This window comes from Engystomops pustulosus, chromosome 4 (assembly GCF_040894005.1).
Source record: "Engystomops pustulosus chromosome 4, aEngPut4.maternal, whole genome shotgun sequence".
NCBI lineage: Eukaryota > Metazoa > Chordata > Amphibia > Anura > Leptodactylidae > Engystomops > Engystomops pustulosus.
Genome location: NC_092414.1, coordinates 72,492,532 through 72,636,710, shown reverse-complemented (window position 1 = coordinate 72,636,710; position 144,179 = coordinate 72,492,532). Strand labels below are relative to the sequence as shown.

Here is a 144,179-nt window from a genome sequence, read left to right as displayed (position 1 = left end):
AGCCACCGTGCTGCTCTACAAGATAAATGCACTAGTTATGTACCGAACAAATAATTGCTATACAGTTGTACAACTGATGTGACTAGCATTAGCATATGTCTACCGTTAGTTCCCCAACTGGTCTCGCGTAATAAGAAGGTCTCACATATTCTGAGCAAAATAGGCCTAAGAGCCGATCCCATAGACATGCTTCAAGTATCTGACATCAGCAATTGATATGTAAACTTTGTTTCTTTACAGCTTCCAAAATAGCCCCTACTATAGTGCAGTTCATACTTGATAGAAGCTAATTTACTATTCAATCCATATGACATTTATTGAGAATGTTCCACAGCACAAAGAAAAAATCAAATACTAAAAGGATGTATACGTCATCTAATGGGAGAACTGTACATGGACCTGTGAAAAGCCATAAGAAAGGATGAAAAATCTCGACACGTTACCTTTTGACAAGACAAAAGACGGCAGATATATGTAAACTGAGTATTCTATTTCATAACCCCCAATCTCATCAATTAACACTACGTCTGCCTAATCTATTTGTGATAACATGTAATCAATTACTGAGAACTAGGAACACATAATGATAAAGGTCTATAGGAATTGCTCAATTTACCATGTTATATAATCAATAGTCACAATTATTATTATAGTCATGGTTATTGTTCACTAGCACTTCCTTGTCCAATTAGGCGAATAACTTTAAAGGAGAGAAATTAAATATACAAGGAAAGTAAAGATAAAACTGTCACTCCATCCATAGTGGTCACAAGACCAATCAGGACAGGGGTGAATGGCAAGAAGTGAAACTGCATCTCTCAGACCTGTGGATATGCCATAAATACTTATGATGTACATACTCTGCTCTATGGCATATCATAGGTTAGCAATTCTTACAACTGATATACACATGTATTAACTTCACCTTACACAATGGCGATTCAAAAGATTATTAAGTCCTATTAGGACTATAACAATAAGAAGCAATTTGTAGGTAAACATTGCAGTTAGTGCACTGGGGGGGGGGCGGGGTTATTGCAAAACAGGACAGATTGTCCAAAGGGAGATACACCTCTTGTAACAGCTAACCACTCTGGTCATTAAAACAGGAAAGAAAGGAATGCACAGGGTGAGCTCTGAACTTGCAGGTCGACAAGCAGGCATGTCTGGAAAAAGAGAGAAGCAGTAAAGCAATCGTGCAACAACTTATTGTAACTTTATATTCACAAGATCTATACTGCACAAATAATATTCATTAGTGTTAAAGTAAAATTTTAGATTATTTGGGAGCTAGTAGACATCCTTTAACTCCTTAACGACCTGGCCCTTTTTAGTTTTTCACTTTCATTTTTCACTCAGCACCTATCTTATAAATCTATAACGTTTTTATTTTTCCACATAAAGAGCTCTGTGACGGCATATTTTTTGTGTAACAAATTGCACTTCATAGTGATGGTATTTCATATTTCATGCCGTGTACTGGAAAGCAAGAAAAAAAATCCAAATGCAGTGATAATGGTGAAAAAAACGCATTTGCAACGTTTTCTTGTGGGCTTGGATTTTACAGCTTTCACTGCGCACCACAAATTACATCTACTTTATTCTTTGGGTCGGTGCAATCATGGGGATACCAAATTTGTATAGGTTTTATAATGTTTTCATGCATTTACAAAAATTAAAACCTCCTGTACAAATTTTTTTTTCCATCAATAACTTTTTCATACATTGGTGTACAGAGCTGTGGATCATTACTTTTACTATTTTTAACCCTTTAACCTAGGTTGTCTGATTGATCCTATCATATACTGCCATACTACAGTATGGCAGTGTATGGGGATTTTCCTCCTCATTCATTACAATGTGCTGATAGCACATTGTAATGAATGGGTTAAAACGAGACAGCCTCGGGTCTTCACCGTACCCTGTTGACGTCAAGGGGAGCGGCGTTCCGCGTCAAGATGGTGGCACCCATGGTAGCACCGAATAAAATAAGCCCTCACACAGCTCTGTACATGGAAAAATTCGTTTTATGGATTTTTGAAGGTGGAGGACAAGAAATGAGCAAAAAAAAAAAACTGCGTCCTTAAGGGGTTAAATTAGTGGAATGTTGTGTCTAGTCTGAACTTCTTTACTACAACAAACTACAACAGAATTTGGACTGATCCACTTTAATATCATTGTTCAACTGATTCACCTGAGCTGCTGTTTTCAATATTTGCTGTATATTTATTTCCACATTCAATCTCTTCTTACTTACTGTCAAAATGATGGGTTTCCCCCAATTCCGGACAACGTTCTATTTCCCAAGGGTGATTGTTTCCACAATAATACATTCCAATGTTTTTAGTTTTGAAAATCAACCAAGCACAATACTTACACTGCATTCCAGACGGAACATGATGCAAATATATGTCTGCAGAATTCCCCCAGAATGTTATTTTTACCTACTTACAGGAAGCCTGCAAGAAATTGTGAAAAATTGAATATGCGCCCCATTAAGCCGGATAATACTGTCTATATTTATAATTTTGTTCATGGCTCAGAATGCTAAGGCCATTCTCCATCAACACTAGGACAATTTACATGGACAATAAAAGTATTAGAAACATGGACAATGCGTTAGTATTAAATTAATCAGTTTCATCCCAGAATTTATGTAATAAAGTGTACTTTGTTGTAAAACAAAACAATGTCCTAAGCAAGAATAATAAATATTGTATATATTTGAGTGTAAGCTGAGATTTCAACACAATTTTTGGCTTATACTCAGGTATATACTAAAGTACTCACCTTTCTGACGCCTTGGGCAGGTCCTCTTCTTTCTTCATGTGTGCTAATGCAAGCTCCATGTCAGCAACAGGTCCGTCTGCAGGACCAAGACGGCGTACAAACAATGATGAGTACTCAGTTTATTTTTTTATGTGCTGGACATACTCGGGGGTGACAGTCTAGATGCCACATGGGCTGGCTATATACAAAAGGGGGCTTACTATATACAAAAGGGGGCTTGTTGGCTATATACTACAGGGGGCTGGCTGGCTATATACTACAGAGGGCTGAGGCTGGCTGGCTGGCTATATACTACAGGGGGCTGGCAGGCTATACACTAGAGGGGGCTTGCAGGCGTTATACTACAGGGGCTGGCTATATACTACTGAGGGCTACATATATACTACAGGGGGCTGGCTGGCTATATACTACAGAGGGCTCAGGCTGGCTGGCTATACACTAGAGGGGGCTTGCAGGCTTTATACTCCTGGGGCTGGCAGGCTATATACTACAGGGAGCTGGCAAGCTATATACTACAGGGGGCTGGCAGGCTATATACTACAGAGGGCTGAGGCTGGCTGGCTGGCTATATACTACAGGGGGCTGGCAGGCTATACACTAGAGGGGGCTTGCAGGCTTTATACTACAGGGGCTGGCTATATACTACTGAGGGCTACATATATACTACAGGGGGCTGGCTATATACTACAGAGGGCTCAGGCTGGCTGGCTATACACTAGAGGGGGCTTGCAGGCTTTATACTCCTGGGGCTGGCAGGCTATATACTACAGGGAGCTGGCAAGCTATATACTACAGGGGGCTGGCAGGCTATATACTACAGAGGGCTGAGGCTGGCTGGCTGGCTATATACTACAGGGGGCTGGCAGGCTATACACTAGAGGGGGCTTGCAGGCTTTATACTACAGGGGCTGGCTATATACTACTGAGGGCTACATATATACTACAGGGGGCTGGCTGGCTATATACTACAGAGGGCTCAGGCTGGCTGGCTATACACTAGAGGGGGCTTGCAGGCTTTATACTCCTGGGGCTGGCAGGCTATATACTACAGGGAGCTGGCAAGCTATATACTACAGGGGGCTGGCAGGCTATATACTACAGGGAGCTGGCAGGCTATACACTAGAGGGGGCTTGCAGGCTTTATACTACCGGGGCTGGCAGGCTATATTCTACAGGGGGCTGGCAGGCTATATACTACTAGGGAGGCTGTGACCAATGCCTTTCCCACCCTCAGCTTATACTCGAGCCAATAGGTTTTCCCTGTTTTTGGATGTAAAATTAGTCACCTCGGCTTATACTTGGGCCAGCTTATAAGTATATAGGGTAATAATACCGTGTCTGGCTTATTTTGTCTGCTACAACGGTGCGTGAAATCTGTTCAATTTTTACAACTTTGGAACCTATTTTCTTCATTGCATCCACCTATATATGACGATGTATCCTGTTATTCTTTTATGGCCATGTTTATGGGGGATTGTTTAATTGTGCTTAAGAATAAACAAAGTTGGCTTTTCTTGGATCTTGGAAGAGTCTTAAAAGAGTATCTTTATTTTTTAAACAATTTATTATATTTTGCCAGCGGATTGTTGTGAACATTTTCCTAATATACTTTATTCTACTTTGGCCTCTTGCACACAAACATACGGCTCTATCTTTTTCCTGTGTAAGGTACAGTACGGTGTGCAATACATTTCTCCATATGGATGGATGTGTTGCCCATTGAAATGCATGTGGCTGTGTGCTACCCACACAGTATGGCTAGCATACAACCAACAATATTGTGTGAAAGGGTCCTTAGTTTGTAAAGAAATAGGCTAAAAAGTGCCCCTTAGTATTAAGTTTTATCTCAGTGTCCATAAGGAGGATCTGCATTCCAGCCAGACAGGTTTATTTCTTGTCTCCGATATACATCACAACTCTTCTCCAGGGAAAATTTGAACTAGTAATGAAATGATGCAAATGATGAATGTAATAATCGGCTATACCGCCACAGTTAAAAAACACGTCAAAGGGTCAACATCACTTTACGTGTCAAGTATTCATAAACCATGATACATATACTAGACTATGAGTGGTCTAGTATGTTCTAGAGTGGTGGAGATTTAAAAATAGAGTAATATATATACGCAGTTTGCCTGTGTATAGTTCACGTTGCGTTAGATTCAGGATTTCTGGCACACGTTCTGCATCAATCTGGCATCCTCTGCACAGCTCCGACACCACTTTTTTTTTATGCACCTTTAACATGGGGTGTAAATCTGGCGCACGGTCCGACTGAGCACCGGAACACCCCTTAATTTGTGTCGCATGATGTCTATGCAGCTGTACCCCAAAAGGGTCATGTGTGACACAAATGTGGTGCATGACACTTCTTAGATACCTTTGCAAAAAGTTTGCACTAGATCCAATGTGCAAAGTACAACAGAAAACTGGCACACGGCCCTTGGTAAGTTTTTAAAAAATGCTGCCATTTTTTTACATTTTTATATGTATATTTATATATAAATAAACACTTACAAAACACAATAAAACTAATTAATCAAAATTTACCTCTAATGTAAAGTACAACATGTGAAAAAAAAAACTCAAAATCACTTTGGTAAGTCATTGGGGGTCATTTACTTACCCGGTCCTGCGATCCAGCAGCGTGTTCTCCGACGAGGATTCAGCTCTTCCAGCGATTCACTAAGGTCGTGCTCCTGATGTCCACCAGGTGTCGCTGCTGCGCCGAAGTCCGCCGAGGTCCGCTGGAGTTCACCAACCTATCCCCAGTGCATGTGAGTGATAGATTTTGCAACACAATTCGGTTTTTAAATTCCACGTTATTTCCAAATCCATCGTGTCTTCCGACGGCTACGCCCCCCGATTTCTGTCACGTGAAAGCCGCCGCGTGCGCCAAAATCCCGGCGGAATTCGCCACAAAACGGAAAAAGTGTGGCCGCGGAGCCCTTTGTAAATGACCCCAAAGTGTTAAAAAGTTATAACCATATAAAGAGATGCATGTCAGATTACGAAAAACGGGGCTTAGCATTAAGTCAAAAAATGGCTGCGTCTTGAAGGAGTTAAAGGCCCGGAATGTGGCACTTCTGTCTTCTGTATTTTTGGAGAAAGCTTCATAAAGTCAGAGCATATAATGTTCTTCTGTAAGGAACAGGAAAATGCGGTGAGCGGGTTAATGGCTGACGCTTTCTGCCAGCAGTGGGAAACACACTCTGCCATCAGCCGTCTAGAGAGCTCAGCAGGTAAAACTCTAGGAGGTTGGTAAATTAAGTCATTTTTACTTTATAAATATATCCCAAGCAACAGGTTAAGGACACCTTCCACCCAGCATAAGACTGCCTTCACATGAATGTCTTTAGTCAAAATTGTTGCTTTAGTATTAAGAAACCTGAATTAGAAATAGAACCAGTGTTCCCTTGAAGCTTACTGTATGTAGCGGATGTTCAGGGGAGTTAGAGACCTGGACGCCGCCCCCTTCAGATCACTGAACCTGTTGCAAATAGGTCCTTGTGATAAAGAATCATATACTTAGTCATGGACAGGAAAAAATTAACCTGGAAACATAGGGTCAGATTGTCAGATTGCGAAAAAACGGGGCTTAGCATGAAGTCAAAAAATGGCTGCGTCCTGATGGAGTTAAAGGCCCGGAATGTGGCACTTCTGTCTTCTGTATTTTTGGAGAAAGCTTCATAAAGTCAGAGCATATAATCTTCTTCTGTAAGGAACAGGAAAATGCGGTGAGCGGGTTAATGGCTGATGCTTTTCTGCCAGCAGTGGGAAACAATACAAAAATAGAAAAATGGAGAGAGCCAGGTGGGTGCGCTTGTAACCAAACACAAATCTCTGAGTGTAGCAAATAATTGCTACCAATAAATATTGTGTAATTTGCTACACTCGGAGATTTCTGTTTGGTTACAAGCGCATCCACCTGGCTCTCTCCATTTTTCTATTTTTGTATTATTTACTTCACGGCACCTCTGGTTATCGGTTTTCGGAGTGCCTAGGAGTTGCTGCAGTAACCTAACATTGTAAGTTCCGTACTAACAAGGATCCTTCCCTCTACTGGATATTTAAACCACTTGTACTCAAGTGGCTACCAGGTGAGCATCCACTTTTCTCACCACAATTGGTACCTACTTGTCTCTACGTTATTACGCGAGGCGCCGTCCTCTTCCGTTGTTGTTTTTGTTTTTCTTTCAGCAGTGGGAAACACACTCTGCTATCAGCCGTCTAGAATGCTCAGCAGGTAAAACTCCAGGAGTTTTACCTGCTGAGCCACCATGGGAAAAAGGGAGTTAAGAGAGATGTTGGCTTTGTGTAACTCCCTGAATAGAGTTCTTGAGGGAGGGGGGATGATGGAGTTTAGAAAGATGCTGGCTGTGTGTGACTTACTGTAAAAAAATTTCTGAGGGAGGGGGGATGGGGGAATGGATTTATCTTCAGGGAGTCACACACAGCCAGCTTCTCTCTCAACTAAATCATTCAGCCCTCCCTCAGGGATTCTCTTCAGGGAGTCACACAGAGCCAGCATCTTCTTCAAATGCCCCCTCCCTCATTCCTCAGAGGGCACTGGGTTAGCAGTCTCAGTGTCAAAGGGAGGCAGGGAAGCTTGACTGTGTGCTGGGGCTCCCCTGCCTTCTTGGCTGGGTCTTTAGCATTAAAGAGGGCAGCAATAAAAAGTTTTTTTAAGAAGAATGGTGGCTCTAATCTCATAGATCAGTAGAACGTGTATAAAGACATCTAAAAGGTACTGTGTGGTTTGTGGGTTGAAGGTTACAGGTCCCCTTTAATATTTTACTCCTTTGGTTAAGACTTTGTTATATTTGATTTCTAAGTGCAAAACACAAAAATAAGTAAATTAAATGACTAGAAATGTAAACCTGTAAACCTTATTTTCTTTAAAATAGGGTATAACTGCATGTGTCCAGGAGGGCAGTGAAATTTTTGACTGCATGAGGTGACATTTTGGCAACACTAAAATATACATTTGCGTTCTGAGTTCTATTTTTTCTCTGATACTACGTGTGATGGTATAATCCATCCTCATCTCAGGAAAATATAAAGTGCATTTTTGAAGTAAAGTATAAATTACGCTCTATGGGAGGATGTTTGTGAAAAGCTCATGGACCCAGGAGGCTGTCATTTGAAGAAATGCCTGCAGGAGAAGTAAATAACGCAATCCAGACCATGTACTCTATGCCTGGAGAAAGGGACTGTGTTAGAAGTTTGAGAGAAATATGTACACAATGCACATTCCTACAGGGTATTGATGTGAAAACTCGCTTCTTCACTAAAAGAGTGGTTATATTGTTTTTGATATTTAATTTATTTCAGTTGTGTTGTTTTATGTTGCAAATAAATACTTCCCACCTTCATCATTGTAAAGAAAGTCACAGGAGTCTTGATAGTGTGGAACTTGTGGTATAACAAAAAAAAATGGAGGTATCATAGTAAATAAGGCTGGAAAAAGACACAAGTCCGTCAAGTCCAAACTTTAAGAATTAAACAAATGTTTTTTGCCCATAACCCGTGATTTGCCCATAACCCTGCGGCAGAGAGTTCCATAGTCTCACTGCTCTTACAGTAAAGAACCTTTGTCTATATTGATGGTAGAACCACTTCTCCTTTAGGCATAGAGGATGCCCCCTTGTTCTGGTCATAGGCCTAGGTATAAAAAGATTTTCAGGTACCAGTTGTATGCCAAACTAGGAAACTCTTTAAGAACTGACCCTTAAAGAGAAAGATCCTACCCACCTCTTCAATTAATGAAAAATCTGATTATATATTTCTTTGTCATATCTAGAGGATATCCGGTAGCTCCCAAATACTCTCTTGCCTGACTTAGCTGCTAGGTCATGGCAGATCAAGGCCAGCTCTTCAGTGACTATTGTCACTTTAAGGGGCTGTTTTTCTCTGGTTACAGTGGAAATTTGCAAAATTAAAACTAACTAGGTATGCCTGATGAAGGTCCATGTCCTGGACCGAAATGCATTGATGTTAATAAAAGAATCTGTATATCTTCAGGATCTTACTGTGAAGTTGATTCCATCTGAGCGCAGCTTTGACCTGCTCCGACTTGGAGTTCAGCGTCTTTCCCATTGTTCAAAACAAAAACTAAAAATAGGTCATCACTATAAAAAAGATTGTTTGGGGCAGCCCTTTAAACACTCTGAGGACAAAAATTGTCTGGTCAGCAAGACTGGCATAATGATTGAAGGATTACAGAAATTGCCTCTCTTTCTGTACTTTAGGTATAATTGACTGAAAATTCTGGAAAATTTATGCAAATTCAGGACGGCTGGCAGCTATAGGATGAGAAGTGGATCCTCTAGAGTGCAATCAGTTTTGACTAGTTGAAATTAAAAGAGTCCCAGATAAGGGGCATAAAATACCATAGTCAACAATTAATGGCGGGTGCAATGTTAGGTACAAAGCTAAGGTTCATTGGATTATGACAGCAGGCACCGAGTTAGAAAACCAAGGAGAAAAACAAATGCAAAATTCAGTAATAAAGTCAAAGACTGGGTCAGATCAGACTCTATAGCGATACAAGATTATCTTAATAAGCAGTTGTACTTTGTGAGGCTGTATTGCCCTTTAATCTAGCCTCTATATGCAATGACATCAAGGTGCGCAGGTTGTCACAGTAACCGGACATGCTGACAGCAGTGAAGAGAATAGACAGATATTGCACATTACTTTTTTATTTATGCTTTTATTTTATACTTCACCTTTATTTGACTCATATGCTCAAAGGAAAAAAAATAAACTATAACAACCTGATAAGACTTTGAACATAAAATAAGCAGTGCCATGAAACCTCATCTGGTGCTTTTGTAATACCACACTTTTGAGATAGCTCTTAAATGTGTAAAGCTTTTAGATGATAGGGGCATCGCATTACAGTGATGTAATACTGCCATCATAATGGTTATAGCTGGTGGAGATAATGTAGCAAGTCACTGCATTGCTTCCTAATGGCATGTATGTTACAAATGGATCACAAATTATTATCATATCAGTGTATTGTGATAACAATGGGTTAGGACTGGGTATTGTAAAAAGAGGAATGTGGCTCCAACCCCTCAGACTTTGGGAGGACCCAATTTCCTGTTTTTAGTGCAGCACTACAATCCTTAGTTATGCACATGTGCCAGAACTAATTCTTCAATCGTTGATACTACTTTTTTCCTAGATATATGGTCCACGCCCTATTAAAAATGCCAGAATTGGGGAGAAGTGGTAGAGGATTGGTAGGAATTTAGAGAAATTGGAAAAATGTTGTTCTGTAAGGGAATTAGATCAGCATCAATTTCATAGAATCACAGAATGGTGCAATTTGATAATGTTAATCAGCTATATTACACGTCGGCATTACTTTACAGAATGAAGATTAGAGGTAAATTAGAGGTTACTGGAGGTGTAAGAGATGCTTGATTGAAGAGGCAGATTTTATACATGTTATCTGGGGGTGTAACGGAATCATAAAATATTGTGAGGCTATTTTTTCCTTTATTGAAGAATCCTTGATCATGGTTCTAGAAAGGAGCAGTGAAGTGGCCATCTTGGGTAGATTCAGGCTAAATAAGGAGGAAGTACGTAAGAGGCCGGTCCTGGCGCGATTTGTAGTCGCCAGGAAATGGGAAAATAGTGACACGCCAAGATTTGTAGACTGGTATAGTTTGGGGAGTAGGGTTAAAAAGTTTGAAAGAATCTCGGCTACGGGAAGAGATGCATTGAGAAAGTGGGCGAGAATACAAACATAAAGCAAAATCTACAATGGAAGGTTCACAAATAAAAGTATCCAGAATGGCTAAGTCAAAGTTCAGACCTGAATCCAAACGAGAATCTGTGGAAAGAGCTGAAAACTGCTGTTCACAAACATCCTACCTCACTGAGCTCGAACTGTTTTCCAAGGAAGATTGGGAAAGAATTTCTCTCGATGTGCAAAACTGATAGAGACCTGATACCCCAAGTCACTTGGTGCTGTAATCACAGAAAAAGGTGGCACTACAAAGTATTAACTTATGGGGGCCAAATAATATTGCACGCCCCACTTTTCAGTTTTTTTTTTTTTTTTTAAATCTCCAACAAATTTCGTTCCACTTTATAATTGTGTCCCACTTGTTGTTGATTCTTCACCAAAAAATTACAATTTTATATCTTTGCTTGAAGCCTGAAATGTGGCAAAAGTTAGAAAAGTTCAAGGGGGACTGAATACTTTTGCAAGGCACTGTATTTGTATGTACTGCAAACTTTTCAGATACATTTTTATGTACTGTAATCACTAATAAGGTGCCTCTAGCCCTGGAGAAAAACTGTATCTTATTGATTACATTTGTTGATGACATTTGTTACTGAATCATAGCATTCAATGCCAGTCCATGATGTGTATAGTGATTTTCCATTTGTAGTGATAACAGTATTTATGTATCATTTACTGTGGTAGGTGACTTCTATGATTCCAATCAACATCAATCTGTTACTAGATCAGTCCTGAACCTAACGCAGTTGCTTCTGTAGGTCTGTATAGGAAACTGAGAAGTATCCAATCCGCATAGGAAATAACATGGTGTGATCATGGAAAATTACTGCCATTTTTTAACAGAATCTTGTCTTCCCGTGTCAATATCAGCTGGGCTGGTGGTTTTTTTGACATGGTAAAAGCCCTGTATGTCATTGTGTGATATCATAATGGATGCTGGTTGTACCTTCCTTTGTGAATGTACAAATGCCATTGAAATATAGAAATAAATACATGTATTGTCTTGCATTATGTGACGAATACAAAAGATAGGCAATTACAAGGTGCGAAGGTCGATATGATTAGTTCTTGCTTCTAATTCTAATTACGACTACACTTGAATTATGATATTCACATCCCAAATAGGAAATGTTTTGCGGAAAGCAGACAATTTGTCCTTGGACAGGTTTCCCCAGCCTGCCATAGAACAAAGCAGGTGCTGGAGAGCATAAATTGTAGTCAGTGTATAATGCTTTCTGAGCAGAGGAATGAAATAGATGATATTCCCTGCATTGAACTCCTGCCTCCGTACACAATCCCTGTCATTTCTGAGCATGATCTGTTTAAATCAGATGTGAATGTGACAGAGTGTTTTACTTTGCCGGAGTCGACAGTATATATTTTTCAAAACAAAGTGATTACTTTTCTATAACAATCACTTTTACATGAATATGATAATCCTACGTGAAGAGCCGTATCCGGGATTGTAACGTTTTATTAATGTGTACATGCCATTATAAATTGCTAACGGCACTTTAGCGCACTGTCTTTTGACAATTATTAAGATGCATGCACTTCAATAAAGACACTTCTGTTAAGTATTAAAAACACACTTTCAAATAACCTAACGCTCACGCAGAAAGCATTAAACATCCACAAGTGATCACTTGCTGAGATAAAAGAAGTTATTATGTTGTTCATAGACATTAACCTCTCTTTCAAATGTCTTTTTTCTTTAATTTGACAAATAGGGCGCGCAATGTCTGCTCCGCTGTGAATGACTAGTATACCTATCGGAAAAGCTTCCAAAGTCTGCTCCTAGGATTACCCAGACGTCATAATAAATAAGGATACTATCACACTTAAATGTGTAATTATAACATGTGCTCTGAGAGTTATGGAAAATCAATACATCAAGTAAGTCGTGCTGAACACAAGAGCTGCCGTCCTTATACCGTGACACTAAATACATTGCTGAATTACAATATTACAGAAGCAAGGAGAGACCTGGGCTTCCACTTTCACAGCCGGAGAGTAAGACAGAGAGGATCCTGATGAAGGACTATGCAACATTTATCTCCTGCTAGAAGTGCAATTTCCACAGACAAACATTGGGAGTAGTCCGGCTCTTAAAACTGGTTTGGCCGAGATGGAAATATTCAATTTCTTCACCAATCCATCAGGTCAAATGCAGCTGTTCTACACTGTTTCTGTAACTCCCATAGAGGTCAAAGGGAGTAGAACTGTGCGCTACACGATTCCCATAATTTCGGGAGTTACAGAAACTCAATGTGCAATGCTATTTTAGTGTCTTCTGTTCTCTATGTGATATATAACATAGGACTGTTTAATTTGACTGTTTCTGCCACTATTTTGGCCATAATTATAATATAATTGGAATAACCCCTTAGATAGCACCTTACATGTTACCCACTATGCAGCTATAGATTTACAGTAATTTTACACAGTGGTGGAATACCATTGAAGTTAATCAAGAACATAAGCACTAAGGCACCAAAATAAGGCTACAGTACTGTGCTGCTAAAAGTCTTTGAATGTCTGCCTAAATTCAACATTCATGGTTGCAACGGGTCCATATATTTTGATCACTAGTGCAACATCCAACATGGACATTGCATTACAAGAGTATCGATCTAAGTCATACAGCGGCCCCTACTATTTATGATCTCATCATTTTGCATAGGTGCCTTGAGATCTGTTTAAAGGAGCAAGTTAGCATTTAACATATGATAGCTAGCAATCATGGGCCACAAACAATGCACCTGTGGTCTATTGTTTGCAGGCGATGTAACTCCGCCAGTGTGGTTGGCTCACATGCGGATGACAAGAGAAGGAGGCATCAAGACAGAGAAGAAGTGTGAGCCCTGAGCTTCCCACAACCTCTGTCCCTGCCTATTTGCTTTTTTGCAAGCAAAAACTGAGAGGTGGTCCCAAATCTGAAGCAGTGCATAGTACAGAAAAACAAACAAGACATACAACAAAGCAAAGTTAGACAAACCAAGTCAAAACCAAAATGGCAACAAGGTACAAAATTTTAAGGCAGTAGCCCTCCACAGAACATCAGACCCCCTGCTCAGACCTGTTACTCATACAGTCTTCCCTGGTACATCACTCCAGGGTGTGGTTCCCAGTCAGGAAATCTAATCTGCAGGACTTGCTCCTCCAGAAGCTCGGACAACAGGAGATAGGACATGCTCTGAGGTTTGCGACTGGGGCAGTTGGCTCAGGCACCCAGCTGTGGAAACCACAGCAGTGTGTAGGAGCCCATGAATCTACATGGGAAAATGATGGCTAGTGCATGTCCCCAAACTATGCTTGCTTGCATGAGCCCATACACATTTAGCTGTCAGATAGAAAACAACTTTCCCTCCCAATTCTCTCATACACATGTATGATCAGTTAGGTTCACACATCAAAAGTTGCTCGACCTTTATCTACTTTAAAGAGCAACCGTCATTTCAGGTGATTGTTCATATTGTGTGTGGGGAATGCTATGTATAAACAGGCTGCAAAGTGCCCCTAAGGATTGGCTTTACTTCTGTGTTGTCAAGGCTACCTGCCTGTTTACCTTCTCACCTGTTTGTTTACACAGCTGTGAGCAGTGAGTGTTAACTGTTCCTGCTCTCTCCCTGGCTGTAGTATGGTATAAGCATTATTTTTAAAGTTCAAGCTTAAAATGAAGGGGTTTATCCTCAGATCCTGATATTTTGAAAACTAAGAAGAATTTCTTAATGAATTATATTACAAAACCATTCACATTAGCCCTCCCCTCACACACAATATTAAAAATTATTTCAAATGATGGTTTTGCTTTAAACAATGACTTTCAAACACATCAGCCTTATCTCACTGCTACAGTTCTCAGCTTATACAATACTACATGAAACCACTGTCTCTTACTCTAGTCCACTGGACTGTTTCATAGAGACCACTTGGTAACCTAGCATCCATACGCAGGCTTTCAGTATTTTGTATCAGTCTACCAGCATCTCTCCAATAGACAGCACATGGGCCTTTAGTCTCAAGTCATCAACCTACCATCTTTTCCCACATCAAGCACACATAGCCCTGGTTCAAGTTGTGAATTATAAAACATGGTATTAGTTTCTGGTCCTATTGGCTGAACACACAGCCTTATATGTATATTCAATTTTCTTTTTACAAATGTACTAGCCACAGAGCATTGCCCTATTGCAGTGATGGCGAACCTATGGCACTGGCACTCAGAGCCTTCTCAGTGGGCACCCAAGCTATCGACCAGAGTTCACCGGACAGGACTCAAAGAATCTTCCAGCAGTCTCAGGCAACTTAAGAGATGCTAATTTTTTAAAGCGACATATCCTTGGCTGTTTGGGGCTGCAGGAAGATTGAGAAGGTGTGGACAGAGCTGGATTATCTTTGAAGGCCCTCTTCATATGCAGACCCTGTAGAGAGGCTGCATAAATTTGCTCTCCTTCTTTGTATTGGTGGCATCAGGAGCCGATACAATTTTGAAAGTTGTGGCAGAACAGAGAGCAATAACTTAGGGGAACCTTGGCACTTGATGATAAATTAGTGGGATTTGGTTGTAGTTTGGGCACTCGATATCTAAAAGGTTCACCATCACTGCCCTATTGGATTTCCACTATGACTTGTTATTGAGTCTTACTAAGCTGGGGATGTGCGTTTGACTTGCGCTGACAGGAACCTTTTCTGCCGGGAACAAGGTGTTTTAGTGTCAGATTGCTAATGTTCAGGTTCCATGAGAAAGCTGCAGTACAATATCTGGAGTTATAGCTAGATGTACTATTCTTGAATGTGTTTTGAAAAGTTGTAAAAGCAATCTTCCATCATTTTATTTAAATATCTAGCATTTCATGATGTCTCTCCTTCACTCGAATGTTTACCACCAGCAATACGTTATTATATATAGCAATAGCGACAGCGATACTTGCAGGGTGTAATACAGTTGTTTACTGGAATCCACAGATAGTTTGACATTTATAAACCAGGACTGATCTTGCAAATGAGGGAATGTTGGCAGCTGTGTTCTGTAAATGTGCGTGTACTCATAATGCTGCTCTGAATTTTAGTTAACAAATGTTACAATCTGAAGTTTTGGGTGAAGCTTTGAAGCTCAACATTTAACCCTTTGCTGCTTTTTATAAATGTCAAATTACTACCTTTTTGCCATTCTGTGCTATCACCATTCAGATACAGAGGATGCTGGTATTTAGCACTCTATCTAGAGTTATAGACCTCATATTCCAATTACTGTATCTTGTTATAATTAAAAGTACCAGAGGAATGCTATTTTGATTCTTTTTTTTTTTTTTGTTAAAATTGTAAAAAAGAAACCTACATAACCGGCATCATACAAAGAATGGATTAAACAGTACATTTAAGCGTACAATCCACTTACAGCCAAGGACTGGACTGGAGTAAAGGTAAAATTCACACGACCGTATGAGGGAGATATAGCCGACCACAAACTTGGTTGTTCTCACCGTACCGTGTGGAGAGGGGAGGGGTGAGCAGCTCTTACATCCGTGTGAATGCACCCCTATATGCCAGCAGACCTGGCACTAAATAAAGATGGATCATGGTAGGTAGCACTCTTGGTTAGCTATGGTACTTTGGCAGTAATAGGAGTAAAATAAATAGGGTATGTGAAGGGTGAGTAAAGAAAATAACAGTAAAAAGGGGACAAAATAGACAAAATAGAATAAAGGCTGAATTGTTTTACAAACAATTTTTTTCTTCTTAATATCCTTACCTACATTTTTCTGTGGACAGTGTGAGTTAGAGCAATCTGACCTTATGTTCTATTGCCCTATATTAAAATCTCCTGGAGAACTCGCCTGAGGACTCGTTTGGGATACATTTATAAGTGCAGTGCCCCTCGTTTCCTTCGTTTCCAAAATAGACTAAAATATCTGATTTTATTTTGCACATATTTTATTTTATTTTGGAATTAAAGGACACCTGTCATCAGGTCTGTGTCACTTGTCCTGTCACCTCTACCTGTTGGAGCAGCTCACAAGGATCCAATCCCAGCCTTTATCTTGTTATTTCATACATTATTCATTGTAAAATCATCTATTTTTTATCATGTAAATGAGGCTGGTCACATGGTCAGAGGCAGTGATGTCACCCCTGTTACACGCCCCCTCTCCTCCCCCTGCTCATGTCTGTGTGTAATGTATAGTAAAGCATGGCTAGTGTCTGTGCTGCATCTGCTGACATGCTGCATCCTCCTAATATACAGGTGAGAGACACAGACATCAGCTACACATAAATCTGACATGTTCTGCTGTAACATGGCTGCCTGGAGCTGCTGTATCTCTCCTAAACACACACACACACGCACACACAGGCTGCAGGGGGTGTGGCCACCAGTACCAGGAAGCAGATCTAAATTTAAATTTAAGCTATAACCTGCTATGCTAGTTGTCCCATGGCCCGCTCATTTTTTTAAGTGGGGAAATAAATTGCAAAATCCATTGCATGTGCCAGTGATTGAGACTTTTCCATGCCTTGAATGACAGAAACCTCCAATGACTGTTAATGTTAGATCACCGTAGGATTGTATAGTATTCTATTCTGGGCTCAGATAGTCAGTCCAAAAGTACTGTAAATGTTCTGGAATTTTAATTCTCAACACCAGGTGCTGGACTTTTTCATCTGTTTTCTGATAAGATTTTTGAGTTTGTTCACACACGTCAAATTCCCTTATGTTTTTTCTTTGCCATCTTGTTCACCTTCTTCAGAAGTGGCAAGGGGGGTGCATAATGCCAAAAAATAATCTGCTATCATGCTGTTTGCCACACTTGTCTGCATGTCTTGCATGCCAGTAGTCTGCCGTGCCATGCATGATAAATTGGCCCCAATCATCCGAGGTCAATATCACCATGAGTGAACACAACCTTTATCTACATAAATACATGTATAGCTAATTACTAAATGGGATCATTTGAGACAGTAAAATATAGGTTATGCCCTAATAGTTCAACACAACACAAGCTGTTTTAAATACTAAATATTGGATTCCCATAAACTGGGAACAAGATACGAAATGAGTCATAATTTTTTTAATATCACAGAATTCCAGCAAGTGCAATTTACAGCCTACATAATCTTTTATAGGAAATACGGAATGCAGAATACATGGAGTATTAAACAGGAATGACTGCATCAAATATAATGTACACCTAAGAGATAAGCTCACAGTAAAGACCTGTTCTCTAGGTAGTGATTTGTCTGAACAGATATTAAGATTCCTTTATTGTACTTACAGATGTTTCTACCATTAAAGTAAATCCCAGCCGGAAGCATTTGTTTTTTCTTATAGCACATCATTTTTTCATACTTTTTTATCTAATGCTCCTCCTTCTCAGGTCTCAGGGTATTAATAATAATAAAATAACAAAAACCAAATGGGACAGTGTTCTGAAATGTGGAAACATGGCATGAAACGGCTTTATATATCGTAAAAGAGAAATAAGAGAAGTGACACATAATGATATTTCTATAGTATTTGATTCCAGCTTCATGAATATTTCTGTTAAACTTGACTCCTTGAGGGTTACCATATTTTTCGGACTATAAGGCGCACAAAAAATCCTTTCATTTTCTTAGAAATCAAAGGTGCACCTTATAGTCCAGTGCGCCTTATATATGAACCGTACTTACAGACAACAGCTGCCTTGAGCTGTGCACAGGTCTGCCACCTGCTGGTCATTCATCCATATAATCAGGTGCGCCTTATAATCTGGTGCGCCTTATATATGAACCTAGATATTTTAGCAGGCATTTATTGATGGTGCTCCTTATAGTCTAAAAAATATGGTATTTATCATATGCAAGAGGCATTGGTTTAAATTTGCAAATATTTTCAAGTATTTTTGAAAGAAGTCTGGCACCAGAAATTGTTAATCATTTATTAACTATGTTCAACTCATTTAATATGTATACCCATACGATGATAACGTATTACAAAACCTAAAATGTGACTCGACTAAAACTCTTTAGTGTTAGTTTACCTATGCCAAATCTTTCTTAATAAAAGCATATATAAAAACAATATCCATACATGTTGATAAAGCCAATTAATATAGAAATATAGGAAATAAGAGATGTCGTCCCTTTATAGTGTTATGTTAATTCAAAATAGAACAAAGGCCTTAAAAACATAGTCGTCTAGAACATCAAGACACAATTATAAATTGAAATATATCCAGAGCAAAGTGGAAGACAAGGTTTTGTATATGTCTCTGTGCATGCATATTGCTTGTTTGAGTCGCACCACTGATCACAGGAGACCGGATTCACAGGAGTAATGTTTCCAGCAATGGGAACCAACAAAAAGTTTCTAGCACTAAAATGCAGTCCTTTTATATTTGTAAGCATGGATAATGCATTTGCTATTACCTTTAGTGCATAAGTTGTGGAATTGGCCTATCCTTTTGTATGAAGGAAAGAAGGTATGAAATTTCACTAGATGCGTTTCGAAGTCTCCAACTTCTTCATCAGTAGCTTATTTCTATATAGTTGGAAACTTCAAAACACATCTAGTGAAAATTCATACCTTTTACCTTCTTTCCTATATTAATAGGCTTTATCAACATATATGGACATTGTTTTTATATATGTTTTTGTTAAGAAAGATTTAGCATATGTAAACCAACACTAAAGGGTTTTAGTCTGGTCACATTTAAGGTGTTTTGTATTATCTTTATCATCGTATGGTTAAACATATTAAATGATTAACACGTTTTCTGGTGCCAGACTATAAATATATATTTTTGTCTATACAGTATTTTTTTTTATCTTAAAGGGGTATACTCGTCTGGGCATTCACATCCAGATTCATTAATCTGCCATTTACAAACATTTCTTCAATAAGATGTCATTAAAAAAACAAGACTGTGTCCTTGGATACGGCCACCTCTGCTGGAGTGATTGCACAAAGAAACAAAATGTTCTTGTATATGAAATGTCCGGGAGTTACTGTATGTCCCACAGCCGTCCTGTGGCAATGATCGCTGAAGCCATGTAGTTAGGCAGGACTCAATAGCGCATCTCTGGCCACTGCTGCCAAAATGTGAGGTGGTCGTATCCGAGGAAGCTATCTCGTTTCTAAGGGGCAACATGGTAACATTTATGAGAAATTATCTTCACACAGGAACATTTTTTTTTAATAACATCCAATTGAAGAAATGTTTACATGTGGCGGTTGAATTAAATACCCCTTTAAGTACCAGCTACTTGGGTCTGTCGCACAGTAAACATTGTCCAATCACAGGTGTACTTATGTATGTGTTGCCATCCTTGTGTTGATATTTATAAATCAGATTTATGAATGGGTTTGAATATTACATTTCTCGGTAAGTTATGCAGAATATTTTAAACTTTTATTAAAGATAATTGAACAAAAAGTGTCTGTCTATCTATCTATGTATTGCTGTTACATATATCAGGGGTCTCTAATTTTATTTCTTCTCAAAACATCTTCCTAAACCTCAATTCACATATTGGCATATGAGTATGTTTCCCATTTGCATCAGGAAAAATTATTTACCCAACAAATGTCAAAGTCCTTTTGTCCTGCAGTGGGTTGGTAATTGATAACAATCCCCCCAATGTGTATCTTCAAAGAAAGGTTTGAGTACAGTTATTACTTTGGTGCCTTAATTACATATCTTCCCATTTTCTTTCTTCAATGGATATACAGTTTATTATATAATATATAATTATATTACAATAAATAAACTTGTGTATATATTGGAGCTAAATTGCCTCCAATGCATGTTTCTCTTCACCAGGAGAAACCTATTCTTCTCAACGACCCTACGCACCCTTTCCCCACACACATCCGTCCTCAGTAGAATGTAAAGAGGAAATAGTCCCAGTTACCAATAATTTCTCCTAAAAGATTAGACATGTTGATATCCAACCTGATCCTTCTCTATGATAACATCTGTTAGCAGGGGACAGTGGGATCATTGGATAGTTGGTTGGTCCTGCTGAATTTTTTGGGAAGTTCCACTAAATATGTATATCATCTGCTCCATCCATATCGCGGCTTTCACATTTAGATCTCTGATGATACCTTTTCACTAACCTATTAGGAGAGTAGTAAGCTCTATGTAATATCATAAATTGGATAGATCTGTGGGTTGGAATAGTTATTATTCACTTAATATCCCCAAAAATTCAAGACCAGTGTTTTTCCTGCAAAGATCCTATATCAGGGGACCATTTATCCTCACAGGTCCGACAACAATATTCTGAAAATCATGACCAGCTAATGTCCGTAGCCTGATCTGCTAACAGAGACTTCTTTTAAATAGAATTTAAGCTTGGAATGTGCAGTATTTTCTTAGCATTAAGATGGATTTTGTCTCCAAAGTCAGCATGTAAACAAACAGCTGCGAATAACATACTTGATGTTAAAAGTCATCATCCGACGTTTCTAATTAGTGTCAATCCTTATGGTCAAGTTGTTAGCTGCAATAATTACATTTACTGAAGTGACACCACATATGAGGGACAAGCTTTAAAAGAGAGATTACATTTTCAACATACTAAAAACCTCATTCATAGAAGAGGAATCCAAAATGCGAAAATCCATTGTACCAAGACAGCAGTAAAGCACTTTAGCTGAACGGGGAAATTTGTCACTTTGTCGCCATATAATAATGTGGCCATCAGAGAAAGATTCAGACAATTCTACAGAACGAAAAATAACAAAAAGTGACAAGACCTTCACACAGTTTGAGCAATCAAAACCTATAATTTCCTTTTGGCAGCCATGAGACCTGAATGACATGGTGGCTTTAGAAGCTTTATGTTAATGTCTTCATTCAAGTAGGAGTATATAGATGTCTGTCTTTATTATCAACATACAGGATACTAAAAGATGAATTATTCATTATTATTATTTATTTGGATTGTTTTTTACTTTATCTATGTGATTAATGTTGTTTATACTGTGGTGGAAGTAGATCCAGGCACTAAAATTAGATGCTCAAGAAATACATTTTATTGCATTCAACTATAAAATAATCTTTATCAAACACAACGGGCAGATGAAGAGGAGAAGAAGATAGGGAAATCCAGGCTCTGCTGCACAGTGAGAATGGGCATTTCTATGATGGTTAGAACTGCAACACCCCTGCCAACGCATAGGCAAGGAAATGGTTGCGAATAAGGGCCTCTACCTGTCAGGATCCATCTGGTGAGGCTGATGAACTCATCCAAGGGATAATGCAGGGAGATCTTAGGTAATCTGCAGCTGTAGCCTCTGCCCGGACAGGCAATAGTTAAATGGGTTTAAAATGTTATCCAATTATGTGGTTGTATTGTACACTGTAGTGTGCTTAGAGAAGTGCTACCATTCTTTTTGTCCATTTATCCCTAATATTATTGTTGTCATAGTTTGTACTTCACTCTCTGTACCCTCTCTGCTGCTGTAACGCTGTGAATTTCCCCACTGTGGGACTAATAAAGGATTATCTTATCTTATGTGACCAGTGAGAGTATAAAACCCCTGTGCAGTGGGAGCACATGGTCAAGTCCAGACCTTTCCACAGAGCAGAGAGTCAGTCTTTCCCTGTCAGGGCTTTTTACCACAAGGTCTCTTAGCACATGGTCTGAGTATACAGCCAGCCTGCCCCCTCATGTATACAGCCAGCCTGCCCCTCATGTATACAGCCAGCCTTCCCCTCATGTATGTTGAGCACATTTAAAAAAATAAACTTAATTCTCACCTTCCGGCGATACTCACCCCGATCCTCGGCAGCCTCTTCTGTCTTCTCTTGCCGGCGGAGGCGTGTCCATGCGATCTCCCCAGCGGCGCTTACTATGATGCGGCGGTGTAACCGCTGATGACGTCAAACCGCCGCATCATAGTAAGCGCCAGCGGGGAGATTGCATGGACACGCCTCCGCCGGCAAAAGAAGACAGCCGCAGCCAGGGATTGAGAGCCACCAACGAGGATCGGAAGCCGGCGCCTTGGATCGGGGGTGAGTATGGCCGGAAGGTGAGAAGTATTTAATGTGCTGAACTTCGGGAGCCGCCACCGGGTATCGGGAGCCGCCGCCGGTGGATCCGGGCACCGGAGGGTGAGTATTAAAATTTATTTTTTTTAATTGACTCGTGTATAAGCTGAAGTGAGGTTTTTCAGCACATTTTATGTGCTGAAAAACTCGGCTTAAACACGAGTATATATGGTATATCTTTTAAGGTAATTAACTCGTAATATTTAACAAATAAAAGTTACAGTTTAGCTTTGTATCTACTTCTTCCCACGCTTTAAACTTCCGTTATTTCTAAAAATATATAGAGATGCATTACCATCTGGTAATAATAACTCATAATATCAAAAACAAACTCGTAATATCTCCAGTTAAATAGTAAAACTTGAATTGAGTTCTGATTTTTAAAGGGGATTTTTTAAAATAACATTTTCATATAAAATGTCCTCAATACCATATTGGTGGAGTTCCACATCCCAACATCCTAATAGATTGTCTGTCTTTAACAGTTAATAACTGGAGAATAGAATAGGAAGTGGATAGCATCATAACGTAGTGCTCTTGTTTGAACTTTGCACCTTTTTTCTCCACATTTTACCAACCACTTGTTTTAATAAATATCTGAATACACACTAGTTCTTCCCATAAAATGAATGTAATGAGAAGGGGATAGCATCATAGCATGAGTGTGGTGCCCACGTTTCAGTTTTGCATCTTTACTCCCCACATTTAAACATTCCCTTTTTTCTAAAAATATCTGAATACAAAGTAGTTCACATTTATGCAACACAGGCTCTATTTATCCCTGATTGTAAAATGTATCAGTTTGCCAGCTCTTGATATTACCCCACATGTCCTTCTTCGCCTGACATAGAATTGCACTATAATCAGTGTCAGGAAATGGCAAAGACTATAAGTAATGCGCCGGTGCAGGGCAGTGATGCCCGGTATGGCTCACTCCCCTCTCTGCACACTTGACAAGGAGGTGTCGTAAGTCCAGGAACTGAAACTTTTTCAAGACTTTTTAAGTCAAATTTATAAAGCATAAAGTATTAGAGATGAGATCCATAGTGGTAGTGGCCGAGCTAAAACTGGCTGCTGCACATAAACATAAAGAATTATGCATCAATTCACAGTGGCTTAACCCGATGAGTTCTCAACAAGAGTTAATAAGAACAAGAATGTATACAAGAGATGCAGAAAGCTGAAATAAAATATAAAGATAGAAGTTTACAGATAGGAAAAGAAGACATGGTAGGAATTTATAGATTGAAGAGTATTCCCTCAAGGAGGTAAACCAGGGAAATTACTGAGTGGTAGAACGCCGGACATAGACAATAGACTACAACTAATGTTTTTCCTTCCTTAATGTCTGTCATGGATTTTTCTGTTCAAGCAGTCAAAATAGGGAAGGGAACAAATATTCAAATGTCAAATTTTAATGTTATGTGAACAGAAATTTGAAGTTTGAGAAAATTCACCAGTATTATCTGCTTCTGATTGATTTATAAGATACATGGATGAAATGGCTGATGTTTATTTTATATATATTATAGGGAGAGGGGCGAGTTTTTATAGATTTGTTGCTTGTAATGCCAGGTACCTGCTTTATAATACAGTAGATACCCCCTTTATGGAAAGGGATTGGCCCATGAGCCCTCTCTATTTACCCTTAATAACACTGTGCCATACAGGTATAACATCCATCTTTACAATCATTCTAGAAATAAAACCTTAAAATAAGCAATAAATATAGTTCACCAAACTGACAGCCTACAAGATGTTTGGCAAAGTCATGCAGAGAAAATGAGTGACTTATGTATGACTGCTATGCTCTATCTTAAGGTAGTAGCCCACTGGGGGCAGAATTCAAAGATCTTCATGTCCTACTGCAGACAAGGTTTAGCAGATAGTCTTCCTCATAACTATATAGAACCATGATGGTCATGCTCTTGAGAGATAGAAATATTTCTTTATATTTATTTCCCAGTTTTACATGTTATATTAATCGAAATAGGGCAAAAGGGGGGCATAAAAGGAGGAACATATTTATATATATATGGATAGATAGATAAATATCAAAAATTGGTGGCGCATCAACATGTAGCAAAAAAAGGAATTACTTTATTTCCAGAGTTCTATATTTCAGTTCTCTTTATATAGATAGATAGATTTTTTTTTTCTCTGTAGTGTTCATTTTAGGAATCCATAAGGTATACCAGGCCAGATGTTCCTGCAGTTACATCATTGACTACATCGAAGATACTCAGACAGCATTACTACTAATAATGTATTTGAGGTTCTCTAGCATAAAGAAGATGTATTAAGGGCCAAGCACTCAGAACAGGTTTCTATCAAATAGTACAGTTCTATCACTAGACAGTTAAAGGACACCTGTCATCAGGTCTCTGTAACTAAATTTGTCACTACTACCTGTTAGAGCTGCTCACCAGGATTCCATCCCAGCCTTTATCGAGTTAATTCATACACTAATCGTTCTAAAATCATAATTACCCAATTATGCAGATGAGTCTGAGTATATGGAGAAAGTGTCACCCCTCCCCTCTCCTCCCCCTGCTCATGTCTGTGTGTAATGTATAGTAAAGCTTTGCTAGCATTTGTGTAAGAGAGACACAGACATCAACTACACAAGTACCTGACATGCTGTGTTCTCCTATACACATGTGAAAGACACAGACATCAGCTACACAAGTACCTGACATGCTCTCTCCTCCTATACACATGTGAAAGACACAGCCATCACCTACACAAGTACCTAACATGTTCTCTTCTCCTATGCACATGTGAGAGACACAGACATCAGCTACACAAGTACCTGACATGCTGTGTTCTCCTATACACATGTGAGAGACACAGACATCAGCTACACAAGTACCTGACATGCTGTGTTCTCCTATACACATGTAAGAGACACAGACATCTGCTACACAAGTACCTGACATGCTGTATTCTCCTATACACATGTAAGAGACACAAACATCTGCTACACAAGTACCTGACATGCTGTGTTCTCATATACACATGTGAGAGACACAGACATCAGCTACACAAGTACCTGACATGCTGTGTTCTCATATACACATGTGTGAGACACAGAGATCATCTACACGAGTATCTGACATGTTGTGTTCTCCTATACAAAAGTAAGAGACAGACATCAGCTACACAAGTATCTGACATGCTGTGTTCTCCTATACAAAAGTAAGAGACACAGACATCAGCTACACAAGCACCTGACATGCTCTGTTCTCCTATACACATGTGAGAGACACAGGCATTAGCTACACAAGCACCATACTGGGGGTCATTTGCTAAGGGCCCGATTCACGTTTTCCCGTCGTGTTACCCAAATATTTCCGATTTGCGCCAATTTTCCCTGAATTGCCCCGGGATTTTGGTGCACGCGATCGGATTGTGGCGCATCGGTGCTGGCATGCACGCGACGGAAATCTGGGGGCGTGGTCGAATGAAAACCCGACGGATTCTGAAAAACCGCTGCATTAAAAAAAAATTAAAAATTGGTCGCACGCGCCATACTTACATGCACCAGGAAGAGATCAGTGAACTCCGACGCAACTTGGCGGACCTCGGCACAGCAGCAACACCTGGTGGACATCGGGCGCAGGACCTTCATGAATCGCCGGAAGACCCGAACGCTCGTCGGAGAAGCCGCCGCTGGACTGCGAATGGACCGGGTAAGTAAATGTGCCCCATTCTGTTCTCATATACATATGTGAGATTCACAGACATCAGCTACACAAGTACCTGACATGCTCTGTTCTCCTATACACATGTGAGAGACACAGATATCAACTACACAAGCAACTAACACGCTATGTTCTCCTATACACGTATGAGAGATAGACATTAGCTACACAAGTACCTAACATCCTGTATTCTCCTATACACATGGCTGCATCCTGGAGTAGTTGTATCTCTAATACTTGTACAGGCTGCAGGGGGTGTGGCAGCCAGCACGTCATTATACAGGCTGTCAGTCATGCACTGAGGGGGACTGGCTGTGCCTCACTCATAAATAAGAAGAATTGCTGAATAAGAAAATGGGTACTGGATTCATCTCAGGTCATTTGCATACAGTTTTGGGACCTAATTAGAACTTTACCGTTCTTGTTTACCCTGTCACTACCTGCCCTTCTCCAGGATTGCTGCTCTACTATGTTTATTGTAGGCATATAACATTGAATATTTTATATGTGTAATATTACTATTACAATTTGGCAAGCTCTGTGCAGCACTGCGTAATCTGTGTGCACTATATAAATAAAGGTATTATTATTATTTTATCTCCACTGTTTTCCTGGACAATGTTGATCTCATAGTACAGACCCTTGTGTTACAATTGCTTATATAAACTGTGTTGCTGAGACTGATGTGCACCTCACTTGATGTACCATAGTCCTGTATCTGCATCCTTCATGATCTCTATTTGACTTAAGGGCAGTGATTTTTCCTTGTTTCTTCCTCTTTTTTGTAAATTGTTCCAATTAAAATAAAGTTGAGGGAAAAAAAAAGATATACTAGAGAAATGCTTACAATAGACAAGAGAAATAATTTTTTTGGGAAGGTTGGATGTCCTATTAGCAGAGCAAAAAGTTATATTAGAATAAACAAAAATTATTAAAATACATTTTTGGTATGATGACAATTTGTAATTATGTTACTTATTAGTAATATGATTCGGAAAATCTTCTATTATTCTATAAACTTGTTTTTTATAGCAAAAAATGAATAAAATGTTTTAGAACAAAAAGCACACACATTTTCACTAACTATTAGATATTTTCTAAAAAAGAAAAAAATACTGCTTGGAATATTTTCTCACTTTTTTGACATTTCTCACCCACCATCCACTTAAAATTCTCTGCTAATTACACACTTTCTCCGTGAAAAGCAGTTCACATCACACAGTGACCAACTGGTCAAGGAAAATAACATTTCCAGAATAGTGTTCAGAGTGACAGATAATGTGTGGTTTGTCCTCTACAATAGGCACAGAGGGAATGAATATATTACATGAACTAAAAACACGGCTTTGTATAGTACAATCCATGTCAAATTAAACGTATCACTTTGTTTGGAAATGAATGTTTTGCATTTGTACAAATAGCTCAAAAACAATCACACTAGAGGCTTGTATTCTGCGCCATAGTTATGTTTACGAAAATGGAAATGGACCATAGAACAGGGAGCAGTGTTCCCAAAGAGCAGGTCCCGTGTTTTTCTCCTGCTGTTCCAATCCTGTTATAATTTGAAACAAATATGGAATTAAAAAAAAAAGATGCCTTGTATAAGCATTGCCAGAGATCATTAGACTAGAAGGAGGATTGTGGCCAGAGATGGAAACATGGAAAAGGGAAGCAGATGTTGCAGCCTTGGGTGAACCAGGGTTTAGATTAACACCACAATAAAATTTTGGACCCACAAACATCATCAGGAAGTGCTGAAGACCCAGCAATGAAAATGTAAGATGCCAGTTTCAAATATCCAACTCTATGAAGACATCATTGAGTCCCATTAGTTGTCAAGAGAAGATAACAAGACACCCAAGAATGAGACTTCTATCAATTAATGGAAACATGATGAGAAAAAAAGGACACCGCCCTAGAGAGAAATAAAAGTTCAAACACACACATTTCTAACCAATCAGATCAATCTTACAGACACTAAAATTGGTCTGAGTTGATCGTTTACATTTATAATCTGTCCGAATATGTCCATAAGTGGAGTTACCTTTTAAATGTCTCTAAATGCTTTCTTTATAATTAACTTTTCTTTAAAATCAACTTTTAAAATAATACTAAGGAGCCAGAAAGGCTTTGGGGGCATCACCAGAGCTCCTCAGTTCTCTGGCTGATACACTGTGCAGGACTAGGTCTCCCCCTCCCCTTTCATCCCTCAGCACTGCCCCCCTCCCTCTGCTGGATGTAATCTCACAGCAGAAGAGGAAACATCCCAGAGAAGGAAGGAGGCCATGGATAACACATATAAGAAGATTACCACCGTCACGGTGCCTGGATCAATGAGTAAGTGACCCTGGTTTATCATACTTGATTTTGACAGTAGATGTAATTTCTTCCCTGAGCTCAGTTTACCAGCTAGTATAGCTGGTGTGCCACAGCAAAAAGAAAGTATACCACGTGGTGGCATTGTAGCTAAGCCACTATTCAGTGGCAAGTCTGGAGATCTTTCCATTTACCTGTTCCATAAGGCTCCAGAGAATTACTTAAATGTCATTTCAAATCAATCTCTTCCCCTTTGTTTCCTCCGAATGGCAAGGACAAAATACATGAGAAAACACTAAAATTTTGCGTAGGCGAAAAGTGTTCTCCTAAAGAAATGTTCTGTCTGTTTAGATAGCAGCACGTCAGACTGTGCCTTCTTTCATTTGCAAAATATAGTACATGGGAGACTGTCATCTCATTATCTGGATCTCTCGCTTTGATGATCAGCCAAAAAAACTACATATACAAGGCTATAAAATCGTGGGCGACAATATGACATTTGTAAATGAGATAAGGAAAGTAATTGACAATTTCACAATCCATAGAATGAAGAGATGGAGCATTCCTCCTGTCACAAGAAACTTTCAATGGCCCCAGATGATTTTTTTTCCCTCTTTTCCAGAAATGAAGAGGCAGAGTGGTTAAGCTGATGACATATACTTTACCTGTTTGGTTAAGGAATTATATGGGTTATTAAAGATGCTGCATTTTTAAGAGGACCTGAGGGAGTTGCAGACGAAATGAGCCTTGATGCAGACAGACATGAGCTAAACACTTCTCCGACATTGCTTTCATCTGATTTGATATGAATATTTCAGACATCATTGCACATTTCAGTAGCTGTCATTTCACAGATGTCCCTGTAAACAGAGGCTGCAGAGAAATGCTTAGTAATATCCACTAAGCACAGTCACTTAGGCAGAGGAGCAGCAGTCTGTAGGCTCCAAAATGCAACACAAGTTAATAAGCCAGAGCTTAAAGGGAGAACGTCACTAAAAAGTAATTGTATTGTACATTTCAATCTTTAGCCACTGGATAGTGTGTTCAGTTCTGGGATGTCCGCAGGGACACGAGTAGAAGGGACTGAATATTGTAAATAACATGGGGACTGATCCAGCAGAAGACGCTGCTCATCATTTACAACCCAGGAGTGTCTTGTGTTGTCACGCTGACCTACACTCTGTACACACTATAGGAAATCTGTCAGCTCCTGGCCACATATACAATAAACATATGGCCTAGATGGTGAAGTGAATCACAAGCACATGATACATAGAGTAATGTACTATGAATGTAGAAAAACCATTTGATTTACATGGAAGATGGCATTCTGATGCACCATGGGCACAGCCACAAGGTCCAACGCACCATCTATTTCGGTACTAGGGCCCAGAGCCATGAGGGCTGGGCTGTCAGTATGGGCACTGGTGGACTGCTGGGACTTGGCCCCTGTTGGCGCTGCGGGAATAAATCATTTTTATATTTCAATTGATCAGGCATTTAGGGATTCAGGGATAACTAATTATTTTAAAGCGCCACGGGATATGATATAATTCTTTATAAAGTGCACACAGATTAAGCAGCCCTACACAGAGCCTGCAAAATCAGTCCCTGTCCCCTTGGGGCTCACAATCTATTAAACCTACCAGTATATTTTGGAGTGTGGGAGGAAACCGGAGGACCCGGAAGAAACCCACGCAAACAAGGAGAGAAGCTACAAACTCTTTGCAGATGTTGCCCTGGATGGGACTTGAACTCAGGACCCCAACTGCAAGGCTGTCAAAAACAAAAGGAGGGCTAAGGAGCAGTACTGTGTAAAAAGGAAAAAGATTGGTGCAGGTCTTCAGAAGAGGGTCCGACACCGATTTGTAAATCCAGGAGAAAGTAGCAATGAAGCAGCACTCCATAAAATAAAGTCCAGTGAGTTTATTCCACCTTAATGATGCAACGTTTCGTCTTTTCAATCAAGACATTCTCAAGCGGCTGGACTTTATTTTACGGAGTGCTGCTTCATTTCTAACTGCAAGTATGTAATGCTAACCACTGTTGGGCACCATGATGCCCATAATATAAGTATTACTAGTTATAATATGGGCATCATATTATAACTATAACTATTATATTATAACTATTACTATTTCTATTCTAGGTAATGGGGGCTGATTTGATCAGTTTTTTTTTAATCTAGGGGTCTGATTTTTTAATATCTGCAGGACAAATTGTACTTTCACTTTATATTTTGTTCATTGTACAGGGAACTCCAAATGTAGTAAATGCAAAAAACACACCATATTCACCATACAGCTTTTCCTGTAATTTCCCAATAACACATCCCCTATCATTGCGTTGATACCATCACAGAGACACAAATTTACACAGGTGTTATGTTTCAATTCTGAAAAAAAAAGTCTTAATTTTGCCGTACTTTGACACATAAGTCAAAGTACCGTATATACCGGCGTATAAGACTACTTTTGAAGACAGAAAAATCTTCTGTCTTCTCTGGGGTCGTCTTATACGCCGGTAATCGTCTTATACGGCGGGTCCCGGTGCATGGAGAGGGCTCACGGGCTGAGCCGGCAAGTCTTTGCTGCATATTGCTAGCACCGATCGCGGGTGTTTGCACAGCGATGGCTGCCGGCAGCCTCAAAAAGCTGCCGGCAGCCTCAAAAAGACATCGGGGTGCATACTCACCCTCCGTTGGCCCCGATGTCCGCGCGGATCGTCTTCCCCGCAGTCTTCTTTCTTCTGCTGGGCGCCGCCATGCTTTTCCCCGGGGCGGCGCCTAGTATGACGTCAGCAGCGGCGCGTCATACTAGGCGCCGTCCAGGGGAGAACAATGGTGGCGCCCGGCACGAAGTTAGTGAAGACAGAAGACGTGCGCCGAAGCCAGAAGAGGACCCACGTGGACATCGGGGGAGCAGCGCTGCAGGTCGGGGCCACCGGAGGGTGAGTATATAAGTTTATTATTTTCTATTAATGCTGGGCTGGCTGGATATTACTGGGGGCAGTGCTGTATACTACTGGGGGCAGTGCTGTATACTACTGGGGGTTGTGCTGTATACTACTGGGGGTTGTGCTGTATACTACTGGGGGTTGTGCTGTATACTACTGGGGGCTGTGCTGTATACTACTGGGGGCAGTGCTGTATACTACTGGGGGCAGTGCTGTATACTACTGGGGGCAGGGCTGTATACTACTGGGGGCAGGGCTGTATACTACTGGGGGCAGGGCTGTATACTACTGGAGGCAGGGCTGTATACTACTGGGGGCAGGGCTGTATACTACTGGGGGCTGGGCTGTATACTACTGGGGGCTGGGCTGTATACTACTGGGGGCAGTGCTGTATACTACTGGGGGCAGGGCTGTATACTACTGGGGGCAGGGCTGTATACTACTGGGGGCAGGGCTGTATACTACTGGGGGCTGGGCTGTATACTACTGGGGGCTGGGCTGTATACTACTGGGGGCTGTGCTGTATACTACTGGGGTCTGTGCTGTATACTACTGGGGTCTGTGCTGTATACTACTGGGGGCAGTGCTGTATACTACTGGGGGCTGTGCTGTATACTACTGGGGGCTGTGCTGTATACTACTGGGGGCTGTGCTGTATAATACTGGGGGCTGTGCTGTATACTACTGGGGGCTGTGCTGTATACTACTGGGGGCTGTGCTGTATAATACTGGGGGCTGTGCTGTATAATACTGGGGGCTGTGCTGTAATGGTAATGTTGTTGTATGCCTTATGTTTATGAGCGACAGTTTTCCTGCTATATACCTGCTTGTCATAAGAATTTACATTAAAAAAAGGACCATGTTAAATTCAAATCTGTTTTTTTTTAAATGTTTACCGGTGTTTTGTATGCGTTGGAAAAGGGGTAGTCTTATACGGCGAATATATCTTAAACTCTATATTTTAAACAGGAAAGTAGGGGGGTCGTCTTATACGCCGGAATATACAGTATGTCATTTTTTGTGCGACAAGCTGACATTTTCATTGATACCATTTTGGGGACTGTACAACCTTTGATCACTATTGGATTCCATTTTTATGTATTGTGAAATGGCGATTTAGACATCCAGGCACTACGTTTTGTTGCAGGGTTCACTGTTAGGAATAATCATTTCTATATTTTGATCGATAAGACATTTTGGGAAACCCAACATGTTTATGATTTTACATTTTTATTTCTATATGTGATCTAGGGAAAGTGAGGAGTATACTCGGCCTGAGTGTGCTGCTATATTATCAGCATGGCAATGATAAAAACAGCAATTATCAAGGGCAATAGCAAGACAAACAAATGTCCTCTATTGCTAGTAAGCATTTCTGTTAAGCTCTTTTATGTCATTGTACTAATGTTTGCTGTTTTTCTCACCTTACGTCCATCTATCCCTTCGGTGTCCACCATCCACGCTATCACTTCCATCGTTAAATATAGAGTCCATTTATAACCTGTTTATAAGTCGTTTGACCTGCTGGCCCTCACTTTTTGAAACAGCATAAAACTGCAACTCTCTTTATACTAACCCATCGTGTGTAATTGTACCATTGTAACCTCTGAATAAGTAACATATACACCCTGGTGAAAATAACTCTCTGGCATTTTATTATATTTCATCCACATTGAATAGAGTTTCACTGTGGACCATAAGGAAATAAAATAATTACCATAAATTATATATTTACAATTGCAGGCACTTTAACAGTTATTGTGTATTACAATGCCATACTATTCACTAACATCATTTAACTATTAAGAGACAAACAAATGAGGACATTGTGAAAAACTATGTTTTGTGTACTATGGTCAAAGGTTAAAAGAAACAGACTGTACATGTGTCAACATTTAATACTTGGTCCTGAATTGCAGAATGGCAAGCTGTAGTCACACCCGCCGTCTCCTTCCCTGCCGACTGGGTCTTCTACGGCTAGGATGGCGGCTGAACTGCTTCTTGAAGTCAACAAGGCAATCTGTGGCTTCAGAGATCGATACAAAAGATCTGATCGGAGAGTCGCTGAGGTTTAGTTGCTCAGAGCCAAAACTGTCATCATGTTCTTGACTGGGAGGGCTGGATGAAAGGGTGGAGGAAGGACAGGTTACACATTTTTCATATTTTTAGATTTAAGATGCTTTTTATAGTAACAAATAAAAGGATTATTCTGAACAAATCTAAAAGTATATTGCCTTTTCGAATACAACTGGATGGATCCATATGATGTTCTTGCTGCATTGAAAACCTACAACATACATAACTCAAACGACCCTTAGCCAACAGGACCTTTTTGCATTTGAATTTTTCATACCCCACCTTAAAAAATCCATAACTATTTTTATATTTCCATGCGAGCTACTACAGTATGGCAGTATATGGCGATTTTCCATTATCTATTACAATGTGCAAATTGTACATTGTCTTGTTTCACACCATTTATTGCAACCTAGAGTCTTTGTGTGACCAGAGGCTAACATAGCAACGCATTGCCGCTCCCCAATGACTTCACGGGGAGCAGCAATCCAAGCCAGTGGCGATTGCGGGGTTAACTAGCACCGATTGTGGGTGTTACCAGTGGGTGTTTGCTGCAATATGCAGCAAATGCTCACCGGCTATGGAAAGAGCTCAGTCGATTTGGCAAGCTCTTTGCAGCGCTGTGTAATCTGTGTGCGCTTTATAAATAAAGGAATGATTATTATTATTCTCCAAACACCCGCAGCTGACCCTATAGTCATGCCATGCGTCGTTAAAGGGTTCAGGACACAGCACTTGTTTTAGTTTTTCTCTGCTCAAATTCCATTATATAACTTTATTTCTATTCTGACATGGGCATATGAGGGCTTGTTTTTTTTCTGTAAGAAATTTGTTTTCCAATAGGTTAATCATTATGGTAAACATAGCATAATAATTCAAATTTATTAACTCTTTCCTACAGCGAACAAATTAAAACAGCCACTACAGATGTGATAAACCCTCCACACAAAATTGATATTATTATTTTATTTTTTTTTAACACAAAATATAAACATATCTAGGGAATGGGGGATTTTTATTTTTAATTATTTAAAAACTTACTCTGGGGATACCTTGATCCTTCATATAATATACTGCAGTACTTTTGTACTGCAATTTATTGTGTCTGTCAGTGGGACACGGAGGGAGCCCTGTTCTCTCTGTATCTCTCCTGCCACATTTAACATGAGAACTCTCCGATCGCAGGTGTTAGAGGCAGGTGTCAGCTATAATATATATGGGCGACACCCGCAGCTTCTGGCACCGGCTCCGTTCAGGCGCCAGAAGCCTGACGTAATAGTACTGCAAATTGCGGGAACGCTCCTCTCGCGATGCAGTACTATTACGTCAAATGTCAGTAAGGGGTTAAGTGGCTAAATTGCCCGCAAGGGAAGATCTCCCTGCAAGGCAGATGCAGCAGAGACCAGGTTTTATGTAACAGTCAGTCTCCAAGATCGTCCAAATGCGGGAAGTACCCACTTATTTCTTTTCTTCCTTTGTATTTATGAAGAGGCTGAAAAAATTTTATCAATGTGGACATTTAAATATTTTGTTACCCTATGCACAGGGCAGTTTGCATGGATGGCTATAACTTATTGACTAAAATCCGTCTGGGCAAGATTCAGTCAGTCAGCAACCTCTCTCTCCCAGCAGTCAGGGAGCTCAACCCCTTCAATCTCACAGCAGACAGTTCAGTGTGATACAGCTCAATCCTTCCCTCAGTCATGTTCCCCACTTGTAACAGTAAGATCACTGCCCAGTCTTTCCTGTATATCAGCATAATATGAGGCAAAGGGAATGGCATTATCTACTGACATTGCAGCTATGCAGTTTGAATGAAGAAAGGAGAAGCAGAGCTGTAATGCATACAGACAGACAGCAGAAAACAGTGCGTAGTTCTAGCGGAGGCCCAATAGATAAGAGGCTGCAATAATTGAAGGTCATTGCTTGTACATAAACAAAAGAAAACCAATTAGTATTCTTTGTTGTGATGTAAATTAGCAAATGTAAAAAATTCTATAGATTAGTACTAGTTTAACCCTTATTAAGAAAAAAAATTTTTTGTGCTCTCCCCCCCCCCTTACAGATAGCTCTGGTAGTTCACTATAAAAAAAAAGATGGGTCATCAAACCTCCATGTGTGCAAAACGTGTCTGGTTATTAAGGTGTTTAGGCACAATGCTGCTCTAGTATTGAATAATGATGAACCTTCCTGACAGAGGTGCATTTGTGCCTGAATGTTCAGGTCGGCTTTTGCAGTTCTGTTCTTCTTTAACCCCTTAACAACATGTTACGTATTAGTATGTAACACGTCGGCTGTCGCTGTATGGAAAGGACTCATGGACTGAGACCTCTCCATACAAGGTGGGTATTTACTGCATAATGGGTAAAACCCGCGATCAGTGCAAGCGCCACCTACACTCCCACTGACCTCATCAAGCAGTGGCCATCTGTTTCCATCACAACCCTGGGTCAAACAATTTGCATATTGTAATAGATGATGTGGAAAATGGCGATACATTGCCATACATGGAAGGGAGTCTGAGAAACATGTTCAGTATTGCCACATTGTAGAATGTCTGGTCTATCACAGTATAATAACGGTTATTCCCAGCATTTAATCCTGTAACAGAAAATAGCACCTGAAGTCGAATATGCCACTTATTTTCCATTTTGCATCATATAAAAAAAAGGTAATAACAAGTGTTCAAAGGGCGATCAGTCCTTAAAATGTTAGTATTGAAAATGTCATCTCATCTTGCAAAAAAGGACATGGAATATTGAATACGGTCACTATGAATTGCAATTTTTAGGTAGAAAACAAGCCCTCACACAGTTTTTTACATGGAAAAATAATAATTAAAAAAAAAAGTTGGTGGGGAGTAATAAATGGAAATGCCACGAAAAAGGGCCAGGTCGTTAAGGATGTGGCCTTTATTTTTTGCTCAGCCCCTGAGCCCTCTCCATTCACCCGCACATGACGTAGTATTACATCACATGTCGGTAAGGGGTTAATATAATATCAAGATTGTGTTTCTTAAAGTGACAGTCTAGAATTGAGACTGCATTTAAAAGTCTAATTTTTTACTGTAAATTTAACAGTGGATATCCTGCTCTGCTTAACCTTGAAGCACAATGCAATATTATATTAATCCTCTTTAATATGTCACCAGAATTATGTTTGTAGCTGCCACATTTCTGGAGATATGATTGTTTAAATTTTGACACTGTGATGTACACTCACCGGCCACTTTATAAGGTACACCTGTCCAACTGCTCGTTAACACTTAATTTCTAATCAGCCAATCACATGGCGGCAACTCAGTGCATTTAGGCATGTAGACATGGTCAAGACAATCTCCTGCAGTTCAAACCGAGCATCAGTATGGGGAAGAAAGGTGATTTGAGTGCCTTTGAACGTGGCATGGTTGTTGGTGCCAGAAGGGCTGGTCTGAGTATTTCAGAAACTGCTGATCTACTGGGATTTTCACGCACAACCATCTCTAGGGTTTACAGAGAATGGTCCGAAAAAGAAAAAACATCCAGTGAGCGGCAGTTCTGTGGGCGGAAATGCCTTGTTGATGCCAGAGGTCAGAGGAGAATGGGCAGACTGGTTTGAGCTGACAGTGACTCAAATCGCCACCCGTTACAACCAAGGTAGGCAGAAGAGCATCTCTCAACGCACAGTACGTCGGACTTTGAGGCTGATGGGCTACAGCAGCAGAAGACCACACCGGGTGCCACTCCTTTCAGCTAAGAACAGGAAACTAAAGCTACAATTTGCACAAGCTCATCGAAATTGGACAGTAGAAGATTGGAAAAACGTTGCCTGGTCTGATGAGTCTCGATTTCTGCTACGACATTCGGATGGTAGGGTCAGAATTTGGCGTCAACAACATGAAAGCATGGATCCATGCTGCCTTGTATCAACGGTTCAGGGTGGTGGTGGTGGTGTCATGGTGTGGGGAATATTTTCTTGCCACTCTTTGGGCCCCTTGGTACCAATTGAGCATCGTTGCAACGCCACAGCCTACCTGAGTATTGTTGCTGACCATGTCCATCCCTTTATGAGCACAATGTACCCTGTAACATCTGACGGCTACTTTCAGCAGGATAATGCACCATGTCATAAAGCTGGAATCGGATTTTCGTATAGGAGTTGTATCGCACACCTTAGGTTTTGTTGTTCAGGTGCTCTGGATAGGGTCCCAATCCCATTCAAACATCATAGTACGGAATCCAGTCACACTGATTATGAATTTGAATTTTTTATTTTGCACACAGTTAAATTTAAGTGACGTTTCGGTCAATCACTGACCTTCTTCAGACACTGTGAATGTTAAGGTGGGATAACATAAGTATTTATACATGACAGTGGGGAAGGAAACAAAGGGATATGTACAGTGGGCATATTAACATATTTACACAACAAGTATACATGATACATATACAGAGAAGGTCAGGATAATTCCTGTGACAGCAAGGGTAAATCATGTATCAATTAACATAATATATCAATTCATATGGTAATGGATGAGCAGGGAAACTTTGGGAATGCTATAAGATTCAATAGTAGAAGGCTTGACAGGGTAATCAAGTAGTAATGGTACCTGTAAAGGAAGCATAAGAATATAAAACAGTGCTTACCTCAGAAAGAGGATACCCTTCCAACACACTCACAAAATACAGAAACACGCCCTCGAGACCCAAAAGGTCCGCCCAAAGTCGCATACCTTTTGTCCATACCTATCACCCTTTCTCCTTTAAAGTCCATAAAATCATACGGAAACACTGGCCCATACTCCATAAAGGACACCCAAATATCCCAGAGTTCAACGAACCATTTCTACCCTGCTTCAAACGTCCCGATAACCTAAGAGACAGACTAGTTAAAGCTGACATAGGCTCGGGAATTAAATTACAAAAACAACTATTCCTGAAAACTCAGAAAAAAGGCACCTTCCCATGCCTTTCTTGTGCACAATGCAACAATGTACAAAAAGGCGAGACTTTTTCACACCCCCTTAACGGGAAAAATTATCCCATACATGATTTCTTCACATGTAACTCCGATTTTGTGATCTACATGATCAAATGCCCATGTGGCCTCGCATATGTCGGTGAGACCACATTACCCATCAAAGACAGAATTTCCAAACACAAATCTACCATCAGACTAAAGAACACTTTACTCCCAATACCAGCCCACTTCCTGGAAAAAAACCATTCTATTAACCAACTAAAATTCCAGGTTATCGAACAAATAGGGACCCCGAGACGCAGTGGGGACCGAGTATCAATTCTGAAAAAAAGAGAGTCGTTTTGGATTCACACACTACAAACGTTGTCACCTAAAGGAATGAATAGGGACTATAATATCCAAAGCTTCTGCTGATTTGTTATTAACATGAACAATTCTATTTTTGTTACAGAGACGCTGAAAACAATACATATCATCAACGCTATGGTATTGTATATGCAATATAGTAGATATATGTCTAATCTGTGTTATTGCTATGTTATCACTTTGTACATCTACATATGCCATATATTTTCTCACATTCCATATTCTCACATTCCATTCTATACTATTGCATCTACTCCCATTGTAGCATATGATACACTACATATCACTTTCAATATTTGGCGCTTTTCAATTTATTCTATTATATAGGCATTTACTTTTTAGCCTAATTACTCCCATTATCCCATATTACTAATAGTATCTCCCTTTGATACTATCATTGCGCCATTCTCCTAATTTCTCTTATCGTGTAGCACATCCATTACATTAATTCTTGCTACAACCACTCCCCCACCATCTCTGCTCCAATCAGCATATAACAGCCCATGCGTTCCACCTCGCGGCAACGGGTGGAACGCAAGCTATGACACACTTCCGGTCCAGACCGGAAGTGACGTTTTCAGGCGCTCGCGCGCCTAAGATTTCTATTTAAAGCCTCACAACACTTACCACTGCAGCGCTTCTACCATACAAGCGGACTTCCGCTCTTCCCCTAAGCGCCCAGCCTGCATAGCAGCTTCTGAACTTTGACTAAACTTGCATACTGGTAAGCACTGTTTTATATTCTTATGCTTCCTTTACAGGTACCATTACTACTTGATTACCCTGTCAAGCCTTCTACTATTGAATCTTATAGCATTCCCAAAGTTTCCCTGCTCATCCATTACCATATGAATTGATATATTATGTTAATTGATACATGATTTACCCTTGCTGTCACAGGAATTATCCTGACCTTCTCTGTATATGTATCATGTATACTTGTTGTGTAAATATGTTAATATGCCCACTGTACATATCCCTTTGTTTCCTTCCCCACTGTCATGTATAAATACTTATGTTATCCCACCTTAACATTCACAGTGTCTGAAGAAGGTCAGTGATTGACCGAAACGTCACTTAAATTTAACTGTGTGCAAAATAAAAAATTCAAATTCATAATCAGTGTGACTGGATTCCGTACTATGATAAAGCTGGAATCATCTCAGACTGGTTTCTTGAACATGACAATGAGATCACTGTACTCAAATGGCTCCACAGTCACCAGATCTCAATCCAATAGAGCATCTTTGGGATGTGGTGGAACGGGAGATTCGCATCATGGATGTGCAGCCGACAAATCTGCGGCAACTGTGTGATGCCATCATGTCAATATGGACCAAAATCTCTGAGGAATGCTTTCAGCACCTTGTTAAATCTATGCCACGAAGAATTGAGGCAGTTCTGAAGGCAAAAGGGGGTCCAACCCGTTACTAGCATGGTGTACCTAATAAAGTGGCCGGTGAGTGTATATGTGCTACCGTATCTGTATGGCAGTCATTAAGGGGTAATGTGTTAATGTGGTTATCTAAGATTAGAAAATCATGGCTACTTTCTTCTAGAAACAACAAAACACCTATCCGCAGGTAGAGCTGACATATCAGTTGTGGTGCCATCGCTATAAAAAAAAGTGTATAATCCTAGACAACTTTAAAATCCAAGACCTTTTGAATCTTTGTAGCGTTTTTATGTTTGCATGCAGGGTTCAATAGGACTTACCTCAAATGTAAGGGTTCTGAAGCGTTATTGACTGTCCCTGTAAACGGATACATAAGCACAGCATTTATAAACCAGTATTATTAATGCCAAATCTTCTTAAATTGTCTAAATTCTCGATTTTTCTATATCACTAGAAGTACAAAAACATTCTCCTGCAGTTCCTTACTATAATAAATGCTAAATTATCAGTATAAAAGTATTGAATGCCATGTATTTAACTGAATTCATAGCAAGTTTTTCACTAAATACAATGCCCTATATATGCATCACTGAAGTACAGGCTGCAATTTATATATATTATATATATATTTATACACACATACTTTCCTTGGTCCGCAGCTCTCGGCACCTGTGCCATGCTGTCAATGAGGGCACCGTAGTGCAGCCTGGCTTCATTGGCAGCATCACACAGCGACACAAGATCTGAGCTATATGTGGCCATGGATAGCTGTTATACGGGGCAATTTGGGACACTAAAAAATAAGGACCTATAGTTGTTTAGTGTCCCAAAGAGCAGCTCCTGACCTCCTCCCTCCTACTGCATGATTCGGCTAAGTTCACTAAAATGTACCTGATCTTCTGGTTCCTGAACATAATAAACGGAGTCTCCTTTCAGGGGTCGGTTCAGCCATTTAGGGGTGCGGATAATCGGCAGCCCAAAGCAGAATAATGCAGGGTGATTTTATTAGAAAGAGAGAGGGACGGGTCAGACAGGTAATGGCCTCATGTTCTGTTCCCGTGCCTGGCTCACCCCTCTTCAGTGTAATCTAAATGAAATGGTTCTCAGGTGGGAGACTGCTTCCATCACTGAAAAAAGCCGGTTCTTTGTGTCAGTTTGGTCGCAAATGATCCATCACTAATCATCACAAGATCTACATATTCCGCTTGTCCCTCCAGCCCCAAATAAATTATATCAGTGGTGTCCCTTCTATTCCCCTGCACTTCCTGTCCTGTCCTGGCTCAAACATCTTCCCTTCTCTTCCCCAGAGATATCTGGGGCTTCTTTGCTCCTTAGTTCTGCCCCCAAATTGTGATAGGTTTGATGTGATGGTGGGGGCATGGCTTACTGAGAGTAACCATCCACAGCCGAATCGAGTGATGATCACATGAGCTGGTGCAAGTAGGTGCAGGACATGTGATGTGACCAGCTCAGAGAGCAGCCATCTTTCATCCCTTACCTCCTATGCTGAAACGAGGACTAGCAGAATTTTTTGCATCATTATTATGTATGTTCACAGCATTTTTCTGCTAAGGAAAGCTAAATCTTAAATACCAAACAATTACATATTACCTTAGCCACTACCTTACTGACTCATTTGAATAATAATTATGCTTATTTGTGAAATACCCCTTTAATTACAGTCTGGCTAAAAACTACGAGAAAGTCCACATACTCTCCTTCAAAGGCTGGCTGTGCAATATCCCTGTTTGCTCTCAATAAAAGGGAAGAAAAGTCTTCATTAAGAAGGTATTCACAGGGGAAATAGCTAGTAATGAGCGATTCTCTATTACACACTTGTGGTCAAGGGTCTACAAAATCAACACAAGACAAGTAGCACGCAGTGGTGATGTGTGGCTTTCTGGAAAATGAACAACAATACTGAAAGTCTCATAGGGCGACTCATAAATATCTTTTACAATTCTCTGCATGCCAAGTTATGTTTTGATTGTGATGTAGAACAGGTCCCTGGTGGATATTTGTATGCCTTTTATCATTGTTTGAACAATTTAGGAGTAAACCGCAATTTCAAATAATTTACACTATAAAAGTTATTATTTTGTTTTAAAGGGAGTATACTGACATACAAAGCTGTAGACAGCCCTGGAAATCTATGTCTTGCTTATCACACAGGTATCTGCAGCTTTGTTTGGTCAAAACTGATATATTTACTTTCATTTAGCAACATTAAACATCTAATAAAAGAAAAGTTTGTACGGGTTTAGCATTATTTGCGTAATGATCATTAGAAAAAAAAAACAATTGTGTAGTCTGTAGCTTAAAGGAAGGGATTAGATGTGCCTAGGTTCAAGGCTGGGTTCTAAGTTCCAAAGAACTATATGCTCTTCAAAGAACTACATGCTTTTTTAAATTGAACTGAAGTTTAGAACATTAAACCATGAATTTGAGCTCTTAGGCGAGAGCCATGTAAAGGGACCATGGCATCATCTATATCTATCCACTTTAAGAGGCATTCCCACAAAGCATATTCCATAATTGGATGTCACTGACAAAAATGCAGCCTTTTACAGATATATTTCTAAATTTTCTCTACCAGTCCTGATGTGTGATGTACCAGCGGATCAGCACTGGTCACTGCACATCATCACTTTGCCCATTGCCCATTGACTGGTAACAGAGGTACTGTCTTCTCTTTCACTCTGCCCGCTGTGCCCCAGCTCTGCCTCCTCTGTTTGTCCAGCTCTGTCCTTGGTCCTCCCCTTGGTGTTGTGCTAGTAAATGCAGCACAAGCTCCGTGTGACTGCACCCTTATACCCTGCACCTTGTACCTCCAGGCTGGCCAGCTAAAGATGAGAAAGCACTCATCCAGCAATGTGCAGGTGAGATGCTCTGCAGTGTGTATTCTGGTGCTAGTGGTAATGTGTGGGTGAGACACTCTGCAGAGAGTATGTTGGAGTAGTGGTGGTGATTTGGTTATGTGAAGGACTTTGTCAGCAGTTACAAAAGGCGATAGCAGGAGGATGGATTGGACTTGGAATTGACCTTTATTTATCCTAACACAATGGCCAAGGGGTGTCCATCAGAAAGACTTTCGTGCCCCCCCCCCACCCCCCTCCGCTTCCCTTCTAGGAAATGTCAGCACAGGCAACAGGAGGTTCACGTACAGGAGTGCAGCATCCATAGGACCAGGCCACGCCACACAGCACAATCTTACCCTGAGCTAATGAGCTAAAGTAAAATGGCAGAGTAAGGGGTTAAATGAAAGGATCACTAGGGATTTGAAAACTTTCTTTAGTGGGCAAACCCCTTTAAGCCAACCTGAAAGACCCAGGGAAGTCACTGGAGCACATGACCTCCAAGATCACACATTTAGGGGATAGGAAAGGGGATACATGTAGTTAATGCCACAATCCTATAAATGTAAACAATGTATTGGTTATTAGGCTGCAGCTCATTTAGGCTAATACACATCTTACCTGTCAAGGATTCCGACTGTTCCAGCATGTTGATGAGCCCACAACTGGATCCTGGATATTCCTGCTGATGTCAATGACAGACAGCTGTCAAAATCTATCAGGTAGCGTTTCCTGAAGACACAGTCCTTAAATAGGTTAAGTTATTAAAGACACTTTACAACAACAATGCATCATAGCAGTCCCATTCGGTATGAGGCAGGTTCCATCTTCCCCCTCAGGAATGAGACATTTCATAAAGTAAATATGTAAAATCCCAGCTGCTGTATGCCCAGGTAGAATGTGACGCATGCCTCTTCACTAAAAACAGAAGCTTTAGGTTTGGATTTTGTACCCTAGAGGGGTCCTATGTTCCTATTCATATAGGCCAATCGTGTGCACTGAATTTCTCCACGTTCAATATGGGAAAAAATCTACTAAAACATTTTTTTTAAATGCCAAATTTTGCTCAGTGTGGTTTTGTTCCATTACTTTATTAGATGTGATCTTTAAAGTACATGAGAAATACCGTATTTTTTGCCCTATAGGGCGCACCGGACTATAAGGCGCATTAGTCCGATGCGCCTTATATATGTAATAATTACATATATAAGGCGCATCGGACTATAAGGCGCGGGGTCCGGGGGCGTGGCGGAGACCCGACGGGACGCGACGCCGAGACGCGACGGGGAAGGCGGGGAAGGTGAGGGGGAGGTGGAGGAGGGCAGCGGACAATACTTACATAGGTCTCCGCTACCGGAGACAGCAGATCTCCAGCGGGAACTGCAGACCACGCGCCAGTAGTTGTTCGTACCGCGTGGTCTGCAGTTCCCGCTGGAGATCTGCTGTCTCCGGTCTCCAGTAGCGGGGACCTATGTAAGTATGGTCCGCTGCCCAGCGCCATACATAGGGCGCACCGGACTATAAGGCGCACTTTGGATTTCCACGGAAATCCAATGGTTTTAAGTGCGCCTTATAGTCCGGAAAATACGGTACTATTCTATCATCACATTCCTTTAATTAAAAATAACCCCAAAGAACATAAAAAAGCTTTATGCCTGTATTGCAGGAGGCTGAGAATAGATGACTACACTTACCTTGTTGCTTCGGAGTCTCTGGCTCCCTTGGGTTTCTAGTACTGCAGTCTGCAAACACTTGTCCACATGTACCTGATAATCTTTCAGAGGAACTAGAGATTTACATAGGTAACACTTCTCACACCTGTAAAAGAGAAAAAAAGCACAGAGCCATTCAGAATTGAGGTCTGTAGAAAAGTCCATGCTATGGTGGCTGCTCCCCTGCATGTGCAGGTTTTATAGGATAAAAAACAAACATTCATGTTTTATGTGTCACCGGTTTACATGGGAACCACATGAAATACTGTGGCAAAATCATTTTATTTGATGTGGGCTTTGATCTACCTCTGATACTGTGAGTCACCCCCCAACAATCAGGATATTGATGGAATAGGATTGATGCACAGATACGCACGTATGACAAAACTCCATTTACTTCAATGCGTCTGTGTGAGATCACTGCCCAAAAGCCCCACCAGCACCGATCACACATGCGCATTGGCCCTTCATTCAGAGGACTCACATTCCCCTGCTCTCCTAATGCTGGGGGTCATAGCAGTTGGATGCAAAGAGAGCTGTAAATGGGGAATAGGTTTATTTCTGGGACAATCCCATTGCTTCTATTCTTTCCAGTGTAAAGTTCAATGGGTTCTTTTAAGTTTTTTTTTCTATACAGGCCATGGGGCCAAAATTAGCCAAAAAAAGACCTATTGGATATCTGAAACCATACAGACTGCGTTCACACACAGTTTCAATTGCATTTTTAAACACAATTGAAAGGCTCCATCCCTGATCATACACATTGCGTTGATCATTTAGTAAAAGTCCAGGATATGCAATGTTTACAGAACGTGTGATGGCGGTCTAGGGTACCTTATGCAGCATGGGTGTATGCAGTAACACTTTATATGTAGAAGAGCTGTGTGTGAATGTGTGTATAGCAGTGCTGTTTGTGGGTGTGTACGTAACATGATTTTGAGGGTGATATCACATGAACATGCAATCGGTAACCATAAACCGATTTTTTTAATTAAACAATAGACTTTATTTAAGGGCACATTGGAGAAATGATTTACACAGTAGTCAAAGCACGTAGATGCTGGTCTCATAGGACTCCTATTCAACATTCAGAATACATGGTCTGCTACAACAGAAGTATAATCTCCACGTGAACACTTACAGGAACATCAATCATATGTATGCGTGTATGGGTACATTCACATGGGCAAAAAGGGGGCCGTGATCTGGTCGCATGATTTAAATGATTTCAAGCAAAGGTTGTATGAATGAGGCCTACATGTGTAGAGTATGCCATATGGCGGCATGTTCAAACACATAGTTCATACCCTTGAAACAACAACTAGATTCAAGTGCGAACTAAACAAGGGCAACTCCTAATAGTACAATCCAGTAAGGCAAGAAGAGAGGGGGATAAGCAGCCATCCAGAATCTAGCAACTCTTTTCCTAGCACAATACAAGGTTACGGTAAGGAAAGCTTGTTCTTTAGTGGATTGGAACAGTACCAACTCAAGAAAAAACATCAGATTTGCACAGAAATTTGTTATGAATCAAATGACAAAACTTTATTCAAACATTTACAATAAAAGACATACAATGGGAATAAAATACTTGAAACAGGCGTTTTAACACAGAGGAGATCAGCTAGTGCTGGAGAGATGGTCTTAAAAACAACAAGAGGTGTGAAAATGAGAAAGTATTTGATGAGTGAATATATAATCTCAATCAGTTGTGCCAAGAGATGATGAAATAAAGACAGTAACATGTCGTCAAGTCATGTATGGCAAAAAAAAATCAATATAATAAGTCCAATACAACAGTTACCTTGGCACCAGGAATACACCCCGACGCGCGTTTCGGCACGCTGCCTTCGTCAAGGGGCGTCAAGGACCCTGTTTCAAGTATTTTATTCCCATTGTATGTTTTTTATTGTAAATGTTTGAATAAAGTTTTGTCATTTGATTCATAACAAATTTATGTGCAAATCTGGTGTTTTTTCTTGAGTAGGTTTTGTATATCTATTACCAGTTACAGATACTACTAATTCCATACAGAGGACTACTGAGTATTACTTCATACCTCTACCTCAATTGTTTTTGAGATTGTCATTAATGGATTGGAACAGTTCAGGATCTACGAAGCTTAAAGTCGTCAGGGACAGACACCCCCAATGTATCAAACACAAATTTGTGGACCTGTTCCCAGAACCCCTTAAACACAGGGCAGGACCATAGTAGATGAAGGAAGGTTCCTGAGGTCTTGGAGCACTTAGGGGACAGAATGCCTCTGGTTTATATACTTTTTTATGTTTAATGTCCTAAGTTAGGGGAGATTGGAAAGGAGTTCTCTACCAGTTGATTACCCGGGAATCGCGTGTTTATGTCATGACAAAGCTGGAAGTATAGCAGGTGGAAGGAGTTTGGTAGCGGGTGGGAGTCCTTCAGCTGCTGAAATGAGCCAAGTCCCCTCTGATGTTAACCAGAACACCCCTCTGGCTCTGCAACTAGCTTCATTAGGCACCAAAGAATGTTCTGGAAGTGCTGGGTTATTCCACAGGGGGGTAAACTTGTCAAAACCACTGGCATAGTGATGAGAGTGTACTCTCGCCCATATCAGGAGGAGCTACCGCAGTAGGGGAGATGCCCCCCTGGTCCTCCCATCTCCCCCAACAGAAAATGCTCAGGTAGAGCATACAGGTCAGAACAGGGTCAATAAGGAGTGTCATGGTGCCCGATTTCTTAATGTGGAACATTGAAGGGAAGTGAGATAACGGAGCTCCTCAACTTAAAACTGGGGAGTCCCATCCCCCCCTCCTCCCAGGAACGGAACAGCAACTGAGTGGCTAGTCTCACCCTGCCTCCCTTCCCGCAGACAGAGGGCTATTCTCACACAAGTGAAGGCTCTTTCCCAGCTATACTGAAATGATAACATATAAATCCACTACTAGATAACAGTAATATTTTGTCATCCACGTTGCAGGCTGTCGTTATGAACCAGTGTTTTACAGAAATAAAACAGAATAATAAAGCATAGAAAATGTTTCTCCAGGGTGTTAGGACCACAATGGTTTCATATTACAAAGAAAGCTTAACTAGATTATCAGTTCAGTAAGGCCAACATGGAGTAGAGAGCTGTTGTGCTAGAAGTGCTACTTCATTTGGAGTACACCAGTGTTACTTACTTAACCTGTAGGGTGTCACGGACGATGACAAAAAAGGCAAACGCAGAGCACTGTGTGTATTAATACACAATGGACTTAGTAGCTTTTGTTCATACAGCAGGAATACATTGAATGTATTGTGGATAAATTTGTGCTTTATGCCCTCAGTGTTTAGTTTAACAGTTTAGCTAGATATTCATACACTCAATGGCTAGTGGCCGTATTAAATGCACTGCAGCAGTTCCAGAAAACTGAGCCTATGACCCAATACATGTAGGATTTTCACAACTAAATATGGGCAATGTGGGTGATCCCTCCCATTGCCATACCTCTCATGTTATTTGGCTAAATCAAAAGACAAGGGGACACGGTCTCTGTCTGGAGAAAACAAGGTTTAATCACCAGAGGGGACAAGGCTTTTTTACTGTGAGAACTGTGCATCTGTGGAATAGCCTGCCCCAGGCGCTGGTCACAGCAGAGTGGTTCAAGACGGGTCTAGATGTCTTTTTACATCAAAGTAACATTGATGGTTATGTTATATAGAATTGTTTCCCTTCAAACCCTTCCCATCCAATCCCTTCCTTCCCTTGGTTGAATGTGATGGACATGTGTCTTTTTAATACTGTTTTTTATACCTTATCTCTGTATTGTTGCTGGAAAGCCTAGAACCTTTTCTGTGCATCTTCAACCACATCTAGTTTTGGTTCGGATTAAGTGATGCAAATAACTGAAGATCCAACAGAGATGAGAATTGGGCCTAAGAAGTTCTGAGTGTGATTCTGCTTTCTTTGTGATGGCTTCTAGGTTACCCGTCCTACCTGGGGGTGTATCACATGCTAGAGACGGTATTAGCTTGGGGGACTGTGTAATAACTCACTAAATTCTACTACAAAATAGTGAGAGAGATCACATGACCTAAGCAACAGGGAATTTTGGACAGGAAGCAATAAATAGAAGACTGCGTCTCTAAGGTTTAAAAAAAAAATGGCTCCATTCCAAGTGTAAAATAAATCCTACAAATGAAGACGTTCGCTGCGGCTCATAGGTTAAAGGACACCTGTCATCAGGTCTCTGTCACCTCTACCTGTTGGAGCAGCTCACAAGGATCCCATCCCAGCCTTTATCTAGTTATTTCATACATTATTCATTGTAAAATTGTCTATTTTTTATCATGTAACTGAGGCTGGTCACATGGTCAGAGGCAGTGATGTCACCCCTGTTCCCCCTCCCCTCTCCTCCCCCTGCTCATGTCTGTGTGTAATGTATAGTAAAGCATGGCTAGTGTGTGTGCTACATCTGCTGACATGCTGCATCCTCCTAATATACAGGTGAGAGACACAGACATCAGCTACACATGAATCTGACATGTTCTGCTGTAACATGGCTGCCTGGAGCTGCTCTACCTGTCCTATACACACACATGCACACACAGGCTGCAGGGGGTGTGGCCACCAGCACCAGGAAGCACATCATTATACAGCCTCACATCATTATACAGGCTGTCAGTCATGCACTGGGGGTGTGGCTGTGCCTCCCACTCATGAATAGAGTGGACAGCTTGAATATGCTAATGCTTCATTGGACATTTCACAGGTCATTTGCATACAGCTTTAGGACCTCATTGCTTAGGTTTACAGGCATGTAGAGGGACAATGAAGGGATAGAGGCAATGCTCTCTAATGGCGGTTTATGAAAATATATTTAGTTTAGGGGGGTTATTTTGCATGACGGGTTCTCTTTAAGGGCTAAATTTGTGCTGTGGCACCACCTTTGAGTCTGAGGAGAAACAACCAATCTCTGACATTCCATGACATGAGTGTGTCACATGATATTTCAATGTATGCTTATCTGACAGCATGGTGTCATATTTGGATTTGTTATTATTAGTTTTCTTATTTCTTGTTACTGAGCTTATACAGTTCCCTTTACCCCATACAAACAAATACCCAAATTCTTTTATAACAAACTGAAGGACAATTGTATATGACCTTGACTTCTATAAATGCAATAGCTTAGACTGTTCTTTTGTAATGGTCTGTCCATGTACCCTATGGATTGTAAAATGCTCCACAATATGTTGATGCCACATAAAGTTATGTTAAAGTTGCATTTAATACCCACCCAAGAAAAAAACGTGGTGTGATTTTACTAGCCTTGTCTAGAAGCTAAAGGGTTGGGGTCAATTCACCTTACAATGGAAGAGCGATACCATTCTAATAATGACTTGCATAGAGAAAGAGAAATGGGCATACCTACTTACTTGCCAGAGTCTCCAGGGGCAATGCTGACAGCTGAACTCTCCTGACTTTTCCTCGTCAATTTATTTCTTGATCTCAGAACTAAAAGCAAATAGAATGACATACAGTGACATCAAATAGCTGAAACACAAACACTGCAATGTGTGCAATTCTGTTACCATATGAACAGCTATTAATACTTTTACCAAAGCTCCTCTACATATTAAAAATTTATTATATAAAATCTATAATGTTATGTTAAAGAGAACCTGTCGTGCAAATTAACCCACCCAAAGTAAAGGCTCCATTAAAAACTATGATTAAAAAGCATTGGGCAAGGCTTCATTAAAAACTATGATAAAAAAGCATTGGTTCCTTTCCATGGCTGCAATTTTACAAAAATCAGTTTGTAGATTTATATGCAGCCCACCTGATGCGAGTCCATCACAATAAGTAAGTCATTTATATTACAATTTACTTACATTGCCCTGCCTCCTTGTTCCAGATTAACAGGCTATGATATTCTGATGTATGAAGAACTCTTGGAATAAAATGTGATCAGGATGAAATCATCAAAGGTCCTGTTACATCTGCAATGTCTACCTCATGTTTGTATGTGACTAGATTAAATCACAGCAGCCTCCATGGAGGATGTGGAGGAGTAGAAGTCCATGGAGGCTGCTATGATTTCATGTGATCAGATATATGCAAGGTGTACAGTTTGCTAATGTTATGAGGCTAAAGGGCTTGTGATGATGTCACTTTGTCACATGACATGCAGAGAAGAGGAATGGGACATGGGGAGAAGTAGATGAGAGGGGTTGGTGGAGCAGGACATGACCCATCTGATGCCAGGAAATAAAATATAAAGTTTATTTATATGGATGTAAGGGAAACAATTTCTAGCTAAAATTAAGGGTGTCAGGTAGTTAAAAAAAGCACTAAAGCAACATGCACTAGCTGTATATGTGAAAATGTGATGACAGGTTCCCTTCAAGGTACAGTCTATACAAACCGGTCATTTCTTGCTGCCCATCCGTCCCATCACAGAATGCTGCGTGCCGCTCAATTTGGGTTCGAGGGAAGTTACTTCCACACATTGGGCATGCAACATATTTAGGAAACATTTTATCCAGGCAAATTATTTCTTCATCAAAAGTTTCAGTAGAAATACAGGCCTGGAAAAAAAGGAAGGCATTAGACAACTATGCTTATCTGTTCTCTCAGGTCAAAACAAATATGACCCAAATGGAATCAGTGCTGTCACTGAATTAGGAAGAAATTGACATTGAGGGTCCTGTCACACGGTGCGTTCTTGGTGCGTTTTTGTATGTTTACCACCTGTTTGTCTGGTTTGAATTCTGTATTAACATTTTCACAGCTACTTAACCTTCCACAAATGAAGAAAAACAGATATAAAACCATCCAAATGCATAGCATGCATGCAAAAACAAATGCGTTTTCAGTGCGTTTAAAAAAGCACCAAGAACGCACCATGTGACAGCACCCTCAGTTACAACTCCAACAGGTAGTTTATGGAGGACTAATTTGTCTGTGTCGTTCGTCTTTGTTATGGAAAATAAACTTCTCAGTCTCCCATTGATCACCAACAAACTGTATCATTAAGGAAAGGGCAGTTTATTAGTAATGGGCCCTGCACAACAGACCAGAACTAAATTTCATCCATGAGACATACAGTTTATATGCAAAAATTGTACACGGAATCATGAATACATCATCCAATTCAAAATTCACACAATGCATTGTTACAGCATAAATGTCCAATCATGATTATGGGGGGCGGAGGTGAAAGTGAAACACGCGACTAACTACCTCAGCAGGTGTGTAGATGCCAGTAAGTTCTGGCAATTTGTCACAAAATTAAACAGAAACTTGGTATTTTTCGGGAAGGGGTCGGTTACTTTGACCTTAATAGGTTAAGTAAATTATGAGAAGAGCTATGGCAAACATAGATACGTGCAATCTTATTTTTAACTAATTCAGCGAAACTAAAAGTCATGTGAAAGAAGATGCTTCCTGTCATCCCACAGTGGTAGGAAGCACAAATACTAAGTTTTATAAGCAATTATAACAAGATTAGAATTATTCACTACATAGAATTATTCTATATTAGTTGTACACAACCCTCATGAACAGTGAACTTTCTTATTAATGTGACCTGGAGACAAACAGCCCTATGAATTACTTGGAAACAGAATTGGGGAAGATACACACAGCAATGTAGTTTATAGTTCTAGTAATAACCACAATAAAAATGTATTTTTGCCACAGACATACATATATACACATACATATATACACTTTTTTGATAATTGCCCCGTTAAAAGTAAGCAGGTCACCAGAAGCAAACTTCATGTGACCCTACTTATAATCCTGTCCTTCATGATGTTGGGAAATGAACATATTGTTTTCGAGGCCACAATACAGGAATCGTCTGTGATTACTACTTCTCTTTTAGTTTCCTCTAACATATCATTTATTACGGTAATAGCACAATATAGATCAAGTAATATAAAAAAAAGCCTTCTCTGAAGCCCAGAAGGGAATGAGAAAATGTAGACTTCACAAGTGCAATGTGAGAAACATTTGCTCGCCACTTCACGCTGCACGGCTTCTCCGTTCTCATCCTTTGCAGGCGCCTGTAACATTGCTTTACCTGCTGTAATTTCATTTGCGAATTTGTCTTTCAGCTTGGAAACTGGCACAATTAAAAGGAAGGTGACAAAACACTGAATGCAAGTGATATTGCTCGCTCAAATTGAGTGCAGGAGGGAATGCCCCAAAGCCTAGGATGTACCACGCATGTCCATACTACCACCGCTGATGCAGCACATTTAAGGCTCATTCACATCTCACTTTTTTGCATAGAGCAGGCAGACAGGTTTTCCACACCCCCAAAAAAGGATCGAAACGTGAGTTCTGGTGTATTTATTCATATCTGTAGACAAGACGGATGCACATATAGCTTACAATGTGCATGATTTCTTGTCTTGTGCGCCTGGATGGTTTTTTGGGTTTTAAAAATTAAAGCTGCTGTCTTTGAACAAGTTTCACAATACGTACCAGCTGTCAAAACACGGCCAAGATAAGAAAATAAGGAAGCAGGGTTGAAGAGAAGATACAGGAGAAGTAGGAGGGTGTATATTTGCCATAGGCTACCACCAAGTGACTAGGGCCTTAAGGGGGACCTGTCCTGGTGATTTGGGAAACTAAAGCACCCACAGGTCCTTACGGATTGGTGCTTTATTGTCCCATATCATTATCTGGTATTTTTGAGCGATTCTATTAAAAAAAAAAAAAACAACCTTTATACTCAGCTCATCCCTCACTCCCATTGGCGGGTTCACTGCACAAGCGCTGTAGGTACAGCACATGTGCGGTATGCGCAAGAGGTGCAGGATCTTCTGATCTTTTTTTTTTTACAGCACATAAAGACTGAAAGAAAGGTCAATTTGAGACCCTAAACCACAGTGGTTTATCCCTAATTGACTGTTGGAGGGATAAATAGAGTAGATACAGAGGACAAGTAAGGGATAAATCTGCTGGATATATTTGGGAAAAAAAAGGTACAGGAGACATATGAAAGAGACCATTTTTAGTAGATTTGTGTGGCCAGGCTAGAGTGTCAGTGCATAGTTGGGCATAAAGGTGATTAAATGCTGACAGTGCAAAGCTTGGATGGGTTACGTGTCACCTGTATTCCCAGGTATGTAAAAGAGTCAGCCTGCCACCGTGAAAAGGGAACAACAGGGACTAAAAGTGGGCAGGGTGCGCCAGTGAGTATTAGTGCCAGGGCTCTGGGCATCCTGAGGGCACAAGATGAACAAAAGTAAATAGTCAGCAAAGGCCACCTCCCCACCATCCACAATGCCCTGAAATCCCCGCTAGTTCTGAAGAGATCACAAAAATATTAACAGGATCTAGGTTAAAGAGAAGCCAAGTCAATGGGCAACTGTTGATCAGCAAGGATCTTGGATTGGTTACATAGTCATAAGCGGGACAATGTGGGGGCACAGGAGCTTGTAATATTCTGAGGAATGAGCACCAGGGCTTTCTGTTTAGTTGTTGTGAAGCGCAGAGATAGTATGAGACTGCCTGTTCAGTGATAGGACCAGATAGAAAGGTGAATTCATCAGGGATCAATTTCGGTAAGAGGGAGATTAGGCCTATGAGGCCGCAGAATAGCACGAGTGTGCCTTGTATAGAATCGTACGGTAATGAAGAAAGACATCCCGGATGTGTGTAGTCACCATGTGGAGGATGTGCAAGGTCTGGTGGTCGCACATGTACTTTGGAAAAGCATAGTTAGTTAGGCCAACAATCTACCTATCCTGCCCCTACATATAAAATTGCGTTTCAGATGCATGTTACGCATAGCCTGGGTCATCATAAAAACCATCCAGGAGATGCCTGGCCTCAAAGTAGCAGGTCATGAGGGCATTGTCAGCGGGATGAGTTAGGTAGGTACAGTGGGCCATGAAGGAGATCTCTGTATAGGGTGTCATATTTCTCTTTTTTAGGCCTGTCTGTGTATCATATATGAGATTATATGACCCTGCATCACCGCTTTGTGTGTTACATGAGGGACATGTTGTCAGAGCACAAGAGGAAATAACCTCAATGGCTTGTGCCTGCTGTGTTTTTATGTACCTTGTGCAGAGCATAGGTTTAGTTTTTTTTTGTTTTGTTTTTTTTAACATGGATGACGAACACACAACATAGCCACAATGTATGCATTTGTCCATCTAATACATTTTTTTTGCCCAAATTTCATGAGGATGTGTGCAAAACATATAAAATGGATAAAACAGAGAGCTAAAAATCCATTCTTTTTTAAATTTTGTGATGTATGTTCCTGCTGTATGCCAAAAATGAGATGTGAATGTCAGGGCCAGTGTTAGGGGACAGCAAACTGAGCATTTGTCTAGGGCCCCTGTCCTAAAGGGGCCCCCTGCATGTGGACTTTTGTGGGCAGAGGATGTATTGCTCTTTTAATAGCCCTTGGTTGAATGCTCGGATGAAGATGTTTATCATCTATCATCTGTCTATATATCCATCATCTATCTGTCAAGTTATACATCTCCTAAAATTTGTCTAGATCCCATCTATATATCAGTCTATCTGACCATTTCTCTATCTAGCCATCTATATATCTTCTATCTCCTCCTATCTATTAGCTATCAAATCGATTTATCTACCTTCTATATATATTATCAACGCCCCGAAAGAAGGGGCGAAACCTAGGGTCGGGCGAGCATGTGTAGCTGGCGTCCTCTGTAATATCTGATATGCGCAGTTTTAAAGTATATTTGTGAGTATATTTTAATAAAAGACAACTAATTTTAAGAACGTACTACGCCATTTGTGCAAATATTTTCTTCTAGTGTTCTGCTATGGTTAATGATGGAATCGGGGAAGGAAAACCGCACTAAGGAGGTACTGAATGGTGGTCTATTCCCATTGGAAGTTGTTTGCTTACACAAATCATGTGGAGAAACTTTCTTCTTTCTTTGGCATAAAAAGTGGAGGAATATCCTAAAAGGATGAACAATTATAATATTGGGAGCTCCAGTCAGAGTGCAAAATTATTTTTATGTTTATTATGTTTTTTGGGGACCTGGGCCGTTTTTTGTAGCTCCTTTTATGAAGAGTGCTGTGCAACATTATATAATTTTTGTGTATAATAAAGTTTATATTTCTGCATCTATAAATCTATCATCTATCTAGAAATTATTGCTCATATTTTTCTTCTATCATCTGTCTATCTCCTAATCAATTCTCCTACAGTCACATATTACAGGTTGCAAACGGTTTGTACACTACAAAGTGTTACTACTGTGCAGGGCTAAAGGGAGCCTCTTACTGAAGGTGTCTGCTTGTAAAATAGTTCTGTTTTGGGACTCCACTTTTAGTTTTGCCCAAACTGGCCCTGGGGAATGTGGCCGTATTTCACTCTAGTGATATGGCGCAACATTGCTATACAAAAAACTCCTACTGTTATTAAAATGTCTATTTATTTGTATGTAGGGCATTCATCAGAAATCATCTAGGATCTGTTTTGGGGGTAATCATAAACAGGATTACTCAAAACCAATAAGATCAAAAGAACAATGTAGCAAACCTCTCACAGAGGATTCTGTATGTTATGGTGCCTGATCAATCCCAAATACATAGAGGTTAACTCGTAACACTTCCCTGACAGCAAACATTGGAGGGAAGGAAGAATTAAAGGAAAACTACCACCAGATTTACACCCCATGGACCCAACTCTATAGGGAGCGGTGATAAGGCTGCACCTTTTTTGAGGCCGTAGTACACACCCCTCAGATGTCTATAGCACCTGGTCATGGTGAGGCGAGCACATAGTGTCACACTACACTACGAGCAAGCCAGCCAGCCCCACGGCTTCCTATGGAGAGAGGAGGGGTAAAAAGTGCTCACTTCCCCTCCCTTCTCCAGATGGACATATACATGCACGGCGGGGCCTTACTAATATATCCACCATGCCTGTGGTAATCTTAGATTTGTTATCATTTGCCTTCTTCCTTCAAAAATCCACTTTTAAAATGATGCAAATGTACGCCCGAGGCCCAGTTCTTTATTTCCATAAAAGAATGCTTGCAGAGGAGTCTGGCTCCAACTTCTTCCCCTTCCCCATTGAAAATGTAACTTGCATGTGTATGGGGGTATAGTAGTGATGTATTTGTATAATAGAGATCTCTACACAATAGTGTTAAATGCACCTGACAATCCCAGAGCGGGTTTGTTCATTGTTCAACTTTCCATTCCCCGTAAGGGTAAAGCGCCGACTTTGTATTATATAAGGAACTGTCAAATAGGTGACTGACAATTTGCCTTCAAAAATTTCACCAGATCCACAAGTTCATTGTATTGCAGATTAACAAAATGTGAAGACTCAAAAACAAAACAAAACAAGGTGAGAACAGCTGCACTCATTCCTTGTAAAAATGTATTATCTTGAAAGAAAACAGGAGGAACTACAGACCTTTCACCCCAGTCTTTTCATGGAATTAACTTTGCTTTATTTCATAGACTTCAAAGTAAGTGGTCACCATGGAAACACAGGATGGCAAAAAATATTAAGAAAATAACTATATGAGCTTAGATTTCCCTTATTTAATAAGAAAAAGTAACAGTTCCTTCAATCCTCCACAGCGGTGAAAAAAATGTATTCACCAAAAATGTGTTTTCTTAATTGCCTTTGATTTCTGTATTTAAATTTTGCTCTTGTGATTTTTTTCTTCCCTTTTTTTTTTAAAGCTAAGCAGCTGCAGCCCCTGACAATATTAATAAGCATCCATATCTAATATAGATTTTAAATGTTGTGCAAATGGAGCAATCACAACACGTGATTGTATCTATTCCATCTATCAAAAACCTGATTTCATTTTCACTAACATATTAAGCTACATTCTTATCATAGTTTTAGCCCTCAGTTGTATGCAGGTCAGATGGATTCCAAGCATATCCATACAACGGAGTACAGCAGAGTATCCTGTTCTCCTGTCCTCCAACCTAAAAGTGGAAGGAGGAGTGAGGGTGTGAGTCCTTGAATGGACAGTTATATTAATGCTTACACTTAAAAAACGCAATCCTGATGCAAACTTCAAGGGGAGATTCTTCTCTTTAAGATGACACCACAATTTTTCTAGGTGCAGAGGATGTAGCTATCAGGAGTGTGCCCCTGTAAACATTACCTTTGGAGTTGTGCTTATTTTTCAATCTTAAAGGAAATCAACAATCAAAATCAAGCATGATAAATCCGGAACACTTACTTATAGATCCAAATGTTGTGACTGTGGGGATCTTCTTATATTTGTCATCCATGACCTCCTGACCTTCTAAAATAAACTTTTAAAATTATTCTAATGAGTCTGAGGAGCTCTGGTGGGTGCGGCATCACGGGCTGTTACAATCAGCAGAACATGTCTTGCCCTCCCCCTGCTCTCTCCCTCCTCCCTCTGCCTATGTAATCTTGCAGCAGCAGGAAGTGCAGTGGGAGGGGAGACCTGCTCTGCTCAACCAGTTAAAAGATATCCCGGAGGGGACCTGTAAACAACCCCCAGAGTCCTTCAGATTAATTAGCATACATTTTAAAGTTGATTTTAGAAGGAAGGAAACCATGTATAATAAGCATCAGGGGATTACCAGTCACAGTGCCAGGATCTATGAGTAAGTGTCCCTGGTTTAACATGATTTTGATGGTAGATTTTCTTTAATTCGAAAATGGTTAAAAATCAGGCTAGGACCAATTTTCAGGGTAGGTCTTATTTGAAGTCTATTACATGTGAATTTAGTTTTTATTTAGTTTGATCAGTAAGTTTGAACATCCCCTTTTGCATAGAGAGGCTTTACAGCCAACTTAGCTACTACTCATACATATAAAAGTCCACCTACACAATACTGATCTTATACATCTTTTTGTGTGTAAACAGAATTGGATTCTACAACAGAAAGATTATAGTCACAATTTAGGAGCTTTCATATAGCTCCTTAGAGAGTATCTGATGTATGTCATTGCAAATGATGAGAATGGATTTTTCCCACGCTTGGCGGTCTATTCACATGACATGGATATGATTCTTACAGGTTAGAGTCCCGTGTCTCTCTGAATGACTAGAGTGACTAGCACGTATACCATAACACAGGGATAGGACGTTTCTTAGGTCAGTTTCCATTTTTGCTTTCATTGTTACCTGAGACTCTGGTGGTTTCTCCGTTACTTCAGCTGTATCTTCATCAGATTCCTCCTGTCTTGCTGAATTAGGCTGGGTTTCTGTACAGCAAATAATTAGGTTAAGACGGCTTAATACTATTAAGCATATATTGTATTACATTATTTCATAAAAGCACAAGAACATATCCAAAAGTACTAATTATCCAGTCAGAACTAAAAATTTTTTTATCTCCTACTGCTTTAATGTCACCAACATATTCTCCAGTGGGAACCAGAGATTGAGGTCACTCTCATCAGTCCCTAAAACTAATCTATATTTCCAATATCAAACATGTAACACAGCAAAAAAAAGGTTAATACTCCATTATGTTATTGTAAGGCTTTGTGTCCTACCTTTGAAGGTCAAAAACTGTGCAATGTTTGGCCATCTAAAAAACCTGACTCAATGAAGGAACCCCATTTTAAAGAGAATCTGTCACCACTACTTACCTACATAAACTACCTGCTCAGTTACGTAGGGCTACCCATGTCTCCCATGATTTGTTTTTATGGTCCAGCTGCTCCCTACATGCCACAACTTCATGGCAGCACTTCAGCCTCCAATATGCAATGGAGGCTAAAGTGCTTTGGCAGATCACCTCAGGTCTCGGGTTCCACTTCTAGCTGGTCCCAGAAATGACAATGTAGCTGTGTAGCTGGAGAGAAAGTGCTGTAAGGTAGGTGGGTGTTTTGTTATTGCTGTGGAGTCAGGGCAATGAGGTGCTCTAAGGACCCTAAGCACTTCAGCATCATCTGCAAAATTATAAAGTTCACTTCTAGGCACAAAAGAAGCTAAAATATAAAACAATGTCATGGTTAGCATGTGCCCTATGCAACACATCAGTTTGGGTAGCTAAATCGTGGTGATGGATTGTCCTTCAGTAATAGTTTAGTAACAGACGTTAGTATGACCATGACCTAATATCACCTTCATACAATAAAACAACCAAAAAAACAAGTGGCCTCTGTCTCTCCCTCACCTTGAAAACACTGGTGGATACAAGGAATCCTTACAGATTCTAATGTAACCTTACCTGAATCACTGTAGGGAACACATTCAAAAGGTGAGCAGAAACTAGGATAGATCACCAAAAGCCAGAACTTCCACCCAATGGCTGTGTACAATGCATTGATCAGCTCCCACACAAGTGACTGAAAGGTGTGCGAGGTATATTGTGCAATGACAGTCCTGCAGCTCCTAATATCAGCTCATCATTGGGGGAAAGACCAACCTACATTCATAACCTTAATCCAAGGATAGATCATCAATATCTTCTGTCTAAAAACTGCCTCAAAAGTCTTCAAAGCTGCTGATCTGCAGTTGTTCAATAGAACATGTATATCATAGATATACCTATGATACAAACCTCACGCATCTCTGTCTGGACTACTGCTACAGCATTGCTTCAGTGATCTGGAAATCAAAAACATCTAAAAGAACAGAAAATAATTATTTGTTATTTCACCATACCTGGGCAGACTGTAATCTCTTCTTCCTGGGCAATCTCAGTATGTGCCATAAGGTGTCTGTCATTCCTCACAGCAGTTGGTGAAACAGCGCTGCAAGAGGCAAATAAATTGAAGTTTTTCACTAGAGAAATCCAAAAAATGGCAAAAACGAAATAATGGCATAAATAGGAGGCATCGCAAAAAAGGATCAAGACAAAAATGACAAGTATAGAAGAAGAATATTTTCTCTTAATATATAGTTTGCTTATTGTTTAAGAATTATAGATTATATAAGTAGCCGCACTGCAGATGCGGCGCTAAGAAGTAGTAGGCTGGTGTGTCGGGGTTATATGCCTATGGACAGGTTGTTAGTAGTACAAGTCTGAAAAACCAATTTAATCACATATCCACAGAATACCACATTAACCAAGCAGCCCCACACATCAGCTGTTCTCAGAATAGAACATCAAGCAGCTCAACATTCACAGAAATTGTCAGATCAGGTCACTACACATCGGCTCCTACTAATCACATAGGAGCTAAGCTGCAGTAACTCAGTGCAGCCACTACAATAAGAACGGCCCCATTCTATGTTTATTAGCTGCCGAGAAAAGCTCATCTATGGGGGTGCCGCATTCAGGTGCATCAAATGTAAAGCACAGATCCTTAAAATAGTTAATTAATATTTTTAGCTCAGGGGTTCCCCAAATTATCTCTGTTCGTGGCTGTAATAAACAAAGAGTTATATTTGGTGCACCTACAGACGGGCGCCTGTGTGTTGCTTCAATGAAGCCAGAGTAGTAATCCCGTGTGCGTGTAATGGATCTATAACACATGTGTGTACTGCACAGGCTTCACTGAAACTAAAACTGCAGACAAAGGTGATGTGTGTGTTTTTTATTGGAGCCCAAACAGAGGTGACATGAGGCTATTTGTAATACTAAACCAGTACAGTAGTCCATAGCGACCAGTGTGAGGGCACTTCTCCGTAACAAATTGCACTTCATAGTGATGGTATTTGGGTTGGTACGACCACAGGGATACAAAATTTATATACCGTCTATGCTTGTGTATAAGCCGAGTTTTCCAGTACAAAAAAAATGTGCTGAAAAACCTGACCTTGGATTATACACAAGTGAATTAAAAAAAACAAAAAAAAAAAAACACGTACATTCTCACTCTCCGGCGCGGCTCCTCTTCTCTTTGTTGTAACAGCTGGCGGAGACGCGTCCATGTGATCAGCCGGCCCCCGCACAGTAGCCGTTGCCGCTGATGACATCATAGTGTGCACCGGCCGGCAGATCGGAGCATCAGGGAGCGGGACCGAAATATCGGCTATCCCCTACTGGCCGAAGGGGAGTATGGAAGGTTGCTTTTTTAATGTGGTTGGCAAACAGGGGGCTGGCAAGCTGTATACTACAGGGGGCTGGCAGGCTGTATACTACAGGGGGCTGGCAGGCTGTATACTACAGGGGGCTGGCAGGCTGTATACTACAGGGGGCTGGCAGGCTGTATACTACAGGGGGCTGGCAAGCTGTATACTACAGGGGGCTGGCAGGCTGTATACTACAGGGGGCTGGCAGGCTGTATACTACAGGGGGCTGGCAGGCTGTATACTACAGGGGGCTGGCAGGCTGTATACTACAGGGGGCTGGCAGGCTGTATACTACAGGGGGCTGGCAGGCTGTATACTACAGGGGGCTGGCAGGCTGTATACTACAGGGGGCTGGCAGGCTGTATACTACAGGGGGCTGGCAGGCTGTATACTACAGGGGGCTGGCAGGCTGTATACTACAGGGGGCTGGCAGGCTGTATACTACAGGGGGCTGGCAGGCTGTATACTACAGGGGGCTGGCAGGCTGTATACTACAGGGGGCTGGCAGGCTGTATACTACAGGGGGCTGGCAGGCTGTATACTACAGGGGGCTGGCAGGCTGTATACTACGGGGGGCTGGCAGGCTGTATACTACGGGGGGCTGGCAGGCTGTATACTACGGGGGGCTGGCAGGCTGTATACTACGGGGGGCTGGCAGGCTGTATACTACAGGGGGCTGGAAGGCTGTATACTACAGGGGGCTGGCAGGCTGTATACTACAGGGGGCTGGCAGGCTGTATAACACTGGGGGCTTTCTGGCTACATACTGGGAGGCTGTGAGCAATGCATTTCCCAACCTCAACTTATACTCGAGGCAATAGGATTTCACAGTTTTTGGTGGTAAAATAAGGGGCCGCGGCTTATACTCGCGTATATACGGTAGGTTTTATAATTTTTCAAACATTAACAAAAATAAAAACCACAAAAAAATTCTTCACTTTCATCTTCTGGCGCTAATAACTTCAGAATACTTCAGTGTACGAAGCTGTGAGTGTGATCACTTTGATCACTTTTTATTACATTTTTATATGTTTCAAAAAGGCATAAAAGTGGCAATTTTTTAACATGGGCACCATCTTCCGTTGCAGGAACCATTATTATATTTTGATCGGAGATTTTGTGACACGGCGATACCCAACATGTTCATAATTTTAACTGTTTATTTTTTTATCAGTCCTAGGGAAAGGGGGGGGGGTGATTTGAATTATGTTATTTTTAATGATTATTTTTTTGCTATTTTTCAGACTCCCTTGGGTACTTAAACCCTAGATTGTCGGATTAATTCTACCCTATACAACCATAGTACGGTATGACAGTATATGGGGATTTTCCACATCATCAATTACAATGTGCAAATTGCACATAAATGGGGTATGATGACGTCACAGGGAGCGATGATCAAAGCCAATATGGCTGCACTTTTGCACATGCATTGCCGTGTTGATCGAAGGGTTAACACCTGGGTGTTGCCGGTGGGCGTTTGCTACAACCTTGTATGGAGAGGGCTCAGCCTTTGAGCTCTCTCTATACACCCGCAGCCAGGTACGTCACACGTATCAAACTATCAAAATCCCTTATAATAAGCCAGGAGCACTTACTCATAGATTCGGGCACGGTGACTGTGGTAATCTTCTTATATTTGTTTTCCTTGTGCAGGAGCATTCTCTTTCCCCTGTCTGCACCCAGTGGGCTGGGGGAGTGCTCCTGCACAGTGTAACATTCTGTGAAGCTACAGGAAATAAAAAACAAAAAAAAAAGGGGGTGCTTGTGTTTTTTATAGTCTGGACAGTGGGAGAGTGCGCTAGGACCCTTTGTCAATTTGACACGTTGTCAATTTATTCAAAAATCTCTAAGATACATAGAGCAGAAACAGAGTTTATAAAAAGATCCTCCACAATTATTATGTTATGGCGAGTACAAGCTCTGACATGGCAGATTACTGGACCCCTTTAAGTCAAGGCTTTATTAATTTGGATTAAGGACACGCGTGGTGACCACCTACTGCGCAGCTTAACAAGCGACTATTTTCTATTATGTTTGCTATTAAGCAATACATTGTAACAGCCATTCAGTTTTGTGGCAATTCCTGTGAAACCAAACGAGGAAGCCATAAATAACACGCCATTAACAGTCTTCATCATTGTCCCCACCATGTGCATCCTTCCACTTACTTGTTGTAGCACTAAATTATCTACATTCATTAAGCAAGTGTAGAAACAAATGAAGACACCAAACTCCTTTATCATGTAAGGAGTGTAGCCATAGAATATCATCTCTCAATTTAGCAGCTGGACTAAACCTCTGTAGGTTTAATAGGGATTATCTGTATGAGCACACTGATATGTACGGGTGATTGTTGCTAGATCTCATAAGGGATAGGAATTTGGGGAAGAAAAGCTTCCTCCTGACACGTGTACAGACTCTTCATAATATCTTAGTTGTGTGCACATCGTGCGGTAGAATATCGCTAGAGATTTCAGCCTTCTCTCTAATACTCCCAGGACTACAAGAAAGACAGATAAAAAGACGTGGATTATGTCAACATATCCTAACACAGGTTGCCTTTGTACTTGTAATACCCAACAGCTTTATTATTGGAAGGCTCTTCGGTGTGCCCAAAGTGCTTTGTATGCATTTCAGAGGAGCAGAAAAACCAATATTATGATAGATCTGGTGCATATGAAAAGCAGGTAATAACAAGTGTTTACCTAAGGAACATACGGTTTCTGCAGAGGACCTGGATGACATATACACATGTTTTGCCAATGCTCCATATTTGGCAAGTCAGCTCAAGTGTACAGGTAAAATGTATTACACTCAGCCATACTAGAAACACTTAGAAGACAGCTAGGATTAATGATAAAGTATCCATGTGGTGAAACAAAGTCCACAGAGGACGCTCTCCCCGCCTCCAACATCTACGTTTATGTACGAGCAGCACAAATGAAGGCAATGCTCTGCAAATGACATCAAGAACAATGCACATTGCAGAACCCCTTCATCCTGATCCTGTTCCCCTTGTTTGTTGTGCAAGTAATAAAAGAGCTGCTATTATAGAGTGAGGGACACTTAGGCACATCTGATGTCACGCCACAGTCAGTAACGTTACAGCTCGGTGCCTGTGCTTCCACTAATTTTCAGACGATTACATTAAGAGCTCTAACTACTCTCTGAACAAGTAAGTTATCTCCCCTGTGACAAGACTACCGCCTGCTCTTGAAACGTGTTTATGCCAAGAAGAAATGCACCTGAAACATGAAAAATGATCACGTTGCTAGGAAGTGCACTCCAGAGGGATGGCGCGTGGCCCGCAGCCAGGTGCCTACTAGATGCCGAGTGGGAAAAATCAGTCTCATTGAGGGAAGAAAGTGAATTTCCCATATAAGGAGGTGTACAGCTGCCTGCGGGTGATCATCTGCAACGTCTTATCAATGGGAAACTACAAGCATGCCCTGGAAAAACTTCTCATCGATGGGAAACACAGCTCGTGACTGATCTCACCTCTCACCAGGTGCCACTGAAGCTACTCCTGCACACTCACTTGGCTGCCGCTTGGTAAACAGGGCCTGGGAAAGGAGAGAAAATAGAAATAGGATGAGACAAATATCAACTACAGTGTATGAAACTTGTACATGAACAGCGGAGGTAACAGTTCTAGCCATCTCCAACAGAAAAAACTAGAGGGTAGCACAATGGTATAAATATTCAATGTCAGAATCTTTATTAAAGGGAACCTGTCACCAGGAGACCCATTTTTAGCACTCCCCCAGTTCCCACAGAGCATAGTACATACACTGCCAAAGTGTTTTTGTATTAAAAAATAGGTTTTACAGAAAAAAAGATATGTTATATTGTACCTTTCATTAGCATCTGCTGTGTGACTAGGGACTCATCTTTTGAAAACACAAAAAGCGCATGTGCGTCACGTTCTTGTGGGCTCAGTTTTTACGACCTTCACTGTGCGCTCCAAATAACACATCAACTTAAATCTTTGGTTCGGTGCGATCGCGGTGATACCAAATTTATACAGGTTTTATCGTGTTTAAATACATTTTCAAAAATTAAACAAATGTTTACGAAAAAGAAAAACATTTTTTTGCCATCTTCTGATGCTAATAACTTTTTCATACTTTGGTGTACTGGGCTGGGGGAGGTGTCATTTTTTGCAAAATGAGCCGACATTTTCATTGCTACCATTTTGTTGACTACTCAACGTTTTGGTCCCTTTCTATTCCATTTTTTATATCATGTAAAAAGGTATAAAAGCCGCCTTCCGGACATTTGGGCGCCATTTCCTAAATGGAGGTCACCGCCGGCCGTAACCGTTTTTAGATTTTGATTGATCGGGCATTTTGGGACACAGCGATACCTAATGTTTCTGTGATTTTTACTGTTTATTATGTTTTATATCAGTTCTAGGGAAAGGGGGCTCATTTGAATTTTTAATATTTTACATTTTTTAAACTTTTTTCCCCACTATTTCTTAGACCATCAAGGGTTCCTACCATATACTGCAATACTACTGTATTGCAGTATATGGCGTTTTTGCATAGGATTCATTAGAATGAGCCACTGGCTCATTGTAACAAATATGCAGAAACCATGCAGACTCGGGTGTGAAGAAGACCAGAGGCTGTCATGGCAAACCATGCGCCGCCGCGTTTTAAGTGCCGGTGGCAGACAAGAGGTTAACACCCGCAATCGGTGCAAGCACCAACCGTGGGTGATAGCGATGGATCTTTGCTACAATATGCAGCAAAGCCCGTCTGTGCCCGTGAGCCCTCTTTGCGCACCCTTCATAGATCTGCGGTGGTTATATCCGTCGCAGAGCGTGAAGGGGTTAATAAGTGGGTTTTGGTTGTAGTTTGGGCACTCAGTCTCTAAAAGGTTTTCCATCACTGTTCTAGGGAAACTTGGCTGTCAGTCAGCGATATAAACACAGGAAGGAACATCTAGAATAAATCTTTTCCATCCTTTTAAGACCAGTTCTCTCCAATTTACGTTACTAATCAGTCTATGATGTATATGAATCATCAGACAAGCGGCGACTTCCTACATGTAATACAGGGGCTGTATTTCACTGAGAACAAGAACATCAATATTTTTCTGTCTCAGACAAAATGCCCACACTCACAACACAGCAAAAACCTATCCAGATATAAAGGAAACATTAAAAAACATCTACCACCAGGAAGAAGGGTTGTAAACCAAGCATACTTACATGCTGGCTTGCTCCCCCTCTAGCAGGATCTGCTCTTCTTTTAGCTCCTTATGCCCTTTTAGACTTTAAAAATGAGGCAAATGAGCCTGAGGAGCTCCAGTCTCCATTAACAGCTCTGGAGCCAAGAGCCCCACAGGTGAATTTGCATCATTTTAAGGTCCTTCACCCTTTTAGCTGCAGTTTAAGCACATGAGCAGGACCTGGTCTCCGGGTGTCAGAGACACTCAGAGACCCTAGGGAGAAGGGAGATGTGGTTTGTTACCGCTTCTCCTTTCTCTGCTCCTCACAGCATCGTGCTGAAGGAGCGTAATGAGCAGAGCCGGTGTTGCCGCCAGCTCCATAGACTCGGCTGTCACGTGACCGCCGGGTCTAAAGGGGTTAATTAGAGTTGCTGGGTCTAATTAGATCCAGTCCATCTCTGATCAGAATCCCCAGTCTCAGGCTCTTATAGATGCCTCAGGGGAAAACTTGTAATAGAAAATAAATAAAGTAAAATAAAAAAAAAAAAAAGTGAAAAAATGTTCCCCATGGGTCTTTTATGACCTCATGAGGGACATATAAAGTAAAAATACAAAAGAAATATTAATAAATATTCATAAAAATACAATGAAATTTCCCCATGTAATAAAAAAAAAATCCCCTGCTACTCTACAAAAAGCCTCCCATAGTCGCCCTGTTTGCCCGAGACTACACGTATTATATATCAAAATGACCGAAACAAAATAGGGAATTCATTAATAATGTTCATTTTGAGTTAATTTTGAGTGAGCTGATGCCAGGTTCCCTCCAAATCTTTGCTTGCAAGTCACTGGCATCAGAAAGACCCCTTGCCCAATAAAAAGGAGTAGCCAGAACCTTTACACCGAAATAAAACACATAAATTCATATGGGATTATTTCAAACATATTGTACAGTAATTACATAACTAACCAATAATGAATAACAAACCTTAGTATCTGTATTGTTAGCAATAATGAAATAATGATGACATTAACATCTCTTCAGTAGGTGTTACTACATATGGTGGAAGTCTTATGGCAGAGGCACCATATGTCCAGCAGATGCCATTAGCAGGAACCAGGAAACTTGCTGCATATTCTAGGTTTTCCTCCACCGGTTTAGCAGAGTGAAAAGCTCCACAACTATTATGAGGTATCATTTTTGTTTGGAGAACATTTGGGGGAATTTAAGTTTCAAAATAATGTGCAAAAAAGATTAGTGGGGGAAACCATAATAGATGGGGTCATAGAGATAAACAGGCAAGAGAGAGAAATGAGAAAGTGCAGCATAAAGAAAGACCCGAGAGAGGGCAGCATACAGTCCAGCAGGGAGATGGGTTTTATTTCCCTATAAACAATACTTATCCCTATTCTTCTTCCCACAGCATAGGAGATGAACGTCTGATAACAGGACAGGCCACTATCTATCCGTTCTTCATATAACCGTGCCCATACTGACAGTCACCTACAACACACAATACCTGCACTGCACTGCTCCATCACCTCATGTCTCCATCTTCCCTCCTATATACATTATGATTGTACTGTGGAAAGAAGGAACATTCTGAGCATATGATTATTCCTACGTGTAACTTGTATTTAGCACTTGTAAAAGATGTGTGAAAGTGCAGGCCCTGCAGCTGCGAAACCCCCAGGAATACAACATTTCAGTCAATGTGTCAGCGCTGACAACTCAGTCTCGGGATTGTACATGTGAAATATACCTCGGCTCATACCCATTGCTTAACCTGTCACTTACTAAACGCTGTGGGGCAACAAAGCAGAAGCAACTGCAGCCACACACAAGACGCCTATAGTGCAGGAAAGGCCGGATACAGGGAGCTTGTAATGGGCTCTACAATACAACGGTACACATCTGTCTTCAATATCTTATCTGAAAAGGGACATTTTCACAATTATACATTTAAAAATGTATTTGTATTCAGGTTTGCTGGTCCCCGTTACACTTAGGAAGTCATCCTCAATCCACAGGATAGGAGCTAACTTCCTAATTGGAGTGGGTCCAAACTTGGCTCGGCCTGCCACTCTATACAGGTCTATGGGACCATTCCTATAGAAAAGAATTGAGCAGGAGGGCCGCTCCAACCATTCATGAGAACGAGATCCCCATTCTCCTAATGACTGGGGGGGGGGGGGGTGTCCTACTGATTAGGAAGTTATCCCCTATCCTCTGGATTTTTTGACAGTCTCTGCCATGACCATCAATATGAGCTGATAAGAACAGTAAAAACTTTCTTCTTTTACCCTTTAAAGGTTAGACCCAGACCTTGCATCAAAAATTAGCACTCATTTTGGATGTGACATAATAATAATAATCAAATTCCGGAGCACTTTACAAATAAAGTAACGTTCATACTGAATTAGGACACAATTACTATGCAGGATCTGTTGGGATTTTTTCCCGCTTGTGGTGTAACAGTGTAACCAAACTCTGTTCCCTGTGCACATATAAACTAATCATATGGCCTTGTCGGTGAAGTGAACTGCCATCATAAGCATTCTGAAATTCTATTATATGCAAATGAGCATTGTAGATGCACCATAGGTGTGGTCTTAAAGTCTGCTGCACCACCTCTTGCTCACTTTCACAGGAGGAGTAGGGGGCGCTGTCACTTAAAGCAGAATGGTGAAACTAGATGGGATTAAGTTCGGCTTTATGGATATATGAGGACAGTATAAGTTGGAGGGGAGGGGGGCAGATGATCCGTAGACAGAATACAGGCTGCTATACACAGAAATCCGCATTCTGCTGAAAGATCATGACTTACATTGCATTGCTTATAACAGCAGCTTACCACCATTCAATGCATGTTAGGTAGTTACATATTTATTGCCTACATCCACCAGACCCTGTACCAAACAGGCTTTTACTGTAAGCAAATACATAGTATGTATCACAAATGCGCAACAGTGCAACACTGCCACCTTCTGCAAAACTAGTAACACAGCTACAGGGTGAAAAAAAAAACAAACAAGCAAAAACTGGTGAATTCACTGTGAAATTCCACATTTGTTCCAGACCTCTGCATCAACCGTTATACTGGGAGTCCTCAACTTTTGTTTTACGAGGAATACTTTTTTAACGCTGTTTGAAATCTATCCATCGTTGCTATGAAGAAAAAGCATTGTGGTTTATAGACACAAACTCCTCATTTCTGCAAACTCCTAGCACACCCAACATACACACAGAAGAGTGTGTGTATAGCACAAAGCTGTCAGTAACCGCACAACATGCACAGCTATTCCCTATAAACATGTTCTCACCATGGGGAGAGGGGGATAGCTGCTACAGGCACCTGTCACATCAGTTCAGCTCAACACATCAGTATAGAGAAAACAGTCGGCTAAGTATTGTGACTATTTCAAGAAAACTGGTGGTCAAGGGCAAAGAGACAAGCAACAATAGGCCATCCGAGAACATACAGAGTTGGTGATCGTCTAAGAGCTAAAATAAAAAGCAGGGGAAATAAGGGGCATCCTTCGTGTGTCCCAAGTTGCACCTGAAAATGAGAAGTGAAAAAATACTTGCATAGAATGAAGACACCCTAAGCCACATGGAACATGGCCAAAAATTCCCCAGGGGGGAGAGCAGTACAGCTCGAAATTAATTGCTTGAAGAACTATAAAAGGTCAGGTTGACGTATTTTTATTTCATAGTAAGGAGTAGCGAAGGTGGGGTAATGCAACCGTCAGGCCAAGGGAGTGATAAGCTTATTATTCAAGGTGTAATAAGACCATTCAGTCCACAACACCTTACACTCCACAATATATGAGAAACATTGATCTAGTTGTAAACGAGCCCGGGATGCTTCATTGTTACCTCTCATAGGGTCATCCCTATCTATGAGCTATGGAAGACCAATTGCTTTCTAACAAGGCTTGTTGGAGCAATTACTTTATTTTTGTTAGGACATAAAGACTATTTGTAGATGTGGCATCAAAAACCAGATAAAAAATCTACACAATGGCTTCCTTAACAAATCAATGCGTGTATGACCAGATCACTTACCTTCGCATTATCTTTATCACCTGACGGAGATGAACAGCAATGGTCATTTTCCAGGACTGTCTGTGCTGGACTGTGGACAACCTTCTGCCTTTTGCTGGATCGCTCCAGGGTCTCCTGACTGTCAGAACTATCCTCTTTCTCATCCTCCTCAAGCTTTTGTGTGTCATCTTCACTTGCACCATCTTCAGCATCTTCTGGATTGTTGCTTTTTTGAGTGTCCTCTTTCAAACTTTCTTGACCTGAATCTGCAAGATGGATTGGTTGTCCATAATCCATTTTATGCAAAAGCTGTCTCTGAGCACTTTTTAAGTGTTTCTGATACACTTCAAGCTGGCAGAGTATGACTTTGGTGTATTCGCTAGGATCCACACCCCTTGGACAGAAAGGAATACCCCAGTAATAGTGAACCTTACTCCCACTTTGATTCTGCATGTCTGACCTGCCTTCACTTCTATCTGCAGAAGAACTATCCTTGCAGTCTATTTTCTTAGATTTGTCAGTGGAAAGGCAATTTGTGCTTCCTAAATAATTTTGACTTGAGCTTTCTCCTTGAGAGCATGAGGTAGGTCCCACAGAGGAGTCCATCTGGGGACTCTCTGAACAGTGGGTGCAATGGTCATCTAAATCATCTACCAGCTTTTCAGCACTTGCGCTTTTTTCCTGAAATAGTCTGCAGGGAACCAGTCTGCATGAAAGAGGGGGCCTCTTTGGAAAAACAGGGCTTAAGGGAACTTCTTTAGCGGGGGAGAATTTTACATAGTCTCTACTGTAACATGGAGACAGAGGAGTTTGAAGCCGGTTTTCTATGCATGAAACCGGATCCTTGCAGTTAGGAGATAAGATGACACTAGAGCTTTCCACAATATCTTGACTTAAACGCTGCAAGAGAACAACTGGACTTTTTGATGTGTCTTCTGAAAGTGTAGACTCCTTGGGCGAATGTGTTTCTTCATTATGGTTGTTTAAACTTAATTGTTCTTTTCTCGAAGACGTTTCATTTGCAACTTCATCCTCTGCCTCACTAATGGGAGTATCAGTAACTTGACAGCTCTGAAAAGACAAGGAAAGTGAAAGTTTGTAATTTTCTATCTCAATAAACTGGTAGACATGACACAGATCAATCGACTGGTGAATGGTCACATTTCCAATGTACGCCCGCACATAAATTACTAATTTGGAAAATGCCATTTTGCGCCTCAGTTTAAACCACCGATTAGCATTGTACAATAGGTCTTAGCCACATGCACGTTATTTCACTGCTGAAAACAAGGCAAAATAGGGCAAGCGACTATTAGAGTTAAATTTGAAAAGTGTTTGTTGTGTATTTTGACGTCCCAAAATCGGCTACAGAAAACAATATCTAAACAGGCCCTAAACATATGAATGATATACTTACATGAAGGCTTTCTTCTATAGCTTTTTTGATCAGCTCCTCCTCCTCTTCTTGGGTGTATTTCTTTTGTGTTGTTTGCTCCTGTTGACTAATCTTTACTGCCAGTGCCAGCTGTTCTTCCTCAGTCATATCTAAAATATTTAAAAAAAATGAAATCACGAGTAAAAAACAATCAATGTTTCTCATTAAAGGGAACCTGCAGAAATTGACCTAATAAACCAGGATGGTATGTTTTCAAGCAGAGTAACATCTTCCATTTTCTGTTTCTTTCATGAGCCATAGTTGTGACATTATCCAGAAGATCTACCTTGAAGTGAGATGTAAATTGGTTGTATAAACTCATGGAGGCGGAGAGTTTAACTCTGAAGTCAAGCTCTCCCTGTCTCAGAATGGCCTTTTTGCGGTGACCTGGGACATCACAATCAGGCTCTCCTGAAATATTCTGCATGGTAGAAATCATACTGAAGGGGATGTTCGGAGCAAGGTAAAGCTTAACCTCAGTGCAGAGTGCTCTTCCTCCCAGACTTTATACAATCAATTAACACTCACTTCATAGTTGATCCTCAAGATGATTCCTCCACGGTAAACTATCAAAGAAAATAAGTGTAAGAAAAAAAAATGATCTGGAAGGTGTGGATCTGCTTCACAACATACTGGTAGGCCAATTTCTGCTGATATGTTCCCTTTAAAGAGATTCTGATTTTAAGTTGGGTTACCCCCGCCTCCGGCAGTCAGGTTCCCTTTAAATAATTATGGCATATGCAGTGTGTCTCCCACCTTTAAATAATAGCAGTATGCACACTCGCCCTACCTGTGCTGCTCTCTTTCTGATGCTTCCTAGGCACCCCCAGTGACCACTACACCTGACCACTGGCCACAGCAGTATATGAAGATAGTGGAGGTGGAGCTGGAAGTGCCAAAATAGGAGCGCCCAGGGGTTGGCAATTTTGAGAACTTTTAATGTAGTATAATCTTTTAAAACTAGACAACACTCCCCCACATCAGTATTCAATGCTTTATATTCCACACGGACCCCCCCCAATCACTGAATTCTTACGTGTAATCTTTCTTTTGACCAGCGATGGTTTCCGAAGGGTAGGAGGCCGGCGTCTCTTTTTTGGTAAAATACTTTCTTCCTGCAGTTCCTAAAGTATAAGAAAGAAAAAAACATCTTTTCAATATTATAAAAGCCTATGAAGAGAAGAAAGCTATTATTTACTAGGAATTGTGTCAGGTATAAAGAATTGTACAGGTCTGAAATAAAAATACATTTATGGGAAAATAATATTTAAATATGTCACTATGTTTCCATGGCAACCTATAGCTCGTAAAGTTCTAAAAGCAAATAAGAAAAGTACATGGGAAAAGTACTATACAGTAATAAGACACAAAGTGATGACTATTGATTGCAACATGTGAAACACTTCACTTCTTCAATATTCAAGGATAATACTCAACGTGTCCTTGTGTTACCATTAGCTATTGTCTTGCCTTATACTTTATGGGGAAACTGTCAGCATCTATCACTAAACTATTAGCACCTTTCCCTATAAGAAAAGGGACCCAACAATGCTGCTCACTGTCACCCTTGCTCTCAGAGGTCACACTACATTTTTTCCCAGAAAGTAATAATACTCCTCTTACCATTTTAAGGAGTATTTTTTGCCGATGAGGAGTAGTAGATATCCACTAAAAGAAATATAGTGCGAGGTGGGGGCATTATACAGTTGGCGGGGGGAGGGGGCTTTATACAGTGCAGGGGGCTGGGATTATACAGTGCTTTTGTGTAATGTTAATATACTACAATTCATCCAAGGGAGGTAAATAAGTGGCTCAAAAAGTTGGTGTAGGAAGTAGGGCTTTGGGTTCATGGAGAACTGGGCTGACTTTGCTGTCGGCTACAGGTTCTACAGTAGGGATGGGCTGCACCTCAATGGGAAGGGTGCAGCTGTTTTGGAGGAAAAATGTCTTTTCCCCGTGTACGGCGCGGATCAGTGCCACGCTGCCGGGCCGCCGTTGCCGCCTATGGGGACGTATATGCAGCCTCATATACATCCCCCACAGAGAGCCATCTGAATGAGGCCTAAGGTGTAATTGCTCCTCACATGGGGAGTTTAGAACCCAGGTAATGACGTTCACTAATGATTCTTGGCTAAGGGCTATCCTGAATTTGTATTGGGTAAAGCTTATCAATGCCCTCGAGAAAAAACACTGTGAACTACTTGTCTAGGGAACCTCTTAGGCTCATTACCAAATTGACTAGAAGAGCCAAAGAAGTCAGGAATATCCTCCAAATACACTGGCACATACTGCATATGGACCATGACATTGTGGATGAAATGGACCCTTCACCCCTGGTTACACACAGGAAGGGGAGATCATTGAGAGACAGACTTACTCACAGTCAATATGTGTCCCCAATGTCCCTTAAAGCAATATTCTAATCCGGCCATTCCCATTTAATGTAATTCATCTGCTATATATATACATACATATCTTCAAATTAATGTTATTTTTGTTTAAATGTTCCGTACATTTAGTCATATGGTCTCTTAGAAGCGTATTACAGCTGTCCATGGATACGACCACCGCTGCTGGAGTGATCATGCATAGAAACAAATTGTTTTCTCATATAAAATGTGGTAATGAACACTGAATCCAGCTGGTCAGTTGCCTATAGTTAGCCAGCCTCCTGCTCCCCAATATATAGCTATCTGCCCCCAGTATATAGCCAGCCCATGCCCCCAAGTATATAGCTAGCTATCCCATTATATAGGCAGCCCCCTGCCCCCAGTATATAAGCGGCCTATGCCCCTAAGTATATAGCCAGCCAGCCCCCTGAATATAGCCAGCCACCTGCCCCACCTGCTGATGAAAAATGTAGCTTAGTGCTCATCTAAAAATGCACCAGGACACTTGTTAGGGAATGAATAGGGCCATGTAGTCCCCTGTACAGAGAGGTTTTTTGATACTGTTATTGTCAGTGCAGGAGTCTTTAGGATATCTTAGGGCACCGATCCAGTATGTAAGGTGCATTAGGGACATTGTCCTTACTTCAGACCACCGTCCGGACCCCTTCCCAATGTTGCTCCTGTTTTCATTCCATTCCTTCATCCACTCTTACACAGGTAAGATCCAACCATTATTGTACTTTGTGTAAGTTGGGTCATTGCCTATGTTGAATGTTTACCTTGATCTTTAAGGCCACATCAAGTAAAAATGATGTTTGAAATTGTTTTTGCTGCACCATTTACTATTGCAGCATAAATTCTGTGGTCAGTGGAAGAATACACCCTGACCCCCAGCTCTGCTGTACTGAACAGAAATCTTTATTTCAATTTAGTTATACTTGGGACCTGTTGAAATCATAAAAACAAAAGATATTTTTCTACACCGTGTGAAAACAGTTAAAAGTCCTATTATACCGCAGTGTACTATAAATCTATTGTTGCTTTTCGGTGCAAAATATGAATATTTAAGAGAAAATGCTCTGTAAACCTGTACTGCGGGTTGTTTCCATGCTATAATACTGTAGAATAATTCATGCAGTCCTATTATAGCGGCTGTTAGATTTGCTGCGAGTATCTATTGCTAAATAGAGGAAAAAAGCAGCAGGTTCGAGAAAATCTATATAATTGATGCAGAAGGTATTTTTACAATGTTAACAACTGATCACAAAATATTAAATAAATCCTGTGAAATCCATACACACAGCATTTTCCTCTCATATACTGTATAGGACAAATGACTTCCATTGAAATTGATGTAAATATATCCGCTCCCGCATGCATTTAATGAAAAAGAAATGTAATCATGGGAATGGGGTTCTCTATTCTGCATAAATGAGCTCCATTGAATGACACAAAGGCTGCTCTTTAGCTGTATGGCAGTGTACCCTCAGCAGTAACAGGAGAGACAAGGCTCAATTCAAACCCATTTATTCTCTCCGTTTTAAGGAGGATATTGTGGGAAAATCTTTGGGTTCTGCTCCTCCCCCAGGATGGAAGGAGGAGGAGCGATCAGCAGCAGCCAGTGATTGGCTGCTGCCCGTGTTCAGGGTGTTTCTCCCAGTGATATCACGGTCTTAGGCTGAATTCACACGACCGGTGCCCGCCGTAGCGGGCACACGGCAGCGTGCGGGGAGAGGAGGAGGGGGAGAGCGCTGCTCACCCCCAGCCCTCTCCATAGGGTTATATGGTGTGCGGCACCATACCACTCCCGTAGGGCGCCGCGCGCCCATTGCCGTCTATAGGGGACGTATATCGGCCGTATATACGTCCCCCTTGCGGTAGTGTGAATGCAGCCTTAATCTGGACATCACTGGGGAGCTCCAGAGCCAGCGGAGACAGGGAATGGATGTCCTATAGTTGCATCAATCCCCATAAGCTATTATGGTCTTCACCGAGTATATACAGCAGAATGGAAAAATCTGGTCTATTGTGCTTTTGCATCCAGCGTTTTCTGCCCCAGCCAGTAGTATTCTATGGATACATTAAGTGTATATAAAGGGCGTACACACTTAATGGGGGATATTTATCATACGCCAGCGCTCGCGATAGCCCCACTGCTGCTCGATACATCAAGAGGCTCCGGTCCTGCCTGGCATAGAAATGACCGCTGCTGGCAAATTTTTACATGTGAAAATTTGTAGTCTGCAGCAAGAGCACTGCGGTAACTCCTGGTGGATTGGGGTAAATAATCGCAGGTGGTAGCTAGCATTTGCAATTTTTTCAGGGCTTCTAGGCCACTGACGTGGTACAGAGGCCCTGATAAATATCCCCCAATTGTCAGGTTCGCTAGGGAGATTGCTGGGACTTCTGGTGGTGCCAGCAGCGTTCTCCGTACCCCGGCGCGTATCCGCGCAAACTCCACCTCTCGTCCTGGGCAGCGGCTGCTAAGATCTCGCGCTGTCTAGGAGGGGCTGGGACTTTGAACCTCTGCTTGGTGCCTGGTTATTCTGCACCGTCAGGGGTTAATTCCCAGGAACTGTCCAGCTCCTATCAGATTCTGGAGGTGGAGTTCTGGCTGCATAAATTGCAGCTTCACAAGTCTCCAGTGCCAGTGTTTGAAAATCCCTTTCTCCACCTGGTTGCTGCTAGTTTGTATTGCTCAGTATCTGTATCTATATTGTTGCTAACTCGGCTAGTTTTGGACTTTGACTCTCTGCTTTCTGATTCTGCTTTTGACGTACCCTCTAGTTGTGACTCCGGCTTGTTTACGATTCTTTTAGGTTTCATGTTTGTCAGTCTGTTTGTGTTGCCCTTTCCACACTTACTCAGAGTATCTCGAGTCTTCAAGTAGTTGCCCCACGGTTTAGCGTGGGGGGGCTATAGGAAGGGACAGAGGTTGGGGCAAGCTCAGGGCACACTATCCCCTGTCTTTTGTGTACCCTATCCTAACAGAAACACTGGCCTATACATAGGTCTGCATCCTGTATCTGACCTGCTACATTCTCTCCTCCCATGGAGCCTTTTTCAGCTGTGGTCACTCAGGTCCAGACCCTAACTCAGCTTGTTCAGGATCTAGCTTCCCGTCTCCAAATTCAGGAATCTATGCAGGTTCCACGGCAGACATCACCGCAGGACCCACTGCCACCTATGCCTGAACCTAAGGTTCCTCTCCCTGACGTGTTTTTTGGTGACCGTAAGAAATTTTTTTCATTTCGGGAGGGCTGTAAACTTTATTTTTCTTTACGTCCTCGTTCATCGGGCACGGAGATTCAAAGGGTGGGTGTGGTAATTTCCCTGTTGCGTGGGGATCCGCAAAATTGGGCCTTTTCTCTCCCACCTGACTCTCCATCCCGTTCTTCTCTTGACGCTTTTTTTTCTGCTTTAGGCCAGATTTATGACGAACCTGACCGCCGAGCACTTGCTGTTTCCCACCTTAGATCTCTGTGTCAGGGAAAAACGGACCGCAGAAGATTATTGTGCCCAGTTCAGACAGTATGTGACTGACTCGCAATGGAATGACTGCGCCCTAAAAGACCAATTTATGTCCGGACTGTCAGACCGAGTACAGAATTTAGTCTTAGCTTATGCCGAGCCTCAGACATTAGATGATGCTATGACTCTGGTCATCCGAGTTGATCGTCGCTTAAGATCCAGGCGATCACCTCGGGTGTCCCCTGACTGTCAGCCAGCGGCCAGTCTGTCTCCAGGTAGTCCAGAATTGGAATCCATGGAGCTGGATAGCATCTCTCCTGCACAGCGGAAGCAACATCGAATAAAATGCCATCTTTGTTTCTACTGTGGAAGTCCTGATCATCAGATCAACACCTGTTCCAAGAGGCAGCAGCAGGAAAAACTTCCGCTCCTAAGCAGTAGTCGGGGGGACTGCTTAGGAGCTCAGGTACTCCCTATTGTGTCTAGAATGTATTTACCTTGTACGGTTAAGTTTCAGTCTGTTTCCTGCATTGGTCGCGCCTTTTTAGATTCAGGTGCTGCAACTAATTTAATCGATTATAATTTTGTCTCTCAGTTTTGCATGTCATTGATTCCATTGTCCACTCCTATCCAGATGTCGGGTGCGGATTTGACCCCTCTACAGGCAGGGTTGATCAAATTCCGAACCCCGCAGATAAAGCTTATGGTAGGAGCTATGCATGAAGAATGGTGTTCTTTTCTAGTTATGGAAAACTTGTCTGAAAATGTCATTCTTGGTCTACCCTGGCTCCGGATCCATAATCCGGTAATTAATTGGGAAACTCTGGAGCTGGTTCATTGGGGTCCTCTCTGTAAGGATCACCTGACCAGAGTTTCATTATGTACAGTAGTGACGGAAGATCAGAGTCTTCCAGGTTTTCTCTCTGACTACTCTGATGTGTTTTCAAAACCCTTGTCCCAAGTCCTTCCTCCTCACAGGGAGGTTGATTGTAAAATTGACCTTCTTCCTGATGCTAGATTGCCAAAGGGTCGTATATATAACCTGTCAGTACCAGAACGGGAGGCACTGAAGAGTTATATTGATGAGAGTTTGGCAATCGGACATATCCGTCCCTCTGAGTCGCCCACTGGGGCCGGGTTCTTTTTTGTTGAGAAAAAAGATGGTGCTTTACGGCCGTGTATTGATTATCGAGAATTAAATAAGATAACGGTAAAAAACTCAGGTCCTCTCCCCTTGATCCCGGATCTCTTAAATCAGGTTTCTGGGGCCCAAGTTTTCTCTAAATTAGATCTCAGAGGGGCTTATAACCTGATTCGGGTCCGAGAAGGGGATGAGTGGAAAACCGCATTTAATACACCTTTGGGACACTTTGAATACCTGGTTATGCCCTTTGGTTTGAGTAATGCCCCAGCGGTTTTTCAAGGGTTTATGAACTCCATCTTTCATGATTACATCGGTGTGTTTATGGTGGTGTATCTAGACGATATTTTGATTTTCTCCCCTGATATGGTTTCTCACCAGCAACATCTCCGCCAAGTACTTACCAGGTTGCGCAAAAACCACCTCTTCGCTAAGCTGGAAAAGTGTGTTTTTTGCGTCCAGAAGGTTTCCTTCTTAGGTTATGTTGTGACTCCCTCTGATGTACAGATGGATCCGAGTAAGGTTCAGGCGCTCACGGACTGGGTTCGGCCTACCAATCTTAAGGCCCTACAACGTTTTTTAGGTTTCGCTAACTATTATCGGAACTTTATAAAGAACTTTTCTGTGATCGCCAAACCCCTCACGGATCTAACCCGTAAGGGTGCTGATCCAAACAACTGGTCCCCTGCCGCTTGCTCAGCGTTTGAAACTTTAAAAGCGGCATTCTCGTCAGCCCCAGTTTTGGTTCAACCTGACCTCTCTCTACCGTTTGTTGTGGAGGTTGATGCCTCCGAGGTAGGAGTAGGTGCAGTGTTGTCTCAGGGGTCCTCCACTCTCACCAGACTTAGGCCCTGTGCATATTTCTCTAGAAAGTTTTCCTCCTGTGAGAGGAATTATGATATTGGTAATCGAGAGCTCCTTGCCATTAAGTGGGCATTTGAAGTCTGGCGACACTTTTTGGAGGGAGCTCTTCATCCGATAACTGTGCTCACAGATCATAAGAACTTAGTATATTTGGATACGGCTAAACGCTTGAACTCACGTCAGGCTAGGTGGGCTTTGTTTTTTTCTCGCTTCAATTTTGTGGTCACCTACCGACCTGGGTCAAAAAATGTGAAGGCTGATGCCTTGTCCCGTAGCTTCGGGACTCCTGAGCTTCCAGAGGCTACTGACAGTAATATTTTGTCTCCAGGGGTTGTGCTGGCAGCTGTCTCCTCCCACCTCTCCTCTCAAATTTTAGCAGGACAAAGATCTGCACCTAAAGACCTTCCGGAAGGCAAATTATTCGTTCCTCTTTCTTGTCGTTTGAGAGTGTTGGAGGAGACGCATTGCTCGGTATTGGCAGGTCATCCGGGAATGCGGAGTACCTTGGATCTCTTAAAGAGAAGTTACTGGTGGCCTCACATGACTAAGGATGTGCACGCATTTGTCCAAGCCTGTCAGGTCTGTGCACGAGGAAAGACTCCCAGGAGACGTCCTGAGGGGCCTCTTCTTCCGCTTCCAGTTCCCACCAGGCCGTGGTCTAAAGTGTCAATGGATTTTGTCACTGATCTGCCAGCATCTCAAGGCTGTACAGTGATTTGGGTGGTAGTGGACCGTTTCTCTAAAATGGGACACTTTGTTCCATTAAAAAAGTTACCTTCAGCTGAAGAATTAGCTGAATTATTTATACAGAATATTGTACGCCTCCATGGTATACCAGATGATATTGTGTCAGATAGGGGCGTACAATTTGTTTCCAAATTTTGGCGAGCATTTTGTTCTAGACTGGAAGTTAATCTGTCGTTCTCGTCGGCGTTTCATCCTGAGTCTAATGGTCAGTCCGAGAGAATGAATCAGGAGATGATTCAATATCTGCGACTCTTTGTCTCGGACAGTCAGGACCAGTGGGTGAAATTCCTTCCGTTGGCAGAATTTGCTATTAATAACCACTGTAGTTCGTCCACACAGGTATCTCCGTTTTTCTGCAATTATGGTTTTCATCCTCGTTTCTCTTTTTCATCTGTGCCTGTCTCTAATATTCCTCGAGCGGAAGCTATTGCATCCAAGTTGCGCTCGCTCTGGTCACAAGTTCGGGAGAGTATTCGGAGGGCACAAAATTCTATGGTCCAACAGACTGAAAGAAGGCGCACTAACTCTGATACGTTTGTGGTGGGGGATAAAGTGTGGTTATCCACGAAAAACCTTAAATTGAAGGTCCCCTCTTTGAAGTTTGCGCCCAGGTTTGTGGGTCCGTTTGTTGTTACTCATATGGTTAACCCGGTGTCCTTTAAGATTACACTTCCAGCAGGGTGGCGGGTCCATAACACCTTCCATAAGAGTCTTCTGAAGCGGTATGTTGAGCCTGTTTTGCCTCTTCCTGACCCTCCTTCTCCATCTATTGTGGAGGGGAATCTGGAATTTGAAGTGGAAAAAGTGGTGAATTCCAGATGGGTAGGTAACTCCCTGCAGTACCTGGTCCATTGGAAGGGTTTTGGTCCTGAGGATAGGTCTTGGGTTCCGGCTAGAGATGTTCATGCTCCACGGTTACTCAGGTTGTTTCATCAGGCCAACCCTCAGAAGCCATCTTTAAGATCTAGGGGTCCGAAGGCCCCCCGTCAGGGGGGGGGGTACTGTCAGGTTCGCTAGGGAGATTGCTGGGACTTCTGGTGGTGCCAGCAGCGTTCTCCGTACCCCGGCGCGTATCCGCGCAAACTCCACCTCTCGTCCTGGGCAGCGGCTGCTAAGATCTCGCGCTGTCTAGGAGGGGCTGGGACTTTGAACCTCTGCTTGGTGCCTGGTTATTCTGCACCGTCAGGGGTTAATTCCCAGGAACTGTCCAGCTCCTATCAGATTCTGGAGGTGGAGTTCTGGCTGCATAAATTGCAGCTTCACAAGTCTCCAGTGCCAGTGTTTGAAAATCCCTTTCTCCACCTGGTTGCTGCTAGTTTGTATTGCTCAGTATCTGTATCTATATTGTTGCTAACTCGGCTAGTTTTGGACTTTGACTCTCTGCTTTCTGATTCTGCTTTTGACGTACCCTCTAGTTGTGACTCCGGCTTGTTTACGATTCTTTTAGGTTTCATGTTTGTCAGTCTGTTTGTGTTGCCCTTTCCACACTTACTCAGAGTATCTCGAGTCTTCAAGTAGTTGCCCCACGGTTTAGCGTGGGGGGGCTATAGGAAGGGACAGAGGTTGGGGCAAGCTCAGGGCACACTATCCCCTGTCTTTTGTGTACCCTATCCTAACACCAATGTGTCCAAAATATACAATGTGAATGAAGCCTCACAATGATTGTTGTCACAGATTCTGACGTGATTCAAACACAACTTCTAACATTTTAACGTAGCCTTAAGTGGTATTCAAGTCCACTGGTAGGGTAGTGCTCACTTGTACCCCCGGTTGAATGAAGTAACTGGTTGAGGAAGCACAGCCATTCATTCCCTCTTTATGCGCTGTAACTGGCCATGTCTTGCACTTCTATAAAAGTGAATGGAAAGTGATAAAATTTCTATGGATAACTTCATATTAAAAAAGTACCCTTTTTAAGTGGCTAAGTTCACACCTTTGTGGAATAGACGGTAAGTGGAAGACATTATGATTACTTTTTTTTTAGTTTTTTAGTTTAGCAGAAAGCATAGGTGCAGGTGTGAACTGGGCCTTATGTGGATGAGGTTATGAAGCCTTCACACATGTAGTGAAGCATTGATCGCTAGCCACATTATTGCAGGTTATTCCAAAAATAAAAAAAATTAAAATTAATTATGATCTCAAGAAACGAACCTGTGTATGTAAATTAAGGAACTACATCTCTATTGTTTTGTGTAAGGACTAGTGGGTTATACAATGCGGATTAGTTGTAATACAACATATCTAAAACTTGGAATCCTGCCACCATATCCCTAGGTAATTCAGAAGCAAAACAAGTAAACTTCAATCTTATATAGGAAAAATGAAAAGTATTTCATGATAGACATGGGGCAACGGTGCCACCTTGAGGACTCCAAGCGCACTTTTTCCCAGCCGGCGTTGTGATATTATAATTCAGGAACGCGCCTCGGCAATGTTCGTTCTTCTCATTTCTTAAATGGCACAGCTGCCTTCCTGTGTTTATCATTTAATGAATAAGAAATTTAATAATTGCTCTTGCAGGCCATTAAAATGCAAACACGTCTTGCCGAGTGCATGCGTTTTCTCTCCAGCAGCTCCCAAGTGTTCCTTTAACACATTTCATATGCTTAGCAGTTTCCCCGTTCTCGTACATCAGCCCAAATCCTACAGGATTCCAGCTATAAACGGCGCAGCTTACAAATCCTGCAGTTCTTAATCATCTGTGTAGATGGAAATGCAATAGCTCCTCAAAGCGATCCCCATGGCTGAGCAGACAGGGCAGGGCTTGTGCAGAAAGCAACACATGGATGGAGTAGAAATCACCCCCAGCTTCATACATGACAAGGAAACAAGGTGAATCCTACGATGACACTATCTTACCCCTCTTTCACACTTTGAGCTACAGATTCTAAGATCTTCTGTTATAGCTGCAAGATTTATTCACACTTCAAGGAGTGTCATCTAAATGCTGCTAAAGTAGATGCAGGAAATTGACAATACATCTTTATCATTAGTGACAAGGAGAAGACTAGGCTTAAGGAGCTATAATGACTGTCTGGGGCGGCTCAAACAGTAAGGGTGATGCCACACGTCTTTGGACCATTTCAAAGCATACGTTTTCAAAATGTGACGTGTGTCATCACCCTAAGGGCCTCAGGCAGGTTATAAGAGAGTCTTCACGAAGGTCACTAACACTAAGGTCACTTACATAAACCCAAGGTAAATGCAGTATGACAGTGGGAAGAAGAAAACAGAAACAGGTGAGGAGAATAATGGCTGCAGAGGGGCTGGAATAAGGCAGAGGATAAAGCCTTCCTTACAGATCCATCAAAATAGTGAGTGGAGGATTGGAGAACCACCTGGATGCACTTATTGACTAATGTCTAGTTCAATGACGGGCTATTACCATTCTCTTGCAGTTTAGATGCTTCTAGTAAGGTTCTTTCATTATTTCCAACTTCTATATGCACTAACTGACCAGGTAGCGGCCGCCTCATTACCGATCTACATGTACCCCCTGCTTACAGGGGAATACAATACTCAAGGTCCCAGAGGACAGATATCTGAGATCCATAGCCATCTTATCTCACAGAAGACAGACCATATACAATGGGATAGATGCCCAACACTGCCTGTCTGATATGAAGCCGCTTGGAAGCAGACTATTGGCCTATGTAGCGTATGACCTCCAAAAGAAAGGATTCTGGAAACAAGTAAAAGGTTCTCTATCTGACTCATGTCCGACAGACATGAGCCAGAATTTTCTGTTTCTTGTAGGAAAAGGCATAGTGCTACAATGGTATAATCCCAATACTCTCACCCAGAGCATGTGGAAACTACAAATCAAATACTTCCATAAGAATCCCTCATCTACAAATATAGAAACTGCCCGAAATGTTACCGCATTTGTTAGTTAAGTGTTAACATATATGTTAACATTTCTTTTGTAAACACAATGTTAACAGCTATGTAATCAGGCAAATCTCCTCTTCTCCACTGTTCTGATACATTTGAAAATGTATGTGGTACTGCCACATGTGAATTCACCCTGACCAATTATTCTCCACACTGAGGCCGTAACATAACATGAGGCTAGCGCACAGGGGACGGGCCACGGCCCGATCACATATTCGGTTCTCTGGAAGCGTATACGTGATCACCCCCTGTGCGCAAACGTCACGTTATGACAACCCCTTTCACATGTGCTGATCATTGGACTAACACAAAATCCTAAATTGGAATTAGAGATGTAGCACATGTGACATTGTGTATGCCCACCTACCAAAATATAATGAGTGCTAATTGATATTGCAGAGAAAGTACCTCTTAAAAGGATCCTCTTCTTAACAAAACACTTTTGCCAATTCATTAACAATGCAATCATAAACATGTTTTTTTACGGTAATAGGATGAAACATAAAAGGCAGGTAACAGAAGAAACCCGGCTTTCCTCTGTACGGCGTATATTGCCACAAACCATAATGAAATTACTTCACGTCTTTCCACGTACTGTCAGCTTTGCATGAAGCTAATTGGGCATTAAACCTCCTTGTTAGCAGATGGGTGTGTGTTGGAATGACAATTTATTTTCATCTTTGTGTAATATTAAAAGCGCAGTCTAACACCTTTCATTTGGAATGTAAAAGCGAGGTGTTAAACATTCTCATTGATAATTTGGGAAGCACATAAATCCTTCTGGAGTAGAATCAGATGAAAGATGACATAGTTTGAATGTAATACAGACGTGGAGGGATGAACATCTGCTCAAGCATGAACAATACAAATGATGAAAATTAATTGGAATATTTCTTAGTAACAGAAATCAGGTGTGACTACACGGGGAAGAAATAAGGGATCCCATGCAACTAATCTGTAACAGGGCTGTGGAGTTCGTAAGCCAAACTCAAAACTCAATTTCCCCAACTTCGACTCCACCAAAATGTTCACCAACTCCGACTCTACAGAACTGTTTTCCTGGTTCCTCTAGCAGTGCTGAGATAAATACCAGCATTCCATCTCAGCGCCTTATTCCTCTCATCTGTGGCGGAGGAGCTTTACTACTGAGCATGTACATAAAGTGCAGCCACATTCATCTCAACTAAAAGCCTAGAAAAGGATGACAACAGGCGGCCTGTAAAGCCATAAGTTGCGGTCCGCACCCTGCCGAAAGTCACCATGCTGATTCCAATGAGAGTTTCCATAACGGATGGCAGATCATTGGTGTAGGAGGCCGGTTAGCAGTGAGTGCAGCTGGGAAGTTCTCACTGCTCTCCTGCCGCTCCACCCTGTGTTCTGACTCCTAACACTGGTTGTATGCGTTGGGGTAAGGACATAGAGCACAGCGACCTTAAGAGCAGTTGTACTGTACTGGTCCCAGGTCCTCTACATTAGGGCTTTTTCACACAAACCTGTGCAGCCAGTGTAAACGTGCCATACGGTGGCACAATCCCACGGGCTGCACGCGGTGGACGGGAGACCCTCCATTATATAGAAATAGAATGCAAGGACGTTTCTTCTCCTGGCTGAAAAGCTGTGCAGGAACTGTAATAGTTAAACTAGTTCCGATGTGGGTGTTCGGCTGGCAAAGGGAATGTCCCTGCCATATATTTTTATATACTCCCGTTCACTGCTCTGTGTGCAACCCATGAGATTTTTCTTAAGGCTCAGTCCCATTTTTTGTATTTCTGACTTTTGAACATTTTTACTTATCAGAGTAAATTTTGGCTGATAAAAATTTTTTTTTTTTTTTTTTAAATGATGAATTTTTTGAGAAATTTGCCATTTTCAGGCAGATAGTTTTACCACCTAAATGCGTTGCTGAATAACATTTCCCATACCTCTGCTTTAAGTTTTCAAAATTTTAGAAATGTCTGGAAAATATATTTTCATGTCACACGGCTTTAAAATAGAACATCGGTTTTCCGTATCTTCAAGGAGATTTCAGAATTGACTTTTTTGGGGATCTTTCTTTTTAATGAAAATTTGAAATATAGAATATTAAAAAAACGCCCTATATAAACCCATTTTCAAATCTACACCCCTTAAACTATCAGAAACAGCCCATCTTAAAATTTGTTATGCAATTTGTCCAGAGTATGGAGACACTCCACATGTGGATGTTACTGGTTATATGGGTGCACAACGAGGCACAGAAGGGGAGGAGGTCCATGCATTAGCCAGTTTTTCTGTATAGAATTTAGTGGTTTTTAGTTGGTTTATTGCATACTTTTTTCGGCTATAAAATATTTGTTTTTCCATTAATTTTGCCATGCAAGGGCTTATTATTTGCAGGATGAGATGCATTTTTGAGTGGTGCCATTTTGGGGTGGCTATGCCCGATTGCTGAAAATTTATTCACTTTTTTTTTTTTGGGGGGGGAGGGGTTGTAGAAAAAACATCAATGCTGTAACACAGTGGTTCTCAACCTGTGGGTCGGGACCCCAGTGGGGGTCGAACGACCAAAACCGGGGGTCGCCTAAAGCCATCAGAGCCGCAATTTTACTGTGTTTTTACTGCGAGTTGCATGGTTTGGGGTCACCACAGCATGAGGAACTGTATTGCGGGGTCACAGCATTAGAAAGGTTGAGAACCACTGCTGTAACAGATTTTTACAAACAACTAAACACTGTACTCACCTTTCTGACGCCCCCGCTGGTCCTCTTCTTTCTTCAGCAACCCTCCGGCTACGTGTAACAGGGCTTTGAGGGTTTTTGATTACTTTATTTAAAACTTTTTTTTTTTTTTTTTACTTGTGCCATAAACAAGCAATCGATCACTTGTTCAGTATAATACTCTGCAATACTCATGTATTGCAGGGTATTAGCAGTAGTTTAAAGGACTGAACACGTGGCGCCTGATGCTAGAGGTAATGGGAAGATTGATGGTGTTCAGATGAACTGGTGGAATAGGTTAGTAGTAAGTCTGGCGGGCTGCAGCGTCTCCCGTGACACGCAGTGGGACACTGGCGGTGTAAGGAACAATAGAAAAGTAGGTGCAAAAACACAGGTATATAGGTGCGCGCTGCCCCTAGAACTAAAATGTAACAGTAAAGTCCAAGATGTGTGCTAAAGGCTTTATTTTTATGGACGACGCGTTTCGAGGACAAATTGTCCCCTTCCTCTGCATCCAGTGTATGTTGCTTTTGGACCTATGTAGAGACTCACATATGCTCGGCTGAGGTGGGATCTAATAGACCTAGTCCAGTGGTCTTGGATAAAATGCCTTAAGTAGTGGGTGAGCCGGTTAGAAGAGCTGCGGCACTGTAGTGAGGCAGGAGAGAGGCCGATCAGTGGTGGAATATGGGGTGTGAGTCTCGCTGCACGCCAGAGGGTATTAGCAGTGTCAGCCATTGCTGATGTATAGGCTGCACACTGCCTGTAAAGTCCCGTATGTAAGCAGAGTGAATCTCCCTACAGCCATTTAAATGCCGCAGCCACATGTGATTATGTCATTAACATAATTTTAAAAGTTCTTTTTAAAAGGAAAGAGGCCATGGATAAAAATTATAAGATTATCACTGCTTGGATGTGTGAGTAAGTTGTTTATTTTGCCTTTCATGGTAGATTTCCCTCACGTCTCCTTTCTATCTACTCCTATATATGGATAACCTACCAGAATATTATTAGGAATGTAAAGGCTATTTATACTCACTGCCATATTTAATAGCTATCAATTATACTGCCAGAATACATACCGTATCGTCGCCATCAGAGATCACAATGGATAAATCTTCATTATCAGTCCTATTTGGATGATCCACATTGACTGCGGTCCCTGAACTGGATTCCTCATTCTCCACAGCATTTTGCCTGCAAGTTCCTTCAGAGAACCGCTGTTTCCTGCGATGGTACATACTCATCCACACCTGCAAATCAGAAATTAGATATAAGATGACTGTGATGTTTATTTCATGTATATCATGAATAGCAAGTAAATGACTCAAAATTATAAAAGCGGAAGAAGCTGAATAGAAATTCTAACACCAAATTGTTAAAAAACATTGACACACATAATGAAAGAACATTGTTCAAGCAGACATCAAGTGCCTGTTGCTAGGTAGCAGCCATACATGGTGTAGTATGTCCCAATAATCAGAATAAGACTATTGTATTGCCTGTGCTGACCACTGCCCCAGGACTCAGATCCTTGATCTTAGTCCTATATGATACAGTCCCTCCATCCTGGGACACTACAGCTCGGTACACTGATCATATTATCAGTACAGCAGGAAGACAGGAGCTATGTGTATAATGGCAAGCTTCCAGGAATGATTATGCCCATGAGAAGGGGTCGTAAGGCGGTGCTCAGTCCATGTGCTGGGGGCACTAGATGCATTAGAGTAAGTTATGCTGTGCTAGCTTTTAGAAAGCCACATGCCACTACACACTAAGGATATACTCAGGCAAAAAAACTACAGCACAACCAATATGTCTGGTTATACCCTGAAAGAAAGCCTCCCAAATCACAGCACAAGTTAAAGCAGTATTAGGGCTCTTTCACTTCTTTCAGCTTCAATTGCCCATCCGTTGCATCTCCATTCTTCTTCCGTTTTGTCTTCTGGAGCAAACTATGTTTGTGTCTTTATGCAAATGAGCTTCTCTGTGCTTTAGGGGCTGGGCTGTACCTGCTGGTGCACCTAATTTCTTCACAGAGTTAGAGTCATTGGGAGACTTGTATATTTATATTGGCGCCTATGTCCTGGTGGCAAGATGTTTTTTGCCGTTGTGTGTCTATTGCAGGGTTTCTAATGTATCTGTGCAAGACATATGTTTTCATTGATTTGCACCTACTTCATCCCCCAATTTTGTGTGATTTATTAGGTACATTTCTATACCACCCCCAGGCATACTCAGATTCCTATCTATGACAACACACCAGGAAATTGCTGCAAAAAAAAAGTAAAGATAGACACACAGGCACAAAGGGGGAAAATTATCAGTGGTTCTTTGCCCCTTTTCTGGCAGGGAAGCGCTGAAATTGCGATTTATCCTTTAACCAGACCAACATTTGGAGAAAGATCTGGAGCATACATCCACACATCATACAATGGTCTATTGCCCCTAGGTTACATTAACAAACTCAAGCTTCTCAGCTACATTTTACAAAAATTGCATAAGCCACTTCACAGTGACCTAGTTTTAGTTATTGGGTGCCCGCTGCTTCTGCAGCGTCAGCAGGGACCTGCACCCCCCCTGCACCCATTGGACATTCTGCGTTTGGAAGCTTTTTAAATGCATCCAAAACACAAGTTGGAGGGGCTTGTCCTTTCAGTAGAAACGCATATGGGTTTGTGCCAAGCTCCTTCCACTTCCGTTTTGGATGCTCTTAAAAAGCGCAACATGTTGCAGCACTTGCATTACTGCACCACGTGAAAGGTGAAACCACATGGATCGGTGAGCACTCAAGCCCTGTTCATATGGTGCAGTATTGCATGGTGTTTGCTTTTTCTGTGGTGCGGTGCTGGTGGGGACATGAGGGCTTGGCCTGCCAGTCTGGATAATGGTGGGGCTGCTAGTTCCCTGCTGGCGCTGTGTTGCAGTGGGGGTGGATACCATGTGATGCCACACCAAATAGCATAAGGACCCACTAAAGTGAGGTTTCCGTGAAGTGAAAATTTGAAATTTGATAAGAATGTAACTAAGAAAGAGTATAAAAAAAAAAAAACGAGAACACAGGAAAAGCCTCACACATAATGCAGAGAGACATGTGTCCCACTGAGAGAAAGGTGCTGCTGAACATCATAGGAGGTGCACCTACAGGAATGGCCCCGCCCCTTGTGCACCAACAATCTCATTTGCATAACGTTAAATGACAGATTGTAGAGAAACAGAAGAGATATCCCTGGGAACCTTATAAAGTGACCTGAAAATCCTCATCAGGTAAGTACACTACGGGTGGCCCTATGAGTGGATTGTGTTTACCCTGGTAATCTCTCTGAGGAGCTACAAGTCTCCCTATGAGAAAGTTCCATCTCATGAAGAGGTGAGTACACGCTTAGAGAACCTGTCAGGGTGATTCAGGACACAAAACCGGCCACAGGTTCTTATGGACCTGTGTTTTAGTGTCCCCGATCGCCCTGTACTAGTACCAGTGTGGGGCAGAAATCCAATGTGTCCAATGCCTCATGGGACTCTCATCTAGGTAAGTATATATACATTTATTTTTCTACATTGCTCCCACAAGAGCTTATAAGGGCCGTTTTGAGACCCTAAACCACAGATCCAATCAGACCTGTAGTTGCTTTAGGGCCCTCTTTGAATGCAGACATTATAAGCAATGGATAGAGAGATATTTGAGATAAAAGCTGTAAGGGAAACAAGGATATAGCTGTACCCGCACTGTACTCAGTTATGTGGTGATGGATCATTAGAAACACCCCTCCCTTATTATGTACTTGGTACACGCGGGGTGACCATAGCGCGAATACACGGAGACTCCACCAACACTTGGACTAAAAGTTTCCAGTAGAAGCAGCGCCCCCTGATGGCAAGACAGCGCCACACGCTGAAGTACTACACGTCCCAGCAGCTTATGTCTGACACTACAGGGCGGGAGACACACCCCGCACTTACCTCTGCAGCTACTTATACTCCCGTCTCCGCTCTCCAGGGAGACATTGATAGATAAAAGTGGCTGATGTTACCGGATACTCCCTCCACTCACTGACAGCGGGAGGAACTACCACAACAAAAGTCGTGCGTGTGACCAATCTACAACCGGGTCACGCGCCTACCACCGCGCTTCCTGCTCCCGCAAAACGGGAGCGCGCAGAGAGTTGGGCAAAACCAAGTGCGTAGAGCGAAAGGGGGCGCTCCATACCCTTACAACCCTGAGCGGTGAAATGGGCCGTGCTGCTAGCTGTAACGCGGTTGTCAAGGTCACCTCTGACACAACATCTGCAGCACAGCAAGGCAATGAGGGGCCCAAGTGTGTCATAGGAAGGAGAGCTGTGCTGGTACACGGAGGGGGAGCTGTGCTGGTACACGGAGGGAGAGCTGTGCTGGTACACGGAGGGAGAGCTGTGCTGGTACACGGAAGGAGAGCTGTGCTGGTACACGGAGGGGGAGCTGTGCTGGTACACGGAGGGAGAGCTGTGCTGGTACACGGAGGGAGAGCTGTGCTGGTACACGGAGGGAGAGCTGTGCTGGTACACGGAGGGAGAGCCTCTCAGTTACTGGACAATTTTCTTCATTTTGACAGAAATAAAAATGTGAATGTAATATAAGTATATCACACTTCAACCTAAAGCCCCTTTCAGGTGACTGTATACAGCGGCCATATGCCGAGTGGGCCCCTCCAGTACCCCAGCACTTGCCCGGGTTGGCCTGGGCATGCTGGCTATATACTCGGGGGCTGGCTGGCTATATACTGGGGAGGGACATGCTGGCTATATACTGGGTGGGCCGGCTGGTTATATACTGGGTAAGCAGGCTGCCTGCCTGTATACTGTGGAGGGGCTGGCTATATACACGGGGGGGCAGTCTGGCTATATATGGTATAAACATATTGTACGACTCTCGCAGGATAATATTTTATAATATGGCGCTTATGGCTCTGTTTGGTGTGATAAACTATGGAATATTTTAGGGAACAGGGCCTACAATGTATCTGTGTATCTGTGTCACTGTGCCGTTGCCTGAAGGGCTGCAGGGAAACATGAAATCCCCCTCCTCACCAATAAAAAAAAAAACATAAGAATTAAATCTAGAAGGTCTACTGCTTTGGGATCATCTACAATAAGTCCTATCAGTAGTTAATAGAAAAATATGTCCCTCCAGCAGAAATGGCTACATTCACACGACCGTTGTGGGATGTATATACGTCCCACATAGGCCAGCAATGGGCGCAGGGAGCGGTAGAGTGCAGAAGCACACGTGCGGCATTGTGCCGCTCCGTACCAGGGGAAAAAGACCTACTGTGCTACAGCCCGGCGGGCATATGTTAATGTGAATGTAGCCATAGATATACACCTGAAAAAATGTATATACCACCAATAGCAATATAAATATATTCCAGCAATGAATACACCAAACACATAGATACCAACGACTAGGCCGCACATATAAATATTTACCAGTAATGAATACACAGCACATAATATCCTGCTCATATAAATATATACCAAAAATGAATATACTGCAAGCATCAATATATATCAGCAGTCAATAACCACAAAAATATATAAAAGCATTACATGTCCTGCACATCTGGGCTGCACTCAGGCACAGACATCACTTGCTGTTAGGCTGCTACTGTCTCCTTCTATGTTGGTGTCGGGCTGGTCCATCCCCCTCTTCCTGTAGTCTCCTCATTGTTGCCAATCCTTCTCCATCAGGTAGAGAACATCATGGAAACAACTCCCAAATATGACTCCCATTATCACTGCAGAATTTGCCACCTTGGTGATTGTTGCCGCTGGGGAACATCTTCACACTTCGTCCAACTAGTGCTCCACTATGTGCCCCATGCAAATACTGATAATACACTGCGACCCCCTCATACTATAATATCTACTACTGTATACTTCCTCCCTTAATTCATATTTAACACCAGTATACATCAATTGATTTAGATACCAGAGCACCCCAGTATATTTGAAGCTTTGCATATGTCCCCATTATATAGGTAGCCCCAGCACTTGCCACAAATATATATGTAGCCCCAAGCTCTCAGCACATGTCCCCCAGTATATATGTAGCCCCATCACATACCCCAGTACACAGTAGCCCCCACAGATGCCCTAGCAGTATACAGGTGCCTCCACACATGCGCCAGCAGTATGTAGTAGCCCCCACAAATGCCCCAGCAGTATAGGATAGCCGCCACACATGCCCCAGCAGTATATGGTAGCTGCCACACATGCCCCAGCAGTATATAGTAGCCCCCCACACATGCCCCAGCAGTATATAGTAGCCCCCCACACATGCCCCAGCAGTATATAGTAGCCCCCACAGATGTGCCAGCAGTATGTAGTAGCCCCCACAAATGCCCCAGCAGTATAGGGTAGCTGCCACACATGCCCCAGCAGTATATGGTAGCCGCCACACATGCCCCATCAGTATATGGTAGCCGCCACACATGCCCCATCAGTATATGGTAACCGCCACACATGCCCCAGAAGTATATGGTAGCCGCCACACATGCCCCAGCAGTATATAGTAGCCCCCACACATGCCCCAGCAGTATATATAGTACCTCCCCACACATGCCCCAGCAGTATATATAGTACCCCCCCACACATGCCCCAGCAGTATATATAGTACCCCCCCACACATGCTCCAGCAGTATATATAGTACCCCCCCACACATGCCCCAGCAGTATATAGTACCCCCCCCCCCACATGCTCCAGCAGTATATAGTAGCCCCCACACATACTCCAGCAGTATATATAGTACCCTCCCACACATGCCCCAGCAGTATATATAGTACCCCCCCACACATGCCCCAGCAGTATATAGTACCCCCCCACACATGCCCCAGCAGTATATAGTACCCCCCCCCCACATGCTCCAGCAGTATATAGTAGCCCCCACACATACTCCAGCAGTATATATAGTACCCTCCCACACATGCCCCAGCAGTATATATAGTACCCCCCCCACACATGCCCCAGCAGTATATAGTAGCCCCCCACACACATGCCCCAGCAGTATATAATAGCCCCTACACACATGCCCCAGCAGTATATGGTAGCCTCACACATGCCCCAGCAGTATATAGTAGCCCCCCACACACATGCCCCAGCAGTATATAATAGCCCCTACACACATGCCCCAGCAGTATATGGTAGCCTCACACATGCCCCAGCAGTATATAGTAGCCCCCCACACACATGCCCCAGCAGTATATAATAGCCCCTACACACATGCCCCAGCAGTATATGGTAGCCTCACACATGCCCCAGCAGTATATGGTAGCCGCCACACATGCCCCAGCAGTATATGGTAGCCGCCACACATGCCCCAGCAGTATATGGTAGCCACCACACATGCCCCAGCAGTATATGGTAGCCTCACACATGCCCCAGCAGTATATGGTAGCCGCCACACATGCCCCAGCAGTATATGGCAGCCGCCACACATGCCCCAGCAGTATATGGTAGCCCCCACACATGCCCCAGCAGTATATAGTAGCCCCCCACACATGACCCAGCAGTATATAGTAGCCCCCCACACATAATAATAATAATCTTTATTTATATAGCGCCATCAAATTTCGTAGCGCTTTACAAATCATAGGGGACATACACTCACCGGCCACTTTATTAGGTACACCATGCTAGTAACGGGTTGGACCCCCTTTTGCCTTCGGAACTGCCTCAATTCTTCGTGGCATAGATTCAACAAGGTGCTGGAAGCATTCCTCAGAGATTTTGGTCCATATTGACATGATGGCATCACACAGTTGCCGCAGATTTGTCGGCTGCACATCCATGATGCGAATCTCCCGTTCCACCACATCCCAAAGATGCTCTATTGGATTGAGATCTGGTGACTGTGGAGGCCATTTGAGTACAGTGACCTCATTGTCATGTTCAAGAAACCAGTCTGAGATGATTCCAGCTTTATGACATGGCGCATTATCCTGCTGAAAGTAGCCATCAGATGTTGGGTACATTGTGGTCATAAAGGGATGGACATGGTCAGCAACAATACTCAGGTAGGCTGTGGCGTTGCAACGATGCTCAATTGGTACCAAGGGGCCCAAAGAGTGCCAAGAAAATATTCCCCACACCATGACACCACCACCACCAGCCTGAACCGTTGATATAAGGCAGGATGGATCCATGCTTTCATGTTGTTGGCGCCAAATTCTGACCCTACCATCCGAATGTCGCAGCAGAAATCGAGACTCATCAGACCAGGCAACGTTTTTCCAATCTTCTACTGTCCAATTTCGATGAGCTTGTGCAAATTGTAGCCTCAGTTTCCTGTTCTTAGCTGAAAGGAGTGGCACCCGGTGTGGTCTTCTGCTGCTGTAGCCCATCTGCCTCAAAATTGGACGTACTGTGCGTTCAGAGATGCTCTTCTGCCTACCTTGGTTGTAACGGGTGGCGATTTGAGTCACTGTTGCCTTTCTATCAGCTCGAACCAGTCTGCCCATTCTCCTCTGACCTCTGGCATCAACAGGGCATTTCCGCCCACAGAACTGCCGCTCACTGGATGTTTTGTCTTTTTCGGACCATTCTCTTTAAACCCTAGAGATGGTTGTGCGTGAAAATCCCAGTAGATCAGCAGTTTCTGAAATACTCAGACCAGCCCTTCTGGCACCAACAACCATGCCACGTTCAAAGGCACTCAAATCACCTTTCTTCCCCATACTGATGCTCGGTTTGAACTGCAGGAGATTGTCTTGACCATGTCTACATGCCTAAATGCACTGAGTTGCCGCCATGTGATTGGCTGATTAGAAATTAAGTGTTAACGAGCAGTTGGACAGGTGTACCTAATAAAGTGGCCGGTGAGTGTATATAACTATATTACATTACAAAGAACAAACAGTCATATGGAACAATAGGAGTGAGGGCCCTGCTCACAAGAGCTTACAGTCTATGAGGATGAGGGGGTGACACAAGAAGTTGTATTATGGTCCAGCCATTCTTTATAAGGGAACAATATAAAATAATTTAATAAATAATTTACTAAACAACGATGTTGCTGCTTGAACCAGCCATCAGCTGCCATCTTATTTACAGGGTCCTAGGTGAAAAAGACTGCAGAGAAGCCTGGAGCTTGGTATATATCAGCTGTTTGCCAGATAACAGATGGGAGATAGGACATAGGATGGATTAGTAAAGGGAGAGTTGACATTTCATGCAGTTAGCGAGTGTGATAGGCTTGCCTAAAGAGATGGGTTTTAAGAGCACGTTTGAAGCTTTGGAGGGTGGGTATTAGTCTCAGAGTCTGGGGAAGGGCATTCCAGAGAATTGGTGCAACTCGGGAGAAGTCCTGGATACGTGCATGGGAGGTTCGAATTAAGGTAGAGATTAATCTAATGTCACTGGCAGATCGAAGAGCACGAGAAGGGCGATAGACTGAGATGAGAGAAGAGAGATAGGGAGGTGCAGCATTATTCAGAGCTTTGTGGATGAGGGTTATTATTTTAAAGTGAATACGGAAGGAGACAGGTAGCCAGTGCAGTGATTGGCACAAACTGGAGGCATCCGTGTAGCGTTTGGCCTGAAAGACGAGCCTGGCTGCTGCATTAAGAATAGATTGAAGAGCCCCAGCAGTATATAGTAGCCCCCCAAACATGCCCCAGCAGTATATAGCGCCCCCACACATGCCTTAGCCGTATATGGTAGCCACCACACATGCCCCAGCAGTATATAGCGCCCCCACACATGCCCCAGCAGTATATGGTAGCCACCACACATGCCCCAGCAGTATATGGTAGCCACCACACATGCCCCAGCAGTATATGGTAGCCACCACACATGCCCCAGCAGTATATGGTAGACGCCACATATGCCCCAGCAGTATATGGTACCCACCACACATTCCCAGCAGTATATAGTAGCCCTCCACACATGCCCCAGCAGTATAAAGTACAGGCAAAAAACAAAAAAAAATAATACTCACCTGTCTGTGCTCCCTGCAGCCACCTCCTCCACGCTCTCAAGATCTACTGATCCAGGCACTGACCTCATGGCTTAGGCAACGGCGCCTGGATCATAGAGTTGAGTCCTCTCTATAACCCAGGCGCCGTCGCCCTAAGCAAAGGATTAAGTACCTGGACCGGACAATGCGCACAGGCAGCACACTGCTGATCACTATTGAGGGGCGGGATGGCGTCCAAAGAGTGGGAGGCGAGTATAGTGTGCTAGGTGATCGCCAACCCATTATTATTTTTTGGAGAAATATAGAAAAAGGAAGTCCAGTCACTGGATGAGGATCCAATAAAATGACAGGCGAGTCAGTAGTGGAACGTGTCTATTCTGCTTATTCTGGGACATTTCCTATTCTGCTCTGCCTTCATAAACCAGACCAGACCACACAAGTCCATGAACATGGAAGAAAAATGGCTTATCATGAATAGTTGTGTACATGAGCCATCATTGTAATGGATGGAATTTATATTAGTCTCATCCAGGGCTGTATTTAGTCTTCATGCCAGTGCGTACGCTCTATTGTTGTTGCCAGCCATCAATATCGAAAACCTCCAAAGATCCAGAAAAATATTTTTAACTCCATCCTTCTCATATTTTGGCCCCCTGTCCTCCATCCTCCTCGTATTGTGGCCCCCTGTCCTCTATCCTCATCATATTGTAGAACCTGTCCTCCACCTTCCTCATATTGTGGCCCCCTGTCCTCTATTCTCATCATATTGTAGTCCCTGTCCTTCACCTTCCTCATAGTGTGCCCCCCTGTCCTCTATCCTCATCATATTTTGGTCCCTGTTCTACATCCTCCTCATATTGTGGCGCCCTGTGCTCCACCTTCCTCATATTGTGCCACCCTGTCCTCCACCTTCCTCATATTGTGGTCCCTGTTCTACATCCCCCTCATATTGTGGCCCCCTGTCCTCATCATATTTTGGTGCCTGTTCTACATCCTCCTCATATTGTGCCGCCCTGTCCTCCACCTTCCTCATATTGTGCCGCCCTGTCCTTCACCTTCCTCATATTGTGCCACCCTGTCCTGCACCTTCCTCATATTGTGCTCCCTATTCTCCATCCTACTCATATTGTTGGCCCCTGTCCTCCTTCATCCACATATTGTTGCCTCCTGTTCTCCATTGTCCGCATATTGTTGCCCCCTGTCCTCCACCACCCCCAGTGTGTTTTAAAACATAATGAAAAAGGCTCCAGCATGATCCCATCCTTAGGGAACACTGCATTTTTGTATCGCACTTACTCTGATGGAAATTAAATGTTACCTTAACATGTGACCACAGGGGAGGCCTTCTGATTAAGTCTCTAAAAGACTGTTGCCCACAAGTGAGTTTGATCTGATATAGGAATTACCTAACAAAACCCAGAATCACTGGATAACTCTGCATATCAGTTCAGTCATTATAGGTTCGGTCTAGTAAATACCGCCAGCAGAGTTTGTTGGAGCAAAGTAATTTGTGGTCACCCATGGTGTCTTCCCTGTTTCTCGCTGTGGCTATTGAATGCACTTAAAGAGAACCTACCACCACGAATCTACCTATAAAGGTAGATTGGGTGGTAGGTGGATGTAAGGGACGTGAGGATAGCTCTTTTTAGAGCTAATCCTCACGTCCCCGCTAACTTTTGGGAAACTTTATTGACCGAATATGTAAATTTAGTTATGCGGCTACTGGGGCGTGGAGTAGCCGGCACGAGGCTACACAGCGCGGCTACTCCACGCCGCGGTAGCCACATTACTCCTCCTACCCTGTTGTGTGCGGCGCGCAGCTCCTCGTAGCTGCGCGCCCTCATCCGATATGATGGCGTTCTGCGCATCCGCAGTAGCCGGCCTGTCAGACGAGGGCGCGCAGCTACGAGGAGCTGCGCGCCGCACACAACAGGGTAGGAGGAGTAATGTGGCTACCGGGGCGTGGAGTAGCCGCGCTGTGTAGCCTCGTGCCGGCTACTCCACGCCCCTGTAGCCGCATAACTAAATTTACATATTCGGTCAATAAAGTTTCCCAAAAGTTAGCGGGGACGTGAGGATTAGCTCTAAAAAGAGCTATCCTCACGTCCCTTACATCCACCTACCACCCAATCTACCTTTATAGGTAGATTCGTGGTGGTAGGTTCCCTTTAGCTTTACTGGCCAAAACTGCTCCCTGCGGCCATATTGTGCTGCAGCCAAGACACTACTTAGCTGTGTCATCCCCATCATTGCTGGCGGTGTCTGGGGATTCGGTCACTTGCTGTATGTATTTTCTATATAATCGAATGCCGCCACACATACCAGCAACCAGCAGTGCACGTGGTGGCGTCGCGCCGTGTGCTTTGGCTAATAAAGCTTTGTTTGTTTGTGTTTTTTTTTTTTTTTTTTTTTTTTTTTTTGTAGAAGGGTTATTCTCTGGAGGGGTTTGAATCTCGCGAGAGTAGCGGCGGCCTGGCTGAAATCTCGCGAGGTTTCCACTGTAAACGCGTGTGTACCTTTACTGACGCTGTGTGTGCAGTGCGGTGCGCGGTCTAGCAGGCGCTTCTTTTAAGAAAAATGGCGGAAGATTTCGGGAATGGTGAAGCTATGGAGCTGCCGGTGGGAGCGGCTGCAGGTAGTTATAACGGAGCACCGAGAGATGGGCCACAGGTGCTGTGAGGATGGGAGTGGGTGTAACCGGGGTAGGCCAGAGCGCTGTGTCTCCATGCACCTTATACTAGATATGAATGAGGTGCTTTATACAGGGGAGTGTGCGCAGCTCTGGCATGTATGACGCTTTATGGTACAGAGATGATAGAAACGTGCACCACTAGGGTTCTGTACTCACATAGCGATTCTCATGTGCCTCCAGGAGTGTATCCTGCACTGGTCCCATTGTAGTTAATGGGGACTGTGTGATTGATGTCAGACATGAGCCTTGTAAGGTTATGTTCACATCTTTTAGTCGCCCTTGTAAGCAGTGAGAGTCCTTACAATAGAGGGCTATGACATGTCCCACTGTATGTTCATAGAGTAGGTTACATTGTCCAGTTATCTTAGCCAGTGATTGACTGGTCATGAAGGAAATGATCAGTTACATCACTGTGACCCTCGCTGAGAATATGCTCGGTGGAGGCCGGAGATGGATATCATATAAGTACAGAAAGCAGGTGGTATAGTGCACCCTGCTTTGCTTTTTTTTTTTTTTTTTTTTTAATCCAGAGAATGCAACATATACTGAGCAGATGGAAAAAAAAATAGGCCACTTTTGTCTGTACTGCAGGAGCTTTTCTGGCATACATGCTAAACATGTCAAAAATATATGCCATGTGAATGTATTATCTTAAAGGGAACCTACCACCACAAACTACCTATAAAGGTAGATCGGGTGGTAGGTGGATCAATGGGACGTGAGGATTAGCCCTTAACTTTTTTGTTAACTTTTATTAAACTTGTATGCAAATTTACTTATGCGGCTACTGGGGCGTGGAGTAGCCGCATCTGAGGTTACACGAGGCGGCTACTCCACACCCCGGTAGCCTCTTTTCCCCTCCTACTCACCATCTTCGGCCCTCGTCCGGCGATCCTGCCGTCTACGTATGCGCAGAAGAGCGCGGTCACTGCTCCGAAACAGGCGCGGTCCTGCTCTTCTGCGCATTCGCAGAAGGCAGGATCGCCGGAAGAGGGCGCGCAGCTACGCGGAGCTGTGCGCCGAAGATGATGAGTAGGAGGGGAAAAGAGGCTACCGGGGCGTGGAGTAGCCGCCTCGTGTAACCTCAGATGCGGCTACTCCACGCCCCAGTAGCCGCATAAGTAAATTTGCATACAAGTTTAATAAAAGTTAACAAAAAAGTTAAGGGCTAATCCTCACGTCCCATTGATCCACCTACCACCCGATCTACCTTTATAGGTAGTTTGTGGTGGTAGGTTCCCTTTAATGCCAGGGGTCACTTGTGCAGGAGACCTGAACTCCTCACAAAGGTGAATGTAGTGACCTGTGATCAGTTTCCTGGAGCTGTTGTTGGGAAACTCAAATATGTTTCCCAGCGTGATGTACCCAAGGAGGACATTCTTTCTGTTACACACCAATGTTAGAAGCGGCAGAAGTGGCATCATACAGTAGTATTGAGCAGTAATGCCTTAAAGGGCATCTACCACCAGGATGAACACTAACATACTGGTGTGTTACCCCTCTTGCTGGATCTTCTGTTCGTTTAGCTTCTTATGCTCTGGCCTTTACAAAAAAAAGGCTTGTAAGACTGGAGCCTCTCAATATCATTTGGTTAATTTTGGAAGCATTTTTCTTACAACCAAGGGTATAAGAAGCTAAAAGAAGCACATATCCTGCCACGGAGGGCACACACCAGTATGTCAGTGTGCTTGGTTTACTATCCTTCATCCTTTTGGTAGATTTCCTTTAAGGCTTTACTGCTCAATACGACTGTATGTCATCACTTAAAGGTGTTGTACCAATTGAGGAATTTTATTCTCTATCCACATAATAAGGATAACAAGCTGATTGGTGAGTATCGGTCAAGTGGGACTTTCACCAATCGGGAACAACCCCCCCCCCCAGTAATATGCTGTGTTAATCGATGGAGTGGCAGGTTGAGCATGTGTGCTACTCTATTCAATAGGAAGAGAGTGTTGGAATTAGCAGAGAGCTGCACACTCATAGTGGACATGCTGGAGATATGAGTGCTATGCTCTGCAATTTCTGACACTCTCACACTGCTGAATGGAGCATCAGGACATGTGCTCAACCTACTCCTCCACCAGTTAGTAAGATGACCCCATTAATGGGAACCTGTCCTCCCCTGTATCCCCATAGGCACTTATATGCATATTCCCAAACCTTTATAAACGCTCTGCCTTTTTTTTAGCTGAAAAGACAACTTGTATCAAAGAACACCTGTGTCTCTTGATGTCCCAAGTCTCAGAGCGTAGTGTGGCTCTTGCGCAGAACAATGCGGCCAACTGGTACTGTGCATGTCTGCAAAAAACAAGATGGTAATTGTTTTTTTATTTTTAAACCTGCTAATGTTGGAGCTGTTTCATGAGGGGGAAACAGCTTCCCGATACGCATACCCCTAGGACTTGGGACATCAAGAGAAACAGGTATTCTTTGATATGTTATTTTTACAACTAAAAAAAGTCAGAGTATTTATAAAAATGGTTTGGGAATGTGTTTATGGGGACATGGGAAAGGATATAAAGGGTGCAGGTGATTGGTCCCTTTTAGGTTATGTTCCCATGGCCGTATTTGACCAGTGGAAAATTTGGGTTAAAATCTTGTGTCGGCATTTCCAACACTCCCTATTTTCTGAGCAGTGCCGGCCTGCATTATAGGGCATGGTGGAGTTGTACAAGCTATGGCATGGCTCGTGACCTTTGGCTTCCTCTGACAGCTCACTATTCCTCTCTATAGCAATGATCATGGAAGTCCCAGGCAGCATAGGGGAACTTGGGGTATGTTCCCTTGTTCTGCTGATCAGGGGCTTATCTTGGTCGGTGTCCCTGAGATTATAGGTTAATTTCCTCTGACAGATGGATTATAATCCTTAATGGAAAAAACTTCAGCCCCCAGTTTAAAGGTGAAAAATAATTAGTTACTTGGCACAGTGTGCTGAGCTTAAAGTTTTAAATTTCAGAGAATATTTTTGTCCGTCTGTCCCATGCATTAAAGTTCTGCATGCGTCCTGATGCTCCATTCATTAGTATGGGATGGATAGAAATAGCCATGAACAGCACTCTGGTATCTCCAGCACTCATGTAAATAGTAGTTGGGAGATAACTGAACATTTTACTCTGAAATTCCAATACTCCCTCACTATTGAATGTAGTGGTTAGACACATGCTTGACCATCTCCTCCATTCATAAGTGAGAACTAGATGCTAGGGTTTCGATGCTGTGATTGGTGGATTTCCCAGAAGTCTGACCTTGACCAGTGTATACCCTATGCCATGGATAGAGGAGAACATGCTAAATTGGTACAACGCCTTTACGTCTAACTTACATCTGCAATTTTTCCTCGGCCATGTTGGTTTCCCTGTATGAAGATCTGCATCATACTACTACCCTAAATCTTTACACAAGCCCTTTATAATAAACCAAGTAAAACAAATTTTAATGTAACTAATCAGTTTTAAAGTGTTGAGTCCTACAAATCTAAACTTTTTTGCTCAAGCCATTTGGGAAATCTAGAATTTTTTAGGACTCTGTTCATGCACATTGTTTGATTCATCTGATGTCCTCTCATGGGCTTTATCTTCTAGTTAATCGTCTTATCCGGGAGAACAGCCACCTTTTCTCTGATGCACATTGTAAAGTGTGCAGTGCAGTCCTTATCTCAGAATCCCAGAAGCTTGCACATTACCAGGTAGCTTTTCTTTTCTTTTTTTTTCATCTCTCCCTTTTATTATTTTACATGTTGTTGGATTTCATGTGTCTATTTTTTTTATTTTGCCCTAAAAGAGCAAGAAACATGCAAATAAATACCGCCGGTACTTGTCCATCCACAAAGGTGAAGACTTCAGTCCAGCTAAGAAGATGAAAGCTGACTACACTTCGGACGTATGTATAGTCTTTTAGTAAAATAAGTATTTTGGGGGATACAGTGCTAAAGGTCAAACAATATGGTAACATAGTTTCCTGCCGTACACACTTCTGTTGTAATGAGCCTTAATTTGCAATACCTCCAGTTGTTGCATTGATTTTTTTTCTGACAGAGTAAATTCTCATCTTGGTATTTCTGAGGACTAAGTATTTCTCTAAGGTGTTTCCCCCCCCTAAGATAAAAGGGTCACAGATGTGATATTTTGATAAATCGTGACTGTGATGAATCTATAGGTCATTTTGGGGTGGCTTTATTGGGCAGATTTTATTGAAAATAAATGCAGAATTTGTTTTACAGTAATATTTCTATTTTCTTTTTTTGCTTTAGCCGGCGCCTGTTGATGATGGAGATAGAAACAAATGCTGCCCAGTATGCAACATGACCTTCTCCTCCCCCGTGGTTGCTATGTCTCACTACATTGGCAAAACACATGCAAGAAATTTGAAAATGAAGGAACAGGGTGTTGTATTGCAAGGTATGAATTTATAGGGAATGTATATACACTCACCGGCCACTTTATTAGGTACACCATGCTAGTAACGGGTTGGACCCACTTTTGCCTTCAGAACTGCCTCAATTCTTCGTGGCATAGATTCAACAAGGTGCTGGAAGCATTCCTCAGAGATTTTGGTCCATATTGACATGATGGCATCACACAGTTGCCGCAGATTTGTCGGCTGCACATCCATGATGCGAATCTCCCGTTCCACCACATCCCAAAGATGCTCTATTGGATTGAGATCTGGTGACTGTGGAGGCCATTTGAGTACAGTGAACTCATTGTCATGTTCAAGAAACCAGCCTGAGATGATTCCAGCTTTATGACGTGGCGCATTATCCTGCTGAAAGTAGCCATCAGATGTTGGGTACATTGTGGTCATAAAGGGATGGACATGGTCAGCAACAATACTCAGGTAGGCTGTGGCGTTGCAACGATGCTCAATTGGTACCAAGGGGTCCAAAGAGTGCCAAGAAAATATTCCCCACACCATGACACCACCACCACCAGCCTGAACCGTTGATACAAGGCAGGATGGATCCATGCTTTCATGTTGTTGACGCCAAATTCTGACCCTACCATCCGAATGTCGTAGCAGAAATCGAGACTCATCAGACCAGGCAATGTTTTTCCAATCTTCTTCTGTCCAATTTCGATGAGCTTGTGCAAATTGTAGCCTCAGTTTCCTGTTCTTAGCTGAAAGGAGTGGCACCCGGTGTGGTCTTCTGCTGCTGTAGCCCATCTGCCTCAAAGTTCGACGTACTGTGCGTTCAGAGATGCTCTTCTGCCTACCTTGGTTGTAACGGGTGGCGATTTGAGTCACTGTTGCCTTTCTATCAGCTCAAACCAGTCTGCCCATTCTCCTCTGACCTCTGGCATCAACAAGGCATTTCCGCCCACAGAACTGCCGCTCACTGGATGTTTTTTCTTTTTCGGACCATTCTCTGTAAACCCTAGAGATGGTTGTGCATGAAAATCCCAGTAGATCAGCAGTTTATGAAATACTCAGACCAGCCCTTCTGGCACCAACAACCATGCCACGTTCAAAGGCACTCAAATCACCTTTCTTCCCCATACTGATGCTCGGTTTGAACTGCAGGAGATTGTCTTGACCATGTCTACATGCCTAAATGCACTGAGTTGCCGCCATGTGATTGGCTGATTAGAAATGAAGTGTTAACGAGCAGTTGGACAGGTGTACCTAATAAAGTGGCCGGTGAGTGTATGTGTGTGTATATATGTATCTCACATGTGTTGTTCATATAACCTGTAGGGCGGAGGCTCTCGGGCTGAATTCGCTCCATACATGGCGTGTGACTGCTGTATTTTACGGCCGAAAGCAGTTGCTAACCTTTTAATCAGCAATAGTTATGCGTTGCTGCCGCCATCTTGGTATTAATTGTAAATGGGTGTATGGGCGGTATATCCCCAGGTTTCCTTCTCTGCTGAATTTTGTCTGGCTAGCAGATCTGTCAGACTACATAGAAGCTGCATGCAAAGAAGGGGGTGTAGTAAGACACAGAAGTAGTCTGCATAGAGAGGACTACAAAATTAGAGATACGCAGAGATGAAAGGTGTCAGAAAATAACAGAATGCAAGTGACAAGCCATGTTCTCTACATTTGCACACACCTCACTGAAAGATTTTATATGCCTTTAGTAGAGAGAAAATGACTTACAAAGCCCATAGTAATGCACATTTTGGGGAAATAAGCTGCCTTTTTCTACTGATGCAACCAATAGCATTTTGTGGCATATAACAATCAAGCAGGTGCAATATTTATGTTTGGGCAGATATATCATATACACAAATTCTCGATGGGAATTGTTCTTGCTATCTTAACTGGATGTTTGTGTTTTAAGGTATGCCACAAGTTCCCAAGCCTCCACGTGTGCCACCAGCAAACCCAGATAAATCGGACCGTAACAAGTTTTGCCAACTTTGCAACGCTACCTTTAATAACCCCCACATGGCAGAGCAGCATTACAGGGGCAAGAAACATGAGAAGCAAGAGAAAAAAAACAAGCTCATGACTATTTACTCGAGCTCTGGGAAAGCTCTACTACCAACTGCACCCATCAATCCACTTATGCCAGGCTCTGGAGCAAGTGAGTCCAATGCTGAGCCTGATTCTGAAAAACCCACTGTCTAATGTGTCAGGAAATAAGTTTTGTAGTAGAACTTTTTCTGTTTTAATAATGTTTATTTGCTCTACTAGTCCAGCTTTATATTAGGGCACATCTTTGCTTTTTCTCTTCATTATCTCCATAATAATGTACTGCATGAACATCTACTCACATCAACACATTCTGTACTGATGAGCTGCTTTGTGAGCTCTCATACAAAGGCAGACTGATTCTGCCGGTGTGTGCTGCTCAAATTTCTCACCCTAAAACCTTCATACTATAGCTTTAATGTATTCTTACTCTGCTATACATTTTGTTTTTTTTTTTATTATTTTAAATTTGTGTATCATTTAGTTTAATTTTAAAAGGGGTTTACCGGTAACAATCACCAGGGGGCTGGGATTGGGAAATTAAGAATGCATGCCTGCTGCACTCTGGCTCTCGCAAGGTTTTGGGGTTTGGTGGATCTGCTTCAGCCAATAAGTGACCACCTCATACCAGGAGACACCAAAGGTCTCCTGAAAAACGGAATTGACTCCTGTGACCTAAGGTCATTTATTGAATGAAGTGGAAAGCACTGCAGCGACTCCGGAGCGCAGCATGAATGTGTTCTCTCCCCTCCTACTGGGGGATGTAATGCATTGCACCACCTAAAATGAAGCTAATCGTGTGTGCCTGTGCATTTTCTTTTCGAAATCTTAAGCTTTTTTTTATTTTTTATTTTTTTTATCATAAACTTCTTTAATCTTGTATTAATTTATTGTTGGCTGCTTATGAGGGTGCCCAATGCAGCACATCCACAGCTGTGTTTGATCCCCTGACCACGCTCTGTGACCAGTGGATACAAGCTGAATTGGATAAAGCCTTGGCCACTGGCCACCACAGGAGGGCATGGCTTCTAATGCAGCTGTTGATGTGCCCAGCACCCCATCATGTGTACTTGTGTTCATAGAGGTAAACCTTTACCTGTTACTTGTGTTAGATTGTTAGTGGTTGCATGTTTGTGTTATATTTAATTTTTTTTCCTATTTAGTCTTTATTTTTATTAACTCATTTTAAATGCAGTTAGCCTTATACGTTTGTAACATTCAGAGTGGCCTGTGGGCAGACGGCGGGAAAATTCTTGATAGAAGAGCAGCACGATGTTCACATTAACAACCCCTAACAAAACGCTTCCCCTCCTATATTAAGGATGTAGGTAAATATTGCATTGTCTAATACAGATGGAATAGTTTAGCGCCTTTACCATCTGTACCTTTCTAAAACATGTAAATAATTATATAAATAGGTTTAAGATGGATTAAAATTGCTGGTCAAGGCTGTGTAAGCTTATTCAAAACCAAGAGGTCCTGGTGAGCAGCTGATCTTCAGTGCACGCCCCTGTGACTTACCTGGGCCCTGAACCCAGGCAGTGCACGCTCCTCTCCTATCCCCTCTCCATAGTTGGCTAAAAATCCACTCTGCAAATTTGGGCATGAATAGGACATCTATTTTATGTGGAGTGGCCGTCTGGTTATGTTACGGTGTAACGAGACACTTTATGCTCACAGTACCATCATCTGGTGTGATCCGGATGCAATTTGTGTGGCCAGATCAAAACCCCCAATACGGTCCTATTCACTGGGCCTTGGAGAGTTTTCACACATAGCATGATCAGCCTATGAACATGGACCCTGTAGAGTCCTATGTTTCGGGTTGACCACTCTGCCAGGGATGGGATTCCTGGTATCCTATTCATGTGTGGTGCAAGGAGACCCTTTAACAGCAGCACTGGAATAATTAATTACACAGTCGATGCAGAACAATGCAAGTCAGCATGGTCTATAAACTGTGGAAAACTATGCAGATATTAGAACGTGTTGCAGAATATAATAATCTTGCACTTGACCTGTGTTACATTTCTGTTAGAACTCCCATTTTAAAGCTCCTATTTTTAGCCGTGGAAGTCTGTTGTCTCCTGTTTACATATCCTGGCTCACTTTCTGAGCCTGCAAATGCAAAAGGGATACCACAAGCAGTAGTCCTCTCCCCTACCTCTTGCACTGTAACCTTCTTGAGGAATAAAGTGGGACAAAGCCTTCTACATAAGGCACAGAATCCACTTACATTTACTGCATACATAAAATATAGAAAGAAAAAAACAATTCAGCATTTAAGCCTTGCAGGGGTATAGGATTCACCATGCATCCTTTTTCTGGTGCATAGGCCCAGACTTTGGAAAGTTTGCAATGAACCCTGTGCATAATATTGATAAATTATACAGAGTTCTTGTTTAGCCTTTAAATGAAACCTACCACTTGAAATGGTAGATGTAAGCTGCAAATAAAGAGCACCAGCTTGGTGCGACGAAGCTCCTTCAGCTATAAAGATTAAAAAGTGATTAAACCGCGATACAGCGGTTTAGGACACTAACGAAAGTTTGCTCCGGCACCAGCTCACCCTGAGCTGGTGCTTGGTATTTGCAGCTTACACCTACCATTTCATGTGGTAGTTTTCCTTTAAGAGCCAACAGTACAGTGTCAGCTCTGTTACATATCAGGGAAACAAGAACTCTGTGCACAATATTGATATAACACAGAGTTCAGTCCCCAGCAGAGAGATCAGTCCGAGGCATGGCACTTCTCACATCCGTGATCACAGGCTCATTAACACTCCCCATTTACAAGGTCAGGGTACTAGGCTTGTGGCCTAAAGGTCCTCCTATCACCCACGAGTGCTTTCAGTGTTTTATTTCTTTTACGAGGTTGGTTCTTGACAGATTAGCGGTAGGGGATGATATTTGTAGGATTAAGATGTTTGTGTAGACTGCAGTTGTCTTCTAACGTCAGTCAGTACCTGGAATGTGTAAATGTAATTTTTTTTTCTTTAACATGAATTAAACCTTGCAATTGTACTGCATAGTTATTGTAGGTTGAAATCACTTGGAAGATGTGAATGTGTTTATTCCTAATAAAACATCCTTTGCTGGATTCTTCAAGAAATAAAATTGTGTTTAAAGTTTTTAAAAGCATATTTTGTCCATTATTTTTTAAATTGGCAGATGACTTATTTTTAATATTATTTGGTATATTAAAAATGATCATCTTTATCTCCATATTTCTGTTTCTTACTGTCTGTCACCACAAAATCTTCTTCAGATTTAATAAATGGTTTTCGTCCTAGTTACCAAATATATAGCAGATCACGAAAGATTATTCCTTGTTTATGACATGAACACATATCGCAGTGATGTGATGAGAAAGATAAAGAACTGTTGAGTGCTGAAACTCCCTCCTGAATTTATACTTCAGAAGATTACAGCACAACATGGTGGGGGGGGGGGGGGGAGCATTTATCAAAAAATTTACCAGTTTCTGGCATAGAAACACTGAAGTATGGCTGTTTGCACACGAATGACCCCTCACCTCTCCATAGAGCTCCACGGCCTACGGGCCGCAACCCAGGGAAAGATGGGACATGTCCTATCTTTTTCCTGTGTAGGGAGCAGCACCATATCGCTCTGTGCGGCCCTGGCCATCTATGAGGGACGTATGTACGGCTGCAAGTCGTGTGCATGGGGCTTATTGCAATTTTGTGTGCATGGGGCCTAATTACACTTCAAGAAATTGCTAATATTTTTGTAGCTACACCACCTCCATGCCATGTGGGTGTATAGGGGTGCGGCCGCCAGCAAAGTGGACAGGCAGAGGGCAAAAATGCCAGGTTGGATATGGAGCAATTTTAAATACGTCGAGAGTTATAAGCAGATCTGCTGAGACGTGGGGGGGGGTCCTTTATTATATGCTGGCACACAAGTACCAGCGTGTGATAAAATTTTCCCAGTGTGTAAATTTGCAATAAATATCCCCAGGGACCAATCTTTCTTAACCTTGTTTTCAAGTCGGAGGTTCATACTCTTGGGCCCACTTGGCCTATGTCGGGTATGAATCGCATGAAGCATAATTTGTCAACTTGCCAAGTTTGCTAGCCTCTATCCACAGCATAGGAGACCAATCTAACCACTGGAACCCCCACAAAAATATTTGTCTCAATCTCGCCAAAGAATAGAGGCAGGTAGAGTAATACTCTGTAGAAATTAGTAGTCCAATTTGTAGTCTGTGATTATGGTCATTCTGTGACTCTTTATTAGTTTTTCCCCGCTTTTTGGCAGCCTCCTAGATGGTTAGTGGAGATGTATAGGTTCTGTATCTTCTATGTTATCTGACACCTTATGAGCTTCTATCTGCTATGATCGACGTGTGCATCTCCATGTTCAGTTTTTCAGATGCAGTTTTTGAAGCCAAAAGCCGGTGTGGATCACAATGGGTTAGGACTTGTCATTGAAAAGAGCTGCTCCTTCTCTATTTTCACTCCACTCCTGGTTTGGACGTCAAAAACTGAACGTGTGGACGCACCCTCAAGCCGCTGCCCATGAGGATATTTGGTCCAACAGTCTGGCTCTGTGTGCTTATAGGGTTGGCCACACTTAGAATCTCTGTACTGAACGGACATTCTGTGCAAGTACACAAAGCAAGTCTGTGGAACCAAATGTGCCTGTGGTAATCATACGAGCCAAAGTAAATGGAGAATGAAGAACTTTAATGAGACACATTCTAAAGTTTCTTTTACTATTTTATACAAAGTTTGTAGAAAAGTTAGTAACTGTTTTAAAGATCTAGCTATTTCTCCAGACATAATCTAACAGGATTTGAATATTCTTGGTCATTTCTAATTTAATTGACAATTGGATGTTTTAATGGAAGAGTTGAGTGAGTTGGTGACCACCTTGTGTCCCAGCCTGGCCCTTATGCATTCAGAAGTTCACAGAACTAACATTTTCATATATGTATTCATTATTTCCCACACATGATGTTCAATACTGTGTCACCCCCAAACTGAAAAGTATTGTTGGGTTTTTAGACCTGCCATGTACAGGCAGCCCCCGACTTACATGCCCCTTAGTTACAGACAGACCTCTCTGCCCCTCTCTGCTTTGGTGAAGCTCTCTGGATGCTTTACTTTAGCCCCAGGCTGCAATGATCAGCTGTAAGGTGTCTGTAATGCAGCTTTATTGATAATTCAATTGTCACTGGGACAAAAAAAAGTTTTGCCTGCAGTTACTATTATAAATTTATCTGTTCCGACTTGCATACAAATTCAACTTAAGAACAAACCTAAAGAATCTATCTTGTACGTAACCTGGAGACGGCCTGTACTTCTATAGAAAATCAAGTATATCTTAGTTTACTCCCTTTATTTTCAGATTTTATATTTTACTTCCAAATAATCAATGCAGAAGTCCCCAATGTCATCATACACCATGGCACAGAGGACCCATCCTGACTCGGCTTCCTCAAAATCGGGAATGCTTGAAATTTATAGGAAAATAACTTTTACGGCTCCTACATGCTTGTGCTTCGACCTTGTTTTCTTTAAAATGATACCTGAAAACCTCCCATATAGCAGATGAAGAGTTGCTACCAACTTGCTGAAATGTACTTACTGTGTATGTATGTATGTATATATATATATATATATATATATATTAGATCTCTGTATCAGGGTGTAAAAGGAGGATTCAGTCAGTGACGCTGCTTTAAAGTATGGCAGACAGTACATTTACTCTAACGTAACCTGTAAGTTGCTGCTTGATTCCACTGAAAACAAGAATATTTCCAAATATTCACATTACTGGAAAAACGAACTAGTATAGGTTCCAAATCCTCAAGTGTTGATCAGTACTACAAGCAGATATGCAGTTTTCTTGTCTCATCCTCTGTTTTATCTACGAGTCTTGGGTAGTGGGTCATATTAAATACTTACCATTCCTGTGTCTTTCAGCCGGAAACTGGTTCACCTGTGACACATGCAATGTTGTTCTGAATTCTGTAGAGCAGTATACGGCTCACGTCATGGGATCCAAACACAAGAACAAGTAAGTTTTTTACTTCTGTATCAAGTAAACCTCCCTATCACACACTATACACCTAAGTTGACATGTGATGGACACATTTTAGTTAAAACTTAATTGACCCTTTGATATTCTATACAGTACTTAATAGGTGTTGCCCAAGAGAGGTCTGTATGAGGAAGCCAGTTTTCTAACACTATATATGACCTGCAAGCATGATAACACATGCTTCAGCGTTTGTCAGTTCAATGTTGTCCTTTATTAGTCCGTGGAGGGACCGCCGTGCAACCACAGGAGTTGTCCAGGAGGGGTGCTGTTGGTAATTAGGATTGTGGTTCAGGGGCAGTAACAATGTGATCGCCACATCCAGCAGCTCTTCCGACTTCATTCACATCTGATCCAGTAAGGTCTTTTGAAGGGCCCCTAAGCCGGAGACGTTTTAGTTCGTAGTGCTCCAGCAGCTCAAAGGTGTAAGGATTCAACTTTTCTAGTCCTAAGTGTATAAATTGCAGTCTAAACCAAACACTTGCATATGATGGGGCACAGATGTATTTAATCTGACTTTAATATCAAAATATGACTACAGGCAGTCCCCAGGTTACGTACAAGATGGGTTCCATAGTATTGTACTTACGCTGAGTTTGTATGCAAGTCGGAACTGTATATTTTATAATTGTAGCTCAAGACAAAATTCTTTTTTGCTTCAGTGACAATTGGAGTTTCCAAATTTTTTGCTGTAATGGGACCAAGGATTATCAATAAAGCTTCATTACAGACACCTTACAGCTAAACATTGCAGTCTGGGACTTGGTAAAGCATCCAGAGAGCTTCACCAGAGGTCACAGTGGGCAGAGGGGTCCTTCTTTAACTAGGGTTTGTCTGTAAGTCGGGTGTCCTTAAGTAGGGGACCGCATGTACCCCTCTTAAGCGACTTGCACACCATTGAATGCACAGGGCATGAACAGGTTCTCAGACGTTGATATAATTTGTTCTTGTCATGCAGCATGTACAATACATTAATAACACCAAAGGTCGCCAATGTTTGCCTGATGTGACCCAGCCCTATTTTTTTTTCCTGACCATTTTTCAGGGTGCGACCATACGTTCAATTTTTCAGTGGCAGTTTTTGATGTCCAAACCGGGAATGGAGTAAAAGTAGGCTGAGGATCAGCATCTTTCAATTATGTCTCAACCCTTTATCATTCAAACCAGCTTTTGGCTTCAAAAGCGGCATCTGGAAAACTGAATGTGTGGACGCACCCTAAATTAGGCTTACAAAATCTAATTTTATCAGCTGTGATCATGGAATATATAGTCCTATGTGTCACAAATTTAATATAAGAGAAACAAAACTGAGAACATCAAGAATAAAGAAAATGCTACCATTAAAGTACAGCATTCCAAAAGGTGAGATTTTACACTTTCACAAACCACCCTGTTCCTGAAATGTTAGAGGATCATGTTTTGGCCATGTATCCATTTATAGCCACAGACTTTTTTTTTTTAAGGAAAAGGAACCATTGATAAAGGTGTTGGGCAATTAACAGCAGTAGAACAGCCTGTTCACATGTTGTAAACCAAAAAAAAAATATGGGAAGGGAATTTTACAGAGGCTAATTCTAGTAGATTTAGTAATATCATCTTTAAAACACTTGAGTCTTCTGGGCTGTAAAATAACAATAGAACTGGATCATGTAACAATGGGAGGTGGTGGCTGAAAAAATTTTGCTGTATCTACAAAATTTGGGTTTAAAACTTTTGCTTTCACAACAATTAAGCAGCACTCTTCCCTTCCTACTCATTAGTAATTTTGTGATATTTCAATTTTGCAGTGCCCACACATAAATATTATGCTTGGGACTACACATTGGACTATTAAAGGGGGTTGCCCACATTTCATGGTTATCCTTTATGCATTATAGATTCCATTATATATAATTAGTTTTTTTAAACTATTGATAAATTTGGTTGCACTAAACACTATTTTACTGTTACTCAGTAGTCATGACATCAGGGTTACCATGAAATGTTATGCCTATACAGTATATGCATTTTTTTATTTTGATGGCCAAATATAAGCGGTTGTGGTTTCCAAGGTCCTGTGTATGAGCTGACTGCCTAAGTTGCAAAATTCAGAGCATGTCCAATTTCTACCTGTGTTTGTGTCTAGTCGTTTCTCCATTCGTTGGCAGGGTTGTGGAATCAGTAAGCCAAACCTGCAACTCTGAATCCTCAATTTCCCTAACTTCAACTCCACCAAAATGTTCACGTTTCCACTCTGATCTCCTCCTCTGATCTGTGGCGGAGGAGCTTCATTGTTGGATGTGTACCTAAAGTGCGCAACCTGTGCTGACGGGCCACATGCGTTTTGTCAGTGCTTCCATAACTGATGTAACACAACTGATGGAAGTGTTGAACCAGTTGCTAAAACACAAAAGAACCTAGAAATACTCGCCTCTGATCCCCTTCATCTTGATCCTGATGCTGTCCGTCACTAGTCTTTACACTCCAGGATCACCTAGAAAAGAAACTTATAACTTACAGCCAGGAGCACACATTTGCCACCTCCCTCTCCCAAGCAGTTCCCATGTGGCCAGTTTGTGTGTGTGTAGTTTAATTGTAACCCAATCTCTGCCTACCAATTACAGTGATACAAGGAATGCATAACACAGTTTACATAAGAACATGATACCTATAAAATACCACTTTTGCACAGGTCATATATGCAATGAAATAGATGCCCTGCACTACCCCTTGAGGACACTTTTCCCTTTTCGCCCTTCTCCAATTAGGAGTCTAGGCTGCACTGAGGTGGTGCTCAGCTGGTGAAAAGTTGAGAAGGCAATACCACTGTAGTAGAGAAAGCAAAAAGCGGCACTCACCGGATTCGTGCAGAGAGTTTATTCGGATACACAGAGTATAGACGTGGACATGGTGCAGACCGCGGCAAGCGGCGGGCCGTTTCGCGCCTGTATGGCGCTTTTTCTATAATGCTTTACTATAGTCCCAGACTGCCATGATCAGCTGTAAGGAGTCTGTAACAATGCTTTATTGATAATCCTTGGTCCCATTACAGCAAAAATTATGAAACTCCATTTATCACTGAGGCTAAATAATTTGTTGTTGATCTACAATTATAAAATATACAGTTTTGACTTGCATACAAATTCAACTTAAGACCAAACCTATGGAACCTATCTTGTATGTAACCCGGGGACTGCCTGTACATATAATTTTGGTGTTGTTTTTGTAATTAAAAGTTGAGTTTTAGGCACTATGTATGTACTGGCTGTAAGAATATTTATTGCGAGAGAGGACCTTTTACCTAATATATAGTTACTGTATTGTCTTAAATGTCATGATAAAAACAACGTAAAATGCCAAAGAAATTGTCATTTAAAAGAATAGCAGAATAGAAAAGTTGATCTGGACCTTCAGGCACCATTGACCCTTGGCTAACACGATGCCCCCACTATTATTTATGTATTAATGGTCAGTCCTCTAATGTGTGTGTGTTACTGCTAGACTGCTTGTACATGATGATTTACATTTCTCTCTCCAGTTTAAAAGCCATGGAAACCACAGATTGGGACACACCATCAACTAATAAGTCATCTCGCACCGGTCCATTACCCAGCCGCCTGCTATCCTTAGAAACTTCCTACACAGTTGATTATACATCATCTAGAGGTGGACTTTCATCTACTGGTACTTACTCATCGATGGCTGGGAATTACTCCACATCATCCTATGGTCTACCAAATGTGGGGAATAGCGCTTCTAGTGGGGGTTTACTTCCTCTACCCCCTCATGCTCCACAGAACCCACAACCATATATGAGAGACATGATGGGGCCTGATGGCTACAATTATTTCAGTCATGGCTACTAGACCTTGTTCATGGCCTTGGTTGGTATTCACACACTTCAGATCTATTGTAGACCTCCATTACCCATTTATATAAATGGAATAAGTTCCCCACTTGTGATTTCTACAAAGAAACGGTTGTGTGAGAATTCACCCAGTCAAATCCTAGTGACTGTGTTTCTGTTCCTTTACTTTTACCCATGAACGTAACACTTGCAACAGGAGGACTGTGTCCCTTTTTTCCGGATGTCTATGTTTTCCATTTGGAATTCTGTGAAGCCGCATAGACCTGTTCAATATACATTACATTCTTTGAAGAGGCTGGAAACTAAACCTGCAGGATTGAGGGTTTCCTACTCCTACCAGAAGCTGGATTTCCATTGTTCAGTATAACAAGTGCTTTCTGCTCCAGATTCACATATTTGTTTTTAATCATTTTAATGTTGTATTTATTTGTAATCCTTTATCTGAAAACTGTCTCTTTTCTCTTTTCTGTTGTCACAACTATGGCAACTACTGGATACGAAATGACTTTAGAAACCACAAATCTGTGCATTACAATGTGAATTATAGTTGCCCATACACCTCCATAAACTACAGACCGCTATTCCTTCCTGCTCTTCTCTGCGGATTGGGTTTGGTACTGTATGCATTTATTTTCAAGAGTAAGCTGTCACACCTCTGCCAGCAGGAACAAAGCATCGGATATGCCCAAAATGTTTCCTTCCTCAAAGGAGAGTGAGAAGGTTCACCTGACTCTTATGTGTATGGGGGTCATTATTTGGCTTCCCTTTTATTTGTAGTTATGCAGTTTACCAACTTGCACAGGATTGACATCTTAAAGGAAATCTACCATCAAAATCAATCGGGATAAACCAGGGACACTTACTCATAGATCCAGGCACTGTGACTCTGGTAATCTCCTATGTATTATCCATGGACTCCTTCCTTCTAAAATCATCTTTTAAAACTCTGCTAATGATTCTGCAGGGCTACCCTAGCCCCTGTGTGATCTGGCTTTACAGACTGTTACACTGTCTCAGCCCTGCTTCCTCCACACTTGTGCAGTGGGTACTTCCTCACAAATGCTGAAGGGGGAGGTTGAGGCAGTGTAACAGCCTGTAAAGTGGAGATCACACAGGGGCTAGGGTAGCTTCTCAGGTTCATTAGCACAATTATAGATTTTAGAAGGAAGGGATAACAAATATAAGGAGGATTACCACAGTCTGAGTTCCTGGATCTATGAGTAAGTGTCCCTGGTTTATCAAGATATGACTGGTTGTAAGAACTCTTAGCTCAGTAGATTTCCTCTTCATTTCTGCCAAGGAAATTGCATGAACAAGAACAAGAGCCTTATGAGTCCACGTGTGTCCCCTCATGATGAATATGCATCCTATGAAGATGTTACTGCAAACGTCAACCAGTATCCAATAGTTGTTCTTTAATTTTATTTATTCATTTTTTTTCTAATGTAGTAATTTTGATGTAAGTAGGACCTGATAATACCAAAAGTGATTGCTTGACTTTTCCTTCCTGTGTGTGTTTGTAATCCGTCACTAGGTGGCACATGCACTCCACAGTTGCCAGCATATGTGATGTAGTTTTAAGGGTTTACATTTCAGACATTGTGAAGGTTTCATTTTACTATTTTTGTTGATGATTGTAAGTTACAAGAACTTAGGATCTCTGGATAAGTAAAGTGATTTATTTATGGTATTGGCAATTTTTGGGTTTCACTTCTCAATCTTGACCTGCAAGGAAATTGATAAGTTTGTAGCTCGGACTGTGGGTTAGACTGCAAGGTGACTTATAAGGAATTCTATGCAAGGACCTCAATATTGTTTTGCGAAATCACAAGGAATGTTGGTGAAAACATTGGGTGGAATTTATTGTTGAAATTGCATCATATTTCTGGCATATTACGGTCACTAAATTGATGCAACTACCAATTTCAACTAATTTTTTGCCTAGTCTCGCCATTTCTCCTAATTTGCACTATATTCAAGAGAATCCTGGCAGGCAACTATTCAAAAAGTTGCAAATTTTGATGCAAAACCACTTATGTCCTTTCTTGGCATAGGAAATACTTTAGAACTGGTTTTGCAAAAATTGTGAATTTGATACAACTTTCTGTAAGTGCAGAACACAACATATGCCGGATACACATTATTTACAAAAGTATTCACCAACGGTGAAAGTTACACAACATTTTACATGTGATTAACTGCCTTTGCAGTTAACTAAAGGCTGTGCGTTCTCTGTATTTTGTAGGCTTTGTATTGTACGTGTTTTACACGAGAAATTCAGGGAAGTACGGTCTTCACGCACACCCACCACAAAAAATATAGAGAAATTGCGGGAACCTGTCACCAGATTTTCACTAATAGACCTAATGACAGGTTTACATAGAATATAGAAAATAAGTTCTCCCGATTCCCTGAGAGAGGTGTGCAGCACATAGCTGTTATTACTGTATTTTTTACATAGAATAGTGCTATCTTTTGCCGACACTGTTTTTGGCTAAAAAAATGCATACAGTAGTTGCTATCCCCAGAAAATTTACTTTGTAAGTCTAACTGGTACCCTGCTAGAAGAAGCAGTGAGTCACAAGCCGCATGTGCTATTTATGCGAGTCACTGTTTGTAATTACTCCCTCTCTTTCCCTAACATCATCTGCTCTTCTCTGTAGGAGGCAGTGGAGCATTAGGGAGATGCTAGAGACATGAACTGAGAGACACACTACCCCACATGAATAACACTTTACCCTTGTGACTAACTGCTCCTATAGGCAGGGTGCAAGATAGGCTTACAAACTTCATTTTCTAGGCATAGGAACTATGCATTTTTAAGCTAAAACACTGTTGGCAATAGTTAGCATAGTGCTATGGGAACCTGTCATTAGGTTTATAAGTGAAAATCTGGTGACAGGTTCCTTTTAAGGTGACAAAAAAAAGGTTTTGTAAGCCCTAAACTCAAGAAAATTAAATATTGTAAGTAAGCAAAGTCAGTCCAATTTTCATATTTAAAAGTATAGTAATAGTGGTTTCTAAAAGCAGTAAACATCTAGGAAAAAAGCTAAACAAAATAGATGTTTTGATTCCTGTTTATTTTCCATTCTATTTGTGAAGCTTACATATAGTTTACAGGTTTTTTTGCTGTGAGTGTCTGATGTGTTATGCTATTCAGATTTTTTGTTTTCTTTGTTTTGTTTTTTTTAGTTTAGAAGAATTATGGAGATTTAGGCTGCGGTCACATGTTGTGTTTTGGTTGAGTTTTCATTGTGTTTTGAAACTCATTACAACAGCTGAGGAGAGGTGATTTGCCTTATTACATTACTGTTAACATTTGTGTTTACAAAAAGCACTGTAAACACAATATTAACACGTGTTTACATCGCGTTTACTATGCATTTTCTAAATGCAAATGTTAATAGTAATGTTATTAGGCAAATCACCTCTCCTCAGCTGTTGTAATGAGTTTCAAAACACAATGAAAATGCAACCAAAACACACCGTGTGACCGCACCTCACAGAATAAAAAACATAGAACAGGAACTGTCAAAGGTTGAGCAACCGTTAATTTTAAAATAATAGTTTGCTATTTTGACTACGATTTTACACAAGTCAGATTTGTGAGCTTGTGAAATGTTAGTCTGTCCAGTTCAAGCAACAGGTTTATTACATGATTGGCTGATTGTGGCCAAAGCCTCTGGTAGTTTTTTGATTTTTTTTTTTTTTGGTTGTTAATCCCAGCCAACTAGTTTAGTCTCTAGCTGGTTGGATTGTTTATAGGAACCATCCTATTGGGTTGCTTGATTAGCTAAATTTCTTGTCTTGTGTATACTGTATATAAAGGGATATTACTATTTCAAGTGTGTATGCCCTTGTGGTTCAAAAAATCCAAAAGCAATAAACCCAATATATATATATATATATATATATATATATATATATATATATATAGTTATATATATAGTTATATAGGTTCATATTTAAGATTACAATTATTTTTTTTCCAAATATTTGCCACTCTATGTCTCATACAGAAGATTGGACATAATTCAAGTGCAGACCATGAAGACGACCCCTCTTAGCCTAGGACTTTCTGGAATGTCCACAGTAGACATTGTGAAGTGAGTCTGACCACCATCCCTTCATATGTTATCTGCCCCAGTAATTGACCTACTGAGGATGAATAATTTTGCTGTACAGGTTTTATATTTTAGCAGCATAGTGATGTGATCAGTAAATATCCCATCCACTTTGTGGCACTGGAAATCATTTCGGGTTTGCTAATTCATGTATGTGACCCCTGACCTAAAGGGGTTACCTTGACCACTAAGCGTGGTGTTTTGAACCCGTTTTTAGTCTGTTTTTAAGCAGTCCGTTAAAAGACACATGCGTTAAAAAACGCGTGCGTTTTTTGAAAACACATCTGTTTTTGACAGGTTTTACCAATTATCTTAATTAAAATTGGTCAAAAATGGATGCATTTTCAAAAAACGCATGCATTTTTTGGACGGACTGCTTAAAAACTGACCAAAAATGGGTTCAAAACGTCATGTGTGGCATCACCCTAACAAGTCATTATATGAGCCCAGCATTTATTAGCTGCGTCTTGGCCTGTGGGTGTAGAGATGCCCCAGCAGAGGATCACAATGATTTGGATGCAGATGCTTGTGCTTGTGTGTTAATTCTCAAATAAGAAACAATTGTTGGCTTTGCAGCTGAAGCTTTACAGTTTAGATTCTGCTTGGATATGAAGATTAACACAAATCTCCACCGCTGCTAGACGTCCTTGTGGCAACCATGGAGAAAGCAGCAGAGGAGTCCATGACTTACATTAGGAGCTCTGTTATCCCTTGTCTTTCTGTGATTTACTTGCTCATATTCCCATGGCTGCGTTTTCCCTGGAGTAACGTGGTGACTACACCGGAATGGAATCCTTATCCTGTTACCCACAAGCTACTGGTGCCTGTTGTCTACCCTGCTCACACCTGTTCAGCAGGAGCAGCTGTGAAGGTCCTCAAGCTGTATAGATGAATGTGTAGTTGAGGGGTCATTGTTGAATCCAGTGCATAGTCTACACACTTGTCTGATTTCTGTTTACATAAGTTATATTTGTAATTTCTGCTTTATCCCATGTTATGTTAATTCCTAAAAATCCAGGAAGCCATAAAAGCCGCCCATACCTATGAATATCTAGAGGAGGCCTCATCTTTTGTGGCCTGGTTCATGGTACTACAAATGATCCTCTGTCTAGATTTTGTCTTGTGAGCAGCTAGCTGTGAGGTCATTGTTACGTAGAGGGATAACCTCCTCTAATATTCTGTACTGTGTCGTCACATGCGTCCCACTCTGTACAAAACCCATATTAGTAAATTAAACATTTTTCTTTTAAATATTGTGGTGTTGTCATTCTTTCAAGAATTGATGCTGTTTTTAACAGTGATGGAGGACCTTTTGGAGATAGAGTGCCAACCAAAACAACCAAAACCCACTTGTATGTCGCAAAGTGCCAACATGACAAGCAGTAACTTATTGATCCCTGCTGTATCACAGGTTTCAATCTTATTGGTGTCCTGAGTTCACCAATGCAATAGAAAGATGATGGAGAACTTGCATTTAGGGTCCCCTGAAGTGGAACAATCAGGGTTCCCAGAGCAGGAGCTTCAACAATAATCTATCTCTACCCATACCTTCTCGTTCCTCCTGTAGCTCTGGCAGTCAAGGATGTTGCTTTAAAATGGCGTTGAGCATGGCACGTCCTGGGCCCTATTGGACTGCAGGAGGAAGCCCTAAGTCTTGTCTGCCGAACTCTGTGTTGGGGTTGAAGGTCTGGGTGCCCACAGAAAGGGCTCTGAGTGCCACCTCTGGCACCCGTGCCATAGGTTCGCCACCACTGCTATAAAATATACCTAAAATCACAAATGTATTTTCAGTAAATTTAGGATTACTAAGCGTTTTTCTTATTTTTGCTGATAACACATTAAAGGGCTTTTCCCACTAAAGAAAATTCTCACATTTCAATCCTCTAGTTATTTTAACACAATAAAGATCATTTTAACTCCTTACTTTACAATGTTCCTCAGTGTTACTGCTGTTTTAACTCCCATCACTCCCTAGGGTGCTCAGTGCAAAAAATCCCAACGTGTGGGCGGGGCCCGTCTTAGCAGACACTTTATATCCATCTAGTTCTGTGGGGTGACAATGTGGTTAGATTATCAGGGTACAGGTGTATATACACTTTTATCTGGCTTCTCAATCAGTGAGTGTCTCTGAGTTCCGTGCAGGGTTCGTGGCTACAGGCACACAGCAGAGAGACACACAAACTTCACAGCATGGCTGTCACACAGGAATTCAAGATGACCGCGCGACCCCTAAGCCCGAAGTTATAGGGTCATGTCTAGAGGCGACACCAGGACTGATAGAGACAGGTTGGACTTATATCTGTGAAAATGCTGTATTTTTGTTAATAACGTTGAATTGGAGAGTGTGTTATCCTGAGTACATATAAGAAACTAGTTTTAGGTATAACCCTTTAATTACAATGGATTACTATTAAATAATTATGTGCCATTGGTATTTTGTGGATCTGGTCCTGTTTAATGCAACCATGACCCTTCATGGTAGTAATATCACTTGCTAGTTTTCAAGGTTTTTTTGGTGGATCCCCAGATAACATGTTGACGTGCAGGTAATGTTTTTTGTAATGTGAGTGTAAGTGTGGGGGCAGGTTATTAGGTAACTTAGTAATATGCATCTATTAATAGTTCTGCTTCTTTCTTGATATGTAAAGTGAAGCCTTCTGTCTTTTACCTCATCAGCCAGACATTCCTGACCATAAAATGGCCGCGGCTGGAGGATTGTGTGATCTGTAACGGTCCATGATTAATCACCCTGCCTGGACCTTGATAGTATATTCATGAATACTGTCAAGGGTCAGGCAGGGTGATTGTCAACTGTGCGAGGGAGAGAGCTAGCACAGAGGAGAGAAGACGTGACGATGACAACTCCAACTCCCCAGGGACTCAATGAAGTTTGCTGGCAGGGAGCTGGTGAGTGGAAGCAGTAATATTAATTGTAAAAGCAGATTAGGAAATAGTATTAAAAAGTCCATGGGGACCTAACATTAGGGGAAAATGTGTGATGCTGATGACAGAATCCCTTTAAGAAGCATTACCTGCAACACTGTAAAATTGAGGAACATTCTCCCGTTGGATTTGTTGGTGGCATAATATGAATTGACTTCCTTGAACATCGCAATATTCAAGGCTAACAGTATTATTGTAGAAAGTTTATCCAGAGACTTCTCTGGTCGCTGATTCGTTCATGAAGGGTTTCTTTTTCCATTCTATAACTCTGTACTCTCTGACACTCCCTGGGTTACATACAAGAAAGGTAAGTTTGTCCGAAAATCTACCATCAAAATCCATCATGATAAACCAGGGACACTTACTCATAGATCCAAGCACCATGACTGCCGTAATCTTCTTAGATTTGTTATCCATGGTCTCCTTCCTTCTAAAATATACTTTTAAAATTATGCTAGGGAGCCAGAAGGGCTACTGGAGTGCATTACTATAGTCCCTCTGTGCTGCAGCTTCACAGGCTTTTCAACTGTGCAGGAGCATTTCCCCTCCTGTTTAGAGATTACAGCAGGCAGAGGGAGTAACAGTGTAATAGTCTGTGAAGCTACAGCATGGAAGGGCTCTGGTAACAGGCCCGTCTGGCTCATTAGCATAATTATGTAAGTTTATCTTAGAAGGAAGGAAGCCATAGATAACAAATATAAGACTACTTCCCCTCCCACTGTGTGCTGATGCTTCCTCTGCTGTTGTGAGATTACAGGCGCTGAAGGAGGGGAAGCGCTGAAGGAAGAGAGAAAGACAGTATAATAGCCGTGTCAATCTGCTGCATGGAGGAGCTCTGGGAACCACCCTAGTGGTCCTCCAGGCTCATTAGAATAGTTTTAATAGTTGATTTTAGAAGGAAGCAGGCCTGGATAACAAATATAAGAAGATTACCATCACAGTGCCTGGATCTATGGGTAAGTGTCCCACATTTGCAAACAATAACACAATACCTTAATGTACAAAGGGAGAGTAACGTCACAGTAAAAAATAAAGAAAAACTTCATCCAGTAACGAGACATACAAACAATTCATTGACTCTCTGGATATGACTTTTCTGGATTAAAAGGAAAGAAGAGGATGAGGGAAACACCATCATTGCCATCTAGATGACCATAACATGAGGTCTCACAGTCCACAGCTTTAAGAAGGATCCATAATTCTGCTGATAGATGAAAATACACAGAGGTTTTCCATGCAGTGCAGGATTTGTTGCATGCCACCACCAACGTGATCAATTCCTCTGCATATTGTCATTGCCATAAAATCATATGGACAAGGCTGGTGGGATAAAGTTCCTTCAAAAAAGAGGGATGCACAATCTCTGCTATGTCTAGTAAGCACAAGGAACTCTTGGACAACTGGGTGGAATCTCATAGATGATCTGATGGATGGCAGACTGTACCAGACCCTAGATAGATGGCAGCTCCTGGATCTCTCCAGCAGTTCAGGTCTTTTTTTTTTGTATTTTTTAAAAAGTTTTATACTACATTGGGGGTACCAGATTATCTGACACAGGACTTTGTAAGTATGCTATCCTGATTGTCTAGACCAGTGGTCCTCAACCTTCCTATACCCTTTTTATACAGTTCCTTATGTTGTAGCAAAATTATTTGCGTTGCAACTTCATTACTGTAACTTTGCTACACTAATAAATCATAATCAGAGCACATGCCCACTGGCAGTCAAAAGTACTTACCTGCCCATAATCCGATAGACTCACCAGTCTTCTGCAGCCCTTGGCTCTCCTGTCTAAGGACACTAGCAGAGTGACATGTCTGCCGGTGTCTGGGAGATGGTGCACACAGGTTTAACTGCAGCCCCGCTTTCCCAATCCAATGTAGGTGTGTGTTAAAGACGCATGTACATTTGATCATTCATTAGGTGATTGGTGTCTTGGCAAAACCTAATTCCAAAGGTTTTGGCTGACTCCTGTGAAACGGTTGAGGTTGAGAACTGCTAGTCGAGACCTCCAGTGGTAATAATAGAGCTTCCTTCACCCACTAATGGTAATGAGGAATTGGACTATCGTGGCTGCTCTAGTGGTCAGTGTGATATTAAATATTGTCTCATGACCCAAGTGCTTCATCCGCTTTAGTACTGTTCTATAATGTCTGCCATGATGCTTAGCGAGAGAAAGTTATATTTTCTTCATGTGCTCATCTTGGAAGATGAAGTTGCAGTAAGTCTCTGTCCCCTACCAGAGAACCAGAGATGGAGTCTACAGAGGAAACTCCTAAAAGCCATTAGAAAGTTTAGGAAGATTCATCTTTCATTGCAGCGGAAATTGCTTTTACCGCATGTGTAACAATATGTGATTTAGCATTTTCAGGTCACCTGCTAATTTGTAGAATTCTGCTAATTTGTCATTGTACCTGTTATCAGGTAAGTTGACAATTCCTCCTGCAGAGGGCAGCAGAAAGTAGAAAGTGCAATCTACACACATAGGGAAAAACGAGCCGGTATGTCAACCTGAATAGGACAGCCTACACTGGATAGTAAATGGCAGGGCGAGTTGGTGTGGGTGAGCAGTCCAGAGTCTACCACTCCTCCTAGTACTTATTGGTATAAGGGGCACAAAGTTTATAAATAATACATGTACAACATAGAATGATAGAAAGTGATAGTTGGAGCGCTGTTCCCTGGTTTCATAAAGCTGAATAGTAGATGTGGAGTATGTACTACAATTCCTATTTTACTGAGCGGCCCACCTCCACTCTGTTACATCCATAAATACCATATTTCTGTGGAGTTGTAGTGTTTGGTATACGATGATAACCAAGTCCTGCCAGGTAGATAGGGACAGTCCTTTTAAATCATTCATTGAATCAAAGAATGGGCTCTTCAGATGTAGTCAAGCAACTGTCTAAGGAACGAGTATGACAGCTGCATTTTATAGAGGCTCGCAAGCGGTTTAAACACTGTCATAGGCAGCATGTGTCATGGCACCAGTATAACTAAGTCCAGATCAGGTCATGTGGGGTCCATTGTTTATTGTCTTGTTGTCGTATGAAACAATATCGGCCATGGATGTTTATTTGAGATTCTGTCTTATTAAAAGGCAATTATTGTTTTGTATCAATCCCAAATGCTCCTACCAAACACAAAATGATGAGACTACTTTGTAAATCACTATATTTTCTCAGTATGTGGCAATGTCTATATGCAATAAAACAAATGAGTCATTATTATATCTCATTCACGCAGATGTGTGCACGCCGGAAGGTGAAGGGAGGAGTAATAAGCGTTCCTCACCATTCCCCTCTTAACCACAGATGCCATAATAGTACAGCACGTGTCCGGTGCAGGTGCATGGCTGAGCCCTCTCCATAGCCAGTATGTCTTACCGGTAACACCCATGATCGCGGCTAGCATCGATAGCGGATGTTATCTTGTCCATCGTTGCCGGCAAGGCATAGGCGCCGGCATCTTAGTGAAGATCGTCTCTCCCTGTGATGTAATCGGTGGGCATCAATCAGTTGCTATAACAGCCTTGGGTGTTCCGATGACCCGAGGCTGTCTCATTTTAACCCATTCATTACAAAGTGCCATTTGCACATTGGAATGAATGAGGAGGAAAATCCCCATATACTGCCATACTGTATGGCAGTATATGGTAGGATCGATCAGACAACCTACGGTTAAAGTACCCTAGGGGGTCTGAATAAAAGTAAAAATAAAAATAATTTAAAAAAAAATTATAATAAAAAAACCCTAAAAATTCAAATCACCTTTCCCTAGAAGTCATATAAATATAAATAAACAGTAAAAATCATAAACACATTGGGTATTGCTGTGTCTGAAAATGCCCAATCTCTCAAAATAGTTTTTCAGTGCGTTTAACCCCTTAATAACGTCCGAAGTAAAAAATGACAGTTTTTTTTCCATTTTGAAAAATATTACAAATTCTATAAAAAGTGATCAAAAGTTCATACAGTCCTAAAATTGTTAGTTCTGTATACCAAAGTATGAAAAAGTTATAAGCGCTATAAGATGGCAAAATCAAAAAGAAAATTACCACACTATCAGTATATTTTATAGTGTGGGAGGAAAATGGAGGACTTGGAGGAAACCCATGCAAACACAGACAATCTTTACAGATGTTGACCTGGATGGGACTTGACCCCAGTACCCCAATGTTGCAAGACTGTAGTGTTAAACACTGAGCCACTGTACTGCTTACCGTGGGCATATTATCATTTTTGTTACTTTTTAGTATTCATAAAATATGATTATGTTTCTTATAAGTTAAAGGAAACCTACCATCTCAGATCTACCTATTAAGGTATATCTGGAGGCAGGTTCCTTTAATAAATGCCATTGGAACCATTTTTAGTGCCCGATAAGTTTTGTAAATGTTTTATTGCCCTTAATGCAAATAAGTGAAAGAGGCTACTGGGGCATGGAGTAGCCGGAGCTGAGGCTACATGGTGCGGCTACTCCACGCCCCAGTATCATCTTTCCATCCCCCTTCTATATCTTCTGTGCGCAGCTCCTCGTCAGCGCTTGAGCTAGCAACTCAGCGTGCTGGGTTCTGAAGCCTATGTGCAGCTGCCGGCCCTGTATGCATACTCTATGCAGGGCGCGGACACGTGCATGCAGCTACCTGGAGCTGCGCACTAAAAATCTCAGGGTAGGAGGATCAAAAGAGGCTACTGAGGTGGGGAGTAGCCGCGCCGTATAGCTTCAGCTCTGGCCACTCCACGCCCCAGTAGCCTCTTTCACTAATTTGTATATTAGGGCAATAAAACTTTTACAAACTTAACGGGCACTGAAGGATTAGCCCTAAAAAAGGCTCCAATGGCATTTATTAGAGGAACTTGCCACCGGATCAACCTTAATAGGAAGATCCCAGATGGTAGGTTTCCTTTAAGAAATGTAGAATTTTTGCGCCTGAAAAAAAACCCCTCACCACTCACATATTTTTAGGGTTAAAATTTTGCTATAAATTGGGTGCAATACAGATGCCCAATGTCCTTGGCTGAACCCGATTATATAGTTCAATAGTTGTAGTGCAAATCCTGTTTTCTTAGCTTCCACTGAAAATGAAGCCTACAGAATGATTGACAGCTAATATAAACATCACACGCTATGTCAACATTTTTTTTAGGCTCTGGAATGCGGTCTTGTCATTGTAATGTGATTTTATATGTGCGGCACAGATTGGTTGTAATTTGTTTAATTAGATCATCAGCATGTGACATATTTCGATAGCTTATCCGGCCACGAAAAAAAAAAACATTTAATAATGAAAGCCATTAGGTTCTTCGGATCCATTATTTTATCATTAAAATGTGACTAATACCTTATCTTAGTTAAAGGACAGAGATTCTTTGTAATGTGTCAGCCAGAGCTTAGGTAGATGCTCATTCATATATACCTTTACATCACTAATGAATACAAAATCTTTCACTTGCTTAGGTCTCTTCATCATGTATGTATGAAGAGTCACACATTGTATGCATAAATATGTGTTATACCGTGCCTGATGGAGAGATCTAGTAGACGTGAAAGCTCACAACTTCTTCATCCCTTTTAGCAAGTTAAAAATTATCAATGACAGATTTTTTTTTTCTTCCCGGGGATTGGACCTAATTACAGCTCCTATGTAGATTGTCAACATTCCTTGCAGAGTCCAGGAACCATTAGTCCCTTCATATAGTGTAGCATGTCCTGCACCAGAATACGTAGCCAAGTCATCATCAAAATCTGTGACTAAGGGCTCTATCACATTAGCATTGATGTGATGCTTCATTTGCGCATCCGTTCCGTTTTGTCTCTGTTGTGTCACTCGGTTTTTCTTCCATTTTGTCTCTATTGTGTCACTCGGTTTTTCTTCCATTTTGTCTTTGTTGTGTCTCTCGGTTTTTCTTCCATTTTGTCTTTGTTGTGTCTCTCGGTTTTTCTTTCATTTTGTCTCCCTGCCCGCAAAAAAAACTAAAGGTTTAACATTGCTTAGAAAACATCACACCTGGTTTTTCAGCCTCATTGTTGAAAAAAACGGATGTTTAATTGGCATCCGTTTATTTTGCGGACCCTTAGACTTCTATTGCCTTCCATGATCCGTATATGTGAAAAAAAATAGTGCATGTTTCATCATTTTTTCCACCCACAACGGATCAGTGAATAAAACGGCCATATAAATTAATGGCTTTGTAAGGCATCACGTAACTACAGACGTGAAAAACAACGCCAATGTGAAAAAGACATTGACATCAATGTCAATTTTATGTCATCCGTTATGTTCTGTTATCCGTTTTTTTTATGGAAATAATTACGGAGGCTGCAGTACTTTTCCTCTGTTTGAAAAAAATGCATGGATAACGGATACCTGTCATAAAATTTACCTTGATGTCAATGGGATTTTTTATTGATACGTTAAAGCTCCGGTAAACCTTCATTCTTCACTTTTTTTTACTGGAGGTAAGGAAAGGTAGTGTGAAATGAGCCTTATCTATAAGTATTATATGCACAGGTTGCTCTTACTTTCACCTCTTTCATTAAATGTAATTGAATAAAGATGCAAAATATGTACACGAAAATGACATAATTTCACACTTCAGAGTTCCTACTGAAAAAAACATTGCGGTCTCTCAGTAAAGTCAATGACTTACTTCTTCCTGGTATTTTCTTTACAGGCTTTGGCATAGGAAATAACATGTCTATGTGACCATAGCCTATATTTGCCTAATAATAATCTTTATTTATATAGCACCATCACATTTCTTAGAGCTTTACAGATTCTGGGGAACATATACCAATAAAATAAGACATTACAGAATAATAACAGTCATATGGAACAATAGGAGTTAGTGAGGGCCCACAGTCTATGAGGATGAGGGGAAGTTACACATCTAATTTTCTTTTTTCTTTGCACATTTTGCTTTGGGTTTACATTCACTATACACTATATTAGTAGATTCCTTTTTTGACAGTCTGGAGGATTGAGTGCAGTGGTCACCTGTGGGAATGGACAACTACAAGCATTGTGTTCACTTGTGAACCACACCTGCAACAGAGTTTCTCAAAAAAGAAGCTATGATGTTGGAGACCACCTCAACCTTGCTGCAAATCTTGTGGATTGATATTGTCCCTCTGGGGAAATGTGGATGATGTATTGCAGTGTGGTCAAGTGTGAAGCATTAATGTGTGTTTGTTGGACAGTTGGGTGTGATGGTAAGAGGAGGCTTCCACGGCCGTAGGGAAGAATTGGAAGAGGAACCGTAACCTAGTAGTAGTTAGAAGGAAGCTGGGTTAATTAGATTTGACTGTATGGTCATGGGTCATAGAAATGGTTTCACTTCCTGGCAAATGTGGAATGTAAACATGTTTGACTACCATGTAACATCTGTTCATCTTCACTTGTAATGGCAGATATAGCCGCTGCCTAGGTTTATTTGAAAAAGTGTCAAGATTGCTTAGAGAAGCATACTAGCCGCACATTTTCTGGGGGATGGTACAGGTAAGTGACCATAAGCTGTGAATTATGGCTAAAATACATGAAAGAATTTTCAGATCTATATCCGTTATAAGATCTATAATAAAAACATTGCATAGCAGGCTTTTATTTCCTCTGTGATATGTATTTAAAACATGAATTTCCTGTAACATACTAAACAGCAGAATTAAATCACTTTGGGCAAAATTGTGCCTAAAATAGTTCTTCTCCTCTAACGACAAGGCCACCAATACTTAGTCCAGATCACTGGCGAATACTGAGGAATTGGTGTCTAAATATGATTGAATAAAGCTTTTGAATACATTTTCATTTCAAAAGCTTCCTTTATAACCTGATTTAGGATCATTTTCGGATGCCTTACAATGCAGCAAGCTCCCCATTTTAACCAATGTTGTAAATTGTAGCTCAGTCCTATTCAATTGAATGAAGTTAAGCTTCTGTACAAAGCAGAACCATTGTACATCAATAACTTTTATAGTTTTATAGCTTCTCCATACAAGTCACAAGTACAGGCAGTCCCTGAGTTACGTACAAGATAGGTTCCATAGGTTTGTTCTTAAGTTGAATTTGTATGTAAGTCGAAACTGTATATTTTATAATTGTAGATCCAGACAAAAAATTTTTTTTTAGTCCCAGTGACAATTGGAGTTTCAAATTTTTTTTGCTGTAATTAGACCAAGGATTATCAATAAAACTTCATTACATACACCTTAAAACTGATCATTGCAGTCTGATCATTGCTTATAGTAAAGCATCCAGAGAGCTTCACCAGAGGTCATAGGGGGCAGAGGGGTCCGTCTATAACTAGGGGTCGTCTGTAAGTCAGGTGTCCTTAAGTAGGGGACTGCCTGTATACATTAAAACAAAATTAGCACAGTGGCCACACATCAGCGCCGGGCAGAGAGGGGCTCACCCCCGCCCCTCTCCATAGAAAAACATGGGGCACGGCGCCGTTTTCCGACAAAAGATAGGTCATGTCATCTTTTCATGGGGTACGAAACGTTACGGTGCTGCACTTGTGCTGCACCGTACCGCTCCTGTAGGGCGCCGTGCGCCCATTGCCGTCTATGGGGGACATACAGTCTCCGGTCACTTTATTAGGTACACCTGTCCAACTGCTCGTTAACACTTAATTTCTAATCAGCCAATCACATGGCTGCAACTCAGTGCATTTAGGCATGTAGACATGGTCAAGACAATCTCCTGCAGTTCAAACCGAGCATCAGTATGGGGAAAAACGTGGCCTTTGAACGTGGCATGGTTGTTGGTGCCAGAAGGGCTGGTCTGAGTATTTCAGAAACTGCTAATCTACTGGGATTTTCACGCACAACCATCTCTAGGGTTTACAGAGAATGGTCAGAAAAATAAAAAAACATCCAGTGAGCGGCAGTTCTGTGGGCGGAAATGCCTTGTTGATGCCAGAGGTCAGAGGAGAATGGGCAGACTGGTTCGAGCTGATAGAAAGGCAACAGTGACTCAAATCACCACCCGTTACAACCAAGGTAGGCAGAAGAGCATCTCTGAACGCACAGTACGTCGAACTTTGAGGCAGATGGGCTACAGCAGCATAAGACCACACCGGGTGCCACTCAGGAAACTGAGGCTACAATTTGCACAAGCTCATCGAAATTGGACAGTAGAAGATTGGAAAAACATTGCCTGGTCTGATGAGTCTCGATTTCTGCTGCGACATTCGGATGGTAGGGTCAGAATTTGGTGTCAACAACATGAAAGCATGGATCCATCCTGCCTTGTATCAACGGTTCAGGCTGGTGGTGGTGGTGTCATGGTGTGGGGAATATTTTCTTGGCACTCTTTGGGCCCCTTGGTACCAATTGAGCATCGTTGCAACGCCACAGCCTACCTGAGTATTGTTGCTGACCATGTCCATCCCTTTATGACCACAATATAGCCAACATCTGATGGCTACTTTCCGCAGGATAATGCGCCATGTCATAAAGCTGGAATCATCTCAGACTGGTTTCTTGAACATGACAATGAGTTCACTGTACTCAAATGGCCTCCACAGTCACCAGATCTCAATCCAATAGAGCATTTTTGGGATGTGGTGGAACGGGAGATTCGCATCATGGATGTGCAGCCGACAAATCTGCGACAACTGTGTCATGCCATCATGTCAATATGGACCAAAATCTCTGAGGAATGCTTCCAGCACCTTGTTGAATCTATGCCACGAAGAATTGAGGCAGTTCTGAAGGCAAAAGGGGTCCAACCCGTTACTAGCATGGTGTACCTAATAAAGTGGCCGGTGAGTGTATATATGCCGTATATACGTCGGCTGTATATACGCCCCCCATACGGCAGTGTGAATCCAGCCTTAGATATAATAATTAGACATAATAACCCAATCACAGAATACCAAGAGCTTAGAAGCTATGAGGTCAATAGAGATGAGTGAATCATCCAAGATTAGCTGAGTCTATTTGGTCAGAGCCAAAACCAAACTTTTCATGAAAAGATTATTGTTTGTTTTTTTTTTAATTTTTTTTTACAATTTTTTTAGTTTTCCCTCAGTCATCCCCCCTCCCTAATCTCTGGGATTAGTGACAGCTGTAGCTAGCCGCCATTTCACAAACGAAGCAGGAAACATACAGCTTCATTGTGGTGCCTGAGAAATTTCAGATTTGTGCTGAATCTTTGAACCAACAAATAGATTTGCTAGTTTCTGGAAGCCACAATTAGTGTTCAATGGATCTGAGCAGAAAAGTGCGGGTCCTGGACCCAACCCCAAACTTCATTTGAAGTTTTGATCTGGTTCTGGGTTCGGCTCAGCACCCCACCATTAACACCTGTGATGGGTGCTGACACCGATTGTGGATGTCAACTCTTTAAAATCCCATTTGGCATTTAAAGTTTTAAGATATCATATTTACAGACCAATGAAATACAAATAGAAGGGGAGTGGAAAGAATGGGCACCATTGCTGGTGGGGTTGAAGCAGACCAAACCTTTAAAGGACATCTACCACCAGGATGAAAGGTTGTATGCAAATAAACCTGAGGGGCTCCAGGCTCAATTAACACCTATGGAACCTGTAGCCCCTTAGGCTTATTTGCATACAGTCCTTCATTCTTGTGGTAGATAACCTTTAAGGAAAAATGTACAATGGTCAACTTTTGGTTCTATGAATGTTCCTCATGAACACTGGGATTTTAAAACTAGGGTATGAAGCGTTTCCATTGTGTAAAATATATATAACTAATATAATAGTAATTTGCAAGAAATAATATGTTTCATTGAAAAAAATAGCAAAACACAGAACTAAACATCATGATGCCCTTTGCACTGTGCGTGTGATTGACTCTCGTTGTGTTTCTCATTGACTCTTCTGTGGTACTGCTAATCATTTCCTTAGCCTGCATTAGATGCTTTGCCAGCGATAGCACAGAAGTGGCACTGCTGCATGAGACCTAATTCTCTGTAATCAATGCCGTGATAAGACACAGAATAGACACCAGTGGAGGAATGTTTGAGCCAGATTAACTGAGGATTAACCATGTGTGGATTTGCTCTCAAAACAAAGCAAGGTATACAAGTGTTTGCTAGTATGTAGAAACTGTGTTTGTTCCTAGACCACTTAGAGGAAATCACACTAAAAAAGCTGGATTTAGGACAGGCCACACATACCAGGAACCTGCTCAATACAATAGGAGCACTGTATTACATGACCACTGAACCCAAAGATATCAGACCTGCTATGAGAAGGTAACAGTTATAACGATCATGTTAGTCCCGGCAATGGTACAAAATACTCACCCCATCACCAATATTTTGCTACATTGTTTATGCTTCATTAAAATCTAAAGAATTTATTTTTGTTTTATTATTGTTAAGGTTTTTTGCCCTTATCCGCACTTGTTTTCCACTTTAATGCCCAGGCTATTTTTTGTCAATTCCTATATATAACTTTCATATTTTTCGGTTACTATAGCTGTTTGGGGTTTTTTATTCGGGGGAGAAATTTAGCTTTTAATGGCACAATTGTGGGATTCATATGTTCTACTGTGAACTTTTATTAACTCTTTCTGTACATTTAAAAAAGAACACAAATCTACCATTGTTTTTTCGAATAAAAAAAATGTCTGCCTACATCGTCGACCTAAATAAAATAATAGCTTTTCGGGGCCACTACACATACAGCAATACCAACCTTATAGTTTTTTTTTTTTAAAATTACCTTCATTTGCATAATTACATAGTTATGGGATAAAACAACTTTTTACATCTCCATCTTCCAAGCGCCATAACTTTAGAATTTTTTGTCAATGTGGCTGTGTGAGGGCTTATTTTCTTCTGAAAAGACCTGTTGATTTCATTTGTACATATTTGGGGTTCATAGTACAGGCACTTAGACATTGTGGTCCATGTTTGTCCTCGGTGCCTAAAGGGGTTAAACACTTGGGATCAGAGCTTTTCCAATCGCGGATGTTAGCGATAACACAGCCCAACACTAGCTCTTCGAGGACCAATGTCCTGCAAAAGGGATTAAAGGGAATTTGTCGCAAGTTTTGACCATGCGAAGTAGTCATACCTCCATGTGTACAGGAAGTAGCACCAGGCCTGTGAAAATTGAACTTTTAATCCAAGTTTGCAGCAAGTGCTCTGGACAGGTCTTTCAGACTGAAGAGTTTTCTCTCTTTGGAATGAACTGTTCCACACACCATCCCTTGCGCTCTTAATGATTGTGTAAGAATTCATCCAAAATCCTGATACAGCTCCTGCTTATATTAGAGGGGAGGGGCTGTGGAGCAGCACAGCACAGAGAGTAAAAAGCTCTTGTAGCTGAAAGACCCATCCAGAGCCCTTGCAGGACCTCCAGACATATAACTTTCCTATTCACAGTCCTGCTGTTACTGACAACAAACACAAAGATCTGATTACACAGATCTCCAGTGACAATACCTTAAAGGGAACCTGTCAGCACATTTGCACATATAAAGCTAGTGTGACAGGTTCCTATGGAGCCCTAATAACTGCATGACACCCTTCTTTTAGCTACAAATTATTTCGCTTACATCCACATAAGTTACCTTTTATCTTATATTACATGGAATCAGAGGGGGTGTGTCCTTCTCAGCCAGCCCCTCCCATCTAATCCTCTCCGTGCTTTATGCCTCCTGTCTGGTCATCGTTCATGTCATGTGACCAGAGTGACATCATCTCAGGTCCTTAAGCCTCTTAATAATAGCAAACTGTATCCCATGCATGTATTTGACCACATGAAGTCACAGCTGCTTCCATGGACTTCTACTCCTCTCCAACCTTCATGGAGGTTGCTGTGATTTCATTTGTTCACATACATGGGGTACAGTTTGCTATTATTAGAAGGTTAAAGGACCAGTGGTCACATGTCATGAATGTAACACAAGGCAGCGTGTAAAAAAATTGACGCAATATTTCCCATCTTTACATATAGCTTTATATGACTGTAGTTGAATAGGAGTACAAGGCAGTACAACATGGCAGAGAATTATTTGAAGAGACACAGAGGTGTCAGTCAGAATAATGGGGCGTGGTTCACTGGCAGCTCGGGAGAGAGAAGAGTCACAGATACCAGACATGAGTCACAAAAGCTAATTTTACAGGAAAAATGTCTGTAATTAAGGTACAGTGGTCCACTGGCAGTTGATTTTAGGTTATATGGGGAGGACTTGTAACCCTTTATCAGCAGGCATTGTTACTGATGATGACAGGTTCTCTTTAAACTGCGTCCAGCTTTGTGTGGTCAAAACTTCTGACAGATTCTCTTTAAGTAGCAGATATCTGAATATGAACATCAGCATAGAAATGGAACTGCTATGGATGGTGCAAAATAAATACATTTTGAAAGTATGTAAAGTGAGATTCACAATCTCATGCTTTAAGTATATCATACAAGGGTATAAAAGAAACAGAAAAAAAGGGACAGAAAAAAATCTACATTTATCAAAGGCGTGCCAGTCTTATCAGTGTTAAAACCTTTCCTATAACAGCCGACTAACTTTTCATTATTTTTTGTTTACAGAATGTTATGAGGGCTTATTTTCTATGGGACAAGTTGTACTTTGTAATTGCACTGCTAATGTTTAAAGGAAATCTACCATTTGATTTCATGCATGAACCCATCATACACTGAACATATCTTGTTGAGTGGTTATGCTGAAAAAACAATTATGACATTATGGCCCTTGGGAAAGCTGGATTGCATGCTTCTTGCAGTACATAAACACGTTACAGAAGCTGTCTGCACTGTCCAGACAGGACTGGGGGATGGTACAGCGATTGATTACTTCTGCCTGTCAGTGATTACATCATTCTCCTGAGAGTGCGAGAGACTCATTATTCTGAATTTTATAATTGTTATAAAACCACTCAGCTAAAAGATTAAACAAGATATGTGCCTGCATCATTGTATCTACAGCATTCTCAAGATATGATTGGTTCATAATGCATGAAATCAAATGGTAGATTTTCGTTAATACATCCGTACAGTGTACTGGGAAGCATAATGTAGTGAGCTGGGACATAAAAAGCACTGCACCATGTTGTCACTTGACCACAGCACTATAGGTTAATATTTCCTAGTTAAAGTTTTTATCAAGGGGGTTGTCGAAGTATTGGCATTAGAAGATGGCAATTTTTTTTTCTGTACACATTTGATTCCTTTTTGATCTTGTATTAAAATACAATAAAACATATAAAAATTTGGTATCACCGTGATCGTACTGAACCAAAGAATAAAGCAGAGGTGTTATTTGGAGCGCACAGTGAAAGTTGTATAAAATGAGCCCACAAAAATTGACACAAATGTGATCTTTGCCAATTTCACCATGTTTGGAGTTTTTTTCCAGCTTCCCAGTACACGGCATGGAAAAATAAATAGCGTCACTGAGAAGTACAATTTGTTATCCAAAAAATTAAGCTCTCAAACAGCTCTGTACACAAAAAAATTTAACATTTATGAATTTTTGAAGGTGGAGAGCAAAAAATTAGCAAAAAAAAATTTGCATTCTTCAGCTGTCTTCCAGCATTGATGCTGCCGGGTACCCATTTTGCAAACAGCATAAATCCAGAAGATATGCTCATCAGCATTTACCACATTTATAGACCCAACATATATGCGGTTATTGATTTAAGATATGTGGGGGGGTCCAATGAGGTCATGATTAAGGTTAAATGCTAAAACGCGTTAGTTGTTTGTGCTGTTTCTGTGTCCACTACTACATGTTTGATTTTATGTAAATTTAAATAAAGAACAAGTTTTACTGAATCGTGGAGGATGATGAAAATTTCCTCTTATTCTGACCTTTGCCTTGGAGGGTCCATCACGTGGACCCCAGAATGTTCAGCTGATATGACCAGAGTGTACAGAGTTGAAACCAGACAGCTTGGTACACTCTACATTGACCTTGATACCTCTACACAGTCAATGAAGACATCTGTTTCTGCCTCCAAACAATCAGAGTCAGAGCAGATACACTTCATTGTCAGTCTTGGAGATATCCTAAAATATTTTAAAGAGTTCTATAGGATCATAATATTGATACCTATCCTTAGGGTGTCAATCATGTTGAAGCCTTATTTGTGACATCCTACCTGGTCAGTTGCATGAATACAAAGTCCACATCCACACTGTTTAGCAATTTATAGATATAGCCACTGAGTGACAATATAATTTTAACGGATTGGACCTGTGGTTTAGGGTCCCAAATCGACCTGTTTGATGGCTGCACATAGAGAAAAATAAAAGAATGAAATTTTATACTTACCTCAATGTGAATCCGATAAGTCATATTGGGCTCACCTCCTCTCGCGTTCTGGCAAGCAAAACTGGGATAATGTCCAGACTCTTTTGCACATGTGCCGTACATTTGGTGTTCCGCTGTGAAGCCAGGTTGTACTGTTCCCCCTTCACTTGCTACAATGTGCAGGCGCCAGAGGAAATGAGGGACTCTTGAAAAAACTACAGTGCAATTTGTGATACCAAAGGCTTAGTGTCCCAAATCCCCATGTGAGGGTACCTTTAAGTCTGGTCGGTCTTAGAGAAAACCACGCCCAGGAGTCAAAAACTTTTTCCGCTAAACCCTTTGTCTATGCAGTACACAGACTACCATACAGTTGAGAAATGATAGCACAAACAGAGACGGCAAAAAAAAATTAAACTTTTATATTTTTCAGCTCACAGAGCAGTAGTATGAGGGCTTGTTATCTGGGATGTAAATTGTACTTCCTAGTGACAGTGTTGAATATTCAACAAGTGAACTGGGAAGCTGGAAAAAAATCACACACTTTTCTTACAGGCTTTTATTTTACTTATTTCAATGTGTAGTCCTTATGTCAGATGCCAAATGTGAGTGTATGGTTTCATGGGATAAGTGTTTTCATTGACACCAATTTGGTAACTTTTAGACAACTTTTTATTCAAATTCTTGTGGCTGGTGAAATGGCTAAAAAGCGGCAATTTGGAAGATTTTTTTTTCATTATTAAGTTCTTTTTTATTAAGTTTGTTTAAATATTTAGATTGATCAGGCATTTTAAGAGAGGATGTCTAACATTTTTATGTTTTTGCCTGTTTAATATTGTTCCGTATAAAGAAAGGCAGTGATTTTATTTCATTGTTTCACATTTTTTAAGGCAAGCTAAGCTGCTGGAACTCTAGAGGGTCTGATCGCTCATTGTCTACACTGCAATACTCCAGTAGGGTATAGTAGTGATGGTTGAATAATAGCTATTTTATGTTTTGCAGTTGACCATGGGATTAAAAAAGGTAAACATGCAGGATTGGTGCTGAAACCTATGCACAGCCAATGAGCCTGGAGGTTTTAAAACTTTTCGCTGTTCATGCGTTGTTAAAGGTCAACCTGTCAACAATTGTCCTTAAAAACCTCTGCCAGTATGTTAACAACTTACTTGATCATGTGTGGATGCATCACACAGAAAGTGAACATTGAATAGTTATGCAATTTGGTTGTATAATGTCAAGGAGGTGGGGCGCTCAGAATTGAAGTCAAGTTCTCCTAAGAATGCCCACTTCCCCGTAATTGCTGGCCTTATCCAGGCACATCATTAATCGACCGGTATAGTGGCACAGCAGAGATGTGTATGTCTACACCGCATTGCATGACACAGGACGGCGTGGCTGAAGAGCAGGAGAAGTGGAGGAGATTGCAGCATCGAGGGAGCACTATGGCTGGAGTCAAGTATTAGTTTTATTATTTTTTTGAAGTATATATTATCTATCTGGGGATAGGGAATCCTTCCTGTATATACTGTCTATGGAGAATTTCCTACCTATATAGACTATCTTTAGGGGGTATCCTGCTGTTTATTCTATCTATAGGGGTCCTGCCTGTATTTAAAATCTATGTCGGGGGTCTGCCTGTATATATGGGACTATCTATGGGGGTTAGGGGTCCTGCCTATAAATACTATCTATGGGGGGATCCTGCCATCTATGAGGTTGCCTGGCTATATATAAGGGAGGTCTGGCATATTTAATACATTGTTGGTGCTGTACATACTTTAAGTTATTCAGGGAGCTATACATAGGATGTTTTAGTTGTGTTTTCAGTTGTGTTGTTAGGGGTATATATTAATTAGTAGCACTGTTATCCAAGTGACATTGTACTTTAAGGGACTGTGGTATTTTAGGTGCATAGTGTGGGGATTCCCTGCAAGGAGTTGAAGACATCTGGCAGAGAATTCAGCAGTGAAAAGTCACTACAGAGAGAAATCATAATACAGTCTCCTTCCTGACTTAGTAGATCATCACCTGTACGGATCTAGTTGGCACTAATGTCTGTGTCACTGACTGACCTAGTAGTGTGTGAGACAGCATCAGCATTTGTAGAAGCATCAGAAATTTTGGTAAGCTGAATATAGCAGGGACTCAGTGGTTGACCTTGTTTCAATTTTTGCCTTAAACAGCTAAAAGGCTAGAACCAGTCCTGGTTAAAGGACACCTCAATTATGCATTTTGAGTGGAACACAGACAAGTTTCACATTCATTGCAGGATCTCCTCTCCACTTCTAGCCAGGGCTTCCTAGCATGACTTTCTAATTTTGGCACTCTCTCTCTTGTTCCACTTGCCCAGTCACATTAAAGCTGCTAAATGAATAGAGGACCTTACATTATTGTGTTAAATGTATTCATATTTAGATGAGAAATGTTGAAACTGGCAAATATTCAAAAAAAAGAAAAATCTGTTGAAATTGGACTATACCCTCTCTCTCCGGCAGCACTGGAACAGTTGTACCATTATCTCTGAGTAGAATACACAGGCAGGATATACTGTGGGGACACATTTGTTTGTATATACAGGTCTCTGGTATCTGAGTCACTGTGTGCAGGAGAAAGCTGTGTCTCATTATGATGAAAACACCCAGGCGTAGTAGATACAAAGGGGCTTTACATTGGTACAGCAAGACCTCCCAGCTTCCTTCATGTAGGAATACATTTTTGTAACCAACAAATTGCATGTTATGATTTTTATTGGATTATTATAAAACCTCATTTTGAGTCACTTCCAAGAGCTGGTTACTTCTACACGTCATAGACATGAAGACTTGCTGAAGTCTTACTTAGATGTGTATTACAAATCATATTCAAGGATAGCTACAGAGAGGGAGATTTTTAACCTATAAACCTATTCATTAATGTTTACTTAAATTAAGAAAACCAACCCTAGAATCAAATAGTCAACAAAAGATTAATTTCACCAATCTACATGAAGACAGATACCTTGTTAATGCACTGAAGTAGTGTTCACAGCTGGAGGGTATGTAAATGATTAAAGTCCATGAAGTGGTATTTGACCAGTGGTGGTCAAATATATGTTATATGTTTTACTATGTTAAAAGTTTAATAAAATCTGTAAAACATATTTTAAAACAAAACCAGGGATTATGTAAACATTTTTCCATTATTGTCTTCTATCAATGTTCTATTACTGGTTTCCTCTTCCAAATATTAACCAGAAAATTTGGAATGTGAATTAAGCCATAAATGGGGAGTCTGGAGTTAGGACTCACAGGTGCACAGCTCGCTATAACCCACAGCTCTGATTACTCTTTATGATATTAACGAGCCGTGCACCTGTGTGACCATGGTCAGATTTCTATCCACTGGAAGTAAACATAGAAGCTTTCTATACAATGACAGCAAGCAGAGATCTAGAAAATGGTGAGGAATTGATACAGAAAATATATTGGAAAATTGTATAACTTTTTATTACACAAACAATTAACATTAAAGTATTTTAATGGGAACACCATTTGTGACCCCATTGTGGCAGATAGGCACCAGTGGGAGGAAGTGATGAGAGGTCTAACTACAGATAAGGTGCGAGAAGTCAATGTGCACCCAAGGATCTTGTGTGCTCTGCCATAGACCAAAGAGTGCACAGGATGTCAGCGACCTGGAGCTTGCGGCTCAGTGATTTCACACTGTGTCAGTCGCCTGACTGACGGACGGAGGAGGGGGCAGTGCAACACACCGAGGGAACAGAAGAAGGTAAGTAAAATGTTATTGTTTTGTTATTACACTGGGGACTGGATATATACTGTGTGCATTCCTGGGGGCTGTATGTATGTATTTCTGGAGGCTGTATATACAGTATGTATTATTGGTATAGCAGTATATACACTCACCGGCCACTTTATTAGGTACACCATGCTAGCAACGGGTTGGACCCCCTTTTGCCTTCAGAACTGCCTCAATTCTTCGTGGCATAGATTCAACAAGGTGCTGGAAGCATTCCTCAGAGATTTTGGTCCATATTGACATGATGGCATCACACAGTTGCCGCAGATTTGTCGGCTGCACATCCATGATGTGAATCTCCCGTTCCACCACATCCCAAAGATGCTCTATTGGATTGAGATCTGGTGACTGTGGAGGCCATTTGAGTACAGTGAACTCATTGTCATGTTCAAGAAACCAGCCTGAGATGATTCCAGCTTTATGACATGGCGCATTATCCTGCTGAAAGTAGCCATCAGATGTTGGGTACATTGTGGTCATAAAGGGATGGACATGGTCAGCAACAATACTCAGTTAGGCTGTGGCATTGCAACGATGCTCAATTGGTACCAAGGGGCCCAAAGAGTGCCAAGAAAATATTCCCCACACCATGACACCACCACCACCAACCTGAACCGTTGATACAAGGCAGGATGGATCCATGCTTTCATGTTGTTGACGCCAAATTCTGACCCTACCATCCGAATGTCGCAGCAGAAATCGAGACTCATCAGACCAGGCAACGTTTTTCCAATCTTCTACTGTCCAATTTCGATGAGCTTGTGCAAATTGTAGCCTCAGTTTCCTGTTCTTAGCTGAAAGGAGTGGCACCCGGTGTGGTCTTCTGCTGCTGTAGCTCATCTGCCTCAAAGTTCGACGTACTGTGCTTTCAGAGATGCTCTTCTGCCTACCTTGGTTGTAACGGGTGGCGATTTGAGTCACTGTTGCCTTTCTATCAGCTCGAACCAGTCTTCCCATTCTCCTCTGACCTCTGGCATCAACAAGGCATTTCCGCCCACAGAACTGCCGCTCACTGGATGTTTTTTCTATTTCGGACCATTCTCTGTAAACCCTAGAGATGGTTGTGCGTGAAAATCCCAGTAGATCAGCAGTTTCTGAAATACTCAGACCAGCCCTTCTGGCACCAACAACCATGCCACGTTCAAAGGCACTCAAATCACCTTTCTTCCCCATACTGATGCTCGGTTTGAACTGCAGGAGATTGTCTTGACCATGTCTACATGCCTAAATGCACTGAGTTGCCGCCATGTGATTGGCTGATTAGAAATTAAGTGTTAACGAGCAGTTGGACAGGTGTACCTAATAAAGTGGCCGGTGAGTGCATATTCATTACTGAC

The 144,179-nt window shown here is 41.6% G+C and overlaps 2 protein-coding genes across 7 annotated transcripts; one reads left to right on the top strand and one right to left on the bottom strand.

Annotated features, from left to right (window-relative positions):
• Nucleotides 1-33,203: 33,203 nt before the first annotated feature.
• Nucleotides 33,204-100,082, bottom strand: UIMC1 (ubiquitin interaction motif containing 1). Of its 6 annotated transcripts, none has more exons than XM_072146239.1 (14): nt 100,040-100,082; nt 88,844-89,014; nt 73,595-73,682; nt 72,541-72,668; nt 71,145-72,194; nt 65,396-65,460; nt 60,542-60,630; nt 59,051-59,130; nt 51,328-51,490; nt 50,336-50,414; nt 44,918-45,041; nt 43,845-43,908; nt 40,689-40,725; nt 33,204-33,689 (listed from the first exon to the last, which is right to left on the bottom strand). In XM_072146239.1, the coding sequence occupies exons 2-14, from the start codon at nt 89,006-89,008 to the stop codon at nt 33,506-33,508; spliced, it is 2,316 nt and encodes a 771-aa protein (XP_072002340.1). In that variant the 5' UTR covers nt 89,009-89,014; nt 100,040-100,082; the 3' UTR covers nt 33,204-33,505. The 6 variants fall into 6 exon arrangements, 5 of the variants coding, with proteins under 5 accessions (XP_072002340.1, XP_072002342.1, XP_072002338.1 ...); XM_072146241.1 differs by lacking the exon at nt 100,040-100,082 and adding an exon at nt 91,722-92,035 and having other exon boundaries at nt 43,845-43,905; XM_072146237.1 differs by lacking the exon at nt 100,040-100,082 and adding an exon at nt 91,722-92,033.
• A 65-nt stretch (nt 100,083-100,147) lies between these two features.
• On the top strand, nt 100,148-118,424 carry ZNF346 (zinc finger protein 346). Its single transcript, XM_072146236.1, has 7 exons — nt 100,148-100,345; nt 103,987-104,090; nt 104,186-104,284; nt 104,655-104,802; nt 106,689-106,934; nt 112,773-112,866; nt 116,405-118,424. The coding sequence occupies exons 1-7, from the start codon at nt 100,288-100,290 to the stop codon at nt 116,730-116,732; spliced, it is 1,077 nt and encodes a 358-aa protein (XP_072002337.1). The 5' UTR covers nt 100,148-100,287; the 3' UTR covers nt 116,733-118,424.
• Nucleotides 118,425-144,179: the final 25,755 nt, after the last annotated feature.

Bases quoted from the DNA above. Each gene is read 5' to 3' on its own strand.
- UIMC1 (XM_072146239.1), bottom strand. From the start codon at position 89,008: ATGAGTATGTACCATCGCAGGAAACAGCGGTTCTCTGAAGGAACTTGC. The intron at 59,131-60,541 runs GTATGGTGAAAT...TTTGCTGTACAG, and splicing joins AGAGATTACAGTCTGCCCAG to AAACCCAGCCTAATTCAGCA. The intron at 40,726-43,844 runs GTAAGATGTGTA...ATCCGTTTACAG, and splicing joins ACAGTCGGAATCCTTGACAG to GGACAGTCAATAACGCTTCA.
- ZNF346 (XM_072146236.1), top strand. From the start codon at position 100,288: ATGGCGGAAGATTTCGGGAATGGTGAAGCTATGGAGCTGCCGGTGGGA. The intron at 104,803-106,688 runs GTATGAATTTAT...TTGTGTTTTAAG, and splicing joins ACAGGGTGTTGTATTGCAAG to GTATGCCACAAGTTCCCAAG. The intron at 112,867-116,404 runs GTAAGTTTTTTA...TTCTCTCTCCAG, and splicing joins GGATCCAAACACAAGAACAA to TTTAAAAGCCATGGAAACCA.